The sequence below is a fragment of the Stigmatopora nigra genome, chromosome 22 (genome assembly GCF_051989575.1).
Source record: "Stigmatopora nigra isolate UIUO_SnigA chromosome 22, RoL_Snig_1.1, whole genome shotgun sequence".
NCBI lineage: Eukaryota > Metazoa > Chordata > Actinopteri > Syngnathiformes > Syngnathidae > Stigmatopora > Stigmatopora nigra.
This window is the reverse complement of record NC_135529.1, coordinates 2,086,179-2,208,291: the sequence shown is the minus strand read 5'-3', so window position 1 is coordinate 2,208,291 and position 122,113 is coordinate 2,086,179. Positions and strand designations below refer to the sequence as shown.

At 41.2% G+C, this 122,113-nt stretch overlaps 7 protein-coding genes and 2 long non-coding RNA genes across 14 annotated transcripts in view; 2 read left to right on the top strand and 7 right to left on the bottom strand.

Annotated features, from left to right (window-relative positions):
* Window positions 1–1,607: 1,607 nt before the first annotated feature.
* LOC144215529 (mortality factor 4-like protein 1) lies at window positions 1,608–5,690 on the bottom strand. The gene is made up of 12 exons (XM_077744538.1): window positions 5,534–5,690; window positions 4,937–4,983; window positions 4,798–4,865; window positions 4,633–4,719; window positions 4,351–4,428; window positions 4,233–4,258; window positions 3,945–4,036; window positions 3,718–3,819; window positions 3,183–3,271; window positions 2,917–3,089; window positions 2,032–2,116; window positions 1,608–1,946 (listed from the first exon to the last, which is right to left on the bottom strand). The coding sequence occupies exons 1-12, from the start codon at window positions 5,571–5,573 to the stop codon at window positions 1,862–1,864; spliced, it is 972 nt and encodes a 323-aa protein (XP_077600664.1). The 5' UTR covers window positions 5,574–5,690; the 3' UTR covers window positions 1,608–1,861.
* Window positions 5,691–5,938: 248 nt separating this feature from the next.
* On the bottom strand, window positions 5,939–12,684 carry LOC144215874 (E3 SUMO-protein ligase PIAS1-like). Its single transcript, XM_077745065.1, has 14 exons — window positions 12,548–12,684; window positions 11,054–11,474; window positions 10,888–10,972; window positions 10,732–10,779; window positions 10,535–10,625; window positions 10,291–10,425; window positions 10,088–10,193; window positions 9,474–9,547; window positions 9,216–9,376; window positions 8,844–8,977; window positions 8,583–8,760; window positions 8,363–8,502; window positions 7,943–7,980; window positions 5,939–7,845 (listed from the first exon to the last, which is right to left on the bottom strand). Exons 1-14 carry the CDS (start codon window positions 12,590–12,592, stop codon window positions 7,522–7,524), a joined length of 1,980 nt encoding a protein of 659 aa, XP_077601191.1. The 5' UTR covers window positions 12,593–12,684; the 3' UTR covers window positions 5,939–7,521.
* A 928-nt stretch (window positions 12,685–13,612) lies between these two features.
* LOC144215642 (SKI family transcriptional corepressor 1 homolog-B-like) lies at window positions 13,613–17,793 on the bottom strand. 2 transcript variants are annotated; one of them, XM_077744697.1, is made up of 7 exons: window positions 16,011–17,793; window positions 15,824–15,917; window positions 15,640–15,744; window positions 15,509–15,565; window positions 15,157–15,231; window positions 14,037–14,111; window positions 13,613–13,918 (listed from the first exon to the last, which is right to left on the bottom strand). In XM_077744697.1, the coding sequence occupies exons 1-7, from the start codon at window positions 17,778–17,780 to the stop codon at window positions 13,821–13,823; spliced, it is 2,274 nt and encodes a 757-aa protein (XP_077600823.1). In that variant the 5' UTR covers window positions 17,781–17,793; the 3' UTR covers window positions 13,613–13,820. The 2 variants fall into 2 exon arrangements, with proteins under 2 accessions (XP_077600823.1, XP_077600824.1); XM_077744698.1 differs by having other exon boundaries at window positions 13,613–13,915.
* Window positions 17,794–19,018: 1,225 nt separating this feature from the next.
* LOC144215595 (uncharacterized protein C15orf61-like) lies at window positions 19,019–63,993 on the bottom strand. Of its 5 annotated transcripts, none has more exons than XR_013330452.1 (8): window positions 63,943–63,993; window positions 62,875–63,003; window positions 58,775–58,915; window positions 39,484–39,583; window positions 39,081–39,244; window positions 38,572–38,662; window positions 21,554–21,608; window positions 19,019–20,411 (listed from the first exon to the last, which is right to left on the bottom strand). XR_013330452.1 is itself a non-coding variant. In XM_077744640.1 (2 exons), the coding sequence occupies exons 1-2, from the start codon at window positions 48,565–48,567 to the stop codon at window positions 48,004–48,006; spliced, it is 486 nt and encodes a 161-aa protein (XP_077600766.1). In that variant the 5' UTR covers window positions 48,568–48,836; the 3' UTR covers window positions 47,863–48,003. The 5 variants fall into 5 exon arrangements, 1 of the variants encoding a protein (XP_077600766.1); XR_013330454.1 differs by having other exon boundaries at window positions 39,081–39,240; XR_013330453.1 differs by lacking the exons at window positions 19,019–20,411; window positions 21,554–21,608 and adding an exon at window positions 28,794–28,903.
* LOC144180930 (uncharacterized) lies at window positions 60,709–63,050 on the top strand. The gene is made up of 3 exons (XR_013324567.1): window positions 60,709–60,820; window positions 62,385–62,800; window positions 62,903–63,050. It is a non-coding gene; the product is annotated as an uncharacterized LOC144180930 (long non-coding RNA).
* Window positions 63,994–64,046: 53 nt separating the features above from the next.
* LOC144215581 (alpha- and gamma-adaptin-binding protein p34-like) lies at window positions 64,047–66,774 on the top strand. Its single transcript, XM_077744617.1, has 10 exons — window positions 64,047–64,209; window positions 64,388–64,578; window positions 64,653–64,749; window positions 64,841–64,930; window positions 65,076–65,159; window positions 65,240–65,319; window positions 65,407–65,494; window positions 65,579–65,683; window positions 65,764–65,813; window positions 65,899–66,774. The coding sequence occupies exons 1-10, from the start codon at window positions 64,119–64,121 to the stop codon at window positions 65,974–65,976; spliced, it is 954 nt and encodes a 317-aa protein (XP_077600743.1). The 5' UTR covers window positions 64,047–64,118; the 3' UTR covers window positions 65,977–66,774.
* A 280-nt stretch (window positions 66,775–67,054) lies between these two features.
* On the bottom strand, window positions 67,055–72,694 carry LOC144215580 (mothers against decapentaplegic homolog 3-like). Its single transcript, XM_077744616.1, has 9 exons — window positions 72,467–72,694; window positions 71,393–71,586; window positions 71,190–71,324; window positions 71,002–71,076; window positions 70,880–70,930; window positions 70,035–70,247; window positions 69,726–69,863; window positions 69,157–69,301; window positions 67,055–68,663 (listed from the first exon to the last, which is right to left on the bottom strand). The coding sequence occupies exons 1-9, from the start codon at window positions 72,508–72,510 to the stop codon at window positions 68,540–68,542; spliced, it is 1,119 nt and encodes a 372-aa protein (XP_077600742.1). The 5' UTR covers window positions 72,511–72,694; the 3' UTR covers window positions 67,055–68,539.
* A 19,067-nt stretch (window positions 72,695–91,761) lies between these two features.
* Window positions 91,762–111,477, bottom strand: LOC144215507 (mothers against decapentaplegic homolog 6-like). Its single transcript, XM_077744487.1, has 4 exons — window positions 110,071–111,477; window positions 107,068–107,124; window positions 106,518–106,595; window positions 91,762–92,703 (listed from the first exon to the last, which is right to left on the bottom strand). Exons 1-4 carry the CDS (start codon window positions 110,840–110,842, stop codon window positions 92,162–92,164), a joined length of 1,449 nt encoding a protein of 482 aa, XP_077600613.1. The 5' UTR covers window positions 110,843–111,477; the 3' UTR covers window positions 91,762–92,161.
* A 1,040-nt stretch (window positions 111,478–112,517) lies between these two features.
* The window catches only part of LOC144215318 (uncharacterized), an 18,709-nt gene continuing 9,113 nt past the window's right edge, over window positions 112,518–122,113 (bottom strand). The window contains exons 2-4 of the long non-coding RNA XR_013330398.1: window positions 114,050–114,221; window positions 113,044–113,135; window positions 112,518–112,591 (exon numbers count right to left, since the gene is read on the bottom strand). This is a non-coding gene — a long non-coding RNA (uncharacterized LOC144215318). The remainder of the gene's footprint in view (window positions 112,592–113,043; window positions 113,136–114,049; window positions 114,222–122,113) is intronic.

Sequence of the window (122,113 nt, the reverse complement as noted above, 5' to 3'; positions counted from 1 at the left end):
CTGATTGGACACTCTAAATTGCCCCTTTGTATGGGGGTCAGTGTGCATGGTTGGCCACCGATTCTGACCCATGGGATAGGACCCTCCGCGACCCTAATGAGGTCAAAGCGGCTCAGAAAATGAGATGAGATGATAAATAAATAAATGCAGTGACAGTGACACACGTATCATCAAACATGTAATGTCCAAGCTAATTGAAAAAAGGCCCAATGCGTTGAGAAGGCTTTAATGAATTAGCCTCCCACCGAGTGAGATCCGGTGCTGTAAAGCGCTCCAGTACTTGCACGGCCTGCATTGGAAACAGATGGATGAAACAGGCCTTTTCCTTTTATTTGGAAAAGCACTGTTTTTGGAAGGACTTGGAGCGAGAACCGCCAAGGCTGGCTGCCGTTCAGCAAAACAAATAGACACAGATGTAGTTTTCCATTTTACAGGCTGTTTATGTTGTGCAAATTCCTTCCCCCAGAAGAGCTGGATATGTTCTTTGATGTTTTAGTGTCTCTCGGTGACCGCGGCTCTTTGTGGACGGGTGTACTTTTCCAATACTAATGACATGCAGTCACACAGAGCTCTGGCAACCGTACGCTGGTAAAAGACTCGCCTCCCAATATCTAATTAGTCCACCACTAACTCTCAGTCTGGGGAAACATTCAGTGCCACATTAAAAGATGGCGGTTTTTCACCTCAAAAGGAGTCGCGGGCAGATGGATTTGCTGTGGGGGGAAATCACCAGTGGCCTCCATCAGTCAGCTAAAATGACAACTTTCTAAAGCTGCGGTTATCACCAATCCCTTTCCCTCGAATTGATGTCGTTTGGGAGGGAAGCCGCAGATTGGATGACAGTTTTATGTGTTGCAATGACTATTCATGATAGCAATAGTTCAACTGTGGAATTCATTAGTGACATTTCCTTTGCAAAAAAAAAATGACATCTTGTAGCAAAAAAAAAATGACATCTTGTACTTTAGTACAAACGATTGTACTTTAGTTTTGAGTCACTATAAAATCTGTTTTTGTAATCATGCCGAATGTAAGAATAACGATGGTGTTTGCGTTTGATATTTGAATTTCTTGAGGTCACTTAAGTGAAGTTACATGTGTGTTTTATTAAGGCTGAGGAAAATGCTATTCAAAGGATCTCTCCCTTAACAAGTGTAAAGCAGCCAGTAGAGCTGAAACCACAAACCAAGCTAGACGGTAGAGCCGAAACCACAAATCAGTGTGAAAAAGAAACATTTGGCATCTCAATTACGTCATAGCCATTGAGCTGAAAACTATCAGCTGCCAATCATCTCAATGCCTGACACATTCCTCTCTCCAGTGTCACTTTGGTCATTACCGGCACCCTGTGAGATACTCAATGCAAACCATCAGTTAGGTTCCATGTTCATCATCATTCCAGGCTTTTTTAGTATCAACGGTTTGCTAAACCAAGATATTTCTTATGGGTTGGATTCACACTTCACTGCTTTGCTCTTCAGGACAGCGCCCAAATAATACCAACATGCTAAATAGGACCCATTTTATCTCTTTAGTGCAACAGCCAAAAAGAGTGTTGGAAGAAGAGTGCAATTTTTTACACAAGTGCCATGAAGCAAAGTCACATGAAGAAATGAAGTAGTTTTTATTAGAAAATGATGACAATATGCGAACAAAAATAAAGAACCAAACAGTGAAATGCTGAAGTTCCTTGTCAAAAGATATACAAACTAAAGGGTGGTATTAAAAAATTATACCAATACAGGGAGAGCATACTTTGCAGCTTCCACACGAAAGACAACTGAAAAATTGGTCCAATACTTCCTGGAGTATTTTCACATCCTGATGCATGATACTCACTCTTCCTGGAAAAAAAAAAAGCTCAAACGGCCTTGCGATGGTACTCCGGTGGGGCCACCTCATAATCGCTGGCATTGAAGAGCGTTGCAGAATTCTTGACCAAGTACCTGCAATGGACCTCACAAGTCAAGCCACTGCTTGGTTGTACCGCTAAACTGATGATTTAGCCATCTCTAGTAAGCTGAGACTCACTTGAGGAAGTCTTGCAGGTAGGTCAGCAGCAGTGCCAGACTCTTTTCATCCAAAGGAGTGTAAGCCAGCATGGCTCCGATTCGCACTTGTAAGACCAAAGAGGAAGACATTTACTAAGAAGCAGCTAAACCAAGATGAAATGATGGCCTCAAACTATTGAAATGAATTGTCTGGTCCGCCACATTAGGTCACTGTAGCGGCTGAGTTGATACAAATCAGGATGGATGGATGGATGGATTGCATCTAATTTTATCGTTCAAATGTCGCAACAGATATTGAGACCAGATTTTTCCAACCTCCGAAAAGACAGTTGTGATAGCTGTTGTTGTCCTCTTGCATGATAGTTGGAAAGTGATTTTATGCATAGACGTTACTTGTACTGAGTAGTGGAGAAAACAGCTCGGCTAATCACCACTGAGATTGTAGAGACATTTTCCTTCTCAAAAGAGACGCTCACTTCGGGAGCTCGTAGGTAAAAACGAATGGGGTCGCCGTAAAATGATTAGGATGTTTAACAACAGAAAGAATCCTATGCAAGCTACAACAACACAACAAATAAATCCTCCCGAATTCAACAATTGCCTTTAAGTTATTCATTTCAAAACAGCCCTATAAAAGTTTTGTTTGGAGAGACAAGCCATTTGTAGTTAAACTCACTATAAATTGGTTTTGTGCAAGATCAGGTTGAACATAAGCAGATGTTAACTATTTTTACAAACTGATTTAACCCTTTTAGGGACATTGGTTACTCCAATGAAACCAGTCTTCAAAAGTTGAGCCTGCGCTTTTCCTAGTCAAAAATGATTGACTTCTAGCGGTGGTAGCGGCGGCCAAGGAGTTAAATAAGTGCCATTATAAGGGCTAACATAGCGTGAAAGGATTTACCAAAGAGCCTCAACAGGTGGGGTGCGCCGTAAATCTGCGACATGGACGTATCTGGGTGGTTGGCCAAGATGTCTGCATATTGCGGCCTCTCAAATTTGTAGAGCAGCTGCGTGCCCAGCATGACGTTGAAATATTCCCGCACACCGGCAACGACCTCACTCACGGCAAACTCCCTAGAGTGAATGACATAAAAAAGAACGTTTTAACTTCTGCCAACGCATTCAAAAACAAGCACACCTCTGGGAATATTACAAAAAAAGTATTACTTGCTGTCAGAAGTTCCTCTCGATTTCTTGTAGTTTGCATAATCTTCTAAAACAGCATCAACGTTCTTCTTTGCGGGCAGATGGAAAAGCTGAAGACAGAAAACAAAGAGTTGGCCATCGTGATTGTGTTTGTTTTACTGTGGTTTCGCACCTCAAGGCCTCAACTTGCATTTAACAAATACTATAGTACATAAATCAATGTAGGAATACAAATAATATTGACTAATTCACTGCCATTGACAGTGGTAGGCATCAAATCAATTTTAACAGGCAGTTACTGAATTTGAATGATCATCTTGCAATGCCATTGGCTAAAATAGGCATCCAAAATATATTGATTGAGAGGGTTGGCAGCAATCGTTCCATCAATTCGGGCAAATTGGTTCGTAAAAAAGCAAAATACTACATAGGGAAATTTCCATTGCAAAATACAGTAGCCAGATTTGTTTCATATGAAGTATATTTATCCTTCACAAATAGATCACTAGGGGTCACAGTTTCTCCACCGGTGCCCGAAAATGAATACACTACTAACTTGTTTTTGTCGCGTAATCAGATCCCAGTCATCTACAAGCCAAGGTTTTAGCTCCTCAGGGATTTTGACTTTAACTTCCACTCTGTTTATGAAGGTCTCCTCCTGGCCAAACAAGATCAAGTTACATGACATTAGCCGATACAGCAAGCCAAACTTCTTTCCCCGAGTGAGTTCAAACGCAGTAAGATGGGAACAAAGATAGATGTAAGAGAGAAAGAGCAACTTACACTTTCAACCGTTGGGTCAACACGAGCCCTCTTCTTCCGTGGGGGGTGGACTGGGTCCCCTCCCGAACTCGGTCCTTCTCCTGGACCAGGAGCTGGAACCGAAAAAAAAAACATTTTTTTCTACCTCACCTCTACCTATTAAATAGAAGCTATTTTAAAGAGAGAAAAAAACAACATTTTGTCTAAATATGCTTAAGAAATGTAAAAAGGGAAACCGAATAAGGCTGTACAAAAAATGGCCACAATATATGACATTCAGTTCAAGTAAAATGATAAGTGCATACTCACTTTTTTGTTTGTTCTTTTTGGTTTTCCTGCAATTGTACAAAAAATGTTTTACAACTACAAATCTGATGTGGCATGAAGAAAAGTGGGAGACTGAATAAAAAGGAAATCTTGCACCCACACGTCGTTTTTCTGTGAGGTCGCGGGTATCTTCTTATTCGGTGCAGCACCCCTCATTCTTCCTTCAACATAATGGTCTCTAGGATCAGAAAAGAAAGTCAACCTTCGCAATCAACAACTGGACAAATATGGCCTATCACTTTATTGACACATGCAAAATTTTACAGTTCTACTTTTGATTTCTTTTTTGTATCAAAAACTTGGCATTCAAATACTGCGGTTTAAAGAGATTTTACTCTTGAAACTTTTTCACCATATGTAGAAGTAAACAAATAGGACTTACTGATTGGCCTTCTGAAGCTCTTTCTGTTTCTGCAGATTGCTGTCCACATACTTTAGCACTCGGCTCTCAGGAACCCATTCGTCCCAACTACAACAAAAGGGAAAGGCAGACAATAAGGTGTTCAGGTCAAGTCAAATCCAAGCGATTGACTGTCGGCTCACTCACTTTTTATTCCAGCCGCTGTAATGAATGAAGTACTTGATTTGTTTCTCCTTGACGTTACTTTTAACACACTGCAGGGAGAGAGATATGACTTTGAAAAGAAGACTGTGGAAGACAGAAGACAGGTTGCTAGGAAACTTACCTTAGCTTCGTAGAGCAATGGCCCATGAAAACACAGCACTCTTTCACCTAGAAACAATATTTATTTATTACGTCAAGAATACGATTCACAAGCTGCACCGAGTTAAAGTGAAAGCCTAGCTGAGATCATATATTTGCATTTGCTATTTTTAAAATGTTCGTGCATGCTTTATTTGCTGTGCAATCGCCACGATTTTGTGGCAATGTGATCATATTACAATTTGAAAATAAAATACGCACTCCTAAATGTGTAGCTCATTTGGGATTGTGTGAACGTCAACCAACCTTGACTGTGAATGTAGCCAAATTGAGCTAATAGCATATCAGAAAAATAGGGTACAAATGGGGCACGTTTAAACGTTTGCAAACGCATTTTAATCAATGATTGGGAAGTTTTGGTCAAATAACACTTACTATATTCAAGAAAAAGATAGATAAAGACGTTGATTTTGAAACAAAAGCATACACTAAGCCCATAGCAACAACAATGAAAGCTAGCAGCGGTAGAGATGCTGGCTTGTGTCTGAGTTTCATTCCATCGAATTGTACCCCAACCAACGTCGCAATTGGAACGCGACACACATAGAAAGCACGGTACCTTCTTGAAATTTAGGTTTCGGGTCCTGTTTCGGCGCCATTCACGGATTAAACGATCAAAATAGGGGAAAAATCGCCAGCTCCCATTCCAATCTGAAACGGTGCCGCTCACTTATAGACGTCATCACCGATCTGGTGACGTCGACAAATGCGACCAAGCAAAACGCGACGAGGATAAAACCACATTATATAACTGTTTCCCTTTACAACCCACCTCCTAAATAAATGACTTTTATTGAATATTATTAATCACATTTTAGAGTGAGAACAATACGTTAATGAGGATCTAAAAAATACCATAAATGTGAAATAAAATAAAAATAAATCTTATATAATAATTGTTTCAGGCAGTTTTTACAAAGTAACATGTTCTATTAATAATAATAATAATAATAAATACAATTGATTAATAATTTACTATTTCATTGAATTGAATTAAAATGAATTTAGGTCTGACCTCAGGTTAAATGGCTTCCACATTTTGGGCTCCTTTTTTTTACAGTAATTCAACCAATAATGTTACAATGGTCAACCACACAGGCACATTTTTCTGTTTAATTCTTATAAATATCAAACAGCACAGTAGACCTCTTAGCGGTTCAAAATGCTCAAAGCCTCTATTGAGTTATTGACATCATCTGATAGGTAAAACGAACAAGAAAACAGATGTTACAATGCATGTCAAGCAACAATGACATTTTCTTTTAAATAGCATTAATTATATCATTACAAAAGAAATATCACATACAATGACTGCAATGCATAGCCACAAATCAAACAATTGCTGAAAATATTTGATAATAAATAATAGTAATGTTAAGCATAAATCAAAGAAAAAAAAATGGGGGATGTCCATGATGACTTTTAATAGATGGGCCTAACGGGATGTCAAGTTAAAGTTGCCCCAAATATATTGTCAATTGACAAAAGATCAGACTAAATAGCTTATAGACTACAAGCCCAAAGGCCTCACAAAGCAGAGGCACAATGCATAAAAGGGGTGAGTTTTGAGAGAAACGCTCTCTAAGTGGTTGCTACTGATAGATGCTTCATTTCTATGTGGCGTTTGAGCGGGGAAAGCGGAAAACAAATGAGCAAGTGTCCTATCCGTTTGCTGAACGCGAGCTGAAAAGGACGCGGACAGTAAGACGACATGATTCTAATGCAAAATGAAGGCGGGAACCATCGGGAGGAAGCTTAATATTTCCGGTTATTTCCGATTTCCATGCCGACACTTACTGGATCAAACCCATTCATTTACAAGATGAGAAGACATTTTCCTACAACACTGATTATACATACTTAGCTTCCATTAATGCTGGACAATATTGGGTTAAAAACAGTGAGAATGGGGAGCGTGATAAGGACCAGCTTTGCATTTCTAGTGGCAACAATTTGAGGCAAAGGGAATGCTTTTAAAAACAACAGTATACATCCAACATAAGTTATATTATAAATAAGTCCTTAAAATAATGCGACCACGGCATGGATGTCTACAGTGATGGCAAAACCCTTTCTGCTGTCCACATTTTCTTTTTACAGAAATTATGCATCTTGGGGGGATGGGAGGGGGGTTGGTTGTCCTCATTTGCTGTGACTTGTTTTGTGAACATCTGTGACAATGCCCAGTTGGTATGCTGAATATTCTGTCCCGTAAAGGTCTCACCTCATCAGAGTTCTGTGCACATAATAAACTAATGCCATCGACATGGAATATTGAAAACAAAACTGTAAAAACCAAGTACAAAAGGTACAATATAATCAAAGGGCCACATGAAGAGGTGCGAAAAAGTCTTCAGTATTCACAGAAAATATTGAACTGAAGCCACTCGCTGGACAGGAAGTGTCCTAAGTCTATATACACTTGATAAGTACATTGAAAATAGATTTTCCTCTCTGTACATAGTACTGTATTCTTTCATCTCTCTTGCGTATTTACAAAGACCTCCAGGTCTCCAAGTCTGCGTGGTGCGTCAGTTTTGTGAGGAACTAATCCAGAGAGATGACGTCGGATATGGAGCCGTAAATGGCCGCCGCCGCCGCCTCTACGGAGGACCTCGACAGTCCCGAGATGGCGTGGCTGTCTCTATCGCGCTCTCGGTCTTTGTCCCGCAGACTGCCGGAAGAGACCAAACTGCTGGTGCTGCCGCTGTTGCTGCCTCCGTTGGTGGCTATCAGCGTGCTGCTTCCTGGCGTGCCCGGCGGCTCCCGCAACATGGGGGAAGAGCCGTAGGGCAGGTAGCGGTTGAGGAGCAGGTCCGGGTCCTCCGAGGCCGACGCGGCCGCCGCCGCGGCCATCACCATGTTGTAATGCTGCATGTGTGTGTGGGAGGAAAACAGAGTAGATTGTAAGTGGGTCTAGTGTGATTCTGTCCGCGTGCGGCAAAGATTTATGTTATGATAGATTTACCTGATTGTCGCCTTGGAGGAAGGAGAAGAAATTTAAATCTAAATGAAAAGGAAAGAAAAGAGTGACATGATTTGCCAATCCATACCACATATCAGCCTGCCATTCCATTTTGACCAATCCATTTTGACTTGAGTGTCCAATCAGCCTACCATGCATGTTATTGGAATATGGGAAGAAACCAGGGTACCCAGAGAAAACCCACGCAGGCCCGGGGAGAACAGGCAAATTCCACACAGGTGGACCGACCTGGATTTGAACCCAGCTCCCCCACTGTGAGGCCGACGTGCTAACCACTCACCCAGCAGACTGCCCTATCATTCTTATTATATATATATATATAATTTCCAACGGTGCCCAGCAGATTTGAATGAGTAATGCCAATTCCCAAATGAAAGATGCCCATTAAATATTGGTGCCTACCTGGCAGTTCACTGGCGGAGTGATAAAAGTGGCGATAGTCCTGAATAAGTGGTGGCGGGGGAGGAATGTAGCTGGTCTCTAGAGGGGGCATGCTGGGAGCTCTCGTCACAGGTGACGTCTGGTTGTGAAGGTTCAGTACTCTGTCAGGAAAATCAAGGTCATCTATTTAGGAATAAGGGAAAAAAATAATGACGAGGCACACTGGAAGTTGCACACTCACCCTTTTGTTGGAGGCGGAGAGATAGGCGACAGGGACGGACAGGGCCGTTTAGGAGGCGGCTGGTCGTCCACTTCGTCTTCCGATGAGCTGTCCAGTGTCAGGTCAATCACATCCACTTTTTTAGGGTTCTCATTGGACGAGCTGTGTTTCTGTTCTTGGCTTTCAATTTTAGGCACATCTGCACACAGAACATAGACAGCAAAGTCAAAAGGATTCCACACAGAACTGCATGAGGTTGAAAATGCACGTGTTACTACTCACTGCTGTCTACTCCGTAGTATTGGGCTGAAACTTCATGCGCTTCTTTTTTTGACTTCATGGGCGCCCAACTTCCATCCTCTTTGAACTGGATTTCATCACAGTCAGAACAGCTGTTCAGGATTTCCATAAATAACCTGTGCCAATGACATCAAGACTGAATAATGCCTTTTCATCATGTGATCACCTGGTCAAACAACAAATCCCCTATATGTAACCCTTTATGTATTGGACATTTCTAAAAATGGCGTCCACATAAGTGGATCTATTAAGAAAACTTGAATCAATTTTCTACCGTGGACAATATATGTCCAATTCATTTAAATTGGGAAGACATTGTTGTTAATGCTCATTAACTGTGTACATGGTGCTCACCCATCAATAATAAGGTGCTCGTACGGTGCCTTCTTGTCACACACCGGACACACCCATGTAGGCTTTTTTTCATTCATTTGGATATAAAGTGTAGCATCAAAGCACTGGAGGTGAGAGCATGTCAAAGCTCGGCACGCAATTGTTAGCCTCATTTTTCCCAGCTTTAAAAAAAAAATGAAAGAAGAAGAAAAAACAGATGTGAAGTACTTCATTTTGGTAGGTGTACTGTCAGGGTTAAGTTGAAGTGGGGTGACCTACAGGACACAGAAGAGACACTCGAAGACTGGTGGTGGCAATCTCACTTTCTGGATCGGCTGTCAATTTTTCTTTAACTGTGAAGAAAACGTCACATCACAAAAATGAGCAGTGAACAAAGCATGAAGACTATTTTCCTAAATAGTGGCCTCGGGTGTAGAGTACATGTTATTATTGACATGTTGTTATTATTTTCATATGTTTGACTTTCTATACTTTCTTACAAAGGTAGCTAATTCCAAATAAGGAAAAAGTATGAAAATGTGTAATAGCAACTGTAGCTGTGTATAAGAATCTAGCACTGAAGAAGATGAAGAATTATCCAGTAAAAATGTGTGGCCGTAGCATAAATCTTGAGGAATGTTTATATATTCTCTGGCAAACACAGCAGCGCTAGATGTTTCTTTTCAAGAAGAGGACATTTTCTGAGGGGGGTGTTGTACAAGTGCTAGATTATTGTGGTGAAAGTCAAAGAAGCAGGGCCACAGGGATAGAAAAAAATGTGTTTGCAATAGGCCACCAGAATATTCTTGCCTTCATTCACAACAGTAAAATACAGGCTTCATGAGGACTTTTTCGGTCACCCAAATACAATCTGGTGCAGTCAATAAACTTACTAAGAGCTCTGGAGTGGTCCGGGTTCCTGATACCTCTGGCTCGTAGTCTTTGTAATAACACAGCGGACGACTGCTGCATTACCAAATAAACAGCCATAGAAAAACTCTGAGAAAAGAGATGTGGAAAGGGGGGTCAAGTTGAGGTGACTCCTGCCCGCTCTCCTCTAAACATCTGTTTCACCAAGTCTTTTCGTGCTTCTTACCCTCCCAATTTCTGAGGTCCACGATGCAACTATTGTGTTGGGGACTGTCGTGGACAGTCGCACGAGGGAAGTTATGTTTATTGGGCGACTGGGTCTTTTTGGTTCAACTCCATTTTTGGTCGGAGGAAGGTATCCCTGCAGGGGGGGGGGGGGGGGGGGGTTTCACTATTCTATTATTTCACATTCTTTGTGCTGGCTTAACCAAAAAACAACACAGTTTTGTTGATAGGATGTGCCAACTCACAGGGAGATTGCAGGGCTTTCCATTCACCTTCACACAGAGATTTGGTGGGAAATGATCGTCCTGTGGACAGCTTGTCTCTGATAAACAAAACCTACCAGAAAAAAAATGAAGTTATACGGCAATTCCTTTCCTCACAGGGGTGACAAATATTCCCATCATTGTTTTGGAAGTAAAATATCCATTAAACAAGTTGATACCTTAATTGGACTTGAACAGCAAAGTCACATTTGGTCCCCGATATGTCCCTAAAAAGAGAGGAAAATATTTGTGTTACAAAGGATTGGTTTGCTTTGTTCTGCCCTCTTTGGATCTTGTTGCTCACAGGACATAAACACGAGAGCTGTGTTGCTCACATTGAACTGCTGATCTGTTGAACTTGTAGCGGCGTTAAAGCAAAGGCATAACAAGCTTCCTGGAACCGCTGACTGTTGTCGGGGGCTACAAAAAAAAGTTAGGAAAGAGTAGTCAGTGCAGCTGAAACTTAACACGCATCCTTGTGTCAAGTCAAACTAAACTCACTCAAACTGGTGGGCTTAATGAGCTCGTCCAGCACGTCGTAAAAGGGCAATCTTTGCAGTTTGACGTCGGGGTGAACGGGGTGCAAAGTTGAGGGCAGGTGAGGCAGACTGAGCTCATGCTTGGGCCCGAGGAGTGAAACAGGCAACAGCGGCGAGGGGGAACCGTGGCTGTCGAAGAGGCCCGCGGGAAGGCCGGAGGCGGGGTGGACGCCGGGCAGTGCCATGTCCACCGGCGAAACCATTTTGGTCGGGAATCTCCGTCTGTAGAGCTCTTTAATTTTCATCTGCATGGCAGGGCTGCAACCAGCCTTTACTAGGTGAAGCGCTTTGGTCAATAGTTCATGTTTGCGCCCATGCTTATTCCGCCCGGCGAAGCCCAACAAAACTTGCAGCTCGGAAACTCGAAGGCTCATTACCATTTGCTGGAGAAAAAGGAAGAGTCTAGTTAGGGAATACCATCCATGACGCTTGCAGGGAACAAATTGTGACAATAGTTGATTAACAGTTATTATGATTGGGTACTGTATAGTCACAATATTGACATGACAATTTAAACCAACAAAGTAAACGAAGACACACACGACTCCCTGTCATAGATTTTACCTTCGGAGTCACAAAGCTTGAGAGACTAGCAACAGTAACTAAGGTGGGGTGAAGCTTTTGCGAAAGCTCCATTGTGAAGCTGCAGACAAATAAGGTCCTATGCAAAACTCTAAAATGACATGTTAAGGTGTTGATTTCGATATGGTTTCATAAATGTGACCTTCTTATTCTTCAAATTCACAAATTATGAGCAACATTCTGCACCACACTAGAGATTAAATGTAAAATATGGGGTGCGATTTGGATCACTTTGCCAAAATAACATTTTTCAAGAGTCCTGTTAAATTGGGAGAAGACATTGACATTAGAAGTATACAACACATCTGTAACGAGGCGGGGTCTCGTTACATCAAATTGAACATGATAATTTTATGGGGGAGGACATTGATTTATGCCATTAAAGTGTCTGGCAAATACGCTAATGAGTACACACGTCAGCTAAACGACAGTAACACGAATTTAAAGCGCGAAAGTGGCATTTCCTTCCAGGGAATAGCCAGATCCCGTTAGTATAAGTGATCTAACAGTCTGAATCCTTATCTTTCAGAAATGTCAGTGGAGGCCGACTAGTGTGGGGCTATTCTGAAAGCATAGACGTTACTGTCACCTCGGTTTGACATTCCGATTTGGGATCTGCTTGCAATTTGCAAGAAAACAGCACAAACTCAAACAGACGAACGGAGCGTCGGCAACAATAACAAAGCTAGTGCTAGCAGGCTAGCCAACAAGCTAACAGTTTGTATGGTGTCTGTGTCCTTATTATGGACGTATAAGAAATGAGAAGAGTATTGTTCGGCGCTGGTTTTCGAGAAATTGTGTTCCCGTTATTTGAAATTCAAATGTGACAATTCTAACCGCCTATTTGTCAACCTAGTGGAAAGGCTTGCTTTACCTTTAGTTCCGTACTCTCCGCCATCTTGTGACATTGTGTACGCATGCGTAGCAGCCGTCCTCGGGGGACAAGAAGCTCAAAGTCTCAAGCGTTCAATGTGTGCTTCCACACAACAGACGGCAGGGGGTGTGCTCGATCCGCATTACAGGATAGTTTACCTGTAGTATGTACACTTTTATTCGACTCATTTATAATACTATCAGAACTGTTTTAAACCAAATGTACCAATCTAAAGATCACTTTTTTTCCCCCTGCATGTCATTCTTTTGCTGCTTTTACGTTAACTCATTGGGCTAACAGAACTGAAAGTTCAATTGAAGTGGCAATGTAATTATTCAAAAAAATATTTTGGCAAAGAATACATCACAGCATTTGGATTTACCTCTCCCAGTTATATTTGAAATATCTTTACAGTTACAGAACTGTATATTTGAAAAGCAATTCTTGGCCATCCAATATGTAAATATAAAATATACTTTTTCATTGTCTAATGTAATTTTGAGACCAGGAAAAAAAGTGTTTGTACATTGTTTGAGTAAGTCTTTAAATATTATGAAAACAGAAAAATGTAAAACTGGTCATATGTCCACTTAGCTAAACTAAACTACTACCCATATTCCAATATCTCAATATGTAAATAATATGGAACGACCCACGCATGGATTATTACCTGTTGAAGTCATTTACCTCATTAAAATTAATTCAATTAAAAGTGGATGTGGAAAAATAGAATCTAATTTGACCAACCTCAAATCTTTTAATAAAATGATTTATTCACAGGGGTGTGAACAAATACACCATGAGCAAACAGTTTAATAGAATATGTGCTTTACAAGAGAAAGTGATATGGGCCTATTTGGTATAGGCTAATACTCGAAGAAAGAAAATCACGTCATCCGCAACAAATAATCCCGTTGCCAGTGTTTCACTCATCTAAAGTGCATGATGTCAAAAATCAAGTCGGTGACTGGCCTGGAAAGAATCAAGATCACAGAAATACACGAAAATAAATAAATTAATAGATAAATAAAATAAAATACACCAGACTGAAAGAAATGTGAGCCAATGGAGACATAACAGTTACTATTACAACTCATGATACATACATTGTCATTGCACGTTGCCACAAATAATAAATATCATCAATGGGTTGTGACTACAGACAGCGTCACATAAATGTACAGTACACATTTTGATAAAATAAATATCACAACAACAAATGAGTCTCTTTTCCCCGCTGTGTGAAGTGGAAAGTTCTTCCTTGAGGGTCTCGTCACGGTGGGAGTAGAGGAGACTTGAAGGTGCACGACCCCGTGCAGTGGCGAGGCGTTAACATCTTGCAGGAAAAATGGTGCAAAGCGTCGTGAGCTTCTGAGAGGAACGACAGACAACAATCAAACGTATCCGTACACGCTGCACGTGGTGGCTCTAAATATCGAATGAAACAATAACTCCTTAAACGGCAACTAGATTATTTTATTTTTCTCACCTCTGACGATGTGCAACTGCTGGACCATCTCTTCTCGGTAAGACAATTCTCTTTTCATCTGATCCTGGAAGTTGTCTAAAGCAAAATTGGGGCAACAAAAAAAAAATAGGGCAAACTGATTTAAAGTCATGAGAGTAAGCCAAAATTGAAAATACAATTCACCAAGAAACTTCGTTTTAATAAAATATCAAAACAAAAAGAACCAAAGTCATGACAGATTTCTGCATATATTAACAAAGGACTGTTTATTTTAGTAGGTGCTGCTAACTATTTAATAGATGTCTGTCATTACCTCTATTTAAGACGGATGTAAATTCATTTGAGAAATTAACCATATTAGTATTTAGCAATAACCAAAGGCTTAAATAGTTCATGTAATTCTAAAGCTACTTTGCATCTCAAACAAAACAACTAATTTAATTCAATAGGGAAATCTATCAGATTGTATTTTTATCATTGGTCAAAAACAAGTATTTGTAAGTGATATTGTAAAATTAAGTAAATAGGGATGTCTAACATTTCCAAGATAATATTTGATGTGATGGAAGTGAAGAAATGTTGAAGTCAAATAGGTCAAGTGTATATAGTCCATGTTTTAATGTTGTATTCTTGTATCTATTTCTGCTGCTATACAAAGGTTAAAAAAATGCTAGGTAATACAATCACCCATAACCATTTGAAAAGCACCAAGTGCCCTTTTCAGAGAGTACAATTTAGCAAGGGTCAAGGGATACAATTGTACATTCCTTTGAGCCAATGAAAAAGAGTTTATTCACACATTCCTCATTCAAATCCATTCTTGAAGAGTGAAAAGAAGTATGAATACAGATGGACTGGTTGTAAAATACGCAATTTTTGGAGGGATAGAATTCTGAATGCCAATTTCCATCATCAAATCAATAGATTTGCATCAAATAAATGTTTTTCTTTAAATACGATAATGTGTTATAAAATGTAAAACAAATGCCACCATTTTTACCTTATCCAAATATATTAGAGAAGTAACTATTTCTATATCTACTGTTGAGCAATGATGCAGCAAGATCATGTAATGGCAAAAAATAATAAATCATACTTATAATTCACTGCAGTGGCCAGATATAATATTTTGGGGTCTCACCTTTCAAATGTTGAAATTCACGTTCAAGCTTTTTCCTCAGTTCAACCTGTTCCAACAATTGCTTCTGTAGTTCCTCTACACACAGATGCACAAGATTTAAAATTAGTTTATTGTCACAAGGCACATTATGCAATTTTATAACAACAAATACCTAATTAAATTATTTCATTTCAAGAAAACAAAACATTGAATTTCTGCAAATTGCTTATTATTTCAGTAACACAGAATCTTTGTTTTTCACATAAAATAAATCGAGCAGAGATTTTAAATGTAATATTGTACATGAAATAATACAAATGATAGTCAATGCTAAAATAATTATTATCACCATCCAAATAAAATGATTCCATACCTTTTGCCATATTCCGTATGCCTCTTTGTGGGTTCAAAGCTCTTGCCGATTCTTCATCTAAGTAATATGGTTTTTCATGATTAATTAAAAATATATATCTATATATATTTATAGAAAATAAACTTGCGTACCTTCATCTTGCTCTCGCATGTTATCGTCGCTGCTTTGTTCGTGCAAAGATTTGCTTTCCACTTCCTCCACTGTGGAAGACGGCTCTTCTTTGCTTGCATTTTCATCTTGGAGGAAAAACACGTATTAAAAATGGGCATTTACACCAATTCTCTTTTTGAAACATTGTGGAGGATGACGACCAACCATGAGTTGTGAGGCCGGCCGGTGAGTAGCTGGCAGGTCTGAAATGATACGGACTGCGCGCTTGTTGCAACTCGCTTCGTTCCTGCATGAAAACCTGCAAAGAATTCAAAAAAATAAATGAATTTATTTGACTAAATAATCGGAAATATTCATCTTTTTAACTGTTTTTTTCACAAGAGCCACTCACTTGGCAAAAGGGTGCAACGACGTTCGCGTCTGTCAAGTGTTTGTTTTGGCCATCTCTGTCGAAGGACCCCACGCGTGGGCTCGCCTTCTGGGACTCGAGTGCATCCATTTCCTGCGCCGGTGCCCCCTTCGAGTCCGAGTCGCTGGGGGGCAAGTCGTGAGTGAGCCCCGGAGGAGGGCTTCGGGGACACATCAAGGACAGTGGCCTGTAGGGGTCCTCGTCCTCCGGCGTTTTACTGCTCTCCACCTCCACGTCCACATCCACGTCCGCATCGCCCTCGCTGTCCACGCACGGAGACGCGGACCGGTAACTGGAGCTCTCGCTTAAAAAGTCCGGAGACAAGTAGCCGCTTCGAGAGTAGGCTCCTCGGCTGCCGTATAACTTGGCGATGCAGTCGGCGTCTTTTATTACGGGCCGGAAGGCAGACACGTAGCTGGCCTTCCGTGGGGCCGAGACGGCAACAGCGGAGGAGGAGGCCGGTCCTTCCAGCGGCCTCCCCTCGTCCCCGGACTTGTCGTCCTCGTTTCGCGTGGACTGGGTGCTGGAACAGCGATCGTTGTCGGCCTTGGTGGTGGACATGTCGGTGGACTCGGAAACGTCCGCGTCGGCGAGTCTGTGTAGAGGGAGCAGTTCGGGTGGAGCTTTATGGGGGTTTTGAGGGTAGGGAGGCAAGGGGAGGGCACCCGCCGCCGCTGCAGCCGCCGCTGCAGCCGGCCAGAAGACCGGGAAGGACGGGTAGGCGCTGTCCTTGCCAGTCCACAGGAGAGCCGCCTTGCTCTGCTCGCCAATGATGCCACCGCCAGTGCCGCTACCGTCGTCCTTTTTCGGGCATAGGCCGAACGCCGGGAAGCCGTACGGGTGCGGGAAGAGCGGTGGTGGAATCTTCTGCAGCATGCCGAAACCCTTACTCGGAACCGGGATGACCGGGTAACTGCGCGGGCCCACGCTGACGCGGCTGTCATCGCAGCCGAGGATCTTGGCGGGGATTTCGGGCGACTGGCGGTGGAGGTTCGGGGGGCCGTGAGACTTGAGAGGCGAGCCCGAATCGGAGCCGCAGTTCGGCAGCGTCCTCTTGCGACTGCCCCCGTTGAACATGGCCTTGACGTCCTCCCACGCGTGCAATATATCCATCTGGTTGCTCTTTTCAGTGAGTTTCAGGTGTCGCCTCCACGAGTTAAAATTGGCCGCATCCGGCTGCGTGTATTTGGACTCTGGCGTGCGGTGCGAGTGGAAGATGAACTTATTGGGCGAGAAATACATGTTGCAATAGGAACACTTGATGCACTTGGCCCTGGAGCTGTTGTACCTGGCTGGAATGAAGCTGCCTCGGCTGCCCCACGCGCACTCGTGACACACGTCGAAGGCGAAATTTTCTGGAAGCTTGGGGGGCGAGTGAGCCCCCAGGAAGGACTTGCACAGTCTCTCGGCCTCGCGTTTGGTGATCATGCCGCACCTCCGGGAGGAGATGGGCATAGCGCCGGCCCTGCGAAGGATCTCCAGCTGGACCGGGGTGCACTGCACGCAGGTTATGCCCAGCGCCACGCGCCGGTTGTGGATCTCGTTGTAACTATAATTCTTCAGCAAAGTGTTGGAGATCTGCGCTAGGCACAGCCTCTCCTGGCAGTCTATCACCAGGGACACGATGGGTATTCCGTACAGAACCGTCTCGCCCACTTGGTTGGGCTTCAGGTTGCTGGGGGTGGAGTAGGAAAGTTCTTGCTTGGAGCCCGGCGACGAGCTGGAGTCACGGCCCGGTGGAATGGCTTCCATTTTGGGGGACGAATGGAAGCTGCGCTGACATGGAGAAAGAAGGATTTCATGCTTTAAATGCACTTTTAACGCGATCGTTACATTTGCAATAAGCAATGAGAGAGTCGTGTAAAACTGACAAAACTCACCTTCAATGTTGGTGCGGAGCGCCTCTCACACACGCGTGGAAGAGAGACAAGGAGGAGTGTGTCAAATGATGCCGGGGTGTTTGCTTTAGTGATGGGACTGCCTCTCTTACTGCCTTGCTCTACTCCGCTTACTACACCCCCCCCCCAGCCCCCCCCCCCCCCCCCCACCATGTTTCAGCCGGTTTGGGTTGCAGCACAAGCGTGTTAAACAAACACACACACGCCCCCACACACACTTGACAGAAAATGAATACAAGATCTGGGACGCAATTAACTCTTAAGAGGGAGAGGGACTATTTTAGTCATTTAAAAAAAACATGTAACCCTATCATTTCTGGTGTGGCCTACACATGACCCAAAATAAAACGTCCAAATATGTGGATGTACTCTCTCCACTGAAATGTATTCGTTAATAATCACTTCCTAAAAATATGGATAGTAACAATATTCATTGAATTCAAATGAATAAACTACATTGAGTTATGGCCTCACAATAATAAAATAGATTTACTTTATTATAATATTTTACTTGCCTGCTGCTTTCAGTGATTGTTATACAATTAATGTAACAGTGCTAGATGCCCAATCCATTTTAACTTGCTGTGCAGTCTCTCCCATGGAGTCAATGAGGGTAAAGAATTCTAAACAACGCAAAAAGTAAAAATAAAACAAAAAATCTGACATAGAAATTTACTGATACTGTTTTAAATAATTTCCTGACATTGAGCTGTCAGCCCTGTGAGTCAAAATGAATTGGACGTCTATCATTGTCATTGGAAACGAATGAGAGAACATGTCATTTTAAGATAAAAATGTTCTTAAAAAGCCCAATTTTATTAAATGCTGATCAAATAGGCTACAATTTTAAGGCATAATACTTGTGTGATTTGATCACTGTTCTTTTCATACACAAAAACCAAATTGAGTGTTGTATTTTGTTCAACAAATAGCACTTGTAAAGCATGTGGCAGGACCCCCATCACGTGCCGTGTTCCCACGGACTCACAATGCACGCGCATCACTCACATGTACACACGCGTGGTGACAAGCAGCTGCTCTTAAGATCACAAGCTGAAAAGAAGCATACGTGACAAATGGTTCAACGCGTCAGCCATTTTCAAGTCCACGAAGCTCAGGCTTCACCATTTCCAATTGTCTTAATGCAAGTTACCAGAGACTCATTCGGGGTCCTGAGCATGGCAGGGACATTGGTACGACTACATTTGGGCACGCATAATCAACGGACTAGATTTTGTTAATATAACAAAATACAATGATATGAACAATGGGGAACGTTGATGTCGTTTCAAATTTGAAATGGGAAAACAAATGACTATGATTGTCAGTCATTTCCTCATCATTCGTTTATTTTATCCCCCACAAAAATTGCAATGTTTTAGGCCTTCAGGTTCTTATTAATCAGCCAATGTATATAATGAAGCCATTCTCCACTCATTCAATGTCATTCCAGTAATCCAAAGACTCAAAAGTCTTATTGACGCTTTTTTTTTCTTTTTTTTTTTCTACATCCTCCCCTTGTGCTCAGTGGGGTCACACTCTAGTCAAACCCATTTTTTTGGTCCATTCAATGAATATGAATGACATGTGAAAAGACAAATTTGCGTGTTTTCATACCTTTGGTGCAGGGCGGTGAGATGAGCAAAGTCAGCAAGGTCATTATCTGTTTTGTTCTACCTTTTTTTATGTGCAAGAGAGAGCAGCTCATTTAAAAGTGTGTCTGCATTAATCACAGTGTCGAATCAAAGTATGATAATCACCTGAACACTATTAAAATAAAAGTGTCAACCCATGGGAAATCTTACCTTACTCTTTAATTGTTTTGAAGCTTTGATGGGCTTTTTTATTCTAAGATTAATTTATGCATCCTTAAATAACTCTACATATGATTAATAAGCTTGAGACTGAAGCAATTATAACAAGTGGTTGGTCATCACCTCATTAGACGGTGTTGGAAAGATGCAGTTTGTAAGCGGCTGTTTTGGCGAAAAATTAACGGTGGAAGGCGAGAAGAGATGACAATTACAGGGCTGCTGGCTAATAACGCTGTGCTGCCGTCACCGTTATTTGAGTGATGGATGAGTTATTGCAGTTGACCTTTTGTCAGTTATTGCAGCCGCCATCCCCAATCATTTTGCATTGTTTTGCGGCGGGCGCGACAAAAGACGTCTGCGCCGCCGAGGCCGCCAGAGATTTGCTAAATGTTTGTTAATGTGTAAACAAGACATCACTTCTCTGCTGCTCTGGTGTTTGTTTGCCTCCTAAAAGCCCACTCATGGGTCTTGACCCCCGTCCCCGAAACAGCCTCGGCTGCTAAACGGGGTGTTTCTACTCCGAAAGTGTGTGTGAGAACAAGAGGAGTGTGTGTGAGTGAGTGAGTGAGTGAGGGGTGGGGGGGATTTCATCACTGCATCCTATGAGGTTGAGCGCAGGGACCCTTTTGTTACAGAGTGGGACTCATCTGCCAGTGGTGAGCTGCAAGGTCCTGAGGGAAAGAGAGGAACAAAGGTGCTAAAAGGCTGTTTGACAATGAGGGGGACCTTCAAGTGTGGGACACAGGCTGCAAGGAACAAGCTGTGCCAATCACCCTGCAATTACTGTTTTGTGTGAGGCAGACGCCTCACGTGGGCCTCGGCGGAGACGTGCAAGGACGCCGCCGGTCGCGATCTCGCTTTTCAACAGCTGACCTGAAACTCATCGTGTCATATGGATGCATAAATAACCTGCTGGCCATATGCATCACCTTGTGCAAAAATGTGTGGTGATCTTGGGTGGAAAAAAATGGACTGCACCATAAACAGGTCATTGTGATATCCAGAGCTGGTGTTCCAATATAGTCAAGTGTATTGTTTTGATGTTTGATTTCTTACTTAAAATGTCTCTAAAGAGGAAAAATATTGAAATGCTGGTATCAAGAGTTAGAAATTGGTCTTTTGGACCACAACGCAGTGTCAATTCATGGACTAACTCACTAACTGACATGGTATTTTTTTTCCTAACATAAATGAGGCACCTTAGTCAGTAATATATTCATTTTCTATGAATGATTTTTAATTTCAAAGCTCAAGTAGTGCTTAGCCTGCTAATACAGAGTGCAATTTCAATGGCGCTTGAAAGATTCTCCATCAAATATATTGAAATACATGATATTCTAGAGGAAAAAAAACATCCACAAAAATAAATCTACATTAGCTCACAGCTCAGTAAGTAAGTGTAGATGATGATGTAATTAAAATTTGGCATTGGAAGCTATAATAAAATCTACTTGTTGCTGATGATTTATATGCTGTTTTAATAAAGCAGGAGGGGATTAGAGTACATATGGTATATAGTATATTTATATCTTATTTTTGTAGATCTAAGTACAGAGCAAACAAGATATTTTAGTTCCGAATATAAATAAAATTTGATATCTTGGGTTTAGTTTCCATTTAAAGACATGTATGATAAAATGATTATAAAAATTAATGCCTCAAATTCAAATTAATAAATATACAACTCCCCTGACTGTTTCAATCAAATGTGAGCATTACAGTAATGTACTTCAAATGACAGAAAAAAATCCTATATATAGATAAAGAATCATTTTAAAATGTGCATTTATTCATTTAGTAAAAAAATATATACCTTTTTTTCCAGTTCAAAGTATGAAGAGAAAGACAAAGCCGGCCTTCCTTGGTGCCTAAAACAGACCAAACGCACAGATGAAATGAAATTATAAGAGAATCAAGATTAATATATAACAATAATAACAATGATCAAATAAAATCTGTGAAACAGTATTAAAAAAATCAAAGTGGAAAAGGTTATTGGCGTGCTAAAATTTCACCATCATCTCCGACGCTTTAACAATTGGTCACTTGATAGGTCGTATAAACAAAGACACGGGAATTTGTCTATATCCAACGCTATGTGGTGTGGGCAGTGTAATGAGGAGTCAAGTGAGAATGGGAATTATCTTAATGATAACAAAAGGTCTGTGTGCCATACAGCCCGAGGCTGCATTGTAAGGCATTACCATAAAGATGTGATGCGCTTGTATTTCAGGGCTTTTTGAGAGGGAACAGCCCAAAGAGATAATAACTATTAGTAGATGACAGTGCTTTGTGGGATTCCAGCTGTGGAGCCCAAATTTCCATACAGATAGAATGGCTCAGGGTGGATGATATGCATACATGGGGGAAGGGCTTAAATGTGAACACCACGTCTGGCACCCCGGCCATTCAGATGAGGTCCCTTCCTGGTGTTTTCCACATAACTTGAAGGTGAAGTGAGAGTTTTTTTTTTGCTCCAAACACTCAAGGTATAGGAGGAACTCTCCATGGTACTGAAGTGACTTGATGTGTCTCTGCTGACAGTTTAAGGCAGGAAGAGCAAATCTGGCTAATCACCCAATATACTATAGCAATAACTTAAATGGGTACCATACAATTGGAATTCTAGAAAAAAAATGAATAGGACAAATAACAATAAAACAAGGCAAGAAAAAGGAGGTCTCAGGATATGTTTGCACAAGGCCCAGCGGCAGACATTTGCATTTATGTAAGGTGTAAAGTTAACAAAGCAAGGAGAGCAGGGAGCATGAGGGCACCAATCACCCTATAATTATCCCCCCGATGTGCAAACTGCCCAACTCGCTGTCCTTGATGGACTCTCCTGACCCATTAACACAATACAGACCACAGTGGGCCTGAGGCAGGATGGGAAAGTAGACAACTACACGTGGATGAGTCCAAGCAAGACCAAACATCTGGGGGCCACTGTGAAATTAAAGAACCGAGAGAGCAAACCAAGCCAGTTACCGCTTTCCATTAATAGTCTGGCACCTTCCAAAGTGAGGTAATGCACAATTTAATTTCATGTGGTATTAACGAAACACCCCTCGGCAGCTCTCTCTAGAGTTTCAACTGCTTTTCCAGAACCTCTTTTACCTCAAAGTGACGTTTTAAGCCATTTTAATTAACAATGGAATGACTTATTTTAAACTGACTGTGTTGTTTGCTCGGTTGCTCTCCGAAGTGGGACGTGATCTTAGCGTGCGGCGACCTGAGGCTGGGCAGTCAAGTGTAGAGAGACCCCAAACATGGCAGGCATTCCACCGCATGGGTTCGATACATGTGGAACCAGTAAATACTGTAAACTGAAGCCCATTGAAAAACAAACAGAAATCACAACAAGATAGACCTTCACCAAAACACCCGTAAGGTGGGTATCAAGAGAAATCTTTACACAATATACAGTGAACTATGAATAGCATTTTAAGTTTTTGTAGGTGTAAGATAGAAGTGAAGAAGCTATGTCAGATAAGGGTATGCGGACAGAGTTACGACGAAAACAATAGAAATGGCAACATAAAAAAACTAAAAATATATTGTTTAACTTGTTAGTTAATAAGTGAAGTTAAGAGTTATATACCATATTTTTTCAAGCTATAAATCACATCTGAAGATAAGTCGCACTAGCCACAAAATGCAGAATTACGCAATGGAGTATAATTTGCTTTTTTGGGGGGAATTTTGTTTAATAAGATCAAAAACAAATTAAATGAAATAATAAGTCGCACTGGAATATAAATCACACCTCGGCAGAAATATTTTTTAAAATGCGATTTATAGTCCGGATTATGCCTATTCGTATTCTGAAACACAGAAAAAGGTTCCATTCATCTTCTGACAAAATGAACACAAATTCTTCTGGGAAGAGTGAAATACAATAATCCTAGAATGCTCTATCTTTGCTTGTATGTCAGCTCCATAAAGCACACCCATTTCTAATAGGTTAGTTTTTAGGTAAGAGAGAGTTGGAGAATTTTACTAGTCCCCCAAATGCTGGCAAAAAAAAAATGGCAATCAAAACAATAGCTTTCCGCATGGCAGAGGTACAAAGTAGCTTTGTTCAGAGCTTTAGGCCTTGTTATGAACTTCAGCAGTAGCTTGTAAATCTCGTATTAGTGCTCCTCATGCGCTGTATATGTGATGTAGAGCGCTAAATCATTCACACGGAGGCCTTGGTCAGCTGAATACAAATGAGGATACAGTGGGTGCTCTGTCAGTCCCTCAGGGGGTGTACAGGAATAGATGTGAGAAAAGCACAGTTTGATTGATGCCGCTACACTCTGAGTAATGACTGGTTCAGAGGTCAAACTACTTCAGCGGCACGCATTATATCATTAATTACAGACATCAATAAACAATAGGACACAGCACATATGTTTTAAGTGTGTCTATCCAGCTGCATTATTTCACAATTAGTCACCGCTACGCTGCAGATTGAAGAATACAAGAGGAAAGAGGGGGAGAAGAAAAAAAAGGCGACAGTCTGCCAGCGAGTGCCGCTGATCACATCGGGAGCTCACGCGCTCGAAAACTGCGGCGTAGTAATTACACGTGATAATAGCAGCACATTTGGATTCCACAGTTACATATGCAATTAAAATATTATTCATTACCTCTTAAATAAAAGCGTGGTTCTGAAATCCCATTAAATTTAGGATAATTGTATGTGTTTAATTATAAGCAGCATGGCAGGAGGGGAGGAAAGAGGGACGCAAGTTTGGGTGGAAAAAGTGCAGCCGATTGTGTTGTGACCTAGATTATGGAGACATTTTGTTTCAAAAATGACCTTGCAGGGAAACCTCAGCTCAGAATAGCTCAAATTACTTTTACACTTGACGCAGCTCAAATTAGGGCCAGCTTAAACGGAGCCTGGAGCCACTGAGAGCGTCCCAAAAATGTCCACCATTTCCATTGCCAAAGTTATGGTGCAATTTCACCCGATGAAAAAAAACAAGGCTATTGTGTTGTGCACAGGCAAAACAAATACTAATGATAATAGTAAAGATAAAAGGTGCAGAGGATGCTGTGTATATTTGATTTTGTTAGTACATTAACTGATGCAATTTGGTTTAAAGTAAGTGTATGGGTTATACAAACCCAGATTAAATAGTAGTATGTTGTTTAGCCATTAAAATATATTGAATACACTTTTGCCTCCATGATATTTTTGTCACTTTATTCTAACTTAGGGGTGAATGATCATGTTTTTGTGCCATTGACAAAGATGGATATCCAATCAATTTTCAATCCAATCTAACATATGGTAACTCAGACTGGTGTCAACATTGGGTTTACTTAGAAAACCATTAATATATGATCACCTTAAGTGATTAAATATACACAAACAAGAACAAGAACCAATTTAGTCAACACGTGATGCAAAATCAAAAGCCAGGTAAAACTTTGTATAGTATTAGTATAGAGTATAGTAACAAAACATTAATGCTCAACCTTTTTAGTAGAGGAAAAAAATCTTGGGAAATAAAAGTATTTTAGCAAGAAACATGAAATCAATACAAATGATTTGCTTCTATGGGCCACACAAAATGACCTGACGTGCCGATCTGGCCCACAATTCAGCGGCTTAACAGATTTTTTTTCCTGCTTTCCAAATGAACACTTGAGACTAGATTTTTACAAATATTGTCAGCGATTTCTGAATGCAAAATATAATCTGTTGCTCAAGGGCTAAGGCCCCCACCCCCCCCAAAGGATTCTACTGTATTCAGGCCGCTGGCTCCGTAGGAGAGGCCAAGCGGAGCTGTCTGCCACTCCTGTGCTTCATTAGGAAACAAAATATAAGGTTTCCACTCCATTAGGAATGACTTTAGGAGTGAAAGCACATAAGACGCCGACTCACCTCATCAACAATGCATTGCAATAACAGCGGAGGATGAATGAGTGTAAAAGGAGAGGGAGCCAGGGAATGGCAATAGCTTGTCTACAATGTCTTTACAGTAGAGTGAAAAGGGAAAAAAAAATCAGCAATGCAATAAAATGTAGTAAGATTAATCAAATGCCTCCAACTCCTATGAAAATATTACAGGGGAAGAGTTTCTATTATATCTAATGGTATCTAATCTAACAGTGGCAGTTAGAGACTTGGGCATCTATTTATTGTCAGGCGCAATTTAGGAAGTTTAAAGGGAAGCACTGAAGCATGAGTGGAACATAACACGGGCAGACATCTTTTGCTGCTATTTTCCTTCCCGGGACTCATAAAAGCTTACCATTAAGAGCGTGGGTCAAGGTAGAAAAGAGAGGAGAGAAGCACTACATAATTAGCGTCTCATAATCAAAATGACCCATTCGGACACTTTATGATTAGCCAGACCAAATCAGTGCGCCGCTGGTGGCAATCGGTGGCTGTGTTTTAACACCATTAACATAATGAAAATAGGAGAAAAAAATGTTAATAGCCCACCTCGTTGCGCTCAGACTAGTAGATGAAGCGCAATGTTAATTTCACACTGCAGTTTCTCTAACCTCTACCAAGGAAAACATTGTCATCTATATATTCAAATATTGAAAGTATAAAAAGTATTTTTTCGTTAAACAATCTGAAAAAAAGCACTACGTACTCCCCTACTGCAAATCTCCAGTGAGATCCTCAGTGAACGCTCCTCTCATTTTCAATTAAAATCTCATTTGCTCGCAAGTTGAAGTGAAATCATGTTGCGAATTAGCACATGAATTTGCATACTGGGCAACGTGCCAGTTTGCTCTAATTTACTCAAGATTCTTCAACAAAACATATACGTATAAAAATAAAAAAAATAAAATATAGATGTTGATGGCCTGAGAGCAATGATGCATAGGCCAAGTGTAGACGAGAGAAAACATTTACCAACATGCAGCTGCAATGAACAACTGGATTGTGAACTAGTGAGGGAAAACGACAATTTGTTTCTAGTCAAGCGGGGAAGAAACAAATGAGTTTCTGTAAACTTTACAATAACAAAATAGTGAAAAAAGGTCACAAAACTGGGCCAACCTTTTGCAGACAAACATTGTAAGGATGTTGGTGAATTAGGATGACGGCTATTTTTTTTAAACTCACCGATACAACACTACACTCTGTTTTTGGCCTTTAATGGAAAAATGCATTAAAAAAATAATTTTGTAAATCTACATTTTTTTAAATGCACTTCTGGGTCAAAGTCTGCAGTGTTACTCTGCACATTTACGGCATAATAATATGTCCGAATCGATAACGTAGTAGTGCAACTGTGAAGTATTTTTAGAAAAAGTTCTCATCAAACCAGCTCGTTTGTGAACAAATTTGGCAGCGTGACTGTATTTTGGTCTCCATCAACTGAAATGGGAGGTTGTAAAATCCCAGTCTGGTCAGACCTTGAACAGATGACGGAGGCCCAGCTTGCACTTTATGCTTTTACACCTGGACTCCACTTAATATTGTCCACAGTAAATTACTTGCTCATTTCACAAGGCCTTGTGACAAAGTGCTCCAGCTGTTATTGATCCATTCTTTCAATTAAATAACGCTTTGCTTTGCCCTCCTCCCCATGCAACATAATAACCTATTCTTTGTACACCGCTAAAATGATCAGCGTGCACGCAAAATTAATTCCGCGGCTATCGCCGAAACAACTATAATTGCAAACTACAGAGAGAGAGAGAGAAATTGGAAAGCTTTAATATATATTTCCAGGTGTATTTTCCATTTGTTCGAGTCAATAACATTTTTCATTACCATTCCTAATAAAAGGGAGAAGAAAAAAAAGCGACGTCCCCTGCTCATTTCCCTTTTTAATTCCAAAATGAAATCAACTCACTTTGCGAAACACCTATGTGGCGCACTTTTCGCATTTAATTTGGTTTAAGACATCCAAATGAGATTAATGTTGGCTATCAACAATAAAACATTTTAATTTACATATTTATCAGTTGAATGAGCCATGACTCACAATAGGTAAGATCTATTAACATGATTGCATGTTGATATCATACTTTAATATAATAGAAAATTGATATATTGGATGAATATGAATAGAAACCGGAATTGTGGGTAGCTTTTCATTTTTGAGAGTTATCATTTTTATAGACTTGGTCTTTGTAAAGGCGTGTTGTTAAATGACTTGCTGTGTGAGTACATGAGGTTTGATGCCTTCACTAAAACTAAAAAAAACAATGAAGGGGGATCATCCTGGATGAAAATGGATGTATCATACAGATGGATAATGTGTCATCATCAGGTATAATTAGTCATTAAATGTATTTGTCAACACTTACAAGACTAAGTGTGTGCGGTTTTGAGGTTGTTAGGTGATGTGTTCGTAATTTTGTCCGTTTTTTAATGTACCGTAGTTATAAAAACGATTTCTAATTAGGGTCAAGTCACCCTTAAAAAGGACATTCATATCCGCAGAGGCCAAAAAGAAAGGAGGACGGACGAAAGGTATATTTGCCTTGGTTGTTATCCCAGCGATCCTGTAGCCACGCCAAAATCGCTGCCCCTGAGCTGCACCGAGGTTAGCTCTGTGCTCGTCTGTGCCGGAATTATAGCTTGGCCTCATGCCGGCGGCGTACAGATTTAGCTTTGACCCTGAACGTGGCATCCCCGAGAGGTCTGCAAATGTTATCACTACATTTTCCCAACTTTTGCTGAAAAAGCCCATCTTGGCCCACAAGTAGCTTCCCCTAACCTCACATCTCATCTCAAACATAATGGGAAAAGAGACCTCTGTGAGCTGGAATCTTTTAAGATTCATGATGGGATGACGAGGGACATGCAGCTCGTGTGCTTTTGGATTGGAAGTGATTACTGGCAATGCTTACTCATTTGCTTTTCCTTCTTTACTGCTTTTAGACATGAGCCTTGATGCCAACATTTCCAAGAGTTAACATTTAATTACCTGTTATTTGTTTTTTTTTCAGCTTCAAATTACATGCTAAAATTAAGTGGAGAACATAAATTAATATACAATACATGATAAAGTACCCAGTATATCATGAAAAACACAATAAAATAATAGATAAAAAGAAAATGACATAAAAATAAAGTCTGACCTCAGAAACTTTCACTTGAAGGTTTGCATTTGTAAAGTTGTTTTTTCGTTAGTAGACACATCGAAGCGGCCTGTATTTGAGTGGGTATGGCCATATTTCCAGATATCAGCTACTAAAATGCAAAAAAAATAGGGTCAAGGTAACAGCATGAATTTTCAATGAGAGTTAAAAATAAATAACATATCATTTGTAGAAGCATTTCCATAGGATAAGCAAACAGGCTTGAAAACAATTGCAATAAATGTTGAATATTTTGTTATACGCTATGTACATTTGGCCTAGATATAGATTTACCCATGTAAACATTTCGACACTCTGGTGCAGTACTACCATACACAATATGTAGATAGCAGTCATTTCGTCTAACAAATTGAAGATGAAGAGGAATTAAGAAACATAAGTGGCACAATAAATCAGAAATCTCTTTGCTGGCGGCAGCATGTACATTAGGGCAACATTTTGAAGAGTTTCAAAGAGGCGCGCTCAACCTCCATTACTTCTTGACACGCCATGCAAATGAATCACAACATGGGGTAGGCTAGAATTAAAGACCCTTGCCTAATCAATGACAAGCCACAATGAAAGCCCGCTGCTGCGCCATTGGCAAGCAGCGAGGCCCCTGAAAAGACACACGTACCCCAACACATGGTGCATGAACTCTTTTTTTCCCCCCACAGTCTGACCCGCCCAAAGTCAAGCCCATCTTTTATATGGACGGCTTCCGCTTAAGTCGCATCTAATTTGACATTCCACCACATTTGCAGAAGAGCACCTCACGGAAAACGGCGCGAGTGACGGGCAACGACGTTCCGACTACTTCCAACAGCTGCACGGCCCCGCGTAAATGACAGGCGCAGCCCGAGGACGTCTGCTGGCTGCGGCACGGCCTGCTCCAGCCTGCTCCAGCCTGCTACAGCCTGCAGGTGAAGTGTCTGTGGCGCCATATGGAGCAGGGAAAATTAACAACGAGAGGAAATTCTCCGCAACAGCGGGAGGTCTCGCTAGTCTCTCCTCCAAACAAAATTTAAAGAAGGAGCGAAACGAGAGAGGGGGAGTGATAAAATTAATGGGGTTCAACGTTTTAACACAACACCGACGGCAGTGTTTGCAGAGGAGAAAAAAAGGGGAAAAAAAGAGAAAGAATTCCCTTTACAGTTTAGTCGCATTGCATTGCTGCATTATAAATCAGCGCCTTGCTTAAGTAGTTTGACCCGCTCTATAAATGTACATTAACCCCGCCGGCGGTGCCGCCTCTCCGGTCACGGGCATCCCAAGCCTAGCGTAGTTGCTGTTCGAGCAGGTGAGTCGCCTCCGTCCCCAGCGGCACCCCGTGCTCGCCGCCATGATGGCGGCGGCGCCCCCCTACGGAGCCTCTCTTGGTTTGGGTCATTGATTACAAAGAGCCTCCTGGTTTTGTCTGACAGATGTGAATCCATGCTATTTAATTTGCAGAGTTACCCTCGAAGGGACTACCATTAGCTATCCAATCTGACCACAAATAGCGTTCCATTAAGCAAAGAGTTTGAGAAGCTCTGCCTGGCGCGTCTCCCGACGACGGCGGCCACCATTCCTGGGCGCATTACGTTGAATGTTAAATGCTGGGTTGTTTAAACAAAGGGGAGATCTTACTTTAAAAAAGGTCTTTGTTTTAGAGATACATAAAGAGTGGCCTCAGTGGGATTCTTCAGGCATATTAGAGCTGAAACTGTCCTTGTTTAGTGTCTATAGAGGGTGGGGTTGGTAGTTAAAATGTTAATAAGTGCAATTCACTTTTAATTTAACAGCCCTCTGCATTCCTAATTACTCCACTAGCTGTGAATAAATGAGGAAGAGAGCTCATCTTCTGCCCTCTACTTTCAAAACAAAACATTCCTCCTATTTTTTCCCCGATATGGAGCCGCCAGGACTGAAATTGTAGTCTCCTCACGAACACCAAAGCAGCATGCGCACTAAGAGATTTTAGGGCGATTACTTTCTCAGTAGGCAAACCTCTGCAAATCACCAGGAGAGCATTTATTCATAAGCTAAAATGCCAAGTTTTTCCAAAAGTGCGACTACATCTTCACAAAAAAAAAAGGAAATTTGATGACCGAGGAAATATACGATTGTTTTTTTTTCCTTTTGCTTTTTATATCCAAAAACATTTGACAATAGGGGCAAATGTCCCTGTGTAGCCACGGGTGAATAGAAGTGTGCATAAATTACTTTATGTAATCATACAATGTAGATTAGCATGATAATGGCGGGTGTTAATGGATGGCAGGAAGCAGGGAGTGACAGCACTTTCAAACGAGACATGCTTGGGGCAGTGAGCTCAAAACACACACACACACACAGTCACACACACACACACACACACACACACACACACACACACACACACACACACACACACACACACACACACATATATAACATTGGGGAATAGCGACAAATGTGAGTGACGGGGAGGAAGCCACATCTCACCAGCAGCCTGAGGGATCATACAGTATTTTCAAAAGCCCAAAGCCCCCCCGGCCGCTATTAATTGTGAGTAAAAATGTCCAATATTTGATCAAACGGCAGCGATCCAACAATCTATCGCCAGTGAAACATAATCGTTCAATGCCGGCCGTCTCTGTTCAAATGAATTGGATGCCAATCGCTGTCAATTACAATAAATGTAAATGTCATGCTGATATTCATTCCAAATTTGACTCCAGAAAATATTCAGTGATCAATGTTTGAAGAAAAAATATCTTAATTCTGGCCAATGAGATATACAAAACCTCTAATGCCACATGGTGAGGAGCAAAGACTAAAAATTCACCCGGATTGAAGACTTTGATGGAAAAGCCTTATTTCACTCAACACTGCAGCCATTAGTAAATTAAGCCAGATTTGAAACCCCTGCACCCCCGTGGAGGCAAAAGATGGGGGTATAAAAAGATTTAAGGAAAAGTCAAGTGTGCTTATTTAGGCTAAAATATAACAAGGCCTTGTCCTTTCATCCGCCAAAGCCGCGCTAAGCCGGGTGCAGTGGGAAGGGGAAACATAAGGAGCCCCAGATTTACAAAGCATGTGGATATGACCACTTCAGTGGATTAATCGGAATTGGGAGGGCTTTGTGCCGGCAGCAAATTGATCAACCTTGATGCAGATAATCCACAGGTCCCTCAGATTTGTATGCATGCGCAGCAAGTGAGAGCGCCACTTCACTCTTTTGGAACAACTGTCGTCTTATTGCAACCACAAACTGCACATGTTTTGTCACTTGCTGTTTAACTGACAACAGAGACTAGAATTAATAAATGGAATCTTCTATGTGTTAAAAATGTTACCCTTTATTTGTACTCCTATTTAATTACAAAATGGATTTATGTAAAGAAGGAAATTGAGAGGAAACGTTATTTGGAAGACTGAGTGTTAACATTATGCAGTTAAGATTATTATTTTGGTTGGTATTACACGCTACCCTTAATTGCAGTTATTATAATGAAAAGGATCCAGTATATTTTTAGTATATATTGCACCATCCTTTGCAGTTTGTTTTCCAAGTCTCTGCTCTTTTACACAAAAGCCTGCAATCTAACAGAGCGAAACCAGTTCAATCTTCAACATAAAAGGCTCTTAAAATACAAATGCACATTCCTACTCAAGTCTAATCTACTCTAGAAGCAAAATCTAACTCTTGCCCAGGGAACGTGACTTCTTGACCCTCTGACAGTCAAGGCTGAGTACTGAGCTGAATTGACGAGCAAATCTTAAGGGTCAACATTGCCAGCCCAGGAAAATTAATTAAAAAGATTTTGGTGCGCGGTGAATGGCGGCTTGCTTTTGTTGCTCGTCGGCACTGGTGGCGGAGGCAACACCGTCCCGGCGAACCCCCAGCGGCCTTGACAATTGTCTGGCTGCCAAGCTCCCGCTTTATCAGCGGCCGCATATCAATGAAGCCATCGTTTTATGTGTGTAAATAGTAATTACAACATTTCTCTTGGTATGGGAGATGAAAGTAAACGACTCAATGGTACAAAAAAAGACCAAAATATATGTCACCTCCCTCCCCGCCTAAATTCCCAGCTCAGACAACAACAACAATCTCGTGGTTATATTTTCAAGACCCCGAGTCTTGTTTTCCCACATTTATGCCATGGTCAAAGATTTAGCGTGTAAAAGCATTTAAACAGGATGAAGCTCAGAGTTTAATGTGTTCCATCAATCCCATTCTCGAGGGTTGCCGCCTGTGAGACCATCAGAGTAGTTTAGTGGCATGTTGCAGATTAAAGGTGCAACAGAAGAGTCAGGTAACAAGGGACGAAATACTGGTGCCAACTCTCAGTTTTAACTACCCGCATTCCCTTTGGCCCACTCTCATTAAATGCAGAAAGCATTTGTCCTTGTAAGCTCTCACAAATGCACACACACACACACACACACATTCCCTCAAATGCACCGTTGTTCACCACTGGCCATATTCAAAGGCCATTAGTTGGAAATGGATAGTGTGATGCCAAAGTCTCATCTGAGTGCAAGGTCCATGGGGCAAAGCAAGTAAAGATCACCATTTAAATCCACCTGACAACAAAGCGCCTCCCAAAAGCAAGTGATAGTGATATGGGTGGCAACCAATGTAGTACTTTGGCAATAATATCTTAGGACAGTCCAGTATACAATGGCCGTAACCTTCTAAAATAAAGAAAGGGGCACGTGGACTAGCATTAGGTCGTTTAAATTGGTGTCCATTGGTAATTAAATCGGGTAATCTGAAAAGGGTTGAGGAAAGTAACTAACTTCAAATGCTGAATTATTAAACACGTATCAACATCAGAACCAAGTGTCACAGACAACACATACTTAAAGCCTTGTTTAACCCAAAGAATTAATTTGAGTGCCTTCATGTAATTTGTAAAACAAAATTAAAAATAAATAAATGAAAAATAACGTGCCAGAATGAAGTATTGACATATTTCTCTTTATAATACAGCATCATTTAGTCCTAAAAATAAGCAGATAAAAAAGAGGACTTTGTTTTGTAAGAGCAAAGAGGACAAGCAAGCAGTTAGGGTCAAATGTGTGAAGGTGTAAAGCTGCAGTAAAGTGACTCAATTACCACGTTTGCTCTTTGTGTTGACCCCTCAATTAGTGTGGAACTGTTACAATCTGCCCAACAAATACACTCATTCATCACCAACTGCCCAAACCACCAAGCTTGCTTCACCTCGCAAAAGAGAGAGGGCAGGCAGAGGTCAAATTAAGTCTGCCCTTTGTAGCTATACCTTCCTTAATATCTCCTCCTGAACAGGATAAGCTCTGGTAGGGCCATGGTCATTACACATCTATTGCAACAAGCCACGGAACCAAGACAGCGAACAAAGCACGCAGGAAGGCATGGATCGGGGAATGCAACTTGATCTCCTAAGTTTGGGATTCAATATTGTTCTCTGTCTGCTTGTATTATTAAGGTTAGATAGGCGCTTAAATGCATTCAAATGCTATTGTCGCCATCCCGTTTAAATGGGACACATTTCAACATGTAAGCAAGGGTGCTAAAGGAGTAACTAAGGGCTTGCAATAAACATTAGATCTAATCAGGTGAGAGGGGGGGTTGGCTCTTGTTTCTGCAATGAGAATGTTTGGAAACATTTCCAGCCAGTGGAATGGACGTGGTCATGGCCGTGTCGAGGCCCCGTCGCCGCTCTCCTGCTGTGGTTTGAGTTGCAGGTGCAGTAAAAGCGAAGCGGTGATGATGATTTAATTATGACACCGGTTCATTCAGTCACACAGGTTAGGTTTCCAGTCAAGGGTGACCTGATATCAGCAAAGTTCGGTTTACCTTTACTGAAGCGCAGGTTGGAGTCCAAGCGGCTAACATTTAATCTCCCTGGAAGGGCAGCTAGAGGGTGCAGAGTCTCCGAGGGGAACGTCCTGTCCTATTTGGTCCTACTCTAGAAGCCCTGACGCCAGGCCTAGTTTATTTATGATGGATCGTCTGACGGCGTCTGCCTTTCCGACCGCAATGGTTCGATATGCTGACCAATGTGCCTCATTATTCCAATCTAAATGAAATTTGGCCAGCCACTGTATTAAAGATGGACACTCAGTGTTTTGAAAGACAGACTGGAGGGATCTTGGCTGGTTAATTCTATTAATTTATTGCAGATTTAAAAGTATTATCCCCATTATTTGTGGGCAGATCACAATGGAGTTCAGTCGGGACGTTGCAAGGATGTGTGCATCAATTTTCGGAGTCCTATTTAAAATTTGAGGCTGATTAACTACAGTAATTACTCAAAGACCTTTTGTCGCCCTTGTTTTAGCCAGCATAGGTAGCCGGGCGGTCATAGTTCATTTTGAATTTGTTCCTCTAGTGGTATTTTTTGAACACTGAGAAAAAAAATCCCTCTTATATTTATAGTCAATATTTGGGGCTGCCAGTGTCAATTTTTCCATGTTATATATTTAGATTTTCTATGATAGACATGGTAAGAAACAAACAACTATATTTTTGTACATTTTTCAAGATGGCTGTGACCCACACATCTGACTTGAAGCTAAATAATATTCTTGGTGTTACTAATCAATTCTAGTGGATTACTTAAAAGTGGAGAGTAAAAACTAACAAAACAAGGGGAGGGCTGTTCTACAACCACCCCATAAAGACATAGAGCAGCAAAGCACTATAGATTTTCCAGGGTGCTCAATTGTGTGAAAAGTTGTAGGGCTTGCATTATTGACTTTCTCAGTATGGTGGAACTGTGGTAGTTAGGTGTCTTTCCTCAACTCTAATTATGGTGTCATAAACAGCAGAGGCCATTAATGAAACCCACTCATGGCTTTACAGCTACAGATAGGATTTGCGGAGGCGAACCAAGGGGTCTGAGCCAGGCGTTTAGGGCCGTCGTGGTATCAATCACAGCAAACTACTCCTCTGTTGAGTAACGAGCATGAGAGCCGGTCAATAAGTCAGCCAAAGAGCAGTCCGACTGTAATAGAGACACAGCGGAGGATGGGAGATGCGGTATTTGACCTGCGACGGCCTGTCACGTTCACAACGCAGCGGTCGTGCATCACAGAGGAGAAAAAAAAGGCAGCGCCGAGGTATGCTTGTGCAAAAATCAATATGATACAACAATGACAGCTCGTGCTATTACTTTAACAAGCACTGCCACAATTTTTTCTGATCTTAATATAGTTTGAAGAGAAAATAAAGGAAAAATAATGAAAGGACTAAGGAAGCACCCGAGCAACAAAGCGGGTCACCCCAAGTTCAGCTGCTTGAAGAGGGGCGGGAGATCAATAGAAAATTTGCGACACGATAAAAGGGGCACATCAAGAAGAAAAATGTGTCTATCACGTTAAGAAAACATTTGTTTGGATCGAATGAAAGACGTCAAGACGTAAATCGAACAAAACTATCTAGTTTGACCTTGCTAAGGCGTTCATGTTTAAATTTCCCAGGCCGTGAGATTAAATGGAATATAAAATGTATGTTTTATAAACATAATATAAAGAATGAACTCCGTAGGACATTTTACCATTTATGATGCAAAACAGTATTTTCTTTTGTAAAAGTTGGAGAAAAAAGTGCAGGTTTTATACTCACAATGTAAAAGCAGAAGCAAGAGAAAAGAAATAAAAAATACCTCCAAGCATATTACGGTCCATTTTGTGATCCTGCCAAGATTATTTTAAAGAATTGTAAGTTATTGTTTATTGAGGTCGAAGGTTATTGATCAAAGTGAAACTGAACAAGATCTTTTACAATTGCTCACAAGAAAAAAATAGCAAGTACAAATGCGACAACTCCACTAGGAGTTCCAAATCACCTTTTCAAATGGTCACTAACTCTCTTCGTGACGATGCTTAAGAAAAGCGGAATACTGAACGAATATTGATTTATTCTCTATTATTTCTAAGTCATTTTCTTTTGAAGTCAGCCTGCATTGTATATCCGGCGTGAGCGATTTCATTATAAAATCACCTATTGCTCTACCATAGGTTACAAAGACAAGTACTACAATATACTACAGTTACACCTAATTGGAATATTGTCCACAAAATTGCACACTAGTATTAGACAGCACATGCTCCACATAAATGTTGTAATTCTTACTTTCAAGTATTCCTCACTTCTGATGGTGCGAAAGACAGAAAGACGATTGCAATGAAGTCATCTTGACTTTGTAGAGTAAAAGGCTATAAAATGTAATTACAACATGTTTGACTATTAGCTTGAAGAAGGAATCTCAAGCAGACCAAGCAATTTCACGCCGCCTGTAAAAGGCGTAGAAGGGGAGCGGCACAGTCACGCTTGAGAGGCCCAGACGCTGATGGGCCTCCACGGGCCAAGATCTGTACAGCTAAACGAGACAAATCTATTCCAGACACATATTAGATGAATATTTCTACAACATAAAGTGTATCAATAAGTCCCTTGGGCGGGTGGAAGAAGCTATTCCGCAGCGTGTCAATAAGAGAGCCTAGCGGCAGATAATCATTTTTCTCTCCATGGCAGGGCTTGATATGACATCGATATATGCTGTCAGAGTTCATTTAGGCCGGAGCCGCAGGAGAAGCATCTCACTGAGGGGTTATGGCACCCCTCTATTCAACTCCATTGATCCTGCGGCGTCGGTGGGGGTGGAGGTGGGGGGTGGGGGGTCGAGCGGGCCGTCACGTCTTATGTCGGGCTGCTGCATTAAACGAGTGAGGAGACTTTGGGCCGTGTTGAAGGTCTGCCGCTTCATTTGACCGAGGCGTTACAGGGGACACGGGGGAGTTGGGCCTTTTAATTGTCTCATTGAGACTCGACTGCATACTGAAGGTGTGTGTGTGTGTGGGGGGGGGGGGGGGGTGTAGCTGGCCCAAAATGGCAATTGCGCAGCAGCGCTGCTTGTGATACGATGAACATACGCAATCAGTCAGGATAAAGATCTCAGCCTGGGTGCTATGAAAGGGGGAAGTGAAGAGCGCTGGAGAAAAATCAATACGGAACCGCTCATTTTGGAGGGACATGTGTGTCACAGTCAATAGGAGTTAATAGGCTGGCTTGTTCAGGGAAGACAGGCAGCTTGGGAGAGAGGCCTACTCTGACAGCTTAATACATACTGAATGGCAAGCTACTTGCCCGGAACACTCGCCGTGGACGCATCAAGTCGGGAATGGGAGCTGATGGGCGCAGGCAAAAGTTAATTATAGAATAGAGCTGAAGGTCTTGCACACACAACTACAGAATCAGCCATCCAGTAATCAAAGCAGACATGTATGTGACGCCCCACCGCTGGAGTCGCCCGTACTCGCGGCGGCGTGCTTATTTTCGATGGTGGAAACACACCAATCGTGGAATCCGGGTCTGTTCGCCATCACAATGGGCCATTTTAAAGTAAAATACTCTCGTAAATTTTTAAGGCAAACTCGGTGGTTAAAACGGCACATTTTATATAGTTTTGTTATTGGATGTGATTAAATCTTGCAGGTCTAATGAAGCATTTTGTAAAAATATTTTAATTTTTTAAATTTAATTATTCCAATTTGAGTTACCAGTAAAAACGACAGATTTAAATAGAAAGAGTATTGCAGGTGAAGGGCTATAAAGAGACAAATATAAATCATTTAATTCAGAGCTTAGAATGATGGCTTAAATTTTTATATATTAATCAATTTTGCATTTTTTTAACCTTGTGTCATTTTCTTTGCTAGTACTACCATGTGGATAGTTATCATTTTGAGTCATTGTGTTTTCAGTTGACTTTGGAGGATTGACAAGCCCAAATTGTTATAAAATGTAATAAACTTGCTTACCTGGGAGCGCGGCGTGTCCCTTCTCTCTAATTAATAAGTCACACAAGGCTCATCAACATAGGTTAATTGGCTCAGGGCATTGGTGGAGGACCTTGTGACATGAAGAAGAAAAAAAAAAAGGAGAACAATATTTTACATATTTTACCTTAAGCTGAGCAAGATCCATAACTGTCAAACTAGCTAATAATAACTTAATTAATTGAGGTCTACAGGTCACACTGTTGGGATCTATAAAGGAAGGTTTTCCTTTTAATTAGTACTCATTAAGACCTCTTTTGGATGAATTTTACGTCTTCATTTTTTACAGGTAATTCGCAATTAAGTCCAATTACATTATTAAAGTAAAGTGTATTTCAGTAGAGCAGATGGTAGAATATATTTCACAGGAATTATCTTAAGTATAATAAAAAGAGTGATAACAGAAAGTATGCATACCCTGTTGAATTATTCTATAACGTTCATTGGACAAATGGAGCTGAGGATATGAATTTAGAGGATATCATTCTTACATTTCTGTGATGAGAGGACAACGGGAAAAAAAGGTGGCTTGGCTCCAATTGACATTTCAATAAGTGGAACAGAGCGCTGGCAATTCATTCCCAACTTTTCTGAAACAATTATTGAGATGGTACCTCCAGGCGGTGTATGTTCCGGGTCCCTGGAGTCCTGCTGGCTGAAAGAGTAATTGACTAAATTGTAGCTCTCACACACACACACGCACACACACACACACACTTGCACGCATCAGGGCCATTTACAAATTTGCCAAAAATGAATCGTTTAAAATGAAATGAGGGTGACTCTCAAATTAGCAAGGAGAATGATTGAGATGTGGCTCTGGGAATTAGGAAACGTGATTTAGAGCTGGGAGAGAAAAAAAGGAGCATCTGTGAATAGTCCAGTGTTACTCACCAAGCTGCTCTCACTCGTAGTTAAATATCACTGACGTTTAACGGTCGATAAGGAAGACTACCATTCATATTTGTATATGTTTGGGATGGTTCGACGTGTCCTGCGAACAATAATAAAAAAGGAAATTAGTGCAACAATGATACAAAAATTACAATAGCAAAAACACCCAAAAAGTGCGAGCATTAATATTGTCTTTTACACATAAAGTATAAATCAAATGGTTGCTTATTAATATTTCTGTTGGGAAACGAAGTAAACATTCAGTCAGGCCATTCAATCCAGTTGCTTTTCTGTGTGTTGTGGAATAAACTTATTTTAACCAAGACGGGTAACAGCAGTTATGGAAAGATAAAATATATTCAGAATTCCATGGACTCTGTTGATTTCCGCCAAGGATGTTGAAGTCAGCGGTAAATTCTGCAATTGCAGAGCCATGTTTTATTTATTTTTATTTTTTGTATGTGAGGGTCAAATAGGGTGCTGGAGCCTATCTCAGCAAACTATTGGCAGTAGACAGGGTACATCCTGATTTAGTTGTTAGTCAATCGTGGGGCACTATTTTTTGCAGGACTAAAATAACAATATATGTTACAAGATATGCACACAAAATAATGATGTACAGTATGTGTCAAAGTAAAATATGTCAGTACAAAGTAATCTGAGCACAGTTTACAAATTTGACAAATAGACAAATGGGCATTGACCTAGTGATCTGAATATACAGATACGTCTAAAGAGGACTAGACTGAAAGCCATTAAAACTGAATTAAATACATAAAATACTTTGAAATTATTTTCCAAAGACTAGCCATAGTAGTTTGAGTTTCTCAGGGAAAAAAATCATATGATACCGGCCATAAGCTGCAAATGCTTTAGGAATTTGTTGTTAGCTACATTTTACAAGGTGTAGTCATTTGTGAGGAAACAACAACAAATTATTGTGAGTGTTAAGGGGCTGACAGGAGTGATTGATTGTTGTGCAGACACTGTGTTGATTGTTGCCTGTTGTTTCATTCCTCTGGCTCCCAGCAGCCACTGCTCTCATCGCCCCGGTGAAAAGCCTCCCAACCACTGATGAGTAATTACTAAGTTCATTAGCCACGCTAGTGGTCCAGATATGTATTACAATCCGATTTGTCATCAACTCGCCACACTCGGCCCCCCCATTGTCATCTTTATGTGTGATTCTCCCATTCATTGATGTGTAAGTTTTATCTTAAATATTTTAAATACCAAGTTTAAAGAGCTTGACCTTGTGATTCCTGATAATACTGACAATCCTGAAAAGGAACATGTCTATAATATTTTAAAACATAAAAATAAAGTTTTAGAAGTTTCATGCCATCAAAATCCAATCCAACACTTCCATGCAAATCACACTGAAGGTCAAATGGAATCTGTAACCTGTTTTTTTGTCAATTGCATGCACTATTTTCTTTAAAACGCTCAAAAGAGAAAAATGAACCATCGATTTCAGGTGTCGTTGGTACCCACACTTCCTAAAAATGAACGCAAAAATGGATGTAACGTAGCCCACCCAATTCAGCAAAAGACTGCAATTCTGTCTGAAAATGATCTACTTATCATTAGTCTACATTTAAAAACAAGAACAAGAAATGCCAAACGAATGGCAATGTCCAAGCCGTTTTCTTTTAATAGAAAAATTGTTATTTATTGATCGACACTTTGTAAAGCCTTCCAGCAATACTCCAATCGTCTGGCCTGTCAGAACCATGGAAAAACACGGTGCGCCTTTGTGATTTGATGGCACACTGATTCCCATTACTGGCTCAATTCCAATGTTAATTACCTTCAACAAACCATCATCTCCCTCCAAAGAGTCTTGTGGAGACGGCTAGTGTCCCACCAGAGGACAGCGGGGGGTCCGAATGATAGGTGGATTGGTTCTTTCCCCCCCAATACCAGTCTAGCCATTAGTCTGCATGATGGGCTTTTCTTTTCCAGACCATTTCCCCTGGTCAAAATAGCATAAAGCAGCATTTTTGGTTCAATAGAAAAGACTTCAACTGAATAATCACAAGGGTGAAACTGTAGTTATAATAGAGGCACCTCTGGGATAACCATACATAACAGGGGTGTCAAAAAAAAAACGTAAGATTTCTGGAGGGCAAAGTGTTTAAAGTGTACGCTGTTGGCTCTTGCTCTAACATCTGCTTTTAATTACTCAATTAGCGCTATCATTTAGCCTCCTTGACATTCATCCAAATGGCAAATCATAGCCGGAAGTTGTTCTGTTGAAACAGAGCGTTAAGAGGAGTCATGCAAAATGCATACATCATAATGTATATGGATACTTAACTAATTGAACCAATTAAAGGGAAGGAACCGGTTGGGGTGAGAACAGACTGGGTATTGCCCCTTGGGCAGAGGCTGTGACATATCTGATCTACAGCCTCCCCTCTTAAATATTCAAGAATGCATGCCCGAGGTCATTTTTTTTGTACAGACAAAAGGTCTCCCACTTCAGTCATACAACAGCAACCCAGTCATTTTAAATTCATGTATGTTGACAAACAACAAGACAATTCCTCAGATCGCCTCTCGATAAGGAATCCTTTTGATCGGCTGTTTTTTGAAAAACAAGCAAGGTGATCTCGTCAGCTTTAACTCTTTGTATCCTTGAGCATTGGCAGGTTAAACCACTGGGTTTATCATAAGCTTACATGTTAGACTGATATACTCCCCTAACACAAAATAAATACAAAGAATGATTGTATCCCTGCGGTGGTGATTTCCCGCGTGCTATGGATGCATAAATAAACATGGGCATAAATACACAGAGGACACCGACTTTGACTAGACGGCCAAGTGGGGCAGATGTTATTAAAAGGGCTATTTATCACTGTCAACCCTCTAAGGTTCTATACCTCTCTGCCCTCCAGACATGTCACGTGCATGAACAATGTGGCTCATCCGAGCAAAGATGCAAATGCCACCAAACAATGCGTACATAAATGTAGAAATATTGAAAAAAGCCGTAAGAAAAACTAAACGCCAATGTGTAAAAGCTGGAAAAAGTGCGCATAATGCTCAACGCCGATTCCAAAATCAACTCAAAGCTGGCTTCTTGCAATTTTGCCCAAATACCTGCACACTGGTTCATTTTCTGCTCTGTTAGTTTATCGATTGCGAGCACAGTTATCCACTTTTGTGAAGCATTGCAGTAAGTGAATTCCCCCTTTGTTGGACAATAAGTACAGAAGGTTGGAGAAGTCATACTATTCTTGGGCCATAGGGGACATTGTAGTTCTCCTACACCCTCATCATCATTAGCAGGCTAGGATTTAAAAAAAAAAACACTGCAATTAGTCCAGCTCTCTTGCATTAACTCAGGCGCTCATTTTCCTCTGAGCCACATTGTCACTTTTACTATATACTATATACTATATAAGTATAAAGTATGTCATTGTTTTCAGGTAACAATGCTTCAAGTTTTATCGAAGCTGAACAGGTAAAGAATACGTATCATTGTCAAAGTATAGCCCCATTTCAAGGGAAAATTATATTTGAAGCAGGAATCTGATCAGCATTGGAATTTTGTCTACTTCAATATCATGAATAATAGGGAGCTTTATAATTTACACTGTCAACAAACTCAAAATATTTCCCCAGCCACACTTAACAGATTATGATAACATTATAGTTTGTTTGTTGATTTGTTGGGCAGATGCGTTAGAAGTAAAAATACAGTACAACAAATATCTAAAACTTGAAATTGAAAGAGGGAGCAATTGCCAATGAAGCCGCTTTACATTCGTATGACATTTACATTCTTTTTTTTTTAGGGTCTTCCTCTGTAGTAAACCTCATTTATGTGTTCTGACTTGAAAACAATTCTAGTGATTGTCTCTCTTTTTTCCAAATAAAGAAAAAAAAGTCCCTTTTAGAGAGGCAATAAATACTGAAGGATTATTATTTGATATGCAGACATAAGACAGTTAACACTTATCAGCAGTTATCTACAGTCAATCTAATGTGAAAGAAGGACTAGCTCTTTATTCTGGACATCAAGGGGCCACCTATAAAGCCGATTCACACAGCAACCACTCACGATTAATGAAGTGCTTACTTAACCAATTTAAACCTTAATTCCTATTAATTCGACATAATAGCTGCCCGAATTAACGACACTCTGGCAGTAACTTGCAAATCTCTGCAGAATCCAAAGAGTCGAGCCAGCAAATTCAATATCCACTGACAAATATGTAAGAGTATGTATATCACCGTTAAAATGCATAACCCCTGTGTAAGACCCCTATCAAGTGTGCTTTACACCTGTATTACATTTCTCCCTCAATCAGCAGCTTTTCCGAGACGGCCGCCTCCCACGAGGAGCAGAAACCATTACAAGGGACCGCGGCTCATTTGCAGAGAGATTGGAGATCATGCTATATCATTTGAAGCATCCCTGGGAACCAAATTGATTTATTCCATTGCCATGTTTGCATGCAGCATCTATAACACGGTATTTCATGTAAATCCCCGACCCAGAATTGAGTTTCTAGCGTCGCTGCTTAAAGTGCCAGTAAGAAACGGAGCTTTGAAAAGGCACAAAAGGCAAAAGCTAGCATGCAGCAGATGGATATTCACCATCTTTAACCACCACTATCTAGTTAGACCTTAGTTGCAATGATCAACGTAATACGAGGTAACAAATTCCGTTACCACAAAAGACAAGTTGGGCATTTTCCTTCTTTTTGTGGTTGTTTTTGTGGTAAAAAATAAGGGAAAAGCAAATAAATATTGCAGACGACTTCAATTTTAAGTGGAGAAAAACAGATCAAGTGGAGCCTGTGGTGAGAGGAGCCTGACTGCATAGCGGCAGGGGGTAAAAGACGGCCTGGGGGGTGCATTATGGAGGGTGTCTGTTTTTAAATGAGCTGAAACTTTAACTACTGCATAATATATAACAAAAATGGATAGTTTGTTTCACTCTCACCAATAAGTCGTGGAAAAAATACTCAAGTTCATTGCGCTCTTCATGTCAACAGAGTAAGCATTAAGTAGGACTGAAGCTCACAAAAGAAAAACAAAATCATCAACTTTACTTGAAGGAGGAAAAAAATGTACTGTATTTTAGTGTATTAAATATAACATTTGTTATCATATTCTCCAGTAAGGGAGTGCCTAAGTTTGATGCACGAGAACTAGCATGTTACAACTCTTTACTCCAAATAATTCACCATGACAATTTCTATTTTCCCAATAAATAGATAGATTATTCTTTGAAAAGAATAATCTATTGATTAACCTGGGTGATTTTAGAAAAGAGCCAAGATTATTACATTGCAGTTCAGCCATAATTAATCAACCATATGCATGGGTAGTTCTTAAAAAAAATAAAGTCCAATGTTGATGGATGGTTTACAAGCAATTTAATGTATGCATGTTTTTGGAATCTGGAAGGAAACAGATCCTGGAGAAAATAAGCACTACATTACACTTATATTTTCCAACACTGGCTTAATGCTAAAAAACAATGGCATCCATCACTGTGTAAAAACTACAACTCAAAAGGTTTGAGTTTGATTTAATTAATAATACCTTAGTTGTATCGACTGGTAATTTGAGTTATTGCTGCTTTTTATCAGTTCTAGAACCAGTCGGGGCATTTTCCTTTGACATTAATGAGACATTTCACCCACAGAACCGCCGCTCTCTTTAAATTTGAACTATTCGGGATAAAAAAAACAGTCCCTTGTCAACCAATAAGAAACACATCACAACTGCTGTCTGCTGGAATCTTGCCCTCCTCCCAAAAAAATAAAAAACAATGCAGTAATCAAAAGACTGACTGACTGAACTAAATTGCATTGTTTCGCTCAGCACACAAACGGCATCTGCCCGCCTAGCCAAGATGTTTGTAGTTGAAACAAAATGAGTTTTACGTTCCACTTGTCATACTTTGATTGGGAGAATGCCTTTGCACGATGAACATTTTGACAACATGCAATGATGGCACCTCTGTATTCACATGTAATTCCAACGACATCCTTAAAGTGACGCGATTGATGGCAGCGATACCCCTGCTGTTAATAGAGCAAGCGTGGAGACGGTTCATCCTGAAGCTACATCATGATAACCGTAGAAATGTTAGAGCTGCGGGGGTTGTTGGCACCATAATTGTTTTTTTCCCCAAACCATACATCTATATGACAAGCGGAAGGAGAAATGTGGGTGAGTAGCCTGACTTTCCTGGTTAAATAATTCATTCGGAAAGCTACAACTACTCTGGGCGGATGATTTTTCTTTTCAGGCTAGAAAATGTGGCTAATTAGGCTTTGCAATTAAATTGTTAAACACATTGCCGCAGCAGACAATTTCAACACTTGTTTTGCTTTACTTACCTAAATCCTAAAGAGGACAAGTACTTAAAGATTTCACCTTGACAAAATGTATTACCGCCATCTACACGCAATTAAACTGGATACTTTAATTCTTTGTTGATTAGCACTAGAGTCAAGCGCGTGGGCTGATTCAGCCACTTCATAACAGCATTAGACGAGCGCTATTAAAAGGCATTCGTCTTGTGGCAAACCTAGACAAATACACTTGGTTGGCGCTCCCTGCTGTAGTCGAGAGCGACTCAAAAGGTGAAGCCCTTGTAAAAAAATACAGCTCAGTGGCACGCGCCCCAGTTTGGATTTCGGCGATCCGAGAAAGCTGCGACGGACTGCAACCCCACACGTTTGCGTCTGGCCATACGGCCGTATCAATGCGGGCCGAAGGGTCAAAGGGTCAATGAGTAATTAAGACATGCTTGCCTGAGCATTCCCCATGCACACTTTGAGTCCTGATGAAAGGAGAGGGGGGATTTCAACGTAGCCTGATACTACCGATCACATTTCGGTAAATGTTCCTCGTTCAAGGCAATTAGAATGATTAACTTAGTGTGGTGTCATCGCACTGTGTAGGGGGATTTGACATGTGAATCATGCATGAGCACAATGAAACTGTCGCTTGAAACAACAAAGTAGATAAGTCATTCAAAAGATGCAAAAGTTATCTGAGCCAATGCGAACTGAACAATTTGGAATGAGAAATAATCCAAATCTTCATTCCCCATATGTTAACTCCTTGACAGTGATTGTCGGCAAATACATTTAACTGGATGGCCGGCATTCATTGATCACGTTGTACTGCCATTGACAGCGTTAGGCCATTTTGACAGGGGACTAGCAGGTTACAGTACAATTGAAATCATCTCAATTTCCACAATATGAATGGAAGTCGATCCCAAAACTGAGCCATACAGGCCCAATAAATAATATTCAAGCCTTTTTCATGTTTCAATCAATGACCCAGTCAAGTGACCAAGCTTCAGACAAGCAACTATCACCCTCAAATGGTCACGTCAGTCATTTTGCAGCATCCTAGTGCAAATAAAGGGTCAAAAGGAGACATTGATTAAAATGTACGACAAGAAATTATTCCTTCTTCCTCTTTGTGGCAGAAAACCAAGAGGCCAAAGGCAGAAAATTGAGGTCGCTGATAAATGCTATTAGCAGGAGATGCGGAGGGGTGAACAAATCAATATGGCAGTTTGTCACGCTGCCTCTCGCAAGGCGCACGATAGTGCAGCAGAAGCTAAGCGACTGCCCCGTCAGCAAAGCACATTAACAGAAATCAAAGGATGGAGAAGGCCTAAAGGAAGACACACACGTGTCTGCGTACACGGGCCGCACTTTGGTGATTAAAAGCTATTTCATCAGACCTGTCTTGACACGGTAACACTATTGACTAGCTGCTGCATGGAGGGTGATCACTAATTTGCCTTAAATTAAATGAACAGCGGTCATTTAGATTAGATAGTATTGGTTGGGCAAAATGAAGTAAATTCTAACAACGGGGTTATTAAAAAAACACATGCTTTAAAAACATGCGTTTAACAAGCCAATTTGAGCCTCAAAGACTGCAAAATGTATATGTAAAATGACTCACCCCGACGTCTTTTCAGTTTCATTGGAAAGAAAAGCTTTCATTTGATTTTTTTTTTTATTATTTCCTTCATTCAAATTAGTCAAGTTTAGTCTGGTGGAAAAATGCTGGTTGTTAATATGACAACTTTTCTTTCAGGAAACAAATTACAGTTTGTTCAGCCAAAACTTAGCACTTAAAATCAGTAAAAAAAAATATGAAATTGAAGACCCCCTCCATAGACTTACCACTAGTGTCACCTTGAAAAGAAAAAAAATGACCAACCCCATTTAAGTAATATTAATTTCAACTTCATAGGTGAATTAAAAGAACAAGAGCACCTTCTTTATATACAAACACATTTTTTGCCATGCATTTTTAATGTGACGTGTCGTTTAAATAACGACAGTTGTTTGTCAGCGTAATAATTGCAAAAACAACTTTTCCATTCCAACTTGAAATCTTTATTAATTCAACAGAAAATTTCCACTTGGTACAGTATTCGAATCCTGCCAATATGCCCAATGCAACATTGCATTAGTAAATGTAAATAACAATAATGTCTTGTTCTTTGTTTTTGGTTCAATATTGAGCACCTTCATCTTCCTTGTAGGCAAAATAGACTTCAACAGGACCAACGCTCGTCTGAACCGTTTCTGCAGCACCCACAACCATCCAGCAACCGATTCCGTAGGCTAAACAGGGAATGCCTACAAAAAAATAGCTTCCTGATGTCATGTTTGGAAAGAAAACTTGACATCAATGACCTCATCATTTTTCATACAGACCTAGATTGATGAATTTAAGCATGGTGAAAAACTTGTCATCAAAGTTCAGGTTCTGTGGAGGGGCTTTGGTGCAGTGGTACTTTATGAAAGGAAAGCAGCCTGTTCTTAGAATGTGATAGTTGGAACCTTGGACATTCCAGTTAAAGTTGGACAGTCCAAACTGGTCATTGTGGACGGCAGAGTAGCGGACGCAGAAGGACGTCCATGGTGGAAGATTTCGCTGGGCGAGATGACAAGTGAGCACCTCCGAGGCGGTGGGACGGGTGGCAGATTTACCCAAAGTGGTCGGAAAAAGCGCAATTTTCACAAAGACACGATGCACTTTACTCAAAAGCTCATGCGTAACTCGCGTGATCATTTTAATTTTCTGCAGGAGCGGCTTAAATTAGTTACTGGCCCTTTAAGACAATAATGGACGTTAGTTCAGCTAACCTTTGCAAACATAATCCTCCTGTCACTTGCAAAAAACGCAAGCATCTTAAAAACATTACACGTACAGATGCATAAGATTCAAATCGCTGTCCATTGCAATGCGTAATAGATACTTATCTTTGAAATGGAACAGACATATTGTTGGTTTTCGGTGACATTTCGGTGAGTAGGTGCTCTCAATAAAGTTGACCGGGTAGAAACAAAGGAGGGGAGGCGGAATCGACCGCAATTTAACAATAAAATAACAAGGATAACAAATGTTGTAAATTGCCTTAATAGCTCAAATGCAAATGAGATGCATTAAAAACTGTGAATATGTTCACTATATTTGTAAAACTGCTTTTAGTGAATATAGATTATATAAAACTAATTGGGAGTTGAAAAATATAAATATCACTTGAAAAATATCCAAAATCATTTCAAAATATTGAACTGTCATTAAGAATTATCTATCAATGATCCCTAAAATATTTTCATGTTTTTATTTTTCATATAAAGAGATGGCTTTGACTTTATTTAAAAAAATAGAACTATTCAAAAATCCCTTTTAATAATATTCTATTTTATTGAGGTGCACTATTTTATTAATTTACATTACTACAGTCATTATTGGACTGTTATTCCTGATTTGAAATGGGATGTGACCACATTGCTTTTTTACATGCAACTTCAATAGAGCACATGAACGTTAAGATCGTTAAGGCATTAGCCAGCAACCTTAAAATTGGTTTCTCCCTTCATTTTAGAGAATGATATTCCCGATGAATGACAGGGGAGGGCAAAGGTCATCAGGGCTCTCTTGAGATTATCTGAGACACTTCTATTAACAGCAACCAATACAAAAGAAGCTTTACTAATGATTCCCATGTTGCCATTTCAGAGAACTAAGCATTTTAATCTGTAAATTGTGGTTAAACGAACCTCCCAGTGCATTTGCCACCCTGTAAAGAATGCGGGTGAACTGTTTATTTATTAAACTATATGCAACAAGCAAAGAAAAGACTGAACAAATAGGTTAAATAAACTCAAATAATGTCTTAATCTACAAACAAAGTTCTCCCCCTGCTCATATATGGTGTGAATAATCTATTAATAATGAATAAAATAATGAAACTGCCAGAACGTGTTTACTTACCGCGGGAGCTACATAGAAAAAAAATACATAGTCATTATTTAATTTGTGGAATAGATCAAATTTCTCATTTGTGAACTGGCTGTTGTACTCCACATTTTTATCCTCAGGGTCACGACTGAGTTTGTAGAGTGTATATTTCGCGGATGATGAGTGTCGGGCCACACGTGGTAAATTTTTAGCCCTTTCTTAATTAACAGCTGGGAGGAACAATGAATATTTCAACGATGCCAAATGGGTTTATTTGTATGACGCCAATCAAAGAGAGTGAGCAGTTAAGCAAGGGTTTGCATTCAGGTTGAGATTTTTCAAAAAGCAGAGCTGAATGTGTTGCGACATAAATGAATAGGCTGATTACTTCAAGCAGAAGGCTCAAGAGGACAAAGGTGTTCCAGGTTCTCAAGCACATTAGGGAGACAAAAAGGAGGATGCCTTAGCCTGGGTGAGCACAGGAGAGAGAAGCCAATAACTCGCCCTGCTGCATGTGTGTGGCTCCTCTTGTCAAGCACACAACAATAAAAGTGTCCAACGGGGACTTAATTGTGTTTGTAATATGCAGGCCCCTAATGATGGCTAGCGTTAAAGCCATTAACCACGATGGTGGTGGTTCAACTGCTGGTCTGAGGCACCAGGCCACCTACTAAATGAATGTTTTAAAAAAAATAATAATAGTAATACAACTAGCAGATTACCAAGCATAAACTTGTGCATACTACTAATAAAAGACATCTATTGTTTAAAGGTCTGGGCCAGGTTGATGAGGTCTTCTGGCATGCATAATGAAACTGGTATGAATTATTAATGTGTTGATTATTTAGACTCATCTATCAAAATGATAATGAAGTCTGCGCCTAAACATCCATTGAGCACTATGCGTAATTACAGTATTTACTTGTATTTAACGAAAATAAAGGGCCAAGCACTGATCTATCTTTGTGATTACTGTATTACCTATTTAGTTTGTTAGTCTTAGCCTGTAATTGTTCGCCACTTTACTACATTTGGGAGGCGAGATGCAAAACATAGTCATTTTTTTTCCTCCAAATTCAAAGTTAGGCAATATTTGAATATTTAACAGCGTATGTCAAAGTTTTTAATAGAATATCATGAGGTCAAACCATCATATTTTCTTATTTTCTGTAAATTATGACACATGACTTCAAGATATTAAGAAAAAAATCATTCTAAATATTAAGTCAATCACTGCCAGTTTCTCCTAATTCAAATGGATTGGACTATTATGGCCATCAATGGCACTGGAAAAACAATCATTAACTGCCAGCCTAAAAATCACCTCCTCAAGTCCTTCCAAAGTCACCCAAATTAAGCAGAAGAAAGCTCGACAGATATGGGTTATTCTTGTGGAATGACAACCTCCTTTGCTGTATATGTAGACCCATTTTGCCCTGAGCTAGATTTTTTAGTCTCATGTCTAATGTGAAGTTCCCATTCCTATGTTATACTTGTAAGCTTAATGACATCATTAGAGGCATATTAAGGGGTCAGATATGGTCGTCGTCTCCTACTTAAACGGGGCTAGTTTTACCAATAATATCCTAATAGCTATGGCCTCCCTCTAAACAGGGCAAATAAATCACCACTGAAGGAGTTGTGAATAACTAAATGGCAGTCAGCTGCCTCCCTTTGCTGTTCCTATTTATCAAAGTAAACACCCCTGCCAGAAAATGCAAATGGCTGCCTGTCAAAACTCCAAAGTCTCTCGGTTCTGGCCACTTCATCTTCACCACGACCGGCCACTTCATCTTCACCACGACGCTCGGGCATGAAAGTGTGTAATTCTCCTATATGTTTTACTCGGCATAATCGTCCTGCTGTATAATGTGCTCAAATGATGACGGATATATCGGCTGCGGGCGCCACTTACTGGTCTTCGTTTAAGTTTCCTATTGTTTCTTTTCTATGGTGATTTAATGGCCCTGATATTTTTGCTCCTGTAATTGATGGCTGGCTACACAGAAAACAAGTGGAAATGATTCCCATTTTCAGCACACTTAAACATTGACCACTGTTTCAATGCATGAATCTGATACCCGAGAGAGACGGGCCGACTGGACGGTGTGCGTTCACTCCACTCACTAAAATCTACTTGTCCATGTCCTATTGTTGCTCCACACAAAGCGGTGGGAAATATAAGTCTGGATTGTACCTGTGTTCTATTGCCTTGGATTTTCATTAAAAAGCCCGATGCTGCAGCTGAGCCCCCCTCGCTCTACAATGTGAAGAATGACTGTGCAAGGGCAAACATATGTGACCTGCTTCTTCCCATCAAATAAGGTATGCAGCTTTCAGCAACAGGTTTGAATCTAAATTGATGTTTAAATCCAGACAGGTTTGCCCATGTGGCTTTGTGTCCAATTCACCAAGATGTGTCTTTAACGCAGCTGCCTCCAATGTGTCGTGGTGTACTGTTCATGGCCTGCTTCTTAATTACGCTGTCAGTAAATCCCGTTCAAATCCTGAAAACTAAAATTGAAGTTTGATTTCAATTCTGACGTTACGTCCCTTGACGCTGTCGTTGTCAGTGGAATCGTATTCTTAGAGGAGATTCCCTCTTTAGTACTTAAGTTATACTCAAATCACTACACTTTTTAGACATTGTTACTTCACTCCCGTCCATACTCATCTTTCCATACAAATTAAGGGGAAAAAAATGAAGGTACAGTGTAAAAATGATCACTTTTTGTCATTGAAAAAACACAGAGATTAAAGTACTATGTCTCTGATTATATCGGGTTTGTGTGTGCGCAAATAACTTCATTAGTGTTTATGGAAATACACAGTCAGTTCATAGTAGTCACCAAAGATTGACTCAACCACAGGGATTTTCTTGTTAGTAGAATCCAATCTGAAAGGATTCTTCAGTACTAATTTACGAGTGAATTGCCTCTATTTATGCCCTGTGGGTGTTTTGAACAATAGCGTGTGGATGATGTGACAAAATCATGTATTGTGAAGACATTTTGATAGGTAGACTGTAATGCCTTAATGCTCGTTTTGGATATACCTTGTATAGTCAGGCCAACATGGCACCCTTCACATCTCTTTCAATAAAGAATAAAGTCATTCAGGTTTTTTTTTCCATCCCAAATGGTCACAGGGGTGCTAGAGCCATACCTAACCAACTTTGGGCAGTAATCCCTGAAATGGTTGCCAGCCAATCGCAAGGCACAATGAGACAAAACAACCTTGCATGCTCACACCCAAGCACAATTTAGAGTGTTAAACCAGCCTACCATGTTTTGGGCATGTGGGAGGAAACCAGTGTACTGAAGAAAACCCACACAGTCATGGGCAGAAGGTTCAAACCACTGCAACATATACATTACAATGTCCAAAGGCATTTTTCTATCAATGCGCACATCATTTTATAGTGGAGGTTTTCGAGCCCTAATTGTCAGACAATATCAAGTATTCCACTTAAACAACTGGCAGATCAATCGACACCGCATCCACACACTGGGAGCATAGGTTAAACCATCATAAAGCAGCCCATTTCCAGTATCATAAATCAAGCAGCTTCCAGCAAACTTCATCTTGATAAATGAGATCAGGTATAGGTGGCAAAACAATTTGTAATCAGCCACGGCAAATAACCAGTCAGGGGTTAACCAATGACAGCACATTCTGGAGGCCATCACTTAAAAATGACCTATAGTCTAAAAGAAAGAGGGGGAGCTCTGAACATCTCGCCATTTTAAGGTCAAAGGGCATGCCTTAAATGGTGGAATCAGTGTATCGACACAATAAAAGCTGACAGTTTATTAGAGGGTCATGTGACACATTTGCTCAGTGCGCCCACTGTTTGCCTTGCCTCCTCTCCGCATCCCGAGGGGGCTGTAAGAGAGGCCCCTATCTGCCCAAACGCATCCCGTATCTTGGCTAAACATTGATCTGCTTTCACAACATAGTCAAATGGAGCAATTTGACGCCACATGTTGCCACGCTCGAAACTGCATCTCCATCACAGCAAGCTTCTTGTAGCTTCTCACCTTCTGACCCATTTCATTTACTGAGTGTTTTAATGTAAATCCACCCAATACCGATTCCAACACCAATTTACCGATACTGTACTGGTATTACGTTTCATGAAAAAAAATACACTTTTTGTTTATTTTTAGTACTAAAATTACAGTAGCATACTCATCTCCCACCCTCCCAATTCAAAAATGGTAAGTCTATGAGTGATGCACTCATTTCAGTTCAAAGCAGATGAAAGAAAAAAAATAATTATTTCATTGGTCAAAAAGGCCTCAAGTCAGCCATGTTGGTAGGAGCAGCCTCCCAATAAAATCCAATGCATTTACACTAAAATGAAGTCGCAACTATCTTATATCACTCAACTGATTTTTAAAAGATTGTTTTGTCAACATTAAAGCATCTCACTCATTGACACTAATACCAACAGTGTCCTAAAAACGCTGACTTTTATTTTCATTTTTTTCGACTATTCCGGATCCAAACGTTTGATTGGAAATTTAAAAGTTTAATTTTATGATCCCTCCCCAAGTGCAAATGTCCTTGTGCTATCCGGATGACTTGGGTAAATTTCTAGTTATCCTCGAGACCTTTGGTGGCTGTTTCAATTTCTGCGTGGGATGCCTGATGGACCAAGTAGGAGGGGTCAATCTGTGAGTGACAGCCTATTATCAGAAGGCCTCCGGAGTGTAATGGCTTTAAAGTCACAAGCACAGAGAGACAGCACCTGCCCTCAATAACGACGCTCTCTACACTGGGCGGCTGCTGATGAATACTGAAGCTAAGCCCATCTATCCAGGGATCAATCAGGAGCGCGACTGCGATCGATAGCACTCTTGTTTCTGTAACTAGGAGGCGCCATAATGGTTTTGCCGCTTAATTATATTGTCAATTTTTAACTTTGGTTTTAGGTGTCTTAAACCGTTTGGGAGCACAAGTGCATTCTTTGATTTGACAACGTGCCAGCTTGCGAATAGCTTTTGTTAATTGGGAAGACATTACGTTTCAATGCTGAGAAATACAGTCACTGAGAGGAAGAAAGTGACAAAGGGAAAGATTATCTCGAGGTATTTGAAATGACAGTATTGAGAGGGAAGGATCACGATTTGGTGCAATCGGAAGGGATAGACAGGAAGTCCATTTTGATTGCGAATGGACGACTATGACTAACCAATGGCAGCGAAACGTGTTCATTCACCGCCACCCTCTCTTTGATCCAAGCCAAGTGTTATTTGTGTTTTGAGCGCTTTTGTGTCTGGCTTCACTGGAGATAATGCTGTTGAAATTCCAGTCATGGAGGAACCATCATCATATTCAAGTACTGTAAGAGAAGAGGTCAAATGCGGCACAGTGATTTCCCCCTGTACAAACCATAAAGCACACAATGGTGCGGCAAAAAGTGTAAGGGAACTGTTGTCATTTGCTATGGTAGAGCAAGCTCACCCCGGGACTTTGCCTATGCAGTTGGGCCAAACAGCAGGCCAAAAGACAAAAAGAGAGCGAGCGAGATGCTTTGGCAATAAATTCTGCGGTCTTAAACTGCGTGGAGTAGCCGCTGATGGGATTCCGACTTTGCTCGCTTTCCACAAAGCGCCCGGCAATCTGGCTATAAATAAAACAGATGTTTCCCTTCTTTCTTGATTGCCACTCAGTTTCCCCCGTCGCAACGTGGAACAACGGCATTGGGGAAATAGTGGGAATCTCTAAAGTAAAGCTGACTGGGTTCAATTTGTTGTCTTAATGTTCATTTATTTTACGGTTCCTGCTAATGTGAGGCATGTCAATTATAGTGAATATTTTTGCACATTTCGGGTGACTTTTTAAGATGCATACATTGTTTTAGATGAATATTGCAGAGAAGCATTAACTTGACTTATTATTTTCATACATAAAAATTTGAACTACCATTGGGTCATAATTCACTCATTTGGTCAAGTGAAAAATAAACCACACTTAAATACTTTAGCACCAACAAAAAAGCAGTAAATTATGCTGTATGATTAGAATTAAATAAAATATAGAAAATCTATCTGTGTTTTTTTAAAGCCCTAATGTATTCTAGAATGTTTAGAAATTAATAAAAAGTGACAATACATGAATTAATTGTATATGGAATGTCTTGTCATTTAAGAATTTGCAAAAAAAAGTTTTTTTCTTTCCTAAAGCCTTGCACAGGAGACTGCTAGAATAAGTTTTGCAATGATTAATCGGAATTCTCCAATGACAAAAACCTGGCGTTTGAATGATTTGGTGTGTATAATTTTTTTGGACATGTTCCTAAAATGAGCAAGATCTCACAATGTTTCATTGGAATTGATTATAAAATAATCACAAGCTCTTGAAAGCAGTTAGAGAGCCTCCTAGTGACTTTTCCTTTTCAGAGCGGCAATGCCTTTCAAATTACAAGCCTAACCAAAATAAGGTATTGTTTAAGATTTGTTTGCGACAAAAAAAGAAGGCCTCCATCTGTTGACGCTATTAGGTGTAATTTTTACCCTCTTGTGCCTAATGATCCATATGCAAGCTGTGAGAGTGCTTAAGAGTGGATGGCCCCCTTCAGGCGTTGCATGGCTGCAGATCTACATGTCTTTAACCTCTTTGTGTGTGTGTAGAAGCTCAAACGGGCCCCGGGGCTCAAACATCATGCCTGAGGCGGCGGGGGGTCCCCATCCTGTTGTACCTCTTCATCTTTTGCCCTCCTCTTCCTCTTGGTGGGACCTTTTTTGGGCGTTGTTGAAGCACAGCGAGAGGCAAAGGATTGTTGGTTTATTCGAAGAAGCTCGTGTTTTTCCTAGCAAGAGTCCGTTTCGTCACGCTGTGCTTTAACAAGTCATGGGCAAATAAGCTAATGAAAGTGGCGTTCCTTCTTGTTGTAGACATGCCTTCTCCCTCATTTTCTATTCCCCTTATCCTCACAAGTGTCGTGGGGGTGCTGGATCGCAATGAGACGGATAACCAATCACTTCCAAAGTCAGTGTGGGACAATTTGGAGTGTTCAACCAGTCTACTATGCATGTTTTGGGGATCCGGGAGGAAATCAGAGTACCCGGAGAAAACCCACACAATCCCAGGTGGGAACATCCACACAGGAAAGTCTGAACCTGGGATTGAACCATCGACCTTACAACTGTGAGGCGCACCTTTCCACCTTTCTCACAGAAAGCAAACTGTTTTAATCGCAATTTAATCAACACTTTTGAATAGAAAAATACTTTTGGAAAATCCAACTTTTAAGTTTTAAATATTTATTGGAAATAAATTGCTTTTCCATGAAAAATGCATCACTATTATTTTATGAGAATCTAATAACCTTCTTCCCCTGATAACAAATATGTTCAAAATGGGTGTTATTGTGTCCGTTTGGTCTGAGTGGCCAGCTAATGAGAGTTGTATCTCAAAATAAACGGCAACGCATCCATCTACACTTTCTACTGTGACCGGATCAAATATTCATGCTTGTTTGTTTGAACCTTTATAATCTTTCCACTCATAGCAAATTGCTATCCGCAATATTAACTGGCAGAAGAGCAGAAGGCCGTCGTAAAGCATTAAAGCGATTAATGTATTTTATGGGAAAACAATGAAGCCGTAATAAAAGATTCAGGCAATGCGGAACGCGGGATGTGGGCTTTGCTTTGATTAAAAGAGCCAGGTTTAGAATAAAGGCCACTTTAAGTGTGGTGTCCATATGGCCCCAAGGCCCCGAGGCTGTGGGCCTACACTTGGGGGGCCCCGGCCGGCCGGCACTCTTCCCTGTCCATGGGACCCCAGCTGGTGAAACAAACTCCATTTACGTTGCCACGCTGCCTGGACCGCCATTATGGACCTTGGCGGCGGCTCGGCCTGTCGCTACCGTAATTAACAGTCCCGATGCCACAAAAATTACATCGCCATGAATGAGGTGACGAGCCATTAGGCTCAAAATCTGAGAGCCAGAAGTTGGAAGTGAATGCGTCTCCATTCAAAAAGGAATTCCGAAAAAAAGAGTCAAACGGTTGCACTTACAAGCTCGCAGTCATTAGGCTGTAAATAGTTTACACAAAGCTCCCCGTTAAATGGCAAAAGTCGGTAATTAACACATGACAGAAAATCAAAGGCTATTTGTAAGCATATGAGACATAAGAGCCAACAGCTTACAACTGTGGTGAACGAATAGTTTCGGAATCATTAAGCACGCTTTATTATTGTTGGCCTAGCGATGTGTTTAACTTTCTTTGGAAAACAAATGCTACTGTTTGTTTTAGAATTATACAACAGAATTGAAGCCCTGCTTTGGCTTACATAGTAATGCAAATAATTACGGAAAAGAACAGAACTATAATCATAATGTTAATGCCCTTTGCAACTGATTCTGTTGCATTTCACTGCTAGAGTAAATTAGGTCTATTTTTGAGTGGCCTCATCCTAATGATGAGCACCACTTTAATTTCAATATCTAGCTGGTCGTGTAACATCATCTGCTACTTATGTGCTAACTATAAGTAGCTCATCCCTCATTGTCCTAAGGAAAAAAAACCATCATTTGTGAAGTTCTTCTAAAAGAGGCTCTTTGGAAAAAGTCATAAAAACAATGCATCATACTTAAAATCAACAACTCAAGCAAAAAAAAAAAAAGAGGATGTTCCGATGAGAGTCAATATACTTGCTTTTTTCTTATGGTAAGGCACATGTAGAATCACTTATCTCTCATTCATTTATTTATTTTCCCGTGGCACTTATACTCAAAAAGGCCAGAATCAAATAACAATTATACAGTTCAACAATAAAGAAAAACAAATGCAGTACTGTGACACAGTAATGTGCCTTACTGTATATAATGAGTTGCACCTTAAGAATAAAAAATATACTTAATTCATTGATGGTCTTGACTGAAATCGCCAGTAAGTTCAAATATATTATCAGCTTTGAATAACTTCAGTATTCCATGTTAAGAGATTTTTCCTTATTAGTGAGCAAACACATTTTAAACAAAGAATCCCCATAAACCGTTTTACGAATTGCCTACCTTTGATGACAAAAGACGTCCAATTTATCTTGACCTGAGCCAGATGGCAGCAACCACTCACTTCCAAGCCACTTTTGGCGTCCACTCCCGTCAATGGCGTACTCAAACCGTGTAGTATAGTATACACATGTAACCTTCTACCTGTTGGGAGAGAAAGATGATTGCAGTGACAAAGTTAGTGTTGTTTCTTGACCTGATTTATGAGTGTATACACACACACATGCACACACACATATACACACATATACACACACACACACACACACACACACACACACACAACAGATCTATTATTGTAATAGCCAGCAGGCATTTGACCTCTCTTGTTTTCCAGCAGGTTGAATTGATAAAAGCTGCCGATGGGAAGCCCATCCTATCCTTCACTTCTTTAATGTGCGCTAGCAACGAGCTCCTTGGGAATACAACTAATTACTCCACATCTGTATTTATTTGATCCACAAGGAATTACCCCTTCTGTCAGTGGCAGAATTGTGCTAGCAGCCATAGGTAGCAGTGATTCATTTCGGCAACACGTCTGGCGCATTGTAACAACAAAACAGCGGGCAGATCAATAGAAATAAATGAAGAAGACGACGACTCGGCCGTATTGCAAATGGGTGTCATAAATGCATACAAAGACGGGATGTAAAATGCTAATGCTGCACTTTTATCAGATTGAGGCCATAAATAAGAAAAACAGCATTTCTACAATTTGTTGCCATTAAATGGAGTTAATCAAAACAAAGAAAGCGGGATGTAAACCATTAAACATATAATAATTAAATCAAACTATATCCCTATGATGTGTTTACCCCAAAACAAAACAGATGTTCCATTTCACAAGCAGTAAAAAGAACATTTCAAGTGGAGCGCTTGTACATTTGGTTTCCATCTCCTATACCACCTCCTACAGGGGAATCCAAAAACTACAGACGCTCATAATATTGTACATAAAAATATGTTTTAGGTACTGTACAAATATTAATACATCGACCATTCCACAATTAAGGCACATTTCCAGCCCTTCACATTTGAAGTAATTCACATGCCAAATACTACAAAATGTAATTTCTGAGTAAATACCCTTGTTTTAAGACAAAATTTAAAATAATAATAATAATAGTAAGCAATGGAGAAAAAAACATGGGTGGATAATATATATTTAGACAAAACCATATTTTTTTAATCACGGTATTAATGTACTATAATTTCATCTGATTCTTCTATTCCGGTAGCCATTAGTTTAGACAAGGTAACCAAAAATTGTGCACTAACAAAAGGTTCTGTGTTTGCAATGTAACCTACAATTAAAACGTGATTTGAAGGGAAAAAATACACATCTTTATTATTATTTCGTTTTTAAAAATCTGAATTAGTTTCACCCCTAAAATTTACCAAGGTAAATTTCTCCTTTTGGTCAGCAGGAATAAATAGTTTTTTTTTTTTCAACAATTGTAATATTTTGTCAAATAAATTGAATTCATGACAGAATTCAAACCTCATTTTGTGAATGTTTTTTTCCCCTCAGGACACAATGTGGCAATGATTGACATGTCAGTTGGTTATTTTCCCTGAAGTACAGCTTGTTCCTAAAAAAAATCTTATTTTATGATCAAAATAGATTAAAAAAAAGATCTGATATTATCCACACTTCAGTATTAGGGTACATGCAAACAGTATTAGGCAGTGACAACCCCCCACCCGTTTTATCCGAATCCACCTCGGGGTATGCTGTCAGAACAAGGCCACAAAATATGTCAACACCACTGTTTCCTATCTTCTATAATTGCCTTTACTGTGAATCTGTATCAGCGCAACTACATCCCGCCGAGCTCACTAATAGACCTTGGGGTTTGGGTCGTTAAGTCTAATCATATAGAGTACGGAGAGAGTATGGAGGCTGATGATTAATTTGGGTTCATATTTCAGTAGGGGGGGGGGGCACCTGTTGTATCATGTCCAGCCACTGCTTGGGCTCCATCCAGCAACACCTCCAGGAGCGCACTCTGGATTTCTGCCTGAGCTACAATCCTCAACTGAATCAAGGTAATTAAATGATTGGATTCATGCTAATTAACAACAATGGGGTTCAACTTTCTAATTATCCTTGTTCACACAGCACCCTCTGTAGCCACCCCGAGTGCGCATAAAGCGTTCCATCTGCTCGTAATTAGGCCCAATAATTTTACACGCTCCCAAAATGATTTACAATACACGTGCCTGATTACAGTGGAAATAGCAGTGCGATAGGGTGGTTCATTTAGAACAAGAACGGATCACCGTTTGTACTGTGTTGAAAGAAAATGCCATTTTTGCCGTGACTTCATTTGATTTTTAGCATAGTGTCAAGTGCAGATATTTCATGTAATGGCTTCTCATTTCCCTAATTTGGACCTTGTCATCTCCCTGCAAGGAATCACTTGAATGAGTTCCTCCACACTCGCCAACCAAGACAAGAATTTGTGTGTGAGTGCAAGAGGAAATAACCTAATGGAGGGATAATGGTTCACTTGGAAGACTGGCTGTTTCCAGTTGGCCGCCAGACGCCAAGGATGAAGTCATGGACTAATCACACGCAAATCATCCCATTACTACATTGCTCAATGGCATTGTCAATCTCTTTGGGCTAACCCAAGCAAACCAAGCATGAAAAAAAAAACACTGTTAATTTGATAGTTTACTTCAGAAACATCTTTTCACAATTAGTCCAATCAGCGAGGTACATGATGCCACTGCCAGAGGAAGATTAGCAGGCTTAATTAATGGCTGTTGAATGTTTAAAGAGAGAGAACATAGGTTTTGTGCATGTAGTAGACGAGCACTGTTATAACTAAATGGATTGGAGGTGGTAATTAAGGAACTGTCAGTACACTTGAATATGTCCAACTTGGATGAATGCAAAAACAAAGATCTATGCTGACCAAGGACAATGTTCATTTTCATGATTGGGTATCCACCGGGAAGTGGGCGGGAACCACAGTAACGAGGTACATTTCCATATCAAAACAGCGCCTGAATCTGAAATGCTTGTTTTTTGACAACTGACTTTATATACTAAATGCAGTTGGCATTTTTATTGATAGCTTCTATACAAAATAGCGATGGCTTTTTCCAAGAGTAACCCACTCCGAAATTTAGACATGAACTGACAATGATGACGCTGGCTACGATTTCAATCCAGACACCAAATCAACTCAGTCCTCTCAATCTGGACAATTTAATAACATTGAAGGATTGAATTAACATTTCATGAGAACTAACCCTTCCTGGCCAAGCATGTTATAAACAAATAATTCTGTAGTTGGATAAACTCAAGCCTTTCAAGCTCATCTGTATATACAAAACATTTACCTTTCCCTGTAACTTGAACCATTTCATCTCTTTCTGATGTTCGATGATGTTCCATATGGACATATTTAAGAAAGATACACTTATTCTCACTACAGTGCCCCAAATTAACCCAAATACTTGATATCTCTCTCTCTCCTGCGCTAATTGTAATTCTGGTCATGATTCAGAAGTGTCATCACTTTTAAGACATAAGTTTGTGCAAATCTTCCTGACGCCACCTGATGTCCATTCCCCACCTCCCAATCCTTGTTCTCTGCAGACCACTGAGCTCTTTGACAGACCACAAGAGGAGGCCAGGTGCTGAGAGATGCTCCGCTTCAAGGCACACATCTGTCTCCTACTCAACTATGAAAATGTGGCAGCTTTTTTTGTTTTTTGGGGGGAGGAGTTTCCCAAAAACCGAAAGGCCCGGTTCCGTTGCAAAACTGGGAAGGAGGGAGTCGGCAGATAGCCAGTGATTAGCAGTTGGGGAAGCTACGCTTGTCTCATTGGCATGCGAGAACAGGTATTGGCGTCTGCCCTGTGACAGCTGTAGAGCACCAGCCCATAACACAGCAATCAAGCGCCTGTTTCTTTAGAGGAATGCTGATGTGCTGCAATCTGCTGCTTTCTTCAGCCAACTGGTCCATCTGTACAATATCACGACGACACTCGGCCTCTTCCTTGTCACGTCAGGTGCGGGTTCGCCAAAAACATCACGGAGGAAAGTGGATAAAACTACTACGTATATATCTAAAAGGAAGACTGACCTTTACAAAGATGTGTTTGTTGTGACAGGGGTGGCCAAGTGACCTTTATGTCACCATTGCTCTGTGAGTGAGACCTTTGAGTGCAGAGGGATTCCATCACTCTTCAGTCCAGCATGAAGAGTATATATCCTGCCGAGTGGAGAGGTGCCGTAAATATAAGTGAAAGGAAGAATGATAGCCAATCTATCTTAGCTGTTTCACAAGGTAAAGTGTCCTGACGAATGAGCTATATGGGCAATAATATAAAAACAACAGATAAATTGAATCAATGTGAACATTTTAGAGTGAATAAATGAGAAACAGAGCTTCTATCTAGAAGTACATCCATTTCCATTCCAATCCAAAGAGCAGCGCTGATACTGACTGCAAGAAGAGCATTTATAGGTGAATGGAACATTAACCGAGAATGATATTAGTTTAACCAAAATTTATAGTTTTTAACTTGCTCTTTTGTGGACACACAACAGGAATGGTAGGCTGATTGGACACTCTAAATTGCCCCGTAGGTATGGGTGTAAGTCTGCATGGTTGTCCACTGATTCAGGGTGTCCCCCGCCTATGGCCCGGAATCAGCTGGGATAGGCTCCAGCACCCCCCGTGACACTAATGATAAAGCATTTCAGAAAATGAATGAATATATGTACTTATGTATTGTAATTTGCTTTACTTGTTGTATTAAATTAGTTATTTACAAGAAGTAAATTAATAATGTATTAAATAATGAGGTGTCGTGGTTGGTTAGTAGGTCTGCACCACAGTTCTGAGATTAATGATTCAATCCCAGCCACTGAGTGGAGTTTGCATGCTTTCTATGATGTCTATGTGGGTTTTTGTGGGTAATCGGTTTCCTCCAAAAGATTCCGAAATTATACCTAGGTATGATTTTGTCTGATTTGTTGATTGCCTCGTGCTCCAGAAAAATAACTTAAACTGGATGACTGATTGTGAACTAAATTTGAACAAATTGATCATTGCAGATTGAAATACTGCTGAACTAAAGGGCAGATGAAATGGGAAAAAAAACATTTTACAGATATTAAAAAAAATGGAATAATATATTCTTCATACCTCTGCAGCACAGAACAGATGGAGCAAATGTTTGGAAAACCTTTTTTTTCCTTCCTTTTTCATGAGGCGTTCAATGAACCGGTAGAGTTCGGGAAAGTTGAAAGTTCACCCTGCGTCACGTGACGCTAGTTGCTACCGAACCTGAAGCTGGAATCATCGTATTTTTCTTCATTAAAATGTCCGACTCAGAGGACGCTCCGATGACAATTCCTTGTGTAGTTGTCACGAGCAGTGACGGCACATTTAAAGAGCAAGAAATCGTCAAGCGTAAGTGTTTGTTTAGGTAATTGTACAACGATGTCAAATGTGCTAAAGCTAGCGTACGCTTCTCCCTTGATTTCCCATACAATGCTCGGAGAAGAGTCGCCTTTAAGTAATCTGGGGTTTTCTTTAAGTAATAGATGGAGTGGTTGTAAACTGTACATGCGAAATATGTGTTTCACAGAAATTATCGGTTCCCAAACGCTGCCAGATGCTACCAAACGAGAGCAAGCCGTAGTATGGTACCCATGGACCATCAACAACAAGTACTACACAGCAGATGTCAGCCTATGTGTGGTTCCCAGCGTTTTTCAAATGTCATCAGAGATTGCACAGTCCATGCAGGCTTTCATTGCTTATTTTGACAGCACACAGGTATGCCTCAATTTGTGTTGATTGGAAATCACAATATTTTATTCAACGTGATACCTAAAGTGTATGTGTTGCAGAAGGATGGTCTGGAAAAGCTTCGTCCGTGGATCTCAGTGATGGAGGACATCTCTCCAGAGGTGCTCATTCTGGTGTGTGACAGAGTTTGCGACGACGGTATGTTTTTTTCCCCCGTCGTGTGGACGTGTCATTGTTGAAAGTTCTGTTTGACATTGTAAGTCCTGTTGGACTGGATTTTTTTTGCAAGGTGTCAGCAGACGTGAAGCCCAACAGTGGTGTTTGTCACACAGCTTTGAGTTGGTGGAGCTTAATCCTCAGGAGTTGCCCGATGAAGATGGTGAGCGATGCTTTGCCAATTTGTTCTTTTTCCACTTCTTGCATGATGTGTCATGTGATATGAGGGGAAAGTATCTCATCAAAACCACAACCCACACCCGTCCTTTAACATCACTTCATTTATTAATATTACTTTTTTCATGCAGATGACTTTCCAGAATCCACAGGGGTAAAAAGAATTGTCCAAGCTCTCAATGCAAATGTATGGACCAGTGTGGAGATGAAGGATGGTCAGATAAACAAAGCCCTTTAAGTTTTCTTCTTCTATCGAATACCCTGTAAAACAAATACTATGTTTACACTTTAACAGGGAATAGTCAGAGCTTTGGACTCATGAGTAGTTTGGTGGCCGCCAGACACAATAACCCTCGCAGCTGTCAAGATCAACAGGTCAGTAGTACCTTTACTTGGATAAAGATTATTCTTACCTTAATATGTTTTCGTAAATTGGAAGTCATTACTCTTTGTTGTTGTTAGTCTTCTAGTCTGCCAGCAGAGGGCACCCTTGTGAACGAACTGGATTGTCAGACACAGAGAGCCAGCACACAGGAGACCGTTGCTGTTGGTGAGAAAAATAAACCAGTTTTTAAAACACAATAATATCTTTTGAGTTTACAAGTGTGGAAATGAACGGTCTGGCTTGTTTCAGATGCAATGACAAATTTGGATATTCAGGAGCTTGCAAATCTCACAGCTGGAGATGCAGATGTGGATAACTTTGAACGCCTTTTCACCAAATTAAAAGAGATGAAAGGTGAACAATGATCCTCAAATCATAGCCAAATAATCTCGGTAATGTAGCAAATGAGATAACAGTATTCCTTTGTGTCGCAGACAAAGCTTCATCTTTACCTCACGAGCAGAGAAAAGTCCATGCAGAGAAGGTGGGAAAACTACTTGACATTGCACTAAGAGTCACAGACTAATGACTTTTTTTTTTCTAAATTGTTACTCAATTCTGTTTTTCAGGTTGCAAAAGCATTTTGGATGGCAATTGGCGGTGATAATGATGAGATAGATGGCTTATCATCAGGTGAGGAAAGCTAGCAGAAGCGAACCGTGGCCCTATCAACGTTTCCTGGCTCTTGTGCCAGCTCCAGTGCTCCCTCAAACGGCTTTTGGCCTGGGGAAAGTGGACTCGCTCATGGAGGTACTGTAGACAGGTTGCCTGCAATCCTCCAAAAATGAAAAGTGAAGGTGCAAAATTAAATTTCTGAACTTATCCCTGGCTTGCAATTGCAAAATGTATTTGGAAGTCACAAGAATGCATTATCGTAAAGAGCAAATAAACCCAAATGAAAGGAAGTCCGCCAACTCGTTGGTCAACTAAACGCTCGTCACTTTTGTCATCTGAAAAGTAGCTGGTGATATATGTAAATTCAGTAAAAGGCTTAAAATCCTTAAAAGTGGGGACACAAATTGAAGATTGCCAAAAGAGTCAAAAGATTTCGCCGAGGGATGACAAAAAAGGTGGTTGTGGTTGTTGAATAATTAATAACTATGGTTTTCTTCGTAAATAGATAGGAAATATGTAAGCAATTAGATGGGATGTTCTACTTTTAAGTTAAAGGTGACAGATCCAGAAAATAGACAAAGCAAAGTTGGACAATTTTGGTTTTGTTCCTTTTTATGACCAACTGTTATCCAACTAAGTCATAGACATTTTGTCAAGTCACAAAAGATGAACTGTCAAACAAATAACGGTCTGTAATGTCACCATAAAGACGTTTTGTTTTTAGTGTTTGTGAATGGCTCTTTTCATTTCTTGTACTGTAAACATGACTGTTACATTGTGGCTAACTGTTCATGATGTCACATGCAAATAAAGTACAATAATGCAGTGTTTACCAAATATTACGGATGGCACTCAAGCAAACAAACACACAAAGTATATATTATAACACAGTATATTAAACCCTCATCAATCATTTTTCCTATTCTGATACAGACAAGCTTGTTTAAGGGCACTCAAAAGTGGTTACACCTCCAATAACCTAAAATGCATAACATTTGGACATAAAAAAATATATATAATAAAAATAAGAGTTTGAAAAATTTAAATGTATTTTAGGTGATCTATTTATTAGACTTCCTGCATGACAAAAGTCATTTAAGGACAATTCTTTCACTCAGACAAAAATATTTGTAAATGAGACATTAAAGACCACAATAAAAGAAAACTATCAACCCAAATGCAGTTTAACTTATTTAATACAGTAGATTAGCTCTTGTACCGTGAAAATATTAATATTCAGTAACATGGCAACTTCAATGACAATGATCAGGGACAACAGCCTGATTACACATGCCTTACACCGTCTAATTAAATAAACTCAGAGACACCATACATCACTAGAAAGAAGCTGGACACCAATCAACAGTAAAAGTGCATCATCAGCTACATGGAGCAGGTTTCCCATTGGTTGATTGAACCAATGTGATAAGAACTTTTGTTATTTTTTTTTTATCTAAACATGCTGTAACAACTGTGCATACCTTTCAGACGTCTTTCGGTGTTGTGTACTCGTATGTTGTGGCGTGTCAATATTAAAACAGGCAGCTTCATCCGGGTGAACTCCTGCTTGGGCAATACAGTCAATTCCTGTGCAGTCACGTTTCCATCAACGCATTACGTACTACAGAAAATCACAAGCTATAAATAGTTATGTACAATCTGACTTGAGGCATAATAAAAAATATATTTCAATGCAGGATAGTATGCAAAAATAACTTATAAAATGTATTTTTCACTGAGCAAAATAGGTTTTCATATTATTATTATTTTAAATGGTGCTATTGAAAATATAAGACACCAAGTCATGTAATTCTCATAAATATGATTTTTTTAGGATGAAAGTACATTGTACTTAAAACACTTTACACAAATTCTATCACATTGATTAGGGTTATTCTGTACTCAAAACAAGTTGTACTGGAGCATGACCTGTTGAAAGCTTGAATTCAAATGAATCATTATTTATAATTGTGATAAACACTCAGGATGTGTTGTCACATTGACCTGGCAAGGTCAAGATTTAGAGGAAAAGAAAAAAAATATTTAGTAAGGTTTCTATTGCATTTCCTGAGGGGGGAAAAAAACCATGAAAAGGGAAGAGAACTGTATAAATAAATTGCCTCCTTCTAACCCCACTCCTCGAAGCATCATGAAAATGTCCCATCATGCCAACATGGGTGATTTTTTTAAGTCAGTGTTGTCACTATGAACAAGACTGTTGCTATGCACGTCTAGTTGATATCTCAATGACAAAAAAAAAGAAAAAGAAAGGCCCTATGTGTCTGAAAAATACAGATAATACAATATTTGTACACTGACATGGTTCGAGGCAAAGTGCAGAATGTATACCTTGCATGGGCACCCCTGGTCAAATTTTCTGTTAACACACCTTTAGGAAGCAGTTCTGTGAGATTCCTGGACTTTCGGACATCATCTTCCACTTCAGTAGACCAGGGGTCCTCAAACATTTGCATTCCATTGTGTGTGTGTGTGAGATTAAATGAAAGGAGGCAGATCCTGGTCTCTTTCCTTTTCTGCACTGAGAAAGTGAGAAAGTGAAGTATAGTCTCACGTGGCTTCACGTGCTGACTGCCTTTAAGACACACTGGAGCAGTGAATGCTAGGGGAACCCATCTGTGTGAGGACTTTATCCAGCCACTGCAAAGGACCATTGAGATGCAATTCAATCCAGCAGGGGGTACTGGTCACTGTCTGGCGTCTGCGAAAAAAGAAAAGAAGAGTGAATAAACGATGTCCGATTGACGCAAGTTGTAAAAATAAAAAAATTAAAAAAAATAGAAAATAACATTTTCGTCTTTTTCAACGCGCTCTCCGAAAAGTGCCTAGTGCCAGAAACACAAGTGCCACGCCACGGCCTTTTGGGAATTCCCCTCGCAAGTGTCTCTGATATGAGTTCACCTCCCACTGCCCGCCTGCTACATTCCTTCGCCATTACTCAAGTGGCATAAGCTTGCTGGCCAAATAACACCATCCCCCATATCCCTGAGCGGTGTGCTCAAGAACGCGACCATCAACATCAGGGCATTTAAAAAAAGTCAAACCAAGAAAGCGGGTTTCCAAATTGAAAGCGCAAAGCAAAACAAAACAAAGACAGATGTATACAACTGAGTTAAAAGCTTAGTTTGAGGTAGGGAAATATGAAAACAGTCATCCCCCAAATGTTTTCTATTGGAGTTTTCAACTCTGTTTACCTGTATTCGGCTCCCCATCCTTTGACAAAACTCATGCGAATGGTGCACATCCTGGTGAGTTGGTAAACAGCCTCAAAGCCTTGGTTGACCGACTGGGCAAGAAGTGCGGCAAACTCCTGGTTGTTGAAGATCTTCAAGTTGCAACCTGATTGTGATGAATGGAAACATGGAGCAGTTGTTTACAAGCAGTGCCACAATTTTATCAAGTCAGTCACTAGAATTTTTTACATTCATTGAATGTCATTCATTCATTTTTCCTCTCCAGGTCCTAAGGACGTATATTGAGATTAAAAAATTGAAGGAAATGTGCTATAACAAAATGAAAGAAAGTATCAAGAATCTTTTTATCCACCGATTAGTTGTCTCACATAAAACAAAACCACTTGGTATACATGGAACAGGCCCAGATTTCAAGTTAAATGTTTTGGGGTTTTTTTGTCAATTAAACACAATAGTTCATAGTTCATACTTATTGCCATTTTAATGTATGTATACCTTAAAACAGTGGTTGCCTAGGTTAAGTAAAGGGGGCAAAAGGTTCTGTAAAGTATCCAAATTTTTAGATGCACCTGGAGGAATCTTGCAAACAGTAGCAGGATGCCATCCGTAGCGCTGGTTGCAATTCGGACTCTGGACGAAGATGGCGCTGTCACTGAGACACTCGGCAAACACTTCCCCACCAATGTAGTACAACCTTACACCTCGTCCTAAAAGTTAAGAGGGAGAATAGTAAGTCACATTGCAATAAATGAAAAAAATAGGTATACTTTCATTTGCTAACATTAAAGAGTAAATGAGTTAAGGCACAATACTTAAATGATAAGACATCATATATCCCCATCCATTCCAATTACCTAGTGCGTATTAGCGTAAATTACCTATATGTCTGCGCGTGAGCTCCACAGAGGAATTGCGGTTAACGTTTGACAAAAGGCCCAGGCAGAAGCGCTCCGAGTTGGAGGGATCCGTGAAGCCGTCGACCGTCAGGGAGGGCTGTGAAGCGTGGAAAGTCTCTCCTACACGCTGGTTGAGCTCGTAGTAGGAGATGGAGCACCAGAACGCCGACTCACAGTAAGTCACGGGTTGCAGGTCTGTGAATGTGAAAACTAAGCAGTTAGCGTAAAGTTGAAAGGATAACGACTGTGATTGACATTCATTGAACTGAATATGCCTATAGCCGATAACGATGGAATCCTGGGGCTCTTTCCCACGACCTCAGCCTGGAATGTCGAGACGTTACGTACATTATTTCTATTTTCATGAAATGCTGACCTCCTTTTGGCTTTGCGCGCAGATTGAATAGCCTGACAACCGGATGTTAGCATTATTAGGTTACCTGGGGCTGTCTTTACATGATCTCCCTGCAGACCTGAGCGCGCCCGACGCAGACAATGACCCCAGTCATAGCTCAATAAGTGGTTTACTGTTGAATCTCACAAGTGGTTTCAATTACATCACTTAAAGGTCCTGTGTAGTCATTTTCATGATTTGTTTCAAAATAGTCTCTAGCAAGTCTCTCTCTATGGGAAATGTTGATTTGAGATACAAGTAAATCGATATACGAGCTCAGTCCCGGAACGCATTAAGCTCGAATCTCAAGGTATGACTGTACATTCACATTGTGAAAGTAGCTTGCTTATGTCTTTTGCTTTTATATTATATAGAATTATATACATGTATAAAAAAATATTGGTTGAAATATAAAACATCTGTGCACACTTACCAAGATTATTGTTTGTGGGTGACACAGGATTGGGCGACAAGCTGGGTGAGCCTGAAATACAAACACACTGGTTCCATATTTGGAGACAATAGATCTAGAAATTGTATAAACAGTGAATTTACCCGTGTCCATGCTGTGGTTAAGTTGTTGATCGCTTGTTTCGCCATCCTCACTCAGGTACCCTGGTGGGGGAGTTTCTAACAAATAATCACATTAATCATCAATAGAAGTATCCTTAGGTTCCTTGGATGGTGCTATTATTATCATACAAATATTTCACATCCACAAGGGACATTTTGCTTGTTCTCACCAGGTATGTAATTGCTCTGTGGTTCTATACCAGCAGGGAAGATAGTGTTCTCGGGGATAGAGGGGCTGTAGTCATCCAGTGGTGGGAACTCAGCAGGGATGTCTGTATGTCTTGGAACCAGAACAGGCGGCAAAACTAGAGACACAAATTTTATGTTTATCGGGGACCACTTTTTCTGATTGGAAATTGGAAGCCAGACTCACTTGGCGTCTCCACCCTCTGGTAATGATAAGGGTTCACACACACTTCATCTTTCTTTGTGTGGAAGGCGTATTCACACTGGTCAACGGCCCGAAGCTCATGGTGCGACTGCAGGTCGGGCCAGCGCCACAAGCGGCAGTAAATGACGTGAGGAAGACCTTTTCTGTGCGACACCTGGAGTCGGCCATCTAGTGATCTGATAACAACAATCACAACAAAAAAACGTGTCACTGTACACGACTGGTTTGAGATATGGGTAAAAACATACTATGTATACATCACTACTCCACCCCCATTTTTATTTTTTAGCTTACTTCAGGATATATATCTTGAACTGATGCAGTTTCTTCCACATCAGAGAGAAAGGAAAAGTGGAGGTTAAAGTATAAAACAAACGATTTCCTGGATTGTCTCTAGTAGACAGCTGTGATTTTCGAAACCTGCGACATCTGACCCACAATCCAAACATTGGCCCACACCCTCCCACAGCCTGGAGCGGATTCCCACCCAAAATCGCTATTTTAATGTTGGCTTTCTCGGAAAGGTGTACATAACACACAAACAGTTCACTCCTAGAACCTTCAAATATTGTGAAACCTTGAATTAGCTTTTGTTTAATATCCATTCAATCATTTTCTATTCCAATTAATTACTTGGCAGGTACACAATTTTAGTACTCGCATCCACGTCATTGTTAATGTTATTTCATCTTTCCCAAACTACTATATATAGAGTCCAGTCTAAACATTCTTTGACTCATACTTTTGACGAGTGTTGCCAATAAAAGAGACTTTCTTATAAAAAAAAAAGAAACTATTTCCCATACAGCACTGCTGTGACCAAGAATCTAAAGGGAGGACTTCAAACCTGGTCCCAGTTTTTATTTGACCCCGATGGACATAGAAAGCAGTACAAATATTTACACATCTAATGTTAGACCCCACGTCGTACTGAATATAATGTGTAATTTGTCATTTTGGTATTAAACATCATAACCAAGCAAGTTGGCAACCCTACTTTTTCTCTCCATTATACAAGGCTAACAGGGAAAAAACAGCATTTATATTTATTCTCACCTTCTTATGATCACAAACCGGTTTGGAGCATGAAACAAGGACATTTTGCACCTACAAACCTTGCGATGAGGCTAAGACACTGACCCATTAGTATATAATCAATTATTCTATTCCCTAAATGTGGGTTATCCAGCATATGATTATATGACATATCAAAGACTGAGACGCCATCACAAGAAAGATTAGATCCCATGCTTTTTCAGCCATTTTAAATGCATTACTGCAAGTATACCCAGTCCAGTATTAACCCATTTTAGGCTGTAATATTGGTGATGCTAATGCTAAGATGCTAACTGCTAGAGAGGCGCAGGCTGTCGATTTCCTCACCTCGGGATCGTCAAACATTTGCTGTTGACATTCTGTGTCGTGATGGCCTATTCCAACTCGTCCAACTGGCCGGTCTTCTTCAACTTTTTCACCAGACTCTTGACAGCTTTTTCGCACCACTTCTCCTCTTGGCCATTCTGCTCCCCCTTCTTCCAGCCGAGGAGCCTCTTCACTATGGGAGGCGTGAACGGCAATATGGACATGTTCAAATGTCCAAAGAAATCGACGCCCGTTCGAGTAAATAAATATCTCCGATGTGAGGCTAAAAGAAATACCACAAGCTTTTTTGTCCGATGAGCCAGTCGAGTCGGAAAATTTCCGACTGGACTTCCCAGAATGGCCCTAATGCTGGTAACCGAGAGGGGCTTACGCTGGTGCCTGTGTCCGCTCAAGTCGACTGAGAGTCGGCCAGAGAGGAGCGCAGCATCCGCTTGTCATCCATCCATCCATCCATCCGGCCCCGCCTTCTTGCTCCTCATCGCTCCACCTGCACCGAGCACATAAACACAAGGATGACTGTCATTTCAACCCGCATTAATTTATCATTTATGATTTAAGAATACTCCTCCCCTCCCTAGAAATAGCCAAGACTAACCTGCTTTATTTCTTGCATTGGATTAGAAATACATTTTTAGAATGACTGGTGAGAACCAAACCCTTTTGCAGTTGTATTGTTGATGTATGTTGTATGTATGTATGGTATTAACTTTAAAACTCGGGGGGGGGGGGGGATACATTAATGTAAACATTTGTCATTGATAAACCTAACAATTTAATCAGATTCAGTTTGTTTATGCATTTTATGTAGTCAATTAAATATTTCTAAGGGGGACTCATAATTAAAAAAAAAGGATTTGATCCAATTGTTAAAATGCCCATTAACTCATTGCCTTTCATTGACAGCAATAGACGTTCAGTTTACATTTCAGTCCTGTCAGCCCTCCCTGTCCAAGTGGATTGGGCGCATTGGGCTGTCAACAGCACCCGATAAGGTAATTGATTGTTACCTTATTGGCTGCTATTGACAATCTCAATCCAATTAAACTCACAGCCAACCTCTGCCAATCCAATAAATTGGAGATCCCTGCTGTCAATTATACATCAAATGAGATAATCATTAGATGCATCCAAATAAATTACTAATATGTAGTCATTGCCCCCCAACTAAGCATACCTCCACACATTATTATAACCATTGATAGACTCGAAATTGCCAGGAAAAAAGTAGAAACCTCATGGGTGACGAAGTTGTGTGTGCTAAATCAAAACCTGCACCCACAGAGGCCCTCGAGCACCCATTTGAACATCCCTGCTGTAATCTATGTCCAGCACCTTTAGTAGAGGGGGGGACATGAGCCGGACAGCTGGTGTGGAGAGATGTTGCGTGTGTCCTTGTGAGGGGGTTTTAGGGGGGTTGTGTGAGACTGGGGGCCAGATGGGCCACAGCAGGTCTAGGAAAGGTCTTGCGGAGCCAGTGAGGAATGAGTTGGGACAAAAGGTTGCGCTACTCTGAGAATAAGTAATGAGTGCACACACTCATATGTGTAACAATGGCATTGTGATGGAGCATTCAAAAGCAACATGGGAAACAAGGAGCATGTGATCAGCTGCTCGGGTATCACAACAACATTTAAACAAGGATCCAGCAGCAATTACACAAATGTGGCCTTTGTGCTGTCTTCAAATAGGATCATTATCGCATTATCGAGTCACAAACTACATTATAAAAAAGGTTTTTGAAACAGCTCAAAGCAAAATGTTACAAATACTGGAATTAGATGTAGCCTTCTGGTGACTAAGCCCAACTACAACGTTGCCAGAGGGTTCTTTCAATACTACACATCCAAAAGCGAGCAGTCCATTATTGCATTTTACATCTTCACTCATTTTACAAAATGTCTATTGCTTGCAGCGATGACTTAAACTTCCCAGATGGTGGCACCTGCAAATGTGGGACACAGCCCCCCCAATGACCCCCTTTCAAATCCCTCTCCATAGGTGATGTACCCGCCCCGAAGGTTTGATATTACTACTTCAAATTGATTAAAATTTACACCGCGGTCTTGCAATTTTAAATGATGTTACAAAAACCACTTTTCAATTAAGAAACAGATTATACTCTAAAATGTCCCCTGCCTACTATTGCACACTGCCATCACTAGATACTGTATTCTTAAATACCATAGTATTACTCATTCATTCGCTGTATGCGGACAAATGATGCTGAAATAAATCAATATTTATAATCTATTACATATCCCCCTTTTAATGTCTCAAATGCATGTCATTTATTTTACCTCACGCTTGATATTCAGTTATTCTACATAAAATTCATGCAGTCATATGCTGATTATACCATGTAAGTCCTGAGTTAACACTGCCATCTAGCTGCATCCATTTAATATTGCTATTGTTGTTTAGAGCGTGTCCTTACTTTGTTTGGATTCATATACATGCTACTTGTATTGTGGCAATGGCATTAAAACAATCACCAATGCAGTCGCAAATTCCTTTTGTAGTTTTCAATATAATTTAGCAATTCCATGCCATGTATTTTCTATTTTTTGCCTTGGGTTAACATCAGTGTTGATTTAAGCAATAAATCAAAGGATTTGATTTATAGTCTCTTCCATGAACTCAATTTACATGTTTATTGTGTACAGTGGCCCATAACAGAATTAAGTTGAATCAGGGGATTTACAAAATATCAACCCGACTTACATATGGATGGGATGCAGTACTTGGCCATGACTCATTAACTTTTCCTTCAGGCTATACCTACTTGGCATCATTTGGCCTGCATTCAAAAGATGCACCTGGTTACAAATAGCAGATTCCAAATATCTATTAAACGTCTTTATCACAATAGGATTCAAAAATGCCCCCCGATATATTTGCTTATTGAAGCTCTCTGTTTAACATGGAGAGGAAGTTGTCATCTTCTACAATCTGCTGCAGACTATCACGCACTCCTCCTCCAAAACTAATGATTGTGAAATTAGTTTCCGAGCAATCAGAAGCTCCCCCGCTAAGAGCCACTGTATCCATATGCATGAAATTGCTTGTGTTAATACGTGCTATGAATAGTGTGTAATGCAGTGAGTAATTCTGATGGCACGTTCTAGAATGCTGGCTTCTATTAGGTTGCAATAGTCACAGCCCTTTGGCAATATGCTTGTGAATGGATAATTAAGTCTTGCTCTTGAACATTAAAACTTGCTTATTTCGGAGTGCTTGGGGGCACTGGAAGTGCTGATTGGCCTCTCTCTGTTCTTACGCTACTCCTTGATCATGGCCTTCAGTATTTTGGGTAAACATTTAGGTTTCTTCTACCCTATAATTTAGATTTAACGTGTGCATGACTGTCCGTGTGGGAAGAATCCAGAAATGTATTTATCTTATTATTCAATTGACGTTCCTAGGTTTTATGATGTAGTTGAATTCATAACACATTTGGTTTTATAGCCCTGCAGTTCCTTGTTAAGACTTGCGCCTCATCATGTTTAGGATGCAAAGGAAATGGACTTTAATGCGGCTTCACAGACGATATAATGTGGTCACAAGAAAGGAAAATAAAGCAATCAAGCTTGTTGCATCTTGTATCTATTATGCATCGGCACCACACTGTTTTCAAGGCCTGCACGATCAGCAGATTTTAGGGCCAAAAGAGCCAATATAGGTCTCATAAAATCACTGATTGTAGCTGCTCCACATAAATTGGATGTATTTCAAAGGGAAATAATTGTACGTGTAATGCAATTGAACTGACATGCTGTCAGCGAATGATCTTGTTCAAGTGCCATTGACATTGATGGCCATGTAATCCCCCGTCTGTCTCTCTTAATGGCAAACAATGAGTTAAATGCACAACATAGCTGTGATGCCTGTGATTTTTCAAATCCATATGTAAGCCATTTGCTCCCCCTCTTAACATGTCTAGCTCATTAGAGTTGCCTTTATGACATGCTGCTTTAACCTGAATGTTGTAGATTTTCCACTGTGCTCTCTGTTCCTTGCTCAGGAGTGTATTTAAGCAGCATTTTTTTCTGATAGCATAGCTCAAAGGAAGTATGTTTACATTTCTAGATACATATAAAAATGAATTTAGCATTGCAATATAATGCACAAAATATACTGGATAATGAAACTTTGCAGTGAATTAGTTCTCCATCAGGAGTGCCAAGAAATTGTTATCAAATATATATTAAAATTAAGATTTGATTGTTAAAAACGAGATTGTAGTTTGCAAATCAAAGCACTTACATACTTTTTTTTTTTACAACCAGTAGTAATAGTAACCGTATATATTTATATCAGTGGATTATAGTAGGCTGAATATATTTGTTAAAACAAAGAAACATACAAAGCTAAAAAAATGCACTGATTAATTTATGTCGTGAATACATGGAGAGGATGAGTGGACAGGAAAAAGGTGCTCCAAATAAAATATTGCATGTGGCTGCTCTAGCTGTACTTGAAAAATTGTAAAATTGTAGATTTTCATGCTCACGTGACAGTTAATTTCAAATCCACTTGATGGCAGTGTAACATTTGTTTTTCAAAAACTAGACAACAGATATACTACTATACTAGAGTGGCAAACTATTCATGAAACTCTAATAAAACAACAAGAAAGACTTTATCACTATGTATGTTTTTCTTTTTTTCACTTCCTTTTTATAGTATATAAATATTTTTTTGACTACTTATTTGTGTTCACTTTATGAAGTTCTAAAACTCATAATATATATATATATATATATATATATATATATATATATATATATATATATATATATATATATATATATATATATATATATATATATATATATATATATATATATATATATATATATATATATATATATATATATATATATATATATACATATTTGTATTTATATATTTATATATTAAATACACTATGGCAGTATTCATTTGGTTGCTTTGAAGTTTGCCATTTTTACTGTCATCTTTCCTCTTAGGAGAAATGAGGTTGTGACGCCTGATGCAGAACTTCGCATCAACCGCCCTCAACCAGACACACATGTTTCTTATAGACCTCCACAAACCTCAGTAATCTGAGGGCAGTTCTTACAGGGAGAAAGGGGGGGGGGGGTCGATCGTGGCCGAGTGAGAAGGAAAACATGGAGAAAAATAGGGTCGAGTTGAAATAGTAAAATGAGTGGGAGGAGAGCTAAGAGCTTGTTTTGAACTGCGCAGCCCAATCGAAAAGTTGTCCATCTTGAATATGACCACAAAATATGGGCGCACTTTGTTGTTTTTAGATCTGAAGTGTTTCCAATATGCTGCGATGTCATTCAGGCCCTGCAATCATTTACTCATCATTGCATTAACACACACTCAAAATGGAATCACCTATTTCAGTAGAAAATGTGCAAGTTACAAAATATGCGCACGATCATTTCTACCGCTTAATTGTTTCATCAATTTATTGTTGTATTTGTTGGTATCGCTCAAGGCGATGAGGCTGGGGAGATGATGTCATCTAGTCATTTGCTTTTGTGAAACATATAAATGGCTTAGTTGGCATGAGAGCAGACTTTAACATGGACGACTGACGCCGAGGGCATGGCCCGTTGTGGTTTTAATCAAAGAGAGTGGAATGAATAAGTCATTTTTAGGGTATTCTGTAGGAGAATAAACATGATTTAGGGCGCTACCGTGATAATAAGCACTGGTAAACTCATTTATTTCTTCATTTTCTCAACCAATTATCTTCACAATGGTTGCCGGGGGTGTTGGAGTCCATCCCAGCCAACTACAGGCAGTGGGGGACACGTTCAATTGGTTTTCAAACAATTGTATGGCACAAGGTGACAGCCAACCGTTCACGCTCACACTCATACCTACGGGCAATTTAAAGTGAAACACTTTTTCCACCACTTTTAAAAAATATATATATGCTCAATATTATTCCACATATACAAAACATTCTTGCTTTCCAACCTCCCAAGGAGAAGTAAACTTAATGGAGAGTAGATCTATTTTAGGTGAACATCAGAGGAGTTGAGGGGAAAGGAGGGGGATGTGGATGCATTCTTAAAAGGTGGGCCACGAGGAAGAGGATTAACTGTGAAATCAAAAACAGCCACAGCAGGAATAAGTCATAAAAAAAGTTACTATGTTCTTTTATGAATGCAGTCAGGCTGGGGTAACCGCAAAGTGAGGTTAGTAAAAGTTGATCAAACCATGCTAGTCAATGTTTAACCGAAGACCAACACTAAATGTGATGAGTAGAAATGAAATAATACTAAAGTCATCCAAAAGTAATTGTAAAAAATAGGATTTCATATTATAACGACATGGAGTCATTCATATACTATATATTGAAATGATCTCCAAAATGGTCATCTGTTTTTTTCAATTCATTAGCCGGACCAACAGTATGAAAACGCTGTCATCTGTAGTCAAATTGTTATTGCAAAGATCTTCAGTCATCAGAATAATATTGAGAAAAATACTTCAAATATGGGTGAATACAGCAGTGAACCAAACAGAGAGTACAGTACTGTGTATTGCATGAATACAGTTTTGGTCCAGTCACGACTTTAAGGTGACAGGGTGGAACGTGATGTAATTTAGAGCAGGACAGAGGGAACACACACACACACAAACACACAAAAACAACACAAACAAGACACTGACAGGACAGAGGAAGGAAATAAAGTGAAGTGTGTTGTCATGAGCGTGTGACGCCGGCGGAGCCTCGTGGCCACGTTTGGAGGCCTCCGGGCTTGTTTAGCTGACCTCAGTGAAAGCAAACCTCATGACAGAAGGTCTGGCATTGTGCACGTGTACGTGCGCGTTGCCGCGCCCGCACCGCTCTGGAGCCAGACGGTCTGCCGGCCGCCAGCTTTGCTTGCTTATAACGGCTGAGAACATCCGATCCCCTCGGGGAGGGCGGAGAAGCCAGGCTGCTGCTGCTTACCACTTGCCTTTCAGTCTTTATCTTGGCTATTTGGAAAGGAGAAAAAAAGAAAAAAGAACAAGCATTAGGCCGGCCAGTCGCTACTTGGTTTTTGATGTATGTCTACCATTATGTCCATGTGTGCATGCAAATGCATGCGTGCAGGAATGAGAGCAAAGCATCGTTGGAATGAAATGACCATTAGTTTGGCAAAAACATCATCCGAGATACTTAACATTTGGACTGTAGGTCTTAATTTGGAATTTGTTCATCAAATACATGATGATGATTAATACTATAAAATTTAGATTCCAAATAGTAAACAAAGAGAAACTTTGGTCACCTATGGAAAGGGTGGCAATCAGTAGAAAAACAAATGCAAGCAGATAAGTATAGTAAACAATTGCACTATGACAGGATATGACAGATAAATATATAAAATTGAATATACTCTGTGTAATGCTATTTTGTATATACTTCTTTTCTTTCTGTGCAAATTATGCCTGCATTAAAAAAAAAAAAGTTTGGGTCTGCTTCATTATACCTTCCATTACAATATTACTTTACTCCAAGAACCTTTAGGCAGGCCCAGGATCAATCATTCTATCATCTAATGGAAAGCTCGTCCTCACAAGGGGTGCTTGTGGGTATCCCAGGAGGCAGGATATACCCCCAAAACGTGTTGCTAGCCGAGGGCACACATAGACAAACAACCATTGGGGCACATCCATGGACAATTTGGAGTGTTCCACCAGCCTACCATGCATGTTTTTGGGATTTGGGAGGAAGCGGGAGTACCCAGAGAAAACCCACAGAAGCCAGAATCCGGGATTGTACTGGTGATCAAATATTATGAATTAAAAACATTTGCATTCATTTCATAGAAAAAATGGTTTTGCTAAATGGAATGAATTAAGCTTGAAAAATCCAGATGGCGCTAAATAGTATTCCATTCCATTTCCAACTCATGGCCTGGCGTGCCCACTGCATGATTTGAAGTTGTTTTTACTGTGAACTGTGATTGCTTGGACAATGTTGTGGGGGAACTTTTCCAAAGCCCAAAGTAAAAACTCATGTGTTTTCACCAGATTGCATCCTAAAACGGATGGTGATTACTTTGTGGGGGGAAAAGCGTTCCAAAGAACATCCCAGTGTCAAAGTATTTCATTGATGAACATGTCCCTTTCATCCTCCCATCCACCAACTTATTTATCATCCGGGGAGGAGGCTGTTGCTTTGTGCTCTGACAGAAACAAATGGTCCTTAATCAGGAACAGGCGCCGGTGTTTAACCATGACAGAACACTTCCACTCCCTCACGGAGCTGCCGCACGCTCACTCGGGCCAGTCTAACCGGCAAGAAGCTTCTCACGCGGTCCTCACAAAAGTGGCGGCCAATCACCCAAAAATATAGAACATCTTTTTTTACGTGGATATGTCAATTGCCTAACTTTTTGTGTGTGAACAGGGTAGCCTTCTCTTCAGGTTACTACACGGGCGAAAAAAAAGGGAAACGCCAGCCAGGAGAAAACAAGCCGGTTGCTAGAAGAGAAAATGTGAACCTAGAAAGAAGGAAATTGGTCAAACAAGAATTTTTAGTCGTGTCCTGCCAGCATTAAAAGCAAATGTGCGAGGTCACAGAAACAGGACCGAGCCAACGTCCATCCAATACATTGCAATGTTGATTGCGGAAAACATATTTTCATAATCGGTTTAAAAACCCATTTGCATGCAACCTTGTCACTTAAGATTAGTTCCTCAGTATATCCCAAAAAATAAATAAATTCACAGGAATTGAATAATCATGTCCCACTTGGTCTTGTTACTCACCCTCTGCATTCAGTGCCCTGAAGCCATCATATTATTAGATCACCTTAACCAAGAGAAAACGTCCCATTTCATTGAATTGTAAAAGAAATATCAAGGTTCTCATCAGCCAATCCATTCATGACGGTTTAATAGCCAAGTGCGTCCGGTGGGCTTGCCTCGACGTGCTTACAAAACGACGGGATGGCTTCCAAAACAAGTGTTCGTGTTTGATGCCTCAGCTGGCCACCAGCCACAGTTTTCAGTTTTCTTCTTCTTCTCCTCCTAGCGGCATCTAACGCATATCAGTGTAAATGATCCGGCCTGGGGCGCGTGTCATCGAGATCTTCTCGGTGGACAGAGGTCACTTAAAGTTTACGCTTAGCAATGGGAAGTGCCCTGTGACAGTCACAGATGCCTGGCTGGCGTCTGTCTACCCCAAACAAATATCCCACTGACGTCAAAGTGAAGAATCTTCTCGCAGCTATGACGTTTGTCCCTCATCGTTTTGTTCAGAGCCAAATATCAAGGTGAAAATCAGCATGATCTTTTTTTCTGTTGCATGGTTTTATCTACTGAACAGTTTTCGCAAATCGATGGCATTTGTCAGTCCCCATATCCTCGATTATTTTGAAGAGGTATTAAATCATCCAATACCATATATAGCATTAAGACTGTAATACAAAATAATGCCGAGAAATTACAATAAAAAAAATCCCCACGGTGCTTTGTAATGCCTCCTTTTTAATGTGAACATTCAAATGTAGTATTTGGTTTCATATTCACTGTAATACCTCGAAACAATGTCTTTTTTATGTGGAGAAGGAGCCAGAAGGATCCCCTTCACCTCTTTTCATCTTGTTCTGCTACTGAAGAGGGGTTGACAAGTTGTTCCTGGCTGTTAGAGGGCAAACTAACAAAAGAGCTCTTGTTTGAGATTTAGTCCTGCTAGAAAGCACGCTTTCAGATGAAAAACTCGGCTGGGGGTGAGGGAGGGCAAGATGAAAAGGATGAAAACAAATTCAGCTGCTCTGTTAAACCAGGTTGTCTGTAGGTGTCACCACATTAGAGACATATTAATATTTGCACCATCTGAAGAAAAAAAAAGCAGCTCTCCGGTTTGTTGAACCCAATGCCCTTTCAAGTGATCCTTCAATTGCCAACCCTCCGAGTACAAATGGATTGGACGTCTCATTTCAAAAGGCAGTGAATGAAATGAATGAATGAAAAACTTCCACACTTTTTTTCATAGTTTGATTGGGCCTGCGACTAATATTCAAATGGGACTTGTGTTTTTTTATTGCCTCTCTGTTCAACATCCTGTTATGTTGCTTTAGTTATCTGAAAAACATTCATGTTAGCAGATCTCTGTTCTCCATTTACTATATTTATTTGAACAGATGTTTACTCTTGGTTCCTGACGAAATGAAAAATGTCCCTCCCAAAAATATGAATTATACTCCGGTTTTCCGTCTTTATTTTCTATTCTTAGGCTGGTGCGACTTATACTCAGGTGCGACTTATACTCAGGTGCAAATTTTAGTCTGAAAAATACGGTACTATGCGTGCAAAAGCATGGAATTGCAGAGTTGGTATAAACCTGCAAATGTAGTTGCTAACATCCTCGAGATCTTTTGCTGGAAGAGTCGCAAACATTGACAGCGGACCTCCAGAGGATTCATAACACGATCGACGAGCACATAATTCAGTTGGCGGGTGTTAAGGAATGAAGGGCAGCCGTGTTGAGGTGAGAGAGCGAGCACGAGCGACAAGCTGCCGCATGTCAGCCAACGGCGCGAAGGCAGAAGCCAAGTGTGAAGACGATTCACGTCTCTGTATTCCCAAAGGCGCCTCTGCTATTATCCTGATTAGCAGTATCCCGGGGGCAGCGATTAGCGCCTTTGGATTAATTCCTCAGGATCACACAGGCCAAAGAAGTTACTCTTGAAGCAGTAGGAATTTCAATTCTCTTCAGCGAAGAAGGCTCAGGGACACAAAGATGAATGCAATTATAAGGTCAGGGCATTTTTAAAATCACGAAAAGGTTATTATATGATTAAATGAATTTAGTTCACTGCTAGAAGATGGCACAAAGAAGTCGTGAGTTTGATAAAAAGCAAACCGGTCCTGGGATTTACAAAGAAAATGAATGGAAAGATCATGTCATCCAATGTCATCGTAATTAGTTCAACTCAGAATATTAATTTGCTATCATATCCTATCTACACAATTCACAACCGCTATGGGGGTATTGCATTGGATTGGTTTTACTGAACTAAGACACCTTTGAATTGAAAACATTAGATTATTAAAGTGGTCCAATTTTTTCATCATCACTCACTTCACTCATTTTGATTATTCAAAGAAAACTGGCATTTCTGCTCAAGCAACTTCTCTGTGTGTGGCTCCAGTTTTTTTTACCTAGGTCTACAATATCTTGTGTATCTTGTTTCTGTCTTGCTACTGTAACCAAGAAATTTCCAGAATACGGGATGAAATCATTTAATCTAATCTAAAAACATGCTATTAGTGGGGAATTTTGTTAGAACTCTCAAACACTAGAATGCAAACCTTGAAGTGAAAGTTTCTGATGAGCGAGTTTATTCAAAAACCACAGCCTTTTGATCAAATCCACTCATTTCCCCCAGAGGGCATCACGTCTCAGTTTTGACACTTATCTCGATAAATCTACTTTGCAAAAACCTTCTGTACTACTATACTGCACTCCCACTGAACTCGCCGCCTCTACCTGGAGGGTCATTCCTACTCTTTGCAATAGTCAACCGTGTTAATGGCTGTAAGAACACGAGTGGCTGTGGGAAAACTGTCACAGGCCAGGGGGAAGGTTATTGGCATAAATCTGCCTGGGAATCTTGGAGCAACACGTCAGCAAGATGACAGGAGAGCAGCCAGAGATAAGAAGAGGATCTGGTTCTGCAAAGCGCAACGTCAGATACACTGACGATAGCTATTTGAGCTCCAGGGTAAATAAAATGGCTAGAGGGGAACACATAGATCCATGTAGAGATGGAGGAATCGAGCTTTGCATCAGGGAGAAACATGAGGAGAGAATCAATTGACATACAGTGGAATGCCCTCTCTTCTCCACTGTCTTTTTTTTATTCAATCATGAAAATATGCTGCAATTGGGAAAAAATTGCTATAAAGAGCGAGAACAGATGATCGTGAAGGAGAGAATGGATATCGAAAACGGGTGCTCGCAATGATTGATTGCCTCAATGCGTTTTGGTGACAGAGGTACTTGCTTCATGTTTTAGCTACAATATACAGTAAACATATATAAGTAGTAGTATTATATTGTGTGTGTTCATGTCTGGGAGTCATTTTATCAAAACAAGAAACTATGTTGAATAAGTAAATTATTTTTCACTGACGTTTTGTGGTTTTGATGAACTGCAAAGATATTTGAAATCCAATTTGAATTGGTCATGTCATCCGTTTTTGCCTCCCTTGTTTCAATTTGAGGTACTTCTCGATGAATCAAATGTAAGAAAATTGGCAGTTAGAAACAATATTGGCATTCATTAAAATGCATTTTAACCCTGCCACTTGTGGCTTTCATTTTGTTTGGTAAATGTTTGTCAAAGACGAGCAATTTGGGGTGTTGTTTTAGTTGTTTCTCAATGTTTCTTGAGAGTTAGCTCGAACACATTTGGAAGTGAAAGTTTCTGAGGTGAGATTTTATTCCTAAAAATTTGGAGATAAGACACACGAGTGCACCTCTGGACCCTGGACTCTTTTCAACATTCTTTGGTCTCTAAAATTGCTTTCTTGTCTTCCATCCAGAAAGCATGCATATACTGCTCTTTCCAGCCGAGGTGCTGACAGAAGTTAACATTCACAGCTTTTCTGTTCAGGCTTTAACAGAAGCCAGATGAAAGACAGCAGCTGATGAAGACGTTTCAAACGGGATGGCACGGGACGAGCCATGAAACGCGGCGGCGGGTACCGAGGTTCACACAAGCTGAAGGATTGTCAAACGCTGGAATCATGTTGCCTGGCCCTCAGGGTATAAGAAATGTTGTTACAGGAGCGGTTACTCTTCGAGACCACCGAGCCCCCAGGGGACACGCAACATAAAGTACAACCCCCCCCCCCCCCCCCCACACACACGCTTGGGGGGACTAAACATGTCTCCTGTGGATACTTGAAAGGCTAACTTCCTGTCAGTCAGTGTTTAATAAGTTTGAAGAAACAGAACATTTAATGCCTCGCTTTAGTTTTTTTTAATGAACTGTCAACGGTGGTGTCTTCTATTGCAGCTTTGAAAAATGTAAAGTTTACAACAGAGCATGACATTGATTTATGGCACTCTGTGAAGTGAGAATGTTTCTCTCGGGGTGGAGAATCAATTCATTCTGAAGGGAAGGGAAACAAACCAGCATCTACATATTTTAACCCTCAATAAGATGCTGGTTTAACTCATTTGCAGACAAATGGGTTGACTGACTGACTATTTTCAGCTTGAAAGTTGATAATAATGAATGGCAGGGAATTAATTAAATAGAAAGTAAAAAGAAAGTTTAAAAAAAATGTGTTATTGGTGGCATCACATAGGTGGACATCACATTTTGGGTCATGTAAGCCCAAGACGCATAGTAAATATCGGCCTACATGACCCAAAATGTCTGTGTCTGTAGGTTAAGTTCTTTTAAATGACCAAAAAAATGACCAAAAAATAGTCACTTGCCCTATTGGGTGTTGACTGGGACGGCTGGCAGGGACTGATCAGTGAATGAGGTACCTGAACTCCCTGTGCTGTACAAATCCTGTAGTATTAATCTGCGAGACAGACAGCAGCCAGGTTGGGTAAGTGTGAGCGTGGGTGTGCGTGTGCGGGTACGCATTCCAGACCCCATGCTGGCCCACACACACACACACAGTCGGCAGGTATGTCAACATGGAATGTGTAACCTGACCCTCACGACCCGGTGGCCTATCTTCTGCATTCTCCGAGATTCATCAGTCACAGCCCAAACGGAGACCACTCCTCTAACAACACGGGATTAGCGTCAAGCCATGAATTACAACTTGGCCGGAAAGTAGGACACCCCAATGTTTTTTTTTTGAGACAAGAACCCATGTTGATGCACTTAGTCATTCAATTAAAACGTTGTTTTCTTTTATAAACGGGAAGAGGAATGAAATACTTAAGTTGACTTGATTAAAAGTTCAACAAGAGATATCCTATTTTTTTGGTGAGGATTGGATTTTTGGTGACCCGTTCCAATTTAACAACGATGACAACACGGCAGGAAATGACTAGGTCTAACCATTGGCTGAGTCAAATAAGACAAACGGGTTAATTAAGAGCTAACGTGGTTTCGGCTTCAAGTAAAGCGAAGCTTCAGTGGCTTTTCTTGTGAGTCAGGGATCTTTTTTTCCCCCTGCTCCTGTGAATTCGGACCTCCTCTGCGTACCAGTTCACTGCAAGTTGACATAAAGCTTAAGGATCCAAACATAAGTTTAAGGGGAGAAGCCGGCCAAGGAGAAGCGGCGACGTGGACACGTCGAGGAGGAGGAGAAGGAGGAGGGAAAGAAGGCCACATGAGCAGCACCAATCAGCCCGCCTGCATTTAACCACCAGTGCTGTATGCCAAACCTCAAACTGGAAGCTTGGAAGGCAACACAGTGTGACTGCATTTCCTGAGTCCACCCCATTTAAACTCAACACAACACAACAATATGGAACGTATTAGGAGAAGAGAAAAAAAGAAAAAAAGAGGAGGGGAGCAGGGATCCTCCGTCTTCTCTTTTACGGTTTCTCGGAAAGAGCCTTGATATCCTCTCATAAACAGTCTACAGAGCACATTTTACATTGCCATAGGTGGCAAAAGTATCCGCAATGTTTAAAGTACATCTGGAAATAGCATGTGTTCTAAATGAATCCTTCATGAATAAGACAAATGGTTATGTTGTGAAAACCTACGTCTAATTGGTGCTCGCTAATAACGCATTTGAAAGAAAGGACAATAAATGACTTGCACATGATAGACAATTACTCAAATGACTCAAGTTTGCCAATGTTGAAATTCTTGAAACCTCCGAAGGTGGACCAAATCAGCAACACTTAGAAAATGTCATACATACATATTGATCGACTAAACCAAGATGCATATGAATATAAGTGTAGGATAATTATGAATAAGGACAGTGAATGAATGAGCAAAATCAACAATGCATCCCCCTTTACCAAAAGCAGCCCCCTCCTAAAAAAATAATCCCTCCCAAAGTGCCCACAGGCAAGATGAGCGTGTGCACGGGTACATTCATGTGCTATTGCTTCACAATTTTGATAGCAGGGTCTGGCAGGCCCTTGATTATAGTTTGCAAAGCAGCTCTATTAAAGGCTCCTATAAATTACAAGGCCTTCCTGACACACACACACATACACACACACATGCACACCCGCACACGCACACCCGCACACACACGTCTCTCATCAGTGAAACTTCTTTGTGCAAGTCAATGCAATTGAATGAGCTCTTCAACGGTTTCTAATTAAAAGCAAAGCCAATTGCGACCATGACAGACACAGTGAGTGTCAACAACACGATACAGGAAGAGCAAAATGTCATTTTCTGCTCGTTGCGCTGGTCCAAATCGGCCACATTTCCGGAAACTTGCACCACAAAACGACTCGTTGTGCCATTTGCCTAAAACAAGGTGATACGCTCCCCATAAACGCCATCCTAGTTTTGCCAAGAGCGTGTGTGTGCGTGCGCTCTCACTGTGGCATTCTTTTAACCTCTGTGGAAACTCACTAAAATAAATCCTTTTCGTACGTCAGAGAGGCCCCCGTTGTACCCTATAATTACCCGAGGGCGGGAAGGGGAGGGATGAGATTTGCAGAGGAGCATCGCCACCAGCTTTGCTTTTTCGGCTTCTGAAAAATACGGTAAAAAGTTCACGTCTCTTGTCCAAGAACAGACGAAACGTATTATGGAAACCTTTCAATATTTGCCCGTGAGAGTCGAAACTAGTGTCGAATAACAGCGCCGGAAGTTGACAATGGTAGCGTGCCGTCCCGCGAAAATCCTCCCCCCCCCCCCCCCCCCCCCGTGAGATTGCGGCTCTCCGGCACTGGCGTGTATTTGCACGCCCGCTAAGTAGTAAGTTCGGCAGCTGTGAGGAGACCTAATTAACACCCTATGCAGAGGTGAGAAAAAGATGCTTTGTGGGGTTCATGACAAGGAGAAGAGCAGGAAGTAGTTTCCGGACGCTCTGTGTAATCTCTCCTTGTCTCCAAAGGTGCTATTAACACACACTTTTTTTGTTTTTTTAAGGTGGGCCAGATGTGCAGCTCGGCCAGGTCATCAAATGGAGTGATAGAAAGCGTCTAGGCATCTGCCTGACTTAACTAAACAATTGACTTTACGGCCATGTTTCCCTTGGGCTCTTCAGTAAAATTTAACACAGTTTGGAAACGTCTACTGGGATCTGCTTTATGTTTCCATCACGACTTGGGAAACGACGTAAATGGAACAAATGCTTCTCGCCTGGACTAATGGAGAATTGAGGTTCTCTGGAATTTACTTGATGTATATGGGATATGTGATGGCTACACATTACATTTTCCAATCAAATTTTTCCAAGATGGTTTGAATAGGCGGCCTGTGGACGAGTGGTTAGTGCATGGACCTCACACTTGTGCAGTCGAGGATTTGATGCCGGGTGGGTCCTCACTGTGTGGAGTTTGCTTGTTCCTGGGCTTGCATGGGTTTTCTCCGGGTACTCTGCTTTCCCAAAAACATCCAGGCTCGGTTGATTGAACACTCGAAATTGGTGAGCGTGAATAGTTGTTTGTCTCCTTGTGCCCTGCGATTGGCTAGCCACCAATTCAGGGTGTTGCCCATAGTTGGCAGAAATTAAAATAGCCAGTTTAGAAAGTTTAGCAGAGTAAATGTTCTAAACTCCTGCTATTTTGTAAAGAAATGGAGTGACATAAAAGCAAAGAGTGAACAGCGCTCAGATCTTTGTTTCGGGGTTCTTGGCATGGGGAAAGACTGCAGTCTCAGGAATGCATTGAACATTTGGCAGCACACAAACCCTAATAACAGGCTTTTGGAAACTCTGAGCTTTAAAAAGCGGCCGTTCGCTTACACAAACACGTGCGCACTCAAGTTGAAAAGAAAAAAAAAACGCTGCATTTTGAGGGGTGCAATGTACACATTTGTTTTTTTAAATCAGCAACAGCTTTTATCATAGTGCACAGGAGTGAAATTCAAAGCTTGTGGGCCACACACATTATTTTATGCAGTCCATAAAAGGTAAATATCTGCTCAGTCAAATTGATTTAAAAAAATAATAATAATCACACTACTTGCCTGTGAGAATGAGTGGTTGATCGTGGTTGGAAGACAGATCTGTTGTTGGTGTGTAGTAGGACCCAAACAAGGACACGGAGTGGAGTGCACTAACAAAACTTTGATGACTATGGAGGATTATCAGAAAATAACAGAGACTTTGGAATCAAATAAGAAAATCAAACCTGACACAGGGGAAGAGGGGAAATGAGGATCACGGGACATGGACATAATAACGTGGATCCGACCGACAAGGACTGACAAACACAGTCTTTCAATAGACAGACATGGGTTAATGAGACAATGGAAAACTACCTGGGTCACACAAGAGCCTGCAAGCAGGTGATAAACCAGGTGAACTGAATGGGTAATCACATGGAGAGGTCACTCAGGGAAAAAAAAAACATAACAAACCCAATTCCTAACATCAAATTGTGTGCCTCGCTTCTGTCAAACTGCCCCAAGGCAGTTTAGGCTACAATAGTAGCTTAACACCATCTAGTGTGGGGTGAAAGAATCATGCAATGTAAATGACATTTGGTGTCCTGAAAAGCGTTATAAAAATCGAGTGACTTATCTTTAATAAAATATATCAGATAGACGTCGCAGCAAAATGTTGAAATGGAGTGGCAGGATGAATGGAGCTTTTTTTGGTTTGGGTTATTGTTTTGGGGCACGATTTCTAAAGTAAAAATGTCTAAAGTACTTAAAATAGATTGGACATCTAACGTCGACAACAGGACATCCACAGCCACACTCAAAGTTTTAGCTCCTCGCCCACCCTTGCGTAAAAGTATACATAATTGTCCGCTAGTTTTTCCCCTGTGGTGACGTGGACCCTTTTCCCATAACAGAGACACAAAGGAGCAGGATAATGGCCCCCAGTTGTAGGGAAGTGGAGCCACAGCGTCGGCTCCAGACAGGCAGCAGCCCGGAGGAGGCCTGTCTGAGCCCGAGACGCCTCTCTCGGCGGCACATTGAATTGGAAAATGGTTTTTATCAATTTAAAGTCCGCTTCCCATTGTAACGAGCTTTAAAAAGAAAAACCTTCGTTTGTGCTCGTCTATTAAAAGCCCCTCTGTTGTAGGCGGAAGGAGAGTGGCTGAATGGCTCCTTTGCTGAATGCTGGCAAACGTGGATGAGCGCGCGTTCACCACCGCCACACCAGCAATCTAACCCAACACCAGCAATTATGAAGGAAGCCAGAGAAACCACATCCACCCTGGCAGGAGTTTGGAAGATTCCAGTAGAAAAAGTGTACATTCCACAAGCCGTCTCGGGTTGCTTTGTCGCCCCCCTGGCTCTTTTAACTAGTTTTCTACCATTGGCGTTGGCAGACGTCCAATCTATTTGGACTGGGAGGGTGTGAATGAAGATAGGGAGACTAGAGCTGTCAATGACAAGACAATACTTTTGTTATGTGCATCCCAGCGGAAAGAATCTTAGTTCGTAAAAAAACAATGCTTTTCATTTGCCTGATGTGTAATCGTCAAGAAAGAAGTAAAGAAAAGTTCATCTTTCAGTGCGCTCATTGTTTGATTCAAGCCACGGTGCGTCTTGGAGTCACTTTTCAGGGGAAAAAAAACTTGCTGTTTGGGCTGGGATAGATGTTTCTTCAATGGTGTTGAGTCAGTCAAGACGGGTCTTTTTTTGTTTGTTTTTTGGCATCTTCACTTACTTACTAAAGTCTGAAATACTCAAGCATCAACATAGCCAGAAACATTAAAGTTGTTTGGTATTTTTTATTGATTTTTTTTGGCTTCGTTGGAAATTACTGAAATTTAATGGAATAGAGGCAGACTTTGTCATATGGGCAAATATCCCATCTTTGTCCAAACGATAGGGGATTGTCCTGAAATTGGTGATTGACACCACCAGTAAAAGCTCAGACACAAAGGGGCATATTATGCAAATACTTTATTATCAATGTGTGAATGGTTAGCTTTTCGTCTGGATATTAATAGTATATAAAAACTATACACCAAATCCAGGCTCAGTCCTAATTTTGCTGTATAATTTCTCGAGTTGGTATTGAAATTTTCTTTCTCTTTATATATATTTCTATATATATATATATATATATATATATAATATAGATAAGCCAAAGTGCATTTTCCATTTTTTTTCCTCTTGTCCATATACACATTGCACCATACATAAATAACGACATTGTAAAAAGGACTCCATATTTACAAGTATAATATATATATATATTTATATATATATATTTCATATAATATATAAAACTTTATATTAAATCTAGGTAGATGATATTTGGGATGGTGCGTGCGCTCTGTCCGTGTTATCTGTGGTTGTTGAGGAGGATCTCCAGCCAGCAGGGGCAGGAGGTGATGAACTGTCTGGAGTAGCAGGGCCCCCAACCCTTGGCGAAACTGATTCGGACGCTGTTAGGGTCGTAGGGTCCGTCCGTGAAGTCCGACTCGGCCGCGTAGCGCAGCAGGCACGAGCGCTCGTAGTCGAACACCTTGACGGAGAATCCCGGCATCACCTTGCGCACCGCCAAGCTCCTCCCATCCGGTGCGTCCAGAGTGGGCGAGTTGACGAAGATGGGGTGCTCGCTGCGGTTGTACGCCCACACTCCGTCCGGCTCTTTGCTGAGGAGGATGCCGTAGCCGATTTTGCCCCGTGTCCGCTGCACCGTGCTGCTGCGCTGCTCCAGGTTGAGCTGGCCCAGGCAGAAGCCCGTGCCCTGAGGTAGATCGTAGAAGATGCTGACGGAGCGCTCGTACACCGTGTACAGGCGGCCCACGCGCGTGCGGTGCTCCCAGTACGCCACGTTGCACCAGTGGCTCTCCTTGGGGGCGTCGGGCGACATGCTGGCATCTGCGAGACACGAGAGGAGACACAAAACGTCAACACCGACACGTCGGGAAGGATCTGCTTTTAATTGTAGCCGGCAGATGGCTACGCTATAAATATTCAAGGAGGCGCCGCGTTGAAATCCAAGCCCGCCGCCGGCGCATCCATCCGACGCACACTATACATATCCTGAGGGTGTTACCGAGGTTGGCGGCGGGGAATACCTGCCCCTGCTCGCTCCACCTCGAGAGGCCGCCCTCGTGGCAGACGGATGAAATCGCGCTCAAACCACGATTCACCAATTGGAACACTTATTTTCCGTATTTCAAACCTGATTTTGCATTGACTACAATTGGCAGCCATTCATAAATGAATGATCATGTTACAGGGCCAGCAACAAAGAGAGATATTTAATCAATTTCGCTATTGACGTAGTTTGCGCTATGGAAGAGTGGACAGAAAAAAAATCTGTTTAAAAAAAAAAGCTGCTTCCGATGAAAGATGTTAAATTTGTTTTGACTGGGAAGACTTGCAGTGATGAAGATACTTTAAATGGCAACCAATAATGAAATTACTGTTAGGTTGATGTAAAACAGCCCAATTTTAGAGAAAACTAGGACTGTCAGTTAGATACATTTTTTTAAATAGTATACTAGCAAGATGTGTTTCCTTAATGTGTAAAATGCCAGTTATTGCGTGTAAAAAAAAGTTGATTTTAGGGGCAGATTTGGTTCATCTGCTCCTATAATGGCAGCCAAGGTGTTTAAAACAAAACCACAGTGGTTTGTTATGCTTTATCAGTACTTCCTCGAGAAATTCTGGGGTTAAAAGAACCTTCAAATTCATTTTGTGGCTTAAAACCCCCCAACAAAATTGTCAACAGTTGTCAGTTATTTGCAGATTCTTTACAATTGGGCCAAATTCCATTTTTTTTGTGCACCTACATCTTCCTCCCCTGCACACAGATTCCTCAGGAGTAGGGGGAGGAGGAGTGGGTAGGCGTGAGGCAGGGGGTCCCCCTCCCCGCCGCCCAACTCATCCCCCACCGCGGGCCCAGGGACGCCATTCAGCTCCCTGACAACTTAGCACAAGCCCGTGACCCGCCGACCCCCCGGCCTTCATGCTATCAGCTCCCATTAACTCACACACAGAGTGATGCCATTATTTTGTTTCACGGAGTCTATTGGCGCAGAGGATTTAAAGCCCGCAGCCCGCGGCCCCATTCCTTTCAGGCTGCGCGCGCTCGGGGCGTCGTAATGACCGCCCGCCACATTAACGGGCGCCTTTAAGGTGAAGACGTCTCCCCTCGGACGGAAAGCCTCTCCGTCGCCTTAATCAAGTTTGGGGAAAACATGAACAAAAAGCCAGACGTGCACAGACGCGACCGTACGCGCTGGCTCAAGGCTTTTTCTTTATTTCTTTCTTTCTTTTAGGAATGAGTGGGAGTCGGGGGGCCGCAGACAGGCTCGCTGTGTGTTTGCGCACACACTGGTGGCTGAAATGACCCCCCCAGCCCCCGCACCCACCCACTCGTCAGGGGCCCCCGACATGCATGCGCCATTAGTGAATTCCACACTGCGACTCCTCGGCTTCCAGCTCAGCGTTTACTGCGAGCGGCCATTACAAAGAAGTCGCACACACCCAACTTGTTTACAGCCCCCTCTGTTGTCTCAAATCAAACGGAGCCCTCACATCAAGGTGAACTTTGACTAGTAACGACTGATTATTTTGGGCTTTAGTCATCTCATCCGTTCTTTTATAAATGAGGGTTGTTTACTTTTGATATTACCGGAAACTGAGAATATTCATTGAATTTTTCTTTCGGGAAATTAGTGGATGGATAACAAAGAGAATGTGTCGTTTTATTACTCTTATTGCTTAATATTGTTTAGGACATAAAAATAGATTTAATGGTAATCCTTTAACTTTTTTCTTTAGATAAAATGCTAACAAACTCAGTTCATACATTAATCATGTAAATATTTTTTGTATTACTGGACTCAAGAAATGTGATGTATTTTTCTTGCTTTTTTTAAAAAAAAAACTGAAAATATTACATTTGCATTAAAAAAATAAATAAGAGATAAAATGAGAACATAACACTAAAGTTTTTTCACCTATATTAAAAATGAATAAATAATTAAGAGAATACATGCTAATGAATAAGTTCATAAATAACCCATTGCAGATTACTATTGGGATGTGACCAGTCATTTAATATACTATCATGTATAATTTTTAATGGATTCATATAATTCATTAATATATAAAATCATTTTTAATTTCTAATAAACTCCAGCGTGGCAGCTCTAGTATGTAAACAAAATGGCATGCCTTTTTCTGGAGACAACATTTTCACACGCAGCCACTAAAGAGTGCAAACGAAGCCAGAGCAAACGCCCGCCCAAAGCGCCCGCCCGCCCGCCCGGATCAACCAGGAAGAGGAACGAGCAGGACAAAGGTTGTTTCACTCAGAGGGAAGACAATAAAGGCTACGCAAGCCAGGGCTTTTCCTGTTTCTCCGGCGTGTCAAGCGTCTACGTGTGCTTTTCCGCACGTGTCGGCCAAGCAGACGTGTTTGTGTTTTTCTTCTCAACTTGTGTGTTTTGGCTACAGGAGGAGGGGGGTGGGGGGCACTAAGGTGAGAACTTTGGGGGGGGGGGGGGGCTTGTTTGGGATCTCTTTGACACAGCTCCACCAAGAGTGAAGCATGTCGGCCTCACAGCTCTGGGGTCCTGGGTTCAAATCCTGGTCAGGTCCTGATTGGACACTAAATTGCCCCTAGGTATAAGTTTGACTGGTTGCTTGTCTCCTTGTGACCTGATTGGCTGGCAACCTATTCAGGGGGTCCACTACCATGTGACCATTGTTGGCTGGGATAGGCTCCAGCACCCCCGCGACCCTAATGAGTATAAAGCGGTTCAGAAAATGAAATGAGATTATGTAAATAAGAATTAATTGAATTTCTTTCAATGGTCGATAAGACAAACAAACTGACCGCAATAGATAAAATGAAATTCATTCTTTGTGATCGAACTTTCAATGTTGAAAAAAATAGGTGGTTGGATTTAGGGGCGGAGGAAAAGACTCGTACAAACGAGACTGGATGCGGCGAATTAGGGGAGGGCGTGTGTTTGACCACAGCAGATGCGGCCGACTCTTTGAATCCACGTCGGCCTTTGAGAGGGTCTGCTCAGGGTGGAGTCGTGGCAGGATGGGAGCAATTACTGCTTCTCTGCATCCATTTAACCCTTTTGCCCTTTAACAGCTCAGTTTACCCATTAGAATAGTAGCACGTGCTATTATTGTTGTTTTATTCTCAAAAGCCTCTCCTCTTAGTGTCACTCTCGGAGTTCACGCAGCCTCTGCACTTCCTCTGACGAGTCAATCAGCAGCAAAAAGTTACTTAACGTGCTTCCAAGTGCTCTCGTTGCTGTCAGAATGTGGGTACACGAGGCCAGGTAAAAAGTTAATCAATCGTGATACGCTATACCAAGTCACATGATAAAGAATGTCATTTAAGATCACCATATTCAAAGGAGGGTCCAAATAGAAACGTCTATTCCCGTCAAAGGCAGAAAATGAGTCAAATGGTACGTCTCCCTCTCGGCCATCTCTGCTCATCGGGAGTGGAGCACACACATGAACTCATTCCTCCGTAAGCTTACAGAGGAAAAGAGAGGGGGGAAGAAAAAAAAACAACAACAGTGTTTCCAGTCCAGCTCTGAGCAGCCCAGTGGAGGGGAAGGGGGCAGCAAGGAGAAAGGGGAAGAGAAGGGGAGGGCAGCAGCCTCTCATCCTGTGCCAAGGATTAAATTCCCTCCGGCTATTAGTCTATCCCAATGAATTGATAGGCTGAGGGGGGCTGGGGTGACGGAAAAACCCGCAGGGGGACTTGATGTTCCTTGCAATGTGCTTGTAACATTTTGGGGGCATTCCTAAGTACCTCTCCTCTTTTTCTTTTTACCCTAAACAACAACTTGATTACCCCGCCATGTTTGGCCTTTAATCGAGTACACAGTGGCTCCCAAAGGCAGACTATAACCATGAGCAGTTAACATTTAGGCTGGCGTCTGGGCTATCTCTGCCATCAAAGTCAGCTTTATCAGTCAGACACGCCAACCGAAGCTGCTTTTATATGTCTATGGATTTTTTTTTTCCCACTCCCCGAGGTCTGGTGCTCTTGGCCGCGAGGGGGAGGGAGATAAGGAAGGAGGGAGGGAGGGAGGAAGGTTAGGGGGGAGAGAAAGAGAGATACGAATTCCAGCAAAACAAGGCCGGGGAAAAACTGAGAAACTGTATCTAGAAAATCCAGCCTGGCTCATCAAACTGTTTAAAATACAATGTCAATAGTACTTTTTTCCAATTCCCAGAAAAACTTATTTTTTTCTTTTAACCCCTAAATGTCGTGAACACTTGCTTATTAACCTTCAAGAACTTTTAAGTGTTTTAAACTCATTTACTGCCATTGATGGGGACAGCATGGCTAAATTTGTTATAAAATGTAAACTTTTTTTCATCAAAACTTTAGTAAATTACATTTTACAATACTCAAACTAAGGAAACATACCAACAACCAAAACTCATTGTCCGATATGGTCATAGCCAAACCAGAGCTGCCCAAAAAAATAAAATAAAATGGATATCCTTCGTCGTCAACAGCAGCGGAAAAATAAACGTTGTAGCTGGGACGCAGCGGAAAGTTCCCTGAGAGCAGATAAGCGACACAATCGTAGTGAATCGAATCAATCAAGTACAGAGAGGCTACCATGGAAGCAATGCATGGTGGGAAGGAACAAGGAATACAACGTGCAACTCGCTTCCTTCAAGTTTCCTCTGAAGTAGCGAGAAGCGTCAAAAGGCCAGACGCTCTAGCTCTATTGTAGAGTTCTTTTCAAAGCTCGGGCCGTACTATGGGTGGTTAGGGGGGGGTCGTGAAGGTCACATGTCCAGACCGCCTTCAAGGCTCAGAGACGTGGAAGAGGGTAGGCGGCCGAGCACCGAAAGCAAAACATTCAGTGAACATCCTGCTGGGTGGCTGCGCTCTTTGACCTCCTCGTACAACCTACGTGTGCATGCGAGTGTGCGTTAGTGTTTGTTAGCAAGTGTGTGAGGCAGATTTCAGCCAAGTAGGCTGGAGCCTTTAAGTAAAGAGGACCCTGCACATTCCTTAGCTTCCCCTCCTCTTCCCTGCGCCTCATAACTTCCTACTCTGGTTAGGACGTGGTGTTGGTGGTGCAGGAAGAAGTCAAACCCTCCGCCCTCAAAGATTAAGTTCAAAATCTAACTCAACTCTAGAGTAAAAATTGGAGGTTTGTACTTTGAGTTTCGCAACATTGTTCCATTCGGGGTTTCCGACGGCTAGTTTTTTTTTTATGCTGTTTGAAATTAAGTTTAAATCTCGCCTGACAACAAATCAAACTTAACACATTTGCTCTCGTCTAGTTAACATGGATTGGACGTCCCATGCTGTTAATGGCACTAAGAGAAAAGCATTCAGAGGCACCACCCTTAGATGAAATGATAGAGATGCCTATGGTTGTCAGCCATTGATAAATGCAATGCCTTTTAAGACTTTTCAAGGGAAACTAGGCTACAAAACATTTTCCAACAGGCAAGAGTTGGGTCGCGGTTAGCACACTAACCTGAATTCTGAGGTTTTGATTAGGAGTTAAGATTTTCCACTCAGTTCAAGTATTCAATTACGGGTGGCCAACTTTCCACTTGAATTTCAACGTACTCATTGGAATTAGAAGTCCTAACGCTCCAAATGGAGAAGCTCCTGGACAATATATCTTAAGACGCAGACAATGTTGAAGAGGGTTTCCGCACAAATATCGCTGGGGTTATCGACTAACTGTAATTCGAACGTCTACATCGTACATTTGCAATCATGTTCACTCTGTGTCATGTGAACAATAATAAACTCCAAGCTTCCGGGTTATTTCAGCACGACAGAATTAAAACCAAAGGCTGGTATTCGGTTTCTATTGGCTAGGATGGACAAAGTTGTACTTCTAACAAGGCTTTCGTATTGATCGGGCGCAAGGAATCAGACTCTGTGAGGGAAATGTCTTCTGTCAGGATAATGTGGCACCAGAGTTTCTGTTTCAATCAAAACACTTGCTGAGGTGTAACGCACACTGCTCCGCGCCTCAAACGCATACAACAACACTGCCACATTTCTCAATGGAGTCCATTCACAACACAAGATAGACAGAAATGGAAAAAAAGTAGAAGAGAAGATTTCCAATGACTAGCATGGCCATTCTCTGTCAACATCTGCAGTAAGTCTTGAAGTTAAAGGCAATGGCAGGATTTCATTATGAAAATGATGTGCTGGCAGTCACATGAAGGGCAAGAGGGGGAAGTTACAGCCAGACCTCTAATCTAAACCGTACCCTGAAATGCGACAGCCTGGCTGCGTGTACTACAGCCACACAGGAAAAACTTGAAGAAAGGCTTTCGAAAGAAAAGATACTTAAAATAAACATTTCAAACGCTAAGATGTTTTTTAATAAGCTCTAGGCAGGGACAAAACCAATAGGAATCTTGCACATTGCATTTCAACTTATAAAACTGACTTGGAATTGAAAAGCTATTACTTCTCACCACATTTAGAACAAAATAGGAGGAATTTTGCGGGAACAATTTGGGGAAGGCCTGTTGATATTTCCGGGCCAATAAATACATGCTCGGAAAGGTCCGGTGGTGAACAATTGACTCAAGACCCGGTTTCAACACTATCCAACATTTTTTTTTTTTTAGATAAACAGCTACAGACACTGCGAACCGGGTTGGAAAAAACTGGCGTTTTTTGATAGATGGGTACTGGAATGAACGACAAAGGAATGCTATATTTTCATATATTATATTGTGTGCCCTCTATCTATTTAATGAAAATACAGTCTATAGGTCCAACGTTCAGACTAAGCACTGTGAGAGATTTATGCCGAGGAGATCATGTTTGAGATAATGAAGGAGAGAAAATCATGTTTCTCCAGTTACATGTGAACCGGCAGAGAAAATGAAGCACTTTATTGTTCCTCTCTGCCCACAATGAGCTTCTGTCCTTCACCTCTAGCGGCAAAAGGCTTGTTTGGAGATGTCGACTGACACGGGCCTCCACAGTTAAGCCGCACACAGCATTCTGGTGGCTTAAAGAATGCACCGGCTATTCTCAGTTTTAAAAATACGGACGGCCCTAGCTAGATTCAGGGGCAACTGTCGATGCTCCTCCGGGGAGGAAAAGAAAGTCTATTTTAACCGGCAATCAGACCACAGGCCTAAATCATAGCCGACCAAGGCCAGTGTCTGGATTTATAATTGTGGGTAAAAAATGGTCAGAAAATAAAAACAGCCTCTGCAGCTGGCACCTCCTCCGTCCCCTCTTTGCCAGGCAAGCACATTTACTGTTGCTGCTCAAAGGGGAGCATTGTTCACCCCTCTCAGCCTTGAGAGGAGGCACACTAAAACACTAAACTAACAGTTGGACATTCCATACATTTTTAATGGCATTGCACGCTCCTTATTTGTTGCTGTAACCCCATGCCCCCAACTGAATGAATGGAGCTATTGCTGCTGTGCTGCGGGGTGAAGATGGCAGCAGCAGCATCCCTCCAGGAAGATTAGGTCACTGGCCAGGCTAAAAAAAAAAAATGGGGCAGAAGTCGTCGCTTTACTTAAGACACTGCACACAAAGACAAACCATTTACTGTGGTTGAACACTGCGCACCGTGTTACCTTGAATGACAAGCGTGGTGCCGGCAGATTAGAGTCAGAGTCACGCAGGAGGTTTTTGATTAATCTTTATCTGCGAGCCCTTCAGAAGTTAGTCAAACACCGACAGCGCCGGCACCGTACTGGCTGGCCAAAAGCGAGATAAATGCCAAGCCCGCAGGCTTGTTTCTCATGTAAAGGTTTTTAGGCCAAACTGAGGAATGCTTTGGATTAGCACTACGTGCACAGGCAACATTAGATTACTATATTTGAACTAACTACTGGGCAAGCAGTACAATTTGGTGCTTTTGTAAATATAGCATGGTTTGAATTATTTAAATCTTCAATCATAAAGTGCTCTTCGAAGAAAAAGCAATGTTAGAAAAAACATTTAAAGGTTATTCACATCCAGCAAGCCATCCACTCAAAATTTAGCTTGGCCATTCAGATCTGCCCAATCAATCAGTCACTCATTGCCTGCCACTTTAATGAAAAACTTCAAATGTCGGCCTCATGCCTGAATTCAAACATATTAAGGCTCTCGGTAGGCATTAAAAGTCAAATGTGCTACGATCTTCACCTTTTAAAGGGTGAATTTTTAGTCAGTAGTTGTATTCTGTGCAAATAACAATTAGTCAGCGGACAGGTGGTACCTTTGCGTAAATTGCAATGGAAATTAGGTTCATTAACGTCAGCGTGATTCAATCCAATAAGCCATTCCGTAAACCTTACCAGCGAATGTTTTAAAATTAGATGTCAAATTGAAAAGCTTTAATGTCAGCTGCTAATGGCTGGTTGGAGGCGCCAATTTTCCAAAAAACATCAAAACAATGGTCATAAGCCCACTCAATTGTAAGAACCATTTTTGCTAAGGACATTAGAATTCCAAACATGTCTTTCAATCTCATAAACTCATAAAACACACAATAATGACATAGTCATTTAAGTGTCTGCCTTCAGTGGAATGTCTGACCAATGTATATATCCTTACAATTATTGTATATACTTGGTATACTTTAAAAAAAGACATTACTGCAAATGAGCTATTTCTGTGTTCAAATAGCAATATACTTTACACGCTTTAGCTTTACAAGCTTTCGAGCTGAGAGTTGATTTCCCTAACAAAGAACTTCCCTTTGACAAGTGGAATGGGAATGCGCCTAAATCCACAAACAAAGCTTGTCTTGTAATAAGCAGACACATGATGACAAGTTGCCATCTACTTTGTGGAATTCATAATTTGGTGTCACGCCGCCATGATGCAGCACTGATTTGCGAGTAGACAGGGCTCTTGCCCTCTTGCTGACACACTCCACAAGTCAAATCAAAGATTACTGGGCTCAATAATTCCATTGTGAACTGAACTCAAATTGACTTCTTATTGGAACATTTTACAGAGTCCTACCGATGAAAGATCATCAAATATTTAAAACATAGCTCAATGTTTATTTTTCTTGAAGGGCGACACATCTTGAACTGGTGGGCAAACATATGGAAACGCCTTGATCTAAAAGCCAGATGACGTTTCGTTCTTTTCTTTTTTTGTCTGTGGAAACAATCTGCACTGCAATCAACACACAAACAACCAAAATAACCACAAATACACACTTGCATACAAGACAATAGGCCATGTAAATGAACCGCTGCTTTCGACTCTGTTGAGGACATTGAGCATAACAGCCCCCAAGAGGAAATGTTGAAAGTGGATTTCTGATGGCAGCCTAACAATGCTGAGAAAGGGAAAATGAAAAATGTGCTTATCGCTCTTATCAATGCCTCATTTTTGTGTGTACGTGTATGTGTGTGTGTGTGTTGTTACGTAAGAGGAAACGGAAGCCAGCCTCCCAGGACAGGAACAGATACTTGAGACAGGGATTGTGGGTAAGAAGAGCTTTACACCACTACATAGAGAATGGCGCACAAGACCCCTCAGCATGTACGGCACAACTACTGGCCTCCACCGAGCTGGACGTGACAAACGGGGTGACGAGAGCAACCCCCCAACGTATCACTCCTCTCTCCAACATTCCTCAGGCACCCCCCGCTGTCAGAGGGGTAGTCCATGTCCTTGCGAGGCTACAAAACCCAGGCCACTTTTTTTTTTTTTAAACAGGATGTTTGTCTGTGGACTCCTTCCCCTCAAATAAACAATCCGCAAAACCTGATTTCAGGAGGCAGGGTGGAAGCACTCCAGTCACATTATTTCCACATCCCGTATCCTGGAGCATCGGGGTTCCTGAGGGAGTGTGGGCGGCGAGGCGCTGGGATGGCGCTGGCAAAGATTCGGGTCTGCGGTTTAAAGCCTGACGATGTATGTCAAGCTATTGGAGCAGATGAGCCCAAACAACAAGGTGTCTATGTACTTCATGCTATATGTGAACAAGGCCTGTCATGATAAGTTCCATATCAATTTATTGTCCAATATATAACATGCCCAAAGATACTTCAAATGAAAATTACTTTGGAAATGAATTGTATACTGTTGCCAATTCAGAGGAAGATGAGTAAAAAAATAGAAATCTGACTTCTGGCTATTGTAGTTCGAGAACCCGCAGTTAAATTTCATTAAAAAAAACATGAAATTGGTGATATTAAATTGTCTTTTGTCTGTCAATACATGAATTTGGCTTCAGAGACAGAAATGTGTTTTGAACAATGAGAATTGATTTTATAGGTGTGGGAACGTTTGATTATTGCTGCCCTCTACTAAACGAGTACATGGGCACTAGAGTTCTTTCCGTTTTTTGACAGTCAGGAAGAAAATGAGGACAGTCACTTTGTATGTCCTCCTGGTCACATGACCTCTGTAAATGCGAGGGAGACCCTGCAGTCACACCAACGTGAGTGTGTTTTCTTGTGCAGAGTGTTATGCTGACAAATTCCATGGCTTGATTGGGCACACAACCTGCGATGACGGAAGAATGTCGGCAGACCGGAGTCATGATATTACAGCGGTCTAAAGTAGAAACAGTAAGAAGGATTGCATCACTCATTGATCGTAAATATTGTTTTCTATTGAAGGGAAACTAGAACGTCGGCATGTCTGCACTCTCCAAGCAAAGGATCATGACAACATGACAACTTAGTACACTGCAATCCTCTGCCAAGTCCAAATGTCAGAATATACCACGGTGCTTTGACTCCATCAAGACAACTGCTTAATTTACACCTTGCTTACTTTACTGTTTTTAACTAAGCAACATTGCATTTTATTGTTAAAAAATACAAAAACAATGTTACAACATAAACTGCAAGACCACTGTCTTTTGTAGTTATACTGTAATCTTACTACGTATGGCTAATGAATGATGCCTTCACAACCAATGTGTGGGAGCAAGTGCCATTTCATTTATTGCCTGGGAATCGTCTTTCACCAAGAGAAATCCAGCTGGTGAAATCAAGTTTTCCCTGAATGAGAGTGCCGTAATAAAGTGAATGCGTAGGGAGCAAACGGCCCTCAGACAGTCATACAGGAAGTAATGAGGCCTGCTTCAAAGGCCTTCATTCTGATGTGCGCACGACGAGGCCCAAGCGCTGAGGAAACAGGTGTGCGGGCACGCTGGGAGGGCAGCGCAAGCAAAAGCGAATTCTCTAACACATGCACACACAGAATACTATGTGGTTCCCAAGTAAACCTGACGTAGACAGATATCCCAGAGTGTCGGCTGGTGGCTGTCGTTCTTTCACAATGTGACATGGCCATGTTCAAATAAAACCACTGGGAATGGTCCAGATGGCTATGAGCACATTTTGGCTAAAGATAGGATGGCAAGCCTGAGCTATTGATAATGGCAAGGCGGCCTTTGATGCTTTGTTAATGACGTACTCGCACAAATGTTCTGTATTTAATCATTGACGCCAACCCATTTGAACTCGACTGTCGCCATCAAGTTGAGCAAGTGATGTGGAACATTCAGGGTAGACAGCTTACCCAAGCAACCATTTTCCAATGTGTTTTTGGCCAATTGCATTGAGCAGAAGGAATACACAATACTCAAATTCTGTCGCCCCAGGCTGCACATGGAACTTGATTTTTTGACATTTTACACCCAACCCACTTGTGTCTACTTGTTCTCTTGTCAGGGTTTGAAGTCTGGCTCCCATACAGACAAAACGCACACTCCCAAAGTGAACTGTGAGGTGGGTCACATGGAGTGGGATTTCCAGGTCAGAAACATGCTAAAACTGCAATGACTTGAAAAAAAAAAACGCATGACATGATTTTAATTTAAAGTCAGATGTCATACGCAATGTCTGATTTTGCAAGCTGAAGGGCATTAAACACTAAAGTTAACAAAGTCAGTTTAATTTCTATATCAGAATGTTGATTGATGAGACATTTCTCATGACATTTGACATCATTACCTTCACTTGAGAAGTTATGTTTGAATCTGTTAGCAGAATTACATTTCAAGTGATGTGTGTGGAAGGCACACATTTTGGTCTCCAGGTTGAGAACCAGGGGTGCTTCAGGTGCAGGTTTTTGTTCCAAATTATCCAGCAGAGACAAAAGCACCTCTTTGCAATCCACTGATTGCACTTCTAAGACACCAGATGCGTGGAAAGGTTTCCTCTTTGGAGATTGGAACAAAAACCTGCGGCCCTTTTGTGGAATAGTTTTACCCACCCCTGTTAAGTTTAGCCTGTCTATTTCACATTAAGCACTAAGCATTACGATGAAGTGAAGGAAAAATTGCAAACTCCCTCTCAAGGCAAAGGTTATGCGGTTGTTTGAGATGCACTATGTGGAATTAGTCTCTTTACTATATGTTTAGCTCAAAATAGGCTCTTTTGAAGAATTGCCCATGACGTATTTCACCGCGGGTTGTCGTGAAGTGAGCTGAGGTAAGTTCAAACCGCACTGTTAGCCTGGCTCGCAAAGCTGAATCACACGACCGGAGCTGGGGTGGCTCCGATAATTAGAGCACAGCGTGGAAAAAAACATCCCCGCCTGGTCCGGCGGTCAGCCTCTCACCCGAGTGCGGCATGTGCGAGCGGCAACACAGTAGTGAGAAGAAACCAAAGCGTCGCTTGGCTAGAAAGTCCCTGCTTACCGCACTCTCACAGGAATTGCGGCGCACGCTCTGACAAGCCCTTCATTTGTTGACTGAGGGAGTGTCGCCACAGTGGGACACACTGGGCGGTGACACTCGTCTACCGTGGGGGGGCCCTCGTCTCTGACGGAATACGTCACTGCCAGGTAACCGGCGACTCGACCTTCCGAGACGTCAACAGGAAATGCTCGCCCTGGCAGACCCTTGCTCGTACTCCCTGTTTACATGATGCCGTCTGTGGCGCTAGTACCAAGGCTCAAGGGGTTTTGAGCTCCCGCGGGTACCAGAAAGGAGTGTTTCATTTCAAATCAGAGGACAGTCTGTCTGTTTCTCCTCACTTGCCTTGGTGGTTTCCCCAGACCCTCCCTTCCACGACATCCACGCTAGACTGAGTCTTGCACGTCTGCACATACGCACGTGCACAAGTAGATGTGTGCGTGCATGTTTCTGAATGAGCCTCGGCTCTTATTACCGTTTTATCCCACTCAAATATTTCTGAAAGGAAAACAGAGGGTGGGGAGGCCCGCACGCCCTGTGGAACGGCTACTTACAATGAAACCTTTATCTGAACAGCTCACGCTCTTGATAGCTTTTAATGAGAAGGTATAAAACACAAGGCCAAAAACGAAACTTGGTAGGTTTTGTGCATTCATTCAGACACGCTCAACAGCTGGAATAAATACAGAAGTGACCTGAGAGAATGAATGAAAATGCAGAAACGGATAAAAGGCACTGCAATAAATTGTACGAATACTTATACAAAGTACTTGGAAAGCCACACAAAACATTAAGAGCAAGGATAAAAAATGCATGGCTCCCTTTCAACATTATTCCTTTGAGAAATACTAATTTTGAATTGTAGTCTTTTTGTAAAAAAAAGCAAGATTTCGCCACTAAAAAACAGTTGTGGTCCACATGGGTGGACATCACATGTTTTTTTTAAGTCTGCCCTTTTAAATTTTTAGTTTAATCTAATCTAATCCTTAGTGTTTTACAACAGAAATGCACATTTAACATATAAGCTTCTTATTAGGAATCTGACGACAGTTGGAGAAGCACACCCACCTGAGAATTCCCCTGGTGTAACGTTAGGTGAGCCGGTTGCCTCCGTTTCAGTGTAAGACAATGTGGAGTCTGACAGGTCTGTAGGGAAGAAAAGAGGAATTAGGCTCCTCATTAGGTGCATCAACCTTCCTGCAATGTTGCTCCAGGCCTTCTCCTGGCACGATTCATCACTGCTAGTGTCAATATCATGTTCCCCATCCACTAAAGACTATTAGTTTCACCCCATAATAGATAACAGCACTGGATTACTAACAGGCTTTAACTGATGACATCCTCCTACAAGTGCTTCCAGATAGCCCAACTGAAGCTGGCCTCGTGCTAGCCAATCTGGCGGCCTTTAGAACTCCCAGCACTCACTCTGCCTTGTACACTACTGAGAACAATTATGGCTGCTGGCCTTTTTGAAGAATGGATGGGATGGTTTTTCACTAGTTCCCAAAGAGTAGGAGACAAACCCTGGCATATACTTTTGAGTTCAGGGTCTATTCAAGATGTTAGTGAAACAATTGAACAATGTCACAGTTGACATAAGTTGTAAAAGCTTACTTACCCAGTGGCTTGTGTTCTTCATTAGGGGAGAGCCTTGAATATGGAGGTGGGGGTGACTCTGGAATAATAAAATAATTATGTCAAAATTAAACGCAATGAGTGAGGGGGAGAATTGTGTACATTTTTGTATTTTTGCACTTGTACCAGAAAGTTTGACACTGGTACACAGACGGCTAAAATCTATTAAGTCCACTGGATGGCTTGTCGTGAATGAACTGTACCAAATCATAATAATAATAATAATAACTGCAGTATGTGCCCAAATTATTAGAAAAAGAAGTTCTAAAGTACAAACTAAATCAGAATAATGCAAAAAAGTGTTGTAGTTTCAGAGTATAAAGTGCAATAATAAATAATACATTGTCAGGAATATTTTAGGACAAACATCAGGCTTAAATTAAACACTGCAGAAACTACTGGAGCGCTAAAATGTTAATGAAGCCAATGTTTCGGATGAATTTTCACAGAGCGGTTGCATCAATCAAAAGTAAATGTGTGCTTTTCAACTTTGCTTATTTCAGACAAAATGGTTTTATCTTATGCAAAGAGGGGGGGGTAGAGCTCCTTCCACAAGGAGGGAGAAAGGAAAGAAAAGTCTGCAAGCGCACTGTGACCTTGCCTGCAGGGAAAATGGGAAGGAGAAAAGCATAATAGCAGCAGGTCTTTTAAGAGTGACGGCAGTAATTGCCAGGACCTGAGCTCAGTCACTCAGATACACTGCGAGTCAGTCTGGCGCCAGCACTATGCAAACTTTATATTATCACCACTCCTCCACCTAAATAGCATGAGGGAACCTCTTTTGGGACAAAAGGGCTTTTAAAGGCGCAACTTGAAATGGATCTCATTAGAAATGCACAAAGGAAGGCCAAATAAAAGAGACGCGTTTGATTTATTCCAATGTAGTCTCTCAAGCCACAAAAAATATATAGCTTACCAGTTAATAAGCATGTGGAAGGAAGGATAATTTAAAATGACTTCATTTTGACCGACTCATTTTACTCTGACTTTTCAGTTTTATAAGGTTTTTACCTCCAAAGGTGACTTGACTATTTCGATGTCCGAGCAAGAGATTAAAATCTTGATTAGAAACTCAGGCCTTGAATAGCATGAAAGAAATACCCTCTCTATCGGGACACGCATGAAAGCATGCGAGCTATGTCTACTACAAGCCTGGGTCCTGAAATGTGTAATGTGAAATCCACCTTCCATTTTCAGAGGGAAGCAACATCACAACAACAGGAGGCAAAACTCAGTCCCACATTTCTCTAAAGCAATGGTGTAAAAATTACAGCCCATGGGCCTAATGCAATGCCCTGGTTAGGAAAATATTATTGAACATGGCCTGCAGAAGAAGCTTGAATTCAGCCTACAATCTTTACATTTAAAAGGCTTTTCTCTGCCCACTGAGAGTTCAGAACTTTATAACATGTTAAAATCAAATTAAAAGTAGTATTTTGCAGTTTAATGTTTGCCAATGATGGTGAAATCAAATCCAGTTTGACTACATTTTACAACATATTGAAATCAAATTAAGAAACAAAAATATCACTATTTAGAAGCTGAATTTTGTAAGTGATCGTGTTTCACTGCCATTAACAGCAATGGACGTCCAATCCAATTTGACTGGGAATCAATGACAACCAAAGAGTTCATGCTTGAATAGAATAAATACATAACATAAAAAGAAATAACAACCAATCATGGTTTTGTGTGCACAACATTGGAGCTACGTTTAATCTGATATTGTTGCACGCATGCCTTTGAAGAGCCGAACGCAGCCAGCTGGCTTGTAAATGTGGATGTTATGGAAAATCCACCTCCTGTGCCAGAGAGGAGACAGAAATACTGACACTTGCATCTCTGCACATGATAGTGTACGTTGTCATGGCGTCAGTAGGGTCAAGTGGCCTGGCGTTTGGTTTTTAGCCAAACTACATGCTTGCCGCTGGCCAAGTTGAACGTGGCCATAATTCAATCCTATGAAACTAGCACCAATGGCCCAAGGGTGTTTTACAATTATTACGACAACTATGGCTTTTCATGTGCATTTACCTTGAATTGCAAGATAGAATACAGAAAAATAACAGTGTAAGTACTGAAGTAGTCACATTTCTGTGACATGTGGCGTATATTAGTGAATGACTCAGGCCGAGGCATGAATCTCTTTTGTCGTTCCGAGATGTCACAAGCTCGACCAAAAATGTGATTAAAGAGTTTTTTTTTCAAGAAAAGTGAGTAAACATGGTAAAAAATAAGAGTAGAGTAATCCATAGGCGATTCCGACCAGAAGTTTGCAAAGGTTGTTAAATATCCCATTTACCCAATACTGGTCTGAAAATATTGTTATTATTGTCTATCTAAAACCAATACTGTATATCATAGTTCATCTTGCCATGCTGGCTATGTATAATGGTGATAGCGCAGTCCTATGCTCTAGTTCTAAATAGCAATTAACCTCTGTGTGCACTTCATATTTGGCGATGTGCCATGAGATTTTTTTTCTTCCACAATGCAAAATGTGTGCCATAGCTCAATGGCAGAAATACAGCTTGACAAATGGGCTACCACAAATGGGCTCCCTCTAGTGGTACACAAAAGAATGACTGAATTACAGTAGACTAAACTTTTTGCTTCCATTGGCGTATGTACATTCTTATAGTTTAGCATGACTTACTTTTGAAGAGCAAAACACGCGTGTCTCTAACATCATTTTCATTTCATTTGCTAAATACATTTTAAAACTGTTTTCCTGTCATCTCCTCAGCTATTGACAAATGCACAGTTGCTTACAAAAATTTAACATTTTTCTTTACGGAATAAAACCCTGGCTTGTTACTCATGAACACTACGATTCACAAATTCTCTCAGTTTAAATGAATTGAACATCTCTTGTTCTCAATGGAAGGCCATGAGTTAATGCTGGTCATTCTGGTAGAAATCCAGTGCCTTATGTGATTGTGCATGGATAATTCGTATAGTACGTGGAGTTGTGACTTCTTCTTACCTGGCCCACATAGGCGACTGTAGTGATAAGGGTTGCAGCATACAGTGGGACTGTCCGGGCCCCAATAGCTCTTACACTCACAGAGCGGTTTGAGCTGGGCCGGGTGCCGGAGGTCAGACCAGCGGTACAGTTTACACACGAGCAGCTGCGGGGGCGCCACATGGCCTCCCAGCCTCAGCTCAGTCCGGGACACCAGGACGCATTCGCTGGGGAGGCCGCCCCGGGACTCCACCGCCTCCAGCAAAGTATCCAGGGCCTTCTCCTTGAGCTTTTTTAGAAGCGAGTGCGTGGCTGACTTGAGTTCTTGCTCCAGCAGGGCCCGCGCCTCGGGAGATCCGGCATCCCGCTGGCCGGGGCCCCGGGGGGCCAAGTGGCACGAGCCGGGGTCCACGCTCTCCGGGCCCGCCTCTGGGGCCCTGATCTCGGAGTGGTCCCGCTCTTGAAATAAGCAACACGTCACGGTCCTGGAATCGCTGTCCTGCACGGAGCGGGGACCCCCTTGGTCAGGCGCGCCCCCATCTTGCTCTTGGTCCACCAACCCCAGGGCGCCTTCGTCCACAGGGCCACCGGCACAGCCTCCGACGAGGAAAGAGCCGCTGGGGGTCACCGCTCGGAACTCCGTTTTGGGAATCTTCTGCGGGTTGTTGGCAAACAAATCGTCTCTGCATCCCTCGCCACCACTCTGGCCATTTCCATCGCGCCCCCCTTTATCTGGAATCAAACGACTTCTCCAGAGTCGCCGCACAAGACCCGAGCGTTTCGTCCTGAACATACGACAACTTGACTATCTATTTGGGGTTGGGGGGTGGGGCTGCTGGCTTCGGCTGGCTTCGGCTGGCTTCGGGGTGACTCGTTTACGGCTGCCCCAAGCTCACTTACATACACTCAACATGGAGAAGTGAGCGAAACGCACAGCCGACCGAGCGACGAGCACGGCTGGCCAAACGGCAACATGAGACACAGTGCGCACCACGAAACACATTAAAACGCCGATCGCCACATTCCGAGAAGAATGCAACGAAATCGAAAGAATGAAACGGCGAGGCTTCTTTACAATAACGAAGAAAAGCTGAAGTCCATCGTGGAAGAAAAAGTAGTAGTAGCTCCAGAGAGTGGCAGACTGCAATAGTTTGGGGCACTTTCTGCCTCCTTGCTCGCCTGTTTGCTTTCTTACGCTCTGAGCACAGAGAGAATCATTAAATCCCCAAACAATGCGCTCGATATGAACATCCTCGCCCTCCAGAGAAGCCACTTTCTTCTTCTTCTTCTTTTTTCTTTTTCTTTACAATCCCAACGACGGATCCATGCGAACGATCCCTGGGACGAAGAAGCGCATTCCTTCTTCTCTCCTCAGAGCTGAATCAAAGTGCAGGCAAGCCAGCTCGCTTTCTTTCCGTTTCTCTCTTTTTCACTCCCCCTTCACCCCACCAACCTATCTCTCTCCCTCCCTCTCTCTCTTTCTCTCTCCCCCTTCACCCCACCACATATCTCTCTCCCTCTCTTTCTCTCAGTCTCTCTCTCTCTCTCTCTCTCTCTCTCTCTCAGTCTCTCTGTCTTTCTCTCTCTGTCCCCCTCCCTCCTTCTCTCTGTCTCTCTCCCTACCTCTCTCTCTCCCCCTCACCCCCTTTCTCTCTCGATCTCTCCCTCTCTCACTCCATCTCTCTCACCCTTTCTCTCTCTCCCCCTCTCTCACGCACACACACACGCACACACACATGCGGGGCCCCCGAGGAGAGCGCTGGAGCCATTGGCTGACTACCATCATGTGCTAGTCTAGACACTTTGGCGGCTGGGAGCTGCACTGATTGTTGCGCAAACAAGGTTTCAAGTTTCTTAACTCTTAAAGGCGAAATGGTCGCCTCTCGCTTTAACTTCAACCCACTCCCAAAAACTTATTTACATTCATGGCTTGTACGTAATAATAAAATATACTGCCATTGATTTTCTACCGTCCCCATTCTTTAGGAGAAAAAAAATTAGATCTAATTGTGAACCTCCATGGAATATTCATTCATTCATTTTCTGTACCGCTTATCCTCGCAAGAGCCATGGAGGGTGCTGGAGCCTATCTCAGCTGACTTTGGGGATGAGGCAGGGGACACCCTAAATTGGTGGCTGGCCAATTGTAGGGCACAAGGTGAAAGACGACAATACTCTGCATGCATGTTGTTTTGGATGTGGGAAGAAACCAGAGTACCCAGAGAAAACCCACGCAAGCCCGGGGAAAACATGCAAACTCCACTCAGTGACGACCCACCTGGGGTCGAACCCTCGGCTAGATTTTCACATTTTTATGAACTTTAAAAAATATTTTTTAACAGCAGATGAGAATTTGTGATAATCGAGGGAACACTGTATACTTGGTGAATGGTCGCTACCACCCTTCCCAATTAAAATAGATGGGATGTCTAACGTCAAAAATTTCAGAAGTGATGTAAAATGCTTACCTTTGATTACCACTTTTTGACAGCTGGAGCGATTGGATGCCTCCAGATGATCTTCATGACCGGCAACTTTGTGGCTGTAATAAGTAAATAAGATTAGTGCAAATTAAGTGTGTCACTATAGCTGTCATTTTTGTAAAAGAGCAGGCTAAGGTCAAGCTCTCACCATCACCTGAGCTGAAATTCAATTGCTAGCAGCAGTGCTTTTGACATGGTCGTCATGCGTTTTAATAAACCGAATTAACTGTTTTGTGGGCAAAAGGCCGGCGAGGAAGGGGGGGTACGATTTGTGGAATGTGATTTTAAAGGCAGAATAACCTACAAATTAATTGGATTGTACTGTGGAAAGCGATTGCAAAAGATGCACCCAAAAACATTCACGAAAATAATTTTCAACCTGAAAACAGTTACCAGAGTAGGTAAGCACTGGCCTAGCTTTTCCTATTTTTTGGCAGTCATCTGGGCTTTTGTTCAAAGTCGAAGTTTTACTTGGTCATTCCAAACAAATATTTCCCTTTTGCTTCCTCACCATAATTGTATGTTGACGTCGGAAGGCTTCTCAAGTTTTTGTGATTTCCTGTGGCAGCATTACAGCACCGCTTACATCATTTCAGTGTTTTTCTGTGGACACACATTTCTTGAAATGATTCCATGTTTACGTGAAGCGTTTGGAAAACAAAAAAAAAGGTAGGTCAGCCCAGTTGAAAAAGCCCAATTTAGTTGTTTTTTGGTTTTATTTATTCCTCACAGAAAAAAAAAAACAGATATCAAAATCAGTTTTTGTGCCATTTTCACTCTAATATGTAGACTGTCCAAACTGATACAAATATTGGCTAACCGAATAAAAATTTTGGAGCAATTTCCCCAAAAATCTCAACTGATAGTATTTTACCATAAATTTTAGTATTTTTTCTTGACAATGTAGTAGTCAATGACCACAGAGAAGTTTGATCTTGTAATCAGGTACTGTACAGTATACTGGCTCTCAAAGCAGCCAAGTTGCAGTAATTAGATGCTCTAGGGTCGAGAGCACTTCATTGGCGGTCGACTCTTACTTGGAAAAAGTCACCCTCTATACAAGCATGGGTGTCAAACTCAGTTTGGTTCACTGGCCACATTCATGCCAACTAGATCTCATGTGAGCTGGACAAGTTTATTCTTGGCCCAAAAAATGAACTCACTTGCCACCATTGACAGCAATAGACGTCTGAAGAAACGGACAAATAGACAAATAGTGAGCATCCAGAGCTAGTTTAAGCTACTGTATGAATGAGCTACAAAGTTCCGGCTCCCACAGGCCGTATGTTTGACACCACTGTTCTACAGTATACAGCGGAAGCCTCAAGCCCCTGAGGTCATATCTTTCTGAAAAAAATGGCACAAAAACTCGCATACACAAGCATATGGTGAACATTTATTGTTTAATCCGTTTTGTATGAGTGATAGCTATGGCCTAATGAAATATACCTGAAAAGTATAAATGCATTTTGGTGTTTCTCCTGGTTATGATCCCATATTTTTGTGAACACACTCACCCGGGACTATCGCCGAAACTCTCCGTGTTCCACCTGTGACAGTGCCAGTGTCCCCACCGGAGTCATGTTTCCTTGGTAGGCTTTGGGCCACAGCGAGGTTATAGCGACAGAACACGGGAGGCCATCACGCTTCCACTGTGTCGCGGGCACCTGTTGCAAATGCATTCCCCCTCTGTAACTCAATCACAAGTCAGACAAGGAAAAGAAAATTGTTATTCCAGTGAGCCACTTTATTTGAAACAGTGTTATATCATTTTTCAATTAATTATAATTACTGTAAACCCCATCGTCAGTCTTGATGGGCACCTACTCTGATGTTTCAAGTAACAGCAGGGAGAGGACGTAGTTTATGTACTAAAAGTTTAGGGGTTGGTTATTTGTCTCCAAACCAGTCCTTAAGGACGGTTGTGGGCCATGGGTTCTTTATAAGGGTTATGATTTTCTTTTTAAATTACCATAAATAGTCACTAATTATGATAGAAACATGATCTATATTCTTCATAATGCATACATTATGCTGTACTTTGCATACTGTGTATAGCTTATCTCAAAACAATCAACAAGTTCAGAAAACATTTATGTAATATGATGTGCTGTGATACAGGTAATAACATCTAACAATTCATCTAATGTAGTCATTGAATCCAACTAAAGTCTGGGTGTGTGATTTTAGCCTTGTAAATGAAGTCCATTGTTATATAGTTAACGCAAGTGATATGCATGCCATTGCCTAAAATAGAGTTGAGGCTATCTATCTGACACGTTGCTGAGGCAGCTCCCTGCAGACATACAATTGACAGTATTTAAAGTCATAAAACAGAGCCCTTATTAATTAGTTGTTGTTTTTTTATTACTGCTTGGGCTTCCAAAATTGTTTATAAGGCCATTGCTAGAATGGTTAAATGACATTTCAAGTCCTTTAAATTCTTTCCTAAATGGAAATATAATCTCTTGCTTCTTCGCTTTTCCCATTGAGCATTTTAGATTTGATACATGTACATTACAAGCACTAGATTGTGTTGTTTGGGAATACACACCTACTGTACATACTCCCATTGAAAAAGGAGTGTGTCAATAACTACAGGCAGAATTAATTTGTATTCTGTTAGCGAGGCATAACGAATCAATGGTGCGCTTAGAAGCCTTATTGGGAGTTAACAAGCAATGTACATTCATTATGACATTAATATTTCAAACCACACGTGTCACACTCAAGGCATTAATTTAATCTAACCCCTCCTTGATGATTTGCAATAATTATGAAGCCCGCACTTGAATGCATTACAATCCCCATCAGGCAGGACAACACATTACCACGCTTGTAGTCCAAATGCTCAAATGTATTGGCTCGGCAGCACCACACATTCACACTTCAACCATTCATAATTATGTGTGAACAAATCGAACTGAGCTTGTATTAATACATTAGCGGTTGAGTAGGATTCCTCTGGGAAGCCTGCACTATGCCGACTACACGCCTGCCATATTTGACAGCACGTAAAACTTTGTGAAAAGACAGTCCAGACGTTTCAATCCAACCTGAGCGCGTGAACAGCTCACTAAAGGTAAATTCTGAATCTGTGGAGGAGTTGGGATATTTATTAATTTATTGAATTAAGGTCCACTGTCTGCAAAATTCTTAAAAATATTCATGATATGATCTGTGTTCTAACTGCCATCTTTCCTCGCATTATTCTGGTGAGTAAAAAACTCAAAATATGCAGCTAGAGTTAATTTAATTTGTTTAATGTGTCTATGATAATATTAAGTCATCAGAAACAGAATTGGCAAACATCACAATTTAACCACTCTTTAAATGCTGCCAGTGGAATGAAAGGAAAGGAAACTAAGTTACATGCTTCAATTTGACCAAAGCATATAAATGATAAAATGAATTAAAAGTCATCGAAATCAAAGTCATTCAAAGAGCTGGCCAAAGTACAGAGAAGAGGAAGGCTCTATTTGCCGTACTTGCATCTTGACTATGGTTAAAGGCCGCTTCAAGAGAAAGTCTAATTAATTTGCTGCCATTGGCAGTGATAGACATCAACTAGATGTGAACTGTTAAATACTATATTATGGTCTCAGTGCATTTACATCCTTAGTGTATAGGCATATATACACTGTCCGTTTTTGTGCAATATGTTTGAATTGATGCTGAATTGTGCCTGACTTCAGCTTCCACTTTGTATCAACATGAATGTGAAAGTGAAAGGCTGTCGGTCGCATTATGTGTCCTGCAACTGACTAGCGACCAGTTCAAGCTGTAGTCTGTCTTTCACCAAAGTCAGTTAGGATAGGTTAGAGCTCACCTCACAACTTCTGACAGTAAGCAATATGAAAAAATAAAATGATGTATGGAGTTGACTTCAGTATGAAATGTTGACTTCATCCAATTTGTTTTTGAGGCGACAAGTCCACAGAGACAGTGCCTGCGGCAAAGGTTTTGTCATCTCCTTTTGGTACCAATCCAAATGATTCCCTTTTCTCCAATATCCCCTGGGGCTTGCTGTCAGTGAACACATTCCTTGGGATCCAGGCCACTATCAGCCCATTCAGCAGCAGCAGTGGAGCCTGCTTACATGGGCCTCTCTCTGGGTTGACCTCCTGGGTCTTCGCCTGACTCAACACTCCCACTAATCCACACCTCAAAAGACTACAAACACAATGTTGTGATTAAAGTCTGGAGATGGAGGCTGGAGCCACGACCAAGCAGCCACGTGAGCCGAACAGATCAGAAAGTCACACAAGCCTGTCGCCACATACAAAACACAGATGCACTCATAAAAACAACTCACAGTTAGGAACTGTGTGGAAGGTGTAAAGCGATAACGTTTTTCCGTATGTACTTTACTGGTGAGTATTGCATGCTTTTGTTTGGTTATGCTACACATTTACATGTACTGTTTTGTTTCGTAGTGGTGTCCAGAATGAAAATGCAATACGTGTGGTCAAGATCGTGGTCGTGGGGCTGAGCGTGGTCAGAATCAGTAAACTGATTAAGATGATCCAGCGTCTTTAAATACATCTTGCTGAATGACAAATCACGCCTCGTATTGTTTAAGCCAGGGGTGGCCAAACCGGTCCTTGACCAATGAGATTTCTGCAGAACACAAGAAGCACCTGACTGCGATCCACTAGTTTGGACATCCCTGGTTTAAGCCATTAGGCGCTGGACCTGTGATTGGATGGCAGGCGCAACCAGCCAGCAGTCTGGTCCTGAGCCCGACACAGGCAGCTGTGAGTGCATGTGGATTGAAAACCATTGAATTTTGATGTTGTGCTGATCATACTCGTATCCTGAAATCATAACCGGCAGTCTGTTTGCACTCAACTGTAACTGGCCAAAGGTGTCAAAAGTGTTCACTACCTTCACGTTGCTTGAACCTTTGCCCTCCGTACCATGCTGTAAAAATGAAAATACTGTTCCTACTGAACGGCAGTGGTTCCAAAACCAACTGGCACAGAGGACATTTTCACACCTCCGGAAGATATAATACACCCACTCTGACATAGCACTCACATGCAAAAGCGCTATAAAGTTTAAGAACCACATCCTGATTAGTCAAAGCTCATTAAATGCATGGTAAGAGTTCTCATAAGAAACCAAATGTTTTTACCAAAGGGCAATTATGAACATTTTGACAAAAACAAGCTCTGAATCACATTTCAATACCCACATTAGTCCCCTCAGTTTTTATGCAGTCTGGGGGGTTTTCCCCACTTGGTTCCACAGGCATTTCATGAAGATGCGAAGGGTGGGACATTTAGTAGGAGCCATTGTGCACTTTTCAGCCGGTTGTAAATCTAATCCCTCTAAATTCCAGAGTACGATATTATGCCAAATATGATTTCACCTCCTCACTGATACAATTTACGATTTTTTGACACAATTTACAATGGCTAGGGCCAGGCATGCCTCAAGAAGTTTGGAAATGAGACGTCATGCTCCCCAGCAGAGAGTAGCTGAAAAGGTTGAGTCATTCACTCACATTGAAGTTTTTTATTGACAAATATTGCAGCGCCCTATTTGGAACTAGACGTCCATTCAATTTGAACTGGGAGAAGATGGCAGCCCTCAATGGGAGCAAATTAGTGAAATGTGTGCCCGATATATTTTATAAATGGTAAACATAAAATGGAAAAAAAGGATCACACAATTGGCTTTTCAGGAGTATTTCCTGTCTTGACACTACTATGAAAAATGGTTTTGTTCTCTGATACTTCTCCCTTCATTTCCCTGTTCAAGGATGCTCATTAGTAGACTGAGCAGCTAATCTGGTGTCGGGGTCCTGATAACTGACTCGCTTGGCGTCACTCAAATAAATTGCAGTTACTCCCTGTTAAAAGCCGGCAGTAGATAGCGGTATCAGGAGACTGGCTACAATGGGGAGACAGAGTGTCCGGCTCCAAATGACCTCCTGAAATAGACAAGGGCCTCAAGACCAAGAGCCATAGGCACCAGCAGCCAAAGCAAACCGTCTCAAGGGGCATTTTCAGGAAGAGCATGTCATCAGAGCTATTGCTTTTAATGGTATCGAGATATGCAAGGAAGGCGGCAGACGTTGAGAAACTCCAACCAAAACAGCACGTGGTTCTCTAAGTGACCTTAACTGACAAAACATTGGTGGTAAAATTCTCAAACTCAAGGTTCAACAGTCAGCCTGTAAACACTTTATACTTAAAAAATAACTAAAAAAAACAAAAACTATAGGTACAGAACAGAGAAATGTGAGCTTTCAAAAATTGATCAGACTTGAACACTTCTTTGTCCACACAATACAATTTCCACTTCATCCAACCACAACATTAGCTGCGGCCATACATAAGTCGCTAATTAACATCTCTGATGCTTAAGTTTTACTGATCGGCTCCATTCAATGTCAATAATACGAAAGAGAAGGAAGCATTCAATCGTGTACTGAAAGTGAGCAACTTCAGTGTGTGCTTAATGGCCCTGAGCTTGGTAAGACAAGAGTGAGATCAAGTGAGTGAGTGAACTTTGGGAAGAAAACATTATTGAAAACCCAGATGGAAGGTCTGAGGAATCTTGACATACATTAAAGTGCCTGCAGCTCAGTTATGTGACGTGATTTAATGTAGCATGGTGAGTAACTAACAGAGATGATCCACATCGTCTGAAAACATTGTAAAAGTTATAACAAAACATATGAAGTCATTTCCCCACAAGTCCATAACAGATGCAGAAGATTTATGCCCAACGTTTGGCTCCAACATTAAATTATTTCACTTGGAATTTTTGACTACAAGGCAAGGTTTCAAGGTTTTCAGAAAAGGCTCCTTCAGCCAAATATTCACCAGATAGCGTATTATTTACGATACCTGCAAACAAAATACAGCAGCTCGCTACACTGTTCACATTTTTTTTGCACGACTTGAAATTTTGGGTTTTTAAGTTCGATTTTCAAGTTTTGATGGAAAACTTACAAACTAACTTTTATGTAAACTGCACTTACTAATTTTATCACCACCACATAGTGTTTCTCATTCATTGTGCTTTTCATGATGTTTTTTTTTATTTGTGGTGAAATCTGATAAGAAATAATATATTAGGAGGGTTTAAATAGAAGAAATAAAAGCAAATATCATTTTCTGAATGCTCCATAAATGGAAAAAGATGTGTATTGAAGGGGACAAGTTCAATTTAGGATTAAGATTCTTGAGAGTTACTGAATTTCAAATATTATTTGATCACTAATCTTGGAGGAAGGCAAGGATCGCCTGCCTGTCTGGCGCTCGCAGTCTCTTTGTGTGACCCTAGTCCATAGAGGCTGTTCCTGGCTCAAAATAGGTTGTGCATTGCGACCTAAGTCACTGATGATTAAAGAGACGTGGGAAGGAAATGTTTGAAGAAAAGATAGGCTTGACAGAGTTGGGACAGTTTTGTTCAGAGAAGTCTGATGTAACGTTGCCCTATCAAACTCCAGGACTCATCATTTTACATTTACCAAAGCTTCTAAATAAGATCCATCGTGTCATGTCGACACTTCATTTTCAATAAACTGTAACCAATTTAAAAATAACCAGGCTCCGATTGCATTTGAGAAAAGTTTGTTAGTGTTTTAAGTGTTTGTTGCGGTTGTAATTAGCAGCGGTGTAAGATTGCACTATGTCATGCTGAGGTGTGTTTCCCAATTTAGCATTATGAGAGAAGGGCAAAACCTCGGCAACAACACTGCCACATCTTCCTCATATCTTTTTGTCTGGTGCAATTCAATTTTAAAATCGCTTTCTATTGGGTACATGTCGCTACATAAGTTTGTGGCCAATGGGTAAACATTTCGCCGGTGGAACGTTCACTTACTGTGTATATACCATTAAAAATTATAATACTAGAGGCCCAAATCCAATCCAATTTCTCACTGCTCACCCCTCAAGGTTATAAGTGTTTTTGAACTAGCCCCTCTCTCTGTCCTATAAACAATGCCTCTCTTGTGACACCGAATCAAACACAGCCTGTTGACTGGTCTCTGAAGGCATCAAGGCTTGCTTGCCAGAAATTGGTTGGGGAACTGCCTCTGCGCCACGCCATTTGTCATGCTGTATATTTACAGCCTATGTCAGACTAGGGTGGGTGGATGAGAGACGTCTCCGCTCTGCGCCCGACTCCGTGGACGCCAGGCACAGAACCTCCCCTCATTCATCTGTTTACTTTCTAAATATGCCTCTGTTTGGACTTGCATCAGTGGAGAGACAATATCTAAGAAAACGAGGAAGGAAATCTGTGGAAAGTAAAGGAAAGGGAAAGAAACCCTATGTGATACAGACTGCCCCTCGCTGTTCCTGATTACGGCAGATTTGCACAGCGCTTGGCGCCATCAAATCAGCCAGGCAGGCAGACTGGGAGAGGAAGACTTGTAGAGACGCTAGAAAATAACAAGTAGGGGAAATCTCTCTGTATTTTAAATGAATGGCTTTTGCTTTCAAAAGCAGGGAGGGAAGTCAACACCTTTAGCACTTACCAAAGTTGTTTGAATGCAAAGTGGGCAATGCAATTGCTGTGATGCAATAGTTACAACATTTTTTAAAACGGGTGTTCAGTCAGACCATCAAATCCTTCTCGACTTGGCTTCCAAGTTACCAGTCAAGTTACCAGAGCAACCAAAGGTTTTTCTTACAGGCCCAAATATTGACTACACCATTTTCAAGGTTGTTCTACCAGAAACTGGTTCTCCTATGTGTAAGAATGGTCTGATCACCTTGCCTTTGGATGGAAATTATAGTATTCATTTTTATTATAGTATGTATTGTATATAGCTTTGTTTGAAATGGTTAAATAGGGGGTACAGTGTTTGCAGCACCCATATAAATGAGCCAGCAATCGAAAATTTGTCTTTTTGCTCATTTTAATTATTTGCCAAGTGTCAGTCCGAGCAAGTAAATGAAGGAATCGAGGTGGTCTAAAAAAACATTTCCATCACCATATATGGGCTGTAGAATCTTACTGCAAACTGTTTTTTTCGCTTGCAAAGTGTGCACTTCTCAAAAAGAATGTAGGGTTCTATATTAAAAGATCAACAATTGCTTAAAAGCAGCCAGAGCAGACTAATAATGTTGAACTAATAATGTTTGTTATCACGTTCGTGCGTTGCTGATCCGGTAATGCCTCTGTGTTTCATGTCGCCACAGTGACTCTATCTAATCACAATTGAAAAGAACAAGAATGCCATAAAAACAACACGACTGGCTGGAGTCTGAGGCAAGAGTGAAGAGAAAATCAGCGGTAAAGATTTGAAACAGGAAGACCGTGGCGTCAGTACAGGCGGGAGATAAGAGTCCAGCGCTCCATACACAAACACAGGGTTTCTGTGGGTGAGTGACTCCCCGCTCTCTCGGCGCCCTCACAGTAGCTGTCCTCTCCCCCAGGCCGGCTCCGGACCACAGGCCGCCACCCAACCCTGAACGCAGCAGATTCAACGGCGTGATACACCCTGACTGACTCCAGGGGTTTAAGGGGGATTTATGCAAGTCCATGGAACGGATGGCCTCAAACAGGAAACCCTGGGAAAAAATGAAGGTCCTTTTATCTACGCTGTCTTTTGA

Bases quoted from the DNA above. Each gene is read 5' to 3' on its own strand.
- LOC144215507 (XM_077744487.1), bottom strand. From the start codon at position 110,842: ATGTTCAGGACGAAACGCTCGGGTCTTGTGCGGCGACTCTGGAGAAGT. The intron at 107,125-110,070 runs GTAAGAAGAAGT...TTATTATTCCAG, and splicing joins CAGTCGCCTATGTGGGCCAG to AGTCACCCCCACCTCCATAT. The intron at 106,596-107,067 runs GTAAGTAAGCTT...TCTTCCCTACAG, and splicing joins TGAAGAACACAAGCCACTGG to ACCTGTCAGACTCCACATTG.
- LOC144215529 (XM_077744538.1), bottom strand. From the start codon at position 5,573: ATGGCGCCGAAACAGGACCCGAAACCTAAATTTCAAGAAG. The intron at 4,984-5,533 runs GTACCGTGCTTT...TATTGTTTCTAG, and splicing joins GAAACCTAAATTTCAAGAAG to GTGAAAGAGTGCTGTGTTTT. The intron at 4,259-4,350 runs GTGGGTGCAAGA...GTACAATTGCAG, and splicing joins ACCTCACAGAAAAACGACGT to GAAAACCAAAAAGAACAAAC.
- LOC144215581 (XM_077744617.1), top strand. From the start codon at position 64,119: ATGTCCGACTCAGAGGACGCTCCGATGACAATTCCTTGTGTAGTTGTC. The intron at 64,210-64,387 runs GTAAGTGTTTGT...TGTGTTTCACAG, and splicing joins AGAGCAAGAAATCGTCAAGC to AAATTATCGGTTCCCAAACG. The intron at 64,931-65,075 runs GTGAGCGATGCT...TTTTTCATGCAG, and splicing joins GGAGTTGCCCGATGAAGATG to ATGACTTTCCAGAATCCACA.
- LOC144215580 (XM_077744616.1), bottom strand. From the start codon at position 72,510: ATGTCCTTGTTTCATGCTCCAAACCGGTTTGTGATCATAAGAAG. The intron at 70,931-71,001 runs GTAAATTCACTG...TTTGTATTTCAG, and splicing joins TAACCACAGCATGGACACGG to GCTCACCCAGCTTGTCGCCC. The intron at 69,864-70,034 runs GTAATTTACGCT...CTTAACTTTTAG, and splicing joins GCTCACGCGCAGACATATAG to GACGAGGTGTAAGGTTGTAC.
- LOC144215595 (XM_077744640.1), bottom strand. From the start codon at position 48,567: ATGATCACGCGAGTTACGCATGAGCTTTTGAGTAAAGTGCATCGTGTC. The intron at 48,132-48,209 runs GTCTGTATGAAA...ATTTTTTTGTAG, and splicing joins GCTTAAATTCATCAATCTAG to GCATTCCCTGTTTAGCCTAC.
- LOC144215874 (XM_077745065.1), bottom strand. From the start codon at position 12,592: ATGCGTACACAATGTCACAAGATGGCGGAGAGTACGGAACTAAAG. The intron at 10,973-11,053 runs GTGAGTTTAGTT...TTTTTTTTGTAG, and splicing joins CATTAAGCCCACCAGTTTGA to CCCCCGACAACAGTCAGCGG. The intron at 9,377-9,473 runs GTAGGTCACCCC...TTTTTTTTAAAG, and splicing joins GAGTGTCTCTTCTGTGTCCT to CTGGGAAAAATGAGGCTAAC.
- LOC144215642 (XM_077744697.1), bottom strand. From the start codon at position 17,780: ATGGAAGCCATTCCACCGGGCCGTGACTCCAGCTCGTCGCCGGGCTCC. The intron at 15,918-16,010 runs GTGAGTGGCTCT...AATTCTTTGCAG, and splicing joins TCGTTGCACCCTTTTGCCAA to GTTTTCATGCAGGAACGAAG. The intron at 13,919-14,036 runs GTGAGAAAAATA...CGTTCCTCTCAG, and splicing joins GCAGTTGCACATCGTCAGAG to AAGCTCACGACGCTTTGCAC.